The sequence below is a fragment of the Myodes glareolus genome, chromosome 7, assembly GCF_982192425.1.
Source record: "Myodes glareolus chromosome 7, mMyoGla1.1, whole genome shotgun sequence".
NCBI lineage: Eukaryota > Metazoa > Chordata > Mammalia > Rodentia > Cricetidae > Myodes > Myodes glareolus.
Genome location: NC_142032.1, coordinates 101635506 through 101759092, shown reverse-complemented (window position 1 = coordinate 101759092; position 123587 = coordinate 101635506). Strand labels below are relative to the sequence as shown.

General features: G+C 39.8%; 6 protein-coding genes and 2 pseudogenes across 6 annotated transcripts; 4 read left to right on the top strand and 4 right to left on the bottom strand.

The window, feature by feature from the left end:
• Positions 1-9074: 9074 nt before the first annotated feature.
• On the bottom strand, positions 9075-10040 carry LOC125397270 (olfactory receptor 51I2-like). Its single transcript, XM_048429548.3, has one exon. The coding sequence runs from the start codon at positions 10038-10040 to the stop codon at positions 9075-9077; it is 966 nt and encodes a 321-aa protein (XP_048285505.3).
• Positions 10041-15428: 5388 nt separating this feature from the next.
• LOC125397269 (lipase maturation factor 2 pseudogene) lies at positions 15429-22910 on the bottom strand (annotated as a pseudogene).
• Positions 22911-24043: 1133 nt separating this feature from the next.
• Positions 24044-45990, bottom strand: Or51e2 (olfactory receptor family 51 subfamily E member 2). Its single transcript, XM_085692829.2, has 2 exons — positions 45817-45990; positions 24044-27208 (listed from the first exon to the last, which is right to left on the bottom strand). Exon 2 carries the CDS (start codon positions 27156-27158, stop codon positions 26196-26198), a length of 963 nt encoding a protein of 320 aa, XP_085548955.1. The 5' UTR covers positions 27159-27208; positions 45817-45990; the 3' UTR covers positions 24044-26195.
• On the bottom strand, positions 39810-40796 carry LOC125397306 (olfactory receptor OR51C1-like). The gene has a single exon (XM_048429613.2). It carries the CDS (start codon positions 40794-40796, stop codon positions 39852-39854), a length of 945 nt encoding a protein of 314 aa, XP_048285570.1. The 3' UTR covers positions 39810-39851.
• Positions 45991-58758: 12768 nt separating the features above from the next.
• Positions 58759-59703, top strand: LOC125397268 (olfactory receptor OR51C1-like). Its single transcript, XM_048429547.3, has one exon. The coding sequence runs from the start codon at positions 58759-58761 to the stop codon at positions 59701-59703; it is 945 nt and encodes a 314-aa protein (XP_048285504.3).
• Positions 59704-66236: 6533 nt separating this feature from the next.
• On the top strand, positions 66237-67179 carry LOC125397333 (olfactory receptor OR51C1-like; annotated as a pseudogene).
• Positions 67180-105912: 38733 nt separating this feature from the next.
• LOC125397279 (olfactory receptor OR51C1-like) lies at positions 105913-106857 on the top strand. The gene has a single exon (XM_085692644.2). It carries the CDS (start codon positions 105913-105915, stop codon positions 106855-106857), a length of 945 nt encoding a protein of 314 aa, XP_085548770.2.
• Positions 106858-115523: 8666 nt separating this feature from the next.
• Positions 115524-116474, top strand: LOC125397302 (olfactory receptor OR51C1-like). The gene has a single exon (XM_048429609.3). It carries the CDS (start codon positions 115524-115526, stop codon positions 116472-116474), a length of 951 nt encoding a protein of 316 aa, XP_048285566.1.
• Positions 116475-123587: the final 7113 nt, after the last annotated feature.

The following is a 123587-nucleotide window of genomic DNA, read 5'->3' as shown; positions in this document are numbered from 1 at the left end:
TGAATTTTTAGACTTTGAAGAAAGACCACTACTCTCTATTCTTTATATGGTTTCATTTAATCAGAAGAAAGGGTAAACTGAGGTCTTCCTAAGAAATGGATTCTGTTCCAAAAGGCATCGAGATTCAGAGTGTATATTAACTCTTCTTTGGGTTTCCAGCCTGCCCTGAATAAGTCATATGTACTCACAACTGCAAAAGCCAATTTCTTATTCCTGCTCCAGTTTTGTTTATCTTCAGAACTTTGACCAATACACACACACACACACACACACACACACACACACACACACACACACATACGAAATTTAGTCACTTTGATGAATGAATGAAAAATTCACTGGAGGAGTCTGGAGACCATGTTTGTATGCTCCCAAGCACAAATATTTACATTTTTAAAAATATTTCATTATAGACAGGACTTCATGGTTCCTTTAAGCATCACTGTTGTTTTAGAGCTCAGATAGAATTTCTGGGCTCTTCTTAAACCCAATAACCAGGTCTCTTTCCGACCTCTACCTTTTGGTATTGGGGAAGAGAGGGAAGCCCAATTGTGAGCCTTGATTACTCACCTTGGCTGTGGTGCTGGTCAAATCTGCTCTACCACATCCCACAGAACACAGAAGCTTCTTCAGCTAAGATAGTCAGGAAAATGCAGCCAGACTCAGGAGAAAATGGGATTTGAGTCACAGAGAACCTTCTCTGTGTTCAGTTCCACCTCTGGGAGAGGAATATTTGTTGAGGGATTCAGTGGGTTGGTTGAGGGAATCTCAGAGAGATTAGAGACGTGACCAATCAGATCATACCTCTTTTCCGACTGTCTCGAACTCCTGCTTATGTCAAGTTCTAGTGCAGCCGTGGCCCAATACCTCTGATCCCCAAAGAAAAGACTCAGCTGACACTGAGGTCAGAGGATTACATTTTTTTAATTGTTGTCGTACAATTCATCCAGACCACAGTTCCTCTCCCCAACTCCTCCAGTTCCCCCATAATCTCCCCTCTCCCTCAGATCTACTCCTCCTCTGAGTCCTTTCAGAAAAGAGGAGGCCTCTAGGGAGTAACAACTGAACACGGGATAAGAAAGGCAATAAAACTAGGCATAAACCCTTATGTCAAGGTTGGGCAAGGCAACCCAGTAGGAGGACAAGTGTCCCGAGATCAACTGAAAGAATCAGAGACACCCTCCAACACTCCCACTATTAGGAGTCCCACAAAACACCAAGCTAATAAACATAACATATTTGCAGAGGACCTAGCTCTGACCCACTCAGACTCTGTGACGCTGCTTCAGTCTCTGTGAACCCTTATGAGCCCCACTTAGTTGATTCTGTGGACTCTGTTCTTCTAGTGTCCTCAACACCCCTGAATTCTTCCTTCACCTCTTCTGTGGGGTTCCTCAAGTGCCAAGAGGACTTGAAACTAACATGCCAATAAATCGGTAGTGACTGAGTAAAGGAGAGTAGATATGTTTTAGAAAGAAAACCTGGATCAAGATAGGTCCAAGAACTGAAGAAACATGAAACTTAAAGATGAACATTGTGACTGCTCACCAACGTGTTGGAAATAAGAAAAACGCCATGTTCTGAATTGTACTGAGAGCTATGGTGGTTGAACGCTTAAAAGAAATCCCACACTTCCTACAGCAATGAATTCCCCAATATAACACATTTTGATGAACTCACAAATTCAGCAACCTGCCTCCTAAGTGATGTTCTCACCCGTTCAACACTTTTTGTTCTGTCTCCACTTTCTAAAAAGTAAAGACAGTGTGTTGGATCCTGCACCCGTGCCATCACGAAATTGCTACAGCACTTGTCAGCCTTCCTTGGACTTCAGATGTAGCATATAATACCTGTAAGGAAAATTACTTAAACCGTTCACCATGTAATGTGGTGGAGTACCAGCTAGGAGAGTACACCAGATCAGGAGAAAGACTTGCCTCTGAGTCAGTGTGCTCTATAGCACTTTTGTATGTGTGTTATATAACATGCAAAACTTTTGATGCCAATTGTAACAGGAATGTGTGGAGTCTCTATCGAGCTCTAACATAATACCTGCTGGGTACATAGACACAAATCAGGAAAATCAATATCACTGACTTGGAATTGGTTAAAGAGTGATCACCAGCAGAATATATAATACAAAATTCTGCATCAACGGGCCAAGATACTTTTAGAATCCTGTTTTATTTCAGAAAAGAGCTTGACCTGGGGGCAGGCCACAGTTCATGCTTAAAAACTGGTAGACACTCTTGAGACAGACTGAAAAGTTCTACTTGTATGAGTCCTGCCTTCCTGCTCTTCCTTCTGTCACTTGACTCTTCTCGAGTCCTGTTTAACCCCTTGTTCTACTCTGTAGGCAGAGGACTTTCCCCTTAAGTCTTCTCCCACTTCTAGTTCTGTATTTATCCACGTCAATTCAAATTCCATCATCTACCAAACATACCCTTATTTTTTTTCAGGAGTCCAGTAAGAACTCAGAAAATTCTGAAAGTTCAAAGATGTATTTCCTTCCTTCCCAACCTTAGTGTCAGGAGCCTTTGCTCACCACTACATTTCTTTGCTCATTCTCCACTCTACTCCAAAGGACTATCAGAGTCTCAAAGGCAAAATTGAGCTTTTTTCCCCCATGAGAACTTAAGAACTTAAAAATATGCATAAATAAAACATTTGCTTTAAGTCTAACTTTTTAGTATGAGGGTCAGGACCATATTTGAGTTGACATAACCAAGAGTTGGGGATGTGTTAAATTTAGTGACAGTAGTTACATTTCTGAATTATCAGTGAACAAAAATTTCAAAATGAAACAAAAAACAAATTTGAGGAGTTTCTAAAGGCAACAGCCCGTGCTGTACCACATGACTTCAGAGTTGGCGTGGCTGTGAACGCACTGTGTGAGTACTTTCCATTCCCTTACACACAACACATCCTAATCAACACAGGCTGAAACAATTCAGCTCAGTTTTGAGTCTACTGTGTTTTTTTTTCTGTATACACAAAATTTTCCTCTCTCTCTCTCTCTCTCTCTCTCTTTCTCTCTCTCTCTTTTGGTTTTTTGAGATAGGGTTTTGTTGTAGCTATCAAGCCTGTCCTGGAACTAGCTCTGTAGACCAGGTTGGCCTCAAACTCACAGAGACCCACCTGCCTCTGCCTCCTGAGTACTGGGATTAAAGGTGCGTGCCACCACTGCCCAGCAATTTTCTTCTCTTTTAAAAACATAATGCTTCTATTACAGAAATCTTTTAATTGTTTTTCTACCATAATTATTCTTCATGAAAATTAACACATCGTTGGATTATATAATTATATTATATATAATATAATACATATTATATCTATACTATTAATGCTAGCATTATTTAAAATACTTCTGTGTTACTTACTTCAGTTCAGTGAAAAGTATAGAATGATGTCTTGGAGTGAGGCCCAAATTTCAACAGTTTGTGAGATGAACCTAAGTTTACTTGCTGCCATTTTATTATATGTATTTATAAAGCAATTTTCTCAGCAGTGGTAATTAGAAAATAGAGAAGTCATCAATTCTGAAAATTTTTAAAGATACTTTATAGCTTGCAGTATGAAATACTCTGATGACAGAAGTTACAAAATAATTCCACACTAGTTCAGAATTGTGTATAATAAAGGGTCATTTATTTAAGGGTAGACTCACAGATCACAGTCCTAGATCACAGTCCTCTACACAAACGGGAAACAGAAACGGAATCTAGCAGCCAGAAGTGAGAGAATGAGCGTGTTCGTTACAGCTGCATTTATAGTATAAGAGACCATGCCCAAGTAGGCTGATATCTTAAAGACTATTGGTTAAGGCACTCCCACAGTGCCTCTCCCTTTTGTTTAAAAAAGAGAGTTCCAAACACAATACAAAACTATGTACATTAAGAACAGATATCAAGCATAAAGTTAGAATTACAATCACCATAAACAATATTAAGCAAGAAGCATATCCTAATGTTTTAATAAACTTCTATCCCAAGGAGTCTAAGTCTTGTATTGGAAATGGCTTGGGTAGATCATAAGAGAATGGTGACTATGAATATCTAATCTTCAACTCCATTGAAGGCCTAAGAAGGGAGATAATATTACTCGAGTAGGCAGGAAGTGCCATCAAGCAGTTTCCAAAATGTGCAATAAATGATAGAAAGAACTGGCTGCCTGAGAAATCACCCAAAGTCTCATTTGCAATGTTGAAGTAACCAACTTTGGCTAAGGCCTAGAGAAACTGACAGACCATTTTCAGAGGCAGGAAAATTTTCAGAACTGTCTTGCCCTGTCTTGGCAAGGTTTGGCTGTCTTTTTTCTTGTATCCTACTTGTCCAGTCCAGACATTGTGCACTTTGTCAGTGGTCAAGGCATGGGCAGTTCCTTTCCCAAAGACAGTTGTACCAAGAAGAAGACAAACTCCAAATGGTGTCTTTGGTGCGCAACAGTCTCTCGGAAGTAGATTGGTGCTGCCAGGAGCAATTGTGTCTCATGTCAACAGAATCTTAAGTATTTAAATGCCATGTTCTACAGATCTTTGAAGTGGTCAGAGATTACTTATCTATGTTGAATACAATCTCTATGTATCTAAAGAACCTAATTAGTCTGACTAAAAGTATGACAAATATAAATGACTATTGATCTATAATACTTAATACCTTTATAACTTAATGATTAAGACTTTATATCAGAATATTAAATAACCTTTAAACTACTGTGCAGTAAAGGAGGACAATAACCTCAAAATGTAAACAATGTATAAATATCTTTTTTGATTTTTTGACTTTGCTTTTTTAATTGATTTTTATTGAGCTCTACATTTTTTCTCTGCTCCCCTCCCTGCCTCTCCCCTCCCCCTTCAACACTCCCCCAAGGTCCTTATGTTCCCATTTTACTCAGGATTTCTATCTTGTCTTTCCATGTAGATTATATCTATGTAAGTCTCTCTTAGTGTCTTCATTGTTGTCTAAATTCTCTGGGATTGTGGTTTGTAGGCTGGCTTTCTATGCTTTACGTTTAAAAGTCACCTATGAGTGAGTACATGTGATAATTGCCTTTCTGTGTCTGAGTTACCTCCCATAAAATAATGCTTTCTAGCTCCATCCATTTTCCTGCAAAATTCAAGATGTTAGTTTTTTTTTTCTTTTTTTGCTATGTAGTACTCCATTGTATAAATATACCACATTTTCCTTATCCATTCTTTGATCGAGGGGCATTTAGGTTGTTTCCAGGTTCTGGCTATGACAAACAATGCTGCTGCTATGAACATAGTTGAGCACATGTCTTTGTGGCACGATTGAGCATCCTTTGGATATATACCCAAAAGTGGTATTACTGGGTCTTGAGGAAGATTGTTTCCTAATTTTCTTACAAATTGCCACACTGTAGTATGAGGGGCTGGCTTGTTGGGGTATCTGTCCTGCCCAGTACTCCACAGCAGGCAGGCCCCAAAGAAAATCACACACAGGACTCCATAAGGTTATAAACTGATTGGCCCATTAGGTCAGGCTCCTTATTAGTCCTTGTAACTTATGTTACCCCATTATCCTTATCTATTTTAGCCACATGGGCTCAGTACCTTTCTCAGTGTGACAGCTTACATGTTGCCTCTTCGGCGGTCTGCACAGGAGTGGCTGAGAGAGAGCTTTTGCTTCCAGAATACTCCCAGTCTCTTTGCTCCACCCCTACTTCCTGTCTGACTTTCCCGCCTATACTGCCTGCCTGGCCAATCAGCGTTTTATTAAAATATGATTGACAGAATACAGATAATTCTCCCGCACCACCACACTGATATCCAAAGGGGTTATACCAGCTTGCAGTCCCACCAGAAATGCAGAAGTGTTCCCCTTTCCCCACAACCTCTCCAGCATAAGTTGTCATCAGTGTTTTTGATCTTGCCCATTCTTACAGGTGTAAGATGGAATCTCAGAGTTGTTTTGATTTGCACTTCTCTGATGACTAAGGATGTTGAACATTTCCTTAAGTGTCTTTCAGCCGTTTTAGATTCCTCTGTTAAGAGTTCTCTGTTTAGGTCTGTACTCCATTTTCTTTATTGGATTATGTGATCTTTCGGTGACCAATTTCTTGAGTTCTTTGTATATTTTGGAGATCAGACCTCTCTCTGATGTGGGGCTAGTGAAAATTTTTTCCCATTCTGTAGGCTGTCATTTTGTCTTGTTGACTGCATTATTTGCTTTTCAGAAGCTTGCAGATGATAAAAGGGCTAGGAAAGAAATCAGAGAAACAACACCCTTCACAATAGCCACAAATAGCATAAAATATCTTGGAGTAACTCTAACCAAACAAGTAGAAGACTTGTATGACAAGAACTTTAAATCTTTAAAGAAAGAAATTGAAGAAGACACAAGAAAGTGAAAAGACCTTCCATGTTCTTGGGTAGGCAGAATTAACATAGGAAAAATGACAATCTTACTAAAAGCATTCTACATATTCAATGCAATGCCCATCAGAATCCCAACAAAATTCTTCACAGACCTCGAAAGAACAGTACTCAACTTCATCAGCCAATAGCATGTGTTGCTTACCTGGGTACTGAAAAATATGCTTTGTTTAACAAATTAAGAGCAGTTATTAAGGCGATTAAATGATGAAGAGAATTGTGGCCCAGCATAAAAGAGAAAACCCAAAGTTTTCTGTTAGTTCGAGTTGTGAATCGCAGGCAGCAGTGTGTGGGCTGGCATGTGTCTCGCCAAGTGGCGGCCTATGGGTCGCGAGCTTGGGAGTGCTGAGCAGCAATGTGCTGCATCTGAGTGTTAAATACAGCCGTGGGTGGGAGATTCTGCGCCCAATGTGCCATGCGGCTGGCAAACCAATCTACACATTTGGGCACCAGATGATGATGGACGTTACAAAATAATCCCACACTAGTTCAGAATTACATATAATTATTTATTATTTATTTATTTAAAGGTAGGCTAACAGATCACTGTCCTAGATCACAGTCTTCTGCACAAATGGGGTAACAGGAACAGAATCTAGCAGCTAGAAATGAGAGAGAGCGAGTGTACACTTTACAGCTTCATTTATAGTATAAGAGACCACTCCCACATAGGTTGGTATCTTAAAGGCTATTGGCAGAAGGAGCTCCCACAGTGATACTCAGTTGAGACTTACTTAAGTGAAAAATATTATTAATATGCAAATTTGCTGTAATGTTTAATAATTGATAAAATTTTATGCCCAACAGAGAATGTTTTAAAACAAAATTTTCATGATTTATTACCAATAAATATTTAGTTTCAATATTTTTTTTGTATACATGCATGCCCAGGATTGTGTACCTATCTCTCAGGTGAGAAAGAGTCAGATTAGAATAAATTTAGGAAAGCTTGTTGGGATAAATAAATCAATAGTTATTTCAGCTATTAAAATGGACAATCTTTATTGACATTTACAACATATTGTGACATATATTATTTAGTGTATAATGATCCTAGCAATATTGTATAACAGAAATATTCACATTTAATTATAGAAAGGACACAATAATAAACAGATAAAATACTTGTTTGTCTGCTTCCCCAGAACTTTGTACCTACTTTAAACAATGTACCTATTACATCACATTTAATAAACTGTTTTTCTGTGTAGACATTTTGGATAAGCACTGAAGTTTAAGGCCTACAAAGCAAGGCAACATGTGAGCTATTTTCCTGTTGCTGGAATCTAATGTAGTGCTAGAAAACCTTGGCAATGGAGCATTACTTAGCTGTAAAAAACAATGACATCATGAACTTTGTAGGCAAATAGATGGAACTAGAAAACATCATCCTGAGTGAAGCAATCCAAGGTCAGAATGACAAGCACAGTATGTACTCACTCATGAGTGGACACTAGGTGTAAAACAGAGGATAACCAGACTACAGTCCACAGCACTAGAGGAACTAGGCAACAAGGAGGACCCCATGAGGAATGTATGGGCCACACTGGGAAGGGGAAATAGATGAGATCTCCTGGGTACATTGAAGGCATGGGGGGGCAGTATAGGAGAGGATATGGGGGGCAGTATAGGGGAGGATACGGGGTGGGGATAAGATCATGAGGGAATGGGATGGTCAAGCTTAGGGAAAGATGGAGGGGAAAGCAATGAAAGAGATACCTTGATCAAGGGAACCATTATGAGATTAGGAAGAAACCTGGTACTAGGAAAACTCCAAGGAACCCACAAAGGTGACCCCAGCTAAGACTTCTAGCAATAGTGGAAAGGGTGCCTGAACTGTCCTTCCCCTGTAATTGGAGTGGTGAATACCCTAACCGTTATCATAGAACCTTTATCCTGATGAAGATAGAGCTGTTGGGAGCAGATGTTGTGGTCCACAGCCAAGCACTAGGCTGAGTTCTGGGAGTGCAGTTGAAGAGAGGAAGGAGGGATGATATGAGCAAAGGGAATCAAGATCAATAAGAAGAAATCTACAAAGAACTGAACCAAGCTCATGAACCCTAGAGGGACAGCTGTGCAGCCTGCATGGGACCAAACTGGGCCATCTGCATTTGGGAGAGACTTGGTATAGCTTGGTCTGTTTGAGGCGCCCTTGGCAGTGAGATTGAGATCTGTCGCTGGTGCATGAACTGGCTTTTGGGAGCACATTCCCTATGGTAGGATACCTTTCTCAGCCTTGATGCAAGGGGGAGTGACCTGGTCCTGCCTTAACTGACTGTACCAGGCTTTGTAGACTCCCCATGGAAGGAGTGGATGGGAGTTGGTTGGTGGGAAGCACAGGGGGAAGCAGGAGGAGGGATGTTAGGGAGAATTGTGGCTGGTACGTAAAATGAATTAAAAAATTAAAAAAAATGTGTGACATAAATGAGGTGAAAAATGAACAAAACACATTAGGAGAATGTAGCTCAGTGGTAGAGGGATTGGATAGCATGGCTTTAGTTACAGGCTTTAGAAATGATCCCGAGCACCATAGATACAATTATAGAAATTTTACCACGTTCTTACACTTCTTATTGTTGGTGTCCATGAGAAAGCCATTTGTATGACTTGACCCACCATGTTGTCTCTGTTTCCCAACCACTTCACAGACTCCAAGTCCCATAAACATCCAGTGTCATCAGCTCTGATCTTTTCCTCTTAGCACCCTGAACATGGCCCCTCTGATGGGCTTGGACTTGACACTGTAGATGATGGGGTTGAGCACAGGAGGCACCACAAGGTACACATAGGCAACAAGGGCATGAACAATGTGGGGCAGGTGCCTCCCAAATCGATGAATCATGGACACACCTATTACTGGAATGTAAAAGACCAGGACAGCCAAGATATGCGAAACACAAGTGTTGAGGGCACGGACACGCTCCCTGGGAGAAGCTAGACCCATCACTGTGTGAAGAATCAAGGAATAGGACATAACAATAAGCAAGGAATCTATACCCACTGTGGACAGAACCACATAGAGTCCATATAGGATGTTGACAGTAATGTCAGCACAGGCCAGCTTCATGACATCAGCATGGAAACAGAAAGAGTGAGACAAGAGGATCTTGCCAGGGCAATAGTTCAGTCGCTTCAGCAAGAAGGGCACTGGGAATAGTGACAGAGTTGCTCGAGCAACAATGACAGCCCCAATCCTGATGATGACATTGTTAGTGAGGACAGATGCATAGCGCAGGGGGTTGGAGATAGCCACAAAGCGGTCAAATGACATGGCCAAGAGTACTGAAGACTCTACCACAGAGAAGGAGTGTAGGAAGAACATTTGTATTAGGCAGGCGTGGAAACGGATCAAACGGTAGTTAAACCAGAGCACAGCCAGGGTGGAAGGCAGTGTGGACAAACTGAGGCCCACATCACTTAGGGCCAGCATGGACAGGAAGTAGTACATGGGTTGGTGTAGGCTGTGGGTCCTCTTCACAGCCAGGAGGATGAGGCAGTTTCCAGTGAGTGCCACAGCGTACATGGAGGAGAAGGGGATGGAGATCCAGCCATGGGCAGCCTCTAGTCCTGGGATGCCAGTCATGAGGAAAAACTGTGGCTGGAAGAAGGAGATGTTGATGAAGGGCTGGGAAGGGAGCACCATTGGAGACAGTCAAGGGATCTAGGAAGACGTGATCTGTTCAATCTCTGAAGAAACCTAAGTAAAATGATGAAGTTAGTGCAAAAGTGTTGGTGTAAAATATACTGACATGGTTCCAAGCACGGACACAACAGATGCGAAGCACATTTAGAAATGCAGTGTATCTAAAAGAAATAAAAACTCTAGAGGAGGAAATAAGGCTGGTCAGCAGGCTCAGTGAGTAGAGGTGCGTGCTGCCACACCTGTGCACCTTGTCCCCAGATGCCATTTGGTGAAAGTAGAGACCAAAACCGTCAATCTGACCTCTGATCTCACATCTACTTTATGGTATACCTGCCTTACATTGAGTAAATAATAAATATCAAATAAAAGAAAACTCTAAATTCAACCCAGTGAGTATCAAAGTAATAGTTAAATGTGAGAAACAGCATTCTCTTCACAACTGAACCCAGCAATGAAGATTTTAAGAGCTAGAAATCCAGGAAGTCTGCTGTTAAATCTCTCTTAGAAATCGTTGCATAAATAGGACTGAAATTATGGCAATGCCAATGAACATGTTTATGTGGAAGGGGAAATTGCATGGGTGTCCCACTTCCAGGCCAAGAACTCCAGGCAACTGGTGACTGCTGGGAGAGGAAGAATTATCACCTCTTCCTCTGCTGAGCCCCTCACTGCTTGTTCGCTATGAAGTGGACAACCTTGAAACAGCATGCTTACAAATAACCAAACGGACTCAGTCTGTTGTTTTTATATATTTTTGCAAACTTATACACACATATATATAAAAGGAATGATCAAAGAAAAGGCTACCAGAGCATTGTGGAGCACAGGTGGAATTCAATAGGGATGGAGGGAAGAAAGTGAAGGACTGAAGAGGTGCAAAATATTGTCATTAAAAATCTATAAAAATTAAAAAGAAAAAGTCATTACTCATAGGAAGTGCATAATGAAAAAAGAAATGAAAAAGAATTCTGTACCAAAGTTTTCTAAATAGTTTGAAAATGAAAGAATGGATTGGTTTGTGCTGGGACTGAGTGAGAATAATTTGATGATAAAGAAATTTAAAATCAAAATGGCAGATGAAAGAAAAGAATGATAAATAGCAAAGTAGTATGAGGCAAAAAATACTTTCTTTTCTCAAAGGCATACAGTTAGAAGAATTAATTAAAAAGAATAATCAAAACTAAATAGAAATATGAACCTGAAGAACATATGATGCTTTTAACAGTGGAATTGTAAACACAATCTTTGAACAGAAGTAAGTAAACATGGAAAATAGACATATATTTCAATGCATGATAAAATATTTTATGAAAAGTTTTAAAAGACTGTGTGAAAGTATTTATGTTGCAGAAATAAATACCATTAGAAAGGCAGATGTCAATTATATTAGGTGTTATAGTTTATATTGCAAGAATGAAAGAAAACCTAGAGATACCTTCTTTGTAGCAGTAATTCTCCAAATAGGAAAATGTGTGATTTAATTAGAGCCTCTCAGGGCTACGAGACCACATGTGCCAAGAGCGCCACACAGAGAGCTGTGGAAATAAAAGCCCACCTGTCAGTGCATGCACAGTGTTGTTCAGGAAGGAGAGGGAGGCATGTTGGAATGAAGACAGTTTTTGTTGTTCCTAATATGAACTAAAATTATAGGATACATGTTTTTAATTTTGTCCAGGCCTTTGGGAGTCAAGATTTTAGAAGTAAGAAAAAAAATGATATCTAAAATAAAACAACTCATTCCAAGTAGTGCCTTTGGGAAGCTGAAGCAGGGATGACAGAATTCATTTCTGAACAGAAAGCAAAGGCAATCAAGACTGACCCAATAGTGAGGAGCATCCTGATGGCTGGATGTGGTCTCCAGATGCCATGGACACCTGGAAGGAGTCACATATGCTTTGAACAGTGGTTGGTTGTGGAACTTACAATGAAAGTATAACAAATGAATCTGGACATTGTTCGGTACTAGACAACATGGAACCAGTAAAAGTACAGCTGGGCCATTTAATAAGGACAAAAGCAAATCAGTCATTTGCCACATAGGGTGACCTGGGCTTCAGTGAGACTGAGAACTCTAATGTATTGATCACGTTGTGTGTGTTTCCTAGGCCCCTCATTAATGCTGCTGCTGTTTTTTCTGTACCTTGTGACCTAAAACAAAACGATGATTCCTTTTTTATAGAAGCTTCACAACTATGTTCATAGCAACATTGTTTGTCATAGCCAGAACCTGGAAACAACCTAAATGCCTCTCGACCGAGGAATGGATACGGAAAATGTGGTACATTTACACAACGGAGTATTATACAGCAGAGAAAATAATGACATCTTGAAACTTGCAGGCAAATGGATGGATCTAGAAAACATCATATTAGGTGGGGTAACCCAGACCCAGAAAGACAATTATCATATATACTCACTCATAAGTGATTTTTAAACATAAAGGAAAGAAAACCAGCCTACAAATCATAATACTATAGAACCTAGAAACAATGAGGACCCTAAGAGAGACATACATGGATCTAATCTACATGGGACATAGAAAAAGACAAGATCTCCTGAGTAAATTGTAAGCATGGGGACCATGAGAGGGGGTTGAATGGAAGGGGAGAGAAAGTGAGGGGATCAGAGAAAAATGTATAGCTCAATAAAATCAATAAAAATAGAAGGTTCAGAAGACCTATCGGGGACAGAGAAACAAGAGGACAGCACTGAAAACCAGCAAACCTGAGAAGAGCTGAGCCTGCCTAGCTCTCTTCCCCAACTCGGACCAGAAAGACCCTACAGTTAGTTTGATTCTGTACCAATAGCTAGGCATGCTGGGGCCTTCCCTGCTGGAAGAGCAGAAGCAGGAATGAATGTCTATGGAAAAATCCAAAGTTGGCAAGGACAGTGGGGAGGATGGACAAGTGCTCAGATGGGAGAGAACCAGACACACTTCTCATCTACCTCCTCTCTTCAGATAATACTGGAAATACAGTGTGCGTTTCCAATTCATAGCTGAGCTATAAACTCCAGGACTTTGGCTAGTCAGTCTGCCAGTGTCTACTGTTTCTAGTTCCAGAAGGTTTCTCTTTCCTTGGCACCTGCCCCACTCCCACTCATACCACCATCCGAGGTTGAGATACAGCAGCCATCAATGTGGGAAGTGAAGAAAACACCATTCTGGGGCATAGGTACTCACCCTGGCTGTTGTTCCAGGCTCTTCCTTCTGCATTGGAGGGACTGAGATTTATCTCCCTACACAGGGAGTTGTGGCAGCAGCATCTGTCTCCAGGGAACATGTGGTCACAGAGGAATCATTCCACTCAGCTCCTTGGAGCTTGTTCTGACATCCAGAGAAAGGCAGCTCAGGATCATAGACTTCAGAGCAACCCATTAAGTTTGAGTTGTGGTCAGAGACTGGTAGCATCCATGGCTCATTTGAATTTGAAACCCTTCCAGGATAAAATTCCTGAAGTACCCTTTGGGCCAGCGGACAGCATGAGTCCTGTAGAATTTCCCTGACTTCGCATAGCGTAGGGATAAGGAACAATGCGGTGGTGCCCCGTGGTATCCAAACTAGTGTAGGGGAGTCTGGGAAGGCTTTAGAGGAAGTGAGCATGGACAGACTTCTAAAGACTGTGCAGAGCTCTCAGCTCTCATTCTAAAAAGACCAGGAGTAAGATTTTGAATCTCCTCAGTGATTCTGCTGACACTCCTGTTTTAGGACTAACCTAATCAATAAGAAAGTGCAATAACGACAAAAGTTGGGCATGGCAAAATCATGACTCACAAGCCAGTCATATTTGGATTTAAATTCTATCTCTCACCATGTATTGCCTCTCCCCCATGTCTATCTCAGCTGTTAGAGAACTCCATGTACGTCAGCATTATCCTAAGGCCTTCTGTAAATCATATGGGGCTATGAACTACTTCATGTAGGAATATTAGAGTTGTTCAGTCCTTACAAAAATCCTCACAAACCATAACTAAACAAGTTTTAAAATAACGGATAAGAGTCTTGAGCAGACATTTCCCAGGATACCTGCAAATGGGCCATGAGAACATGAGAAGATGCTCAGTGTTGTTGACCATAGGGGGAATTTAAACCACAGTGAGATGATACCTCCTACCTGTTAGTTATTATAAAACAATAAAAAGATAAAGAGATGACAAGTGTCATCATAGATTCATAAAGAAAGGGATTGCTGTATATATGGGTGCGGATTTAAAACGATGCAATGAAGTTTTCTCCAAAAATTAAAAAAAAAGCACAACTATTGTATGATCCATCAGTCCCACTATTGGGCACCCAGCCAAAGGGAATGAGGTCAGATCCTGAAGAGTCATCAGCACGGCCATGTTCTCCACAGGGTTCCTCATAACAGCCATGACACTGTGTGTGTCTACCAACAGAGGAGTGGATTACGAATGTATCATTCTCTCTCTGGAATATTATTCAGCCTTATAGGGATACAATGTAGCCAATGGCAACAGATGGGTGATCATAGAATCTGACGCTAAGAAAAATAAACAGTACACAGAAAAAACAGATACTAAGAGATCTCATTTATTTGTGCACTATAAAGTTGTTAAATTAGTAAAATGGATGAAACCGGCAACAAAAGAGCAAGTTCTCCCCTCCCAGACAGGGGAGGATACTAGGGTTAGGCTATGTGTTTTTCTGTAAATGTCAAGGACTATCATAGTTAATTGTTATGTATTGTACACTTGAAATTGCTGTAGAGGATACCTTAAATGTCCTTATTTGAAAAATGGCAGCTATGTGAGATGATGTATGTGTGGATTGACTTCTGCCAACGGTTTCATAACAGATTCACAGATCAGAACATGAAATTCTCTCTCTCTCTCTCTCTCACGTACGCACGCACGCAGGCATGCACACGCGCGCATGCACACACACACGTTTTTGTTCACTATTCTCACTAAATCTGAAAAATATTGTTTTGTCAGCCTTATTACCTGATTTTTTTATTTTTTATGTACAAATGGTACCTTTACTGGTACAGTCCAAGTGGCAGGTAGACACCATCACATGGGCCCACTTCCGTTGGCTCCTAGCCTCCGCAAATCCAGCTCATCCCCTCCACAGCGGGGTTGGATAGGGGCTCCAGACTCAGGCCTCTATATCCACCGTGCACTGATTAAAGCGTTTCAGGAATATCCTGGGCGAGGCCACCTACCCGTTTCCGGGCTGGCTGCCAACACATTGGAAGGTGACTAGAGGAAGACAGGAAGACACGGTTGGTGCAGAGGGATGATAGGACTTAAGGTAACCCCAGCGGTCCTCAGGCGTGGCACTTCAAGCTGCGTCTGCCCTGGCAGGCCTGCCTAAGGCACAGTGGCTGCGCCGTGACATGAGATGAGCTGGGATTCTGAGGATCTACTCTATCGGACAAGTGGCTGGATGACGGCACATCTAGCTCTTTTCCTTTAGGAGGCCCCAGAGTCACTGCTGTTGCTGTTGGGGCTACAGCCGCCTGTTCAGAGGCAGCTCTGGAATCCTTTTTGGAAATCTGCTTACGTTTCTCCTCTCTGGACAGTTATGAGGACTGGAGTGAGCAGGAGGCAAGCAGCCTCTGGACAGTTCTGACAGTCACCACAGCCCCCAGAAGTCCCCATAGCAGGATGGGGACTGCAGAGAAGACAGCAGTGTGCGCACCCAGTTCAGTGTCTGAGCTAGAGCATCGCCTGCACGTTGGGCCCGGAATGGACTCTTATCCTTAAGTCCAAACTGTTGGAGCAGCATTTCCAGCGTTGGGTGCCCCAGGGATGCAGGTGGGAAGAATTCTTCTACCCACTGGCCGTGCCACCATTGGCTCTGCCCCCCAGCCTTTGAGAACCAGTACTTACAGCGCTGGGCCCGCAGGTAGGTGGGTGGTTGCTCATGAAAGGGGTACTTGGCAACATGGTTCCGCACCAAGCAGATTACTGGCTCTTTGCCCTGCAGGAGACTTAGCACCAAGCTGGTCAACCAGGGGCTGTGTGTTTGTGGGCCAAGGGCGGCTAACTACATCTGCCAATTAAGGTGTGGCTGGTGGGGTATCACGATAGGGGTGGACGGCTCACATTTCTGGGTTTGTACATGAATTCTATTTCTGTCCAGTGCTGTCCATCATCGCTGCCCTCCAGCACCACTTCAGGCCGCCCACCCAGACCAGTCACCCGACGGAAGAGGCCATATGAGCTGACCAGCTGTAGATGCTCCACAGACTGAACAGGCGACGAGCCCCAGTCCAGAGCCGCCCGTGGATCCCAGGCTCCATATAGGAGTAAGGTACTAGGCTTATCAAGAACAAGGCCACTGTGGCAGTGCCCAGGATGGAGAGCTGGATACTGGCAAAGAACTTCCGTAGCCATCTTTGCACTTGGATCCACATCCAGAGGACAATAAACAATTCCCAGGCCACGGAGGCTGCCCCCAGCCACACAGTAGGAAGAGTTACCATCTTCAGCCACTGGGAAAACTGGTGGAAGGTGAAGGTTGTTTCAGAGAGGATGCTATATGCTGCTGCCAGTCAACCTCCAGGCCAAAGTAGTACACGGTGCCATAGGCCAGCAGCCCATAGTCACTTCCAGTAGTATGGATAGCATGGTCAGCAGGACCTTAGGCCAGGAGGTGGGCATCTTCTTGTGGCATCTGAGGCCAGGCAGGTGACAGTCATCCAGGAAGGAAGTGGTAAACACCAAGGTTAGCAGGTTGAAGAAATTGTAGTTACCAGTAATGATAATCAGGACTTGTAATAATACCTGAGTACATAAGGTGGTCAACCATAGGTGGCAAATAGGAGGAAAAACAGATGAGGTTCTGGGATCTCACTGAGGAAGGTGGCCAACGCACTGAGCTTGTACAGCCAGAATGGCAGGTGGTGCGCAAACCAGGCAGCTGGTGTGGGCAGGCCCAGTAAGTCCCCACCATGCTGGGGAGCGGCTGGTCAGCTTGACCACACCAGAGGCAAACATGAGTTGAAACAGCAGCCAGAACACAAGCCAGAATGGGAGGTTTTCATGGGGTAAGGCCCCTGCTAGTCCACCCTGGTGGGCCTTGTGGTTGGAAGGCTTCTTCGGTGGAGCTACTAGTATAGCCAAGAAGTCTGTCTCCAGCAGCAGGGAATCGCACTGGAAATAAAGGAATACTTGGCCCACCTGACAGGTTGAGAAGTAGGCAACCCACAGCAGCAGGTAGGTGAAGGGTGTCACAGAGAATTCAGGAGTAGGGCACCTGGTGCTACCACGCTGCTCAATAGGGTCAGTAGATGCAGACCCTGGGCAGTATCCAGCCCTGGTCTTAATGCCTCCCAGAGCAGTGTTGGAGTTTTCCTACAGCTGCTGCCACTGACTGACTCTTGCCTTGGGGCCATAGTGTTTTTTTGAGCAGGAAGGAGGCCCTCTGGGCCATAGAGGCCTGGGATCTGGGTATAGAGGGACACAAAGGCAAACAGACAGCGGCCACATCCACTCTGGTCCAAAACTGGGTTAAGCGCCCAAGACGCTTAACCATGCCCTTCAGCATAGGCCCCGCCCCTTTAGGTCCCCCTCTTTCCCCCAGGCGTCTTCCACTTTTTCATCACCTGATTTATTTTTAAACCACTTAAAATCTTGGCGATTTTCTTTCTTATTCCAGCCATTGCGGTGGGTACCTTTTCTGAGCCAGGTTCTGGTCACCTTAATTCGCTCTCACTAAGGCCCTGTTTCCTGTGTCCCATGCTTCCTGCTGTCTTCTCCTTTGATGATACAGGGTGAGCGGTCCATGGTCTGTGGAGATGCGCTGGATACTCAGGCATAGACTACTTTCCGGTGCTTGGAGCTAATGTTTAGTAGGATCCGAAAGGGAAAAGTATCCTCTTCCATTTGAATCACATTTTAGGGAGTCCTGCTAGACCTAGCAATTCTTATCTATGGAGTGACAACTCCACACTGCATTGTCTTTAGTTTTTTCTTCCCTCTGTTTCAGTCTCACTGTAGTTCAGCCTTGGCCACTAGGATAGACTGATGTCTGACTTTGGGGAAACAGCCTGTGCTCTGGCAATGAGGCCTCTGTCAGTGTCAGTTATGTTAATGTTTTGTGGATCTCTGGTCTCCCTCTGGTTTTCTCTATTTGCTTCCCCTTACTTTAATCTGATTCCAGTATAGCTATCACTTGGTCACGGGTGTCTCTCCACCCTCCAAACTGCTTTCTCTTTCCTTGGTGTGGCTTAAAGCTCATTTAGACTATTATATTATGGTGTAGGAGTTCCTTCTGTTTGTGTGTTGCTTTCATTGGTTAATGACTAAAGAAACTGCCTTGGCTTAGTTGATAGGGCAGAACTTAGGTAGGTGGAGAAGACAGAACTGAATGCTGAAGACAGAACTGAATGCTGGGAGGAAGAAAGCAGAGTCAGAGAGCCAGAGTCAGACATGCTGAATCTTTCCCTGTAAGCCACTGTCATGTGGCGATACACAGATTAATAGAAATGGATTATATCAAGATGTGAGAGTTAGCTAATAAGGGGCTAGAGCTAATAGACCAAGCAGTAATTTAATTAACACAGTTTCTGTGTGGTTATTTTGGGGCTAAGCTAGCCGGGCAGCTGGGACAAACAAGCAAACCTCCATGCAATAATATTATGGGCTCAGTGTTCATAACTTTCATTTTATACCTGAAATTTACATGGTTCATTTTCATATTTTATCCTGCAGGCCATGTATAAACGATTTCTGAATATTTATCTTTGGATGATCTTCAAGATGTATACAAAATGTATTATATATGCTTTAAAATGTTTAAGTGAGATGTATGTATTATGTATACAGAGTATACACAGTTTTCAAAAAGGAAAAAAGAGAAGCAAGTACTGGGTATAATAGACATTAGCTGCAAAAACGGGTGATATTGTCAGAAAGAATTCTAGCGTGATAGGAGGCTGGTAAAATCTGGCTGTATGTGCATGTCAAGTGTGAATCTTCTCCTCCAGCAGTAACAAAAATATTCCAGGAAAGACTCTATTCCCAATAAGAAACACATTATTTTTTCTCATTTCTAACCAAGCCTATCTGGGATAAATGATACAGCTCAGAAATGGCGATTACTTAAAATCATGGAGGAATGTGAGCTTTTCTGTTCTAAGGCAGCCTTGTGTTATGGCTCTCAAGGGGGCCTGACTACCTAAATGAGTGCCCTCACTATCAGGCCAACATAAACATGTCTGGGAATAGGGCAGCGTTTTTATGGTTATCTGTCCCGGGAGACCTTGTTTTCTGGGAAAGACACTTTGACTACAGTGACTGCTTGCTTGAGAGTCCCAGTTTCAGTGGCCTCTCACAGAAGGAACAGCATGGGGTCACATGCCAGCAGACTAGCCTCCCCAGATGCAGAAGCCTTTCCAGGTAATGGGAACAGAATGACAAACACTCTCCCAAGATCCTGATGTGTAGCTAAGCTGTAGCCATGGTCATTGCCCCTCCCTTTAATTTACCATATTTGAAAAGTAACCACATTTCCTGGGGCAGCTTTGGAAGTTGGCCTGCTATCCCATCTCCAGGAAACATGTCAATCACTTCAAAACCTTCTCTATCTCATTGAAATCCCATCTCTCCCAGCCTCCACCTAGTGTTTGTGTGGTAGGGAATGGAACTGGCAAAAGAACGGGGAGTCAAGAGAGGAGTGAGAACCAGAAGAGAGATGGAGAACTTGCAAGTCTGATTTTTTAAATTGTTGTGTAATTTGTGTGTATGAGTGTTTTGCCTATGTACTGAGGAGGGCACAAAAGAACATTAGCTCCCTTGGTACTGAGATAAAGGACAGGTCTGAGCTGCTGTGGAGGTGCCAGGATTGAATCTGGGTCCTCTGGAAGAGCAGCCAGTGCTCTTAACTGCTCGGGCATCCCACAGCCAGTACTCAACAACTCCTGTTTTTAAATTTCAAGCTTTCGAGACAATATCGGCAAGTGAGTAGCACTCTTGGCTGAGACAAGAGGTTGGTTACACACCTTGAACTTTGCTTGCTGTGGCTCCAATGTGCATTCTTATTCCTTTACCTCATTGCTATGCAACAGAATTTTTACCTGTCCCTCTCCGATTATAATATGACAAGTATTTGTTGAGAGCGCACTAAGTACTGCACTCTGTGTTAGGTGTTGACCAAGGGTTACTGCATTGAATTCTCACAAAAGCACTGCAAGGTGAGTGTGAGCATCCACTCTGGGAAGATGCCAGGAGCCAGCTCAGAGATTGACTTGACCTGCGAGTGCACAGCAGCTGCCCTCCTCCTGCGCTCACCTTCCATTTAGAGAGCCTGTGAATGTTTCCTGTGGGGGAAAATTTCTGTCTCTGAGGGCAGTTTTGATTTTCTAGAAAGAGCCATAATTGGCAGGAACAGAGTGTAGGAGATTAAGTTAAGAAGTACCATGTTTGGGCAAAGAACAGGTGCAGACGTAGGGAAGGGGCCAGAGTGCAGCTTCCATGGAGTATCCTGCGTTGGTATTGTGGGCCCTCAGGAATTCTCGAAGGCTTGTTAATGATATTTATAGAATAGCATGTTTGAAATGTGGCAGGAATTTGGAGATTATCCTATTCACTGGAGAGAGTGCATGAATTAGGGAAGATCACCCATCTGGTATCAGAATGGAAAACAAAGCTCAAAGCCTCCATTCCAACCCATGGCTCCACAGTGCCTTTGGGTTAGTATGGGCCATGCTTGTGCCTTTTGGCACATCCTTCTTGGTCATCCCCTGAGGGAACACAGCATGGGGCAGATGAGTATGAAGTTCCTTTTCTCTGCTCTCTGTCTTATCTCTCTCTGTCATACAGTGTACCATATAACCTGTGCATTCACACTCACTGAGGAATTGAGGGTGACACTGGCCTCTGGGTGCTTCTTCCTCCACCTCTAAAGCACTGGGATTACAGGGTGCACCACCGTGCCCACCGGAGCACAGCTCTTCAAAATTCCCAAAGCCTATGATTGACAGCACGGCAGTGCACGTTTTCAAGAGTTGCAGTGTTAGATCTTATGTTCAAGGCTCCCCCCACAGTAGGAAATAACAAGACGGGGAGCAGTGTAGTGAGGAGTTGCAGGCGAGGAGTTGCGGGCAGGCCTGCTTTTCGCCTCACCCGGCTCCCGCACGGCTAGCTTGGTCCCAGAAATAACAACACACAAATTGTATTCATTTAAGCACTGCCTGGCCCATTATCTCTAGAGAGTTAGTTACTGGCTAACTCTCATATCTTGATTAACCCATTTCTAATAATCTGTATAGCACCACGAGGTGGTGGCTTACCGGAAAAGATTCAGCATGTCTGACCTGGTGGTTGGCTCCATGGCGTCTGCCTCATAGCCCTCTTCCCAGCATTCTGTTCTGTTTACTTCGCCTACCTAATTTTCTGTCCTATCAAGGGGCCAAGGCAGTCTCTTTATTGACCAATGAAAATAACACAATAGACAGATAACCCTCCTCCAACATTTCCCCTTTTTCTGTTTAAACAAAAAAGAAAGGCTTTCATTTTAACATAGTAAAATTACATATAACAAAACAGTTATCAAGCAAGAATTACAGTCACAATATTTATAACTATATCTTTATCATAATAATGGAAAACTATAACTATGACTATCCATTCTTCAACTCCATCAAAGACTCCAGAAGGATATAATATTACCTAAGTAAACAAGAAGTAAGCAACTTCCAAAACTCTAGAAATGACAGAGACATCTTGCTGCCTGGACAGTCACCCAAAGTTCCTCTGTATCGTTGGGGCACCCATCTTCGGCCTTCAGGCCCATAATATCCAGAGACATTTCCATGAAGCAGGAAATTTCAAAGGCAGTTCAGTCACTATCTGCTGTGTCCTGCAGAATGTCTCGCAGACTCTTTCATGAACCAGGAACCCGGAAAGATCATCTCACCTTTAGGCAAGTTCAGCAGAGCAGGGAGAAAACTCTCGGAGATGATGGATACATTTGTTGTACTGATTGTGATAACAATGTCTAGAGTGTGGGCTGACAACAAATTGTGTGCAGCACTGTAGCTCTCTGTGTTTTAACCTACAAAAATGAGTTGGGTTATCTCACCGAGAGGTATGCTCAACACTCCTGGAAAACAGATGAGGGAAAGGAACCTCCCAGAGAGGGAGCTGGCCCAGTAATCCCAGGCTGGCATCACCTCTGCTCTCCCCTTCCCTTCCAGAAGAGACAGAATCTTTGAGAAGCAGCGAACCTGCCCTTGTGTCTGAATCCTCACTGCTTACAGGTTTCAGATGGAAAAGCAGGGGTCTGAAGGGGAAATGGTTCAGCTAAAACATTCTGGAGGAAGTCGTCTCTCAGGACCTTATCACACACACAAGTCAGTTTATGCCTGCCTGGTTGAGCTGCAGATCTCGAGTGCAGTGCAGTCAGGTGTAGCAGGGGAGACAGGGACCTCAGAGCGATCTTACTTCAAGTCTGAAATCCACATTTTATTACTATGTGACTTGAAGAAGTTTAATTAACTAATTCCTTATTTTCTATTTGGAATTTTTTTTTTTTGATTCAGAGTTTCTCTGTGTAGCTTTGGAGCTTGTCCTGGAACTAGTTCTTGTAGATCAGGCTGGCCTCAAACTCACAGAGATATGCCTGCCTCTGCCTCCCAAGTGCTGGGATTAAAGGCATGCGTCACCATCACCTGGCCTTAAATGGTCCTTTTAATTGCTCATGGATTATATAAATAAGGTGTAATTAATATAATTATATATATTATACATATTGTAGTAGAGGATTATAGTAAGTCCCCAGTAAGTGCTACTTCTGAATATAGTGTAGAAATCCCAACTCATAGACTTCTCAAACCTTCACTTTCTTTCCATGACTCAGTCCTATGTATCCTGCATCATACCTTGGTCCACCTCTTGCTTCATCTTAGGTATGACAGATACTTTCATTCATTCGTTCAATTTCTATCTCAACTAGGCATTTTTGGTGCTTTTCTACTTTAGAGATTCCCTCAAAGCACACAGTGAAAATACCAGGGTCAGCCTTCAATAAAATAGGAGTTCTTGGCAAGGCAATTCCATAAGGCTATTTTAAAAGAGAGCCAAATACCCCTTATCCATAGTGGTGACCTCAGTAATAGCTAGATGGAACATTCTCCCTCCAGGATTACTCTGTTTGTTCTCTCTTCTTGTTTTCTAGAACGGTATCTGATTCTACTTTGCTGGAGTCTGTGTTTCAAATTGTTCTTTGCATACCCAGCTCAATATATCAAATATTTCTTCTGTAAGACACTGTTTATGTGATTTTCATAGACTTGTAGATTTTGCTGAAGACAATCAGCTAAAGATGACCAGAGCATGCCTGCAGTCATACAAAGCCAGCTTTATTAGCTTGTGGTAGCTAAGGGGAGCATATCAGTGTTCCAAAAGGAGAGACGTGATTGTATTTACAATGTGTGGGTTCTTATGTGTTATTCATATGGAGCTTTTAAAGCCAGAGATTGTTTGGTGGTCGCATTCTTAGACTATGCTAGTCCATGCACTTAGAGCCTGGTAACACATGAATGGAAGGAACTGGCTTTACAAAATTTTGAGCTTAGATTGAGATGCCTATTAAAAATTAGGCAGAGACAGCTAATTTCCTTTATATTATTATAAAAATAATTTATATTTCACATGCTAACATTTTTCATGGTTTTGTTTTCAATTTTTGGCTTTCCCTTCACAATTTAACTGCCAACAGGAACAATTTCTCTCTGTATCAGATTTTCAAGTCTCTGTCAGGTAAGATTCTCTAGATGGGGCTGGAGAGAGGGTTCAGCAGTCAAGCACACTGGCTCCTTTTCCAGAGGTCTGAGATTCAATAATTCATATCCACATGTGTCGTATCTGTAACTCCTGTCGAGGGGGATCAGACTTCTGGTCTCCAAGGACATTGAATATATGTGATACATAGATATATATGAAGGCAAAATACCTACACACACATAAAATAAATAAAAAATCGTCTTTAATAAATAAGGAGAGACTCACAGACATAGACATAATGAAAAGACAGAATGGGATTTATATTAGGGAACTGACTTGCATGATTATGGGGGCTTGTTAATCCAAAATCTGCAGGGTTGGCTTCTAGATTGGAAGTCCAAGGAGGAGACAACATCACAGTTCAGGCCCTAAGCTATATATGCTGCAGAGTTCTTTCTCGCCCAGGGGAGATCAGACTTTGCTCTATTCAGCCCTCATCTAATTGAGTAAGGCTTCTCTACATTACAGAGGGCAGCCTTTTTCTTTTTACAGAGTCCACTGATTTGAATGTTAATATCACTCAAACACACACCATCGTGAAGATACAGAGAAAAATGTATGTCCAAATATCTGGAGGTCATATCCCAGTCAAGTGGGAAAATGTTCGTCCCCACAGCGTCAAATGACTTCCCCTCCTCCACGAATCACCATTTTATTATTCTAATCAAGAAGATTTTGTTAAACTAACACATGATATTCACAGAAAGAACAACAAAGTTCTCTTGGAAGTTTTTGTTTCTGCCTTTTGGCCTTAGAAATGAAACCTATTACAAAGTTATAGGCAGGAAAAATTGTAAAGACAGTACCTAACTTACCCGAGTGTGTGCAATGACAGAAAGTCTTGCTGCCCTGCAGTTGGCTCCTCCTCAGGTTATCTGACAGCTACGCGCACAGCTATCAGCCTCTGAGAACTCTGAATGGCTGTAACACGGGCCTGCTGTAAATACAGCAGACTGTAGAGTTGCCGTCTTTTAGTCCTTCAGATTCAATAGCCTCTGTTTGCAGTTATTTTTAAAAGTCTTAATAATATATTTCCTTTAACCTAACATACCCAAACTTTTTATTTACTACATTAATGACATATAATTGACAATAAAATATTTTACAGCAATTGAAATGATTTTTTTATTGTGGCAGATGCCTATTACACAAATTTCACCATTTAAAACATTAAGTGTACACTGAATATATTAATATTATTCTGTAGGTATCATTACTATTTATAGAACCTTTTCATCATTCCATTCTCTATGAAGGGAATATTGTACATGAAATAAGTTCATTCAACATCTTTACAGTTGTCCAAGCCATACCTGGCAGGCCCTTTCCACTGATGACAAAGAAGACTAGGGGATCTCTCATATCTCCCAACATTACTTTATAGGATTATATGAACATAAAAAAGTAGAAATAACACTGAACATTTTAAGATAAATTATCATGTCATTTGACACCTAAGTCAAGACTCAGACACTAGCACGAATTACCCATTTGAAAGATCTGACAGATACAGAACATAATACAAAGAAGACAAAAATCAATCAAAGGTATATAAGAGATGAAAAGATTGAAAGTTCCTTTCATCTGAGAAGAAGCAGGCTACTCTGCCACAAAGAGCAGTTTTTTTGCTCTCAAATAGGACAGGGCTAATGACTTAGCTCAAACACAAGAACATCCATGTTAGCACACAGCAGAGAGAAAACAGGATTTGTAACAGACAGAGGAAATAGATGGCAGATGTTAAACAGGAAGCAATATAACATGGTAGTAAAACAAATGTACTCAATTATCAAATTTAATTTAAAATCTTGGCACAGCACATACAAGAAAGTTTTTTGCTCATTAAAACCTCTATCATATGTTGTGATGGGCAAAAATGGTACCTGCTCTGGGAAAAGGATGAGATTATCATGGGGCCTGGGACATGTTAAGCATTCATGATCCAGTCATAAGCCTTGCTCTTTAGGACTTGGCTATGTTCCTGGGTAGTGAATAACAAGCTTGAAGTGAATGAGGCAAGCCTTGCTTACCATACTGTTGGCTTCATGGTCTACATTCTAGTAATTACACATAACACCTGAGCAACAGCTTCATGACAAAGAGAGGAGGAATAAAACAAATTTCATTCACGTCACAAGCCTGATCAGTTAGTTTAAACACAAATCCTAGTTGCCTTATCTAATATTACCTACATTTCTCATTTTAGAGCAGAGTCATTAAACCACATAATGTTCATTGATAGAGATTATTTCATGTTATATCCATGATGAAGATAAACCATACTCAGTTCACTATCCCATCCAGGGAAAAGCACGAATGTGCTTATGGGTGACTGGAATTAAGCAGGTATGATGAAATTACTATATTAAGCTATCAAGGACAAGGGTGATAAAATGGTAAGGGTCACGTGTTTCCTCCAGCTTCAATGTCCTTGTCACAGCTGATCTTAAACATAGCCAGCACTCGAGTTCTGATCTGCTTGGTCTTAGCACCGTAGATGATGGGATTAATCACAGGAGGCAGCAGCAGGTAGACATCCCCCATGAGAACATGCACAATGGGATCTAGGCTGTTTCCAAAACGGTGTACCACTGATAGGCCAATGAGTGGCACATAGAAAGCCAGAACCACACCAATGTGTGATACACAGGTCCCAAATGCCTTAGCTCGCTCCGACTTGGAAGGCAGTTGCAGAACTGTTCGTATAATCAGAAAGTAAGATAAGGAGATGAACATGACATCTACACCCATGACGAGCAGAATGGCAGTTAGACCATAGACTACATTGGGCAATGTGTCTGTGTAGGCCAGCTTCATCACATCCTGATGGACACAATAGGAATGGGAGAGCACATTGGAGTGACAGAAGGCCAGCCGCTTGATCAACAGTGGGAGCGGGAAAAAGAATAGGGATCCCCGGACCAGTGCCACCATGCCGATTTGAACTGTCACTGTATTGTTGAGCACAGCAGCATGACGCAGTGGGTGGCAGATGGCCACATAACGGTCAAAGGCCATGGCCAGCAGAATGGTAGATTCAACTGCTGAGAGAGCATGAATGAAGAACATCTGGGCCAGACAGGCATCAAAAGTAATCTCCCGGGAATCAAACCAAAAGAGGGCGAGGATCTTGGGCATGGTGGATGTGGACAAAGCCAGGTCAATAGCGGCCAGCATGCAGAGAAAAAGGTACATGGGGGCATGCAGACTCCGCTCCGTCCTCACGATGAACACCACGATACAGTTTCCAAACAGTGCCACGGCATACATGGAAAGCAGGGGGAAGCCAAACCAAAAGTGAGCTCCCTCCAGCCCTGGGATTCCGATGAGCACGAAGGTGGCATGAGTGAAGTTGCAGGAGCTCATCGCTGACACCAAGTGGGGAGGTCTGGAGAGGGCGAGGTCGCAGTGACAGCCTGCAAGGGCAGGAAGCGGGATCAGAGAGTCGCTGGGAACTTAGTGCATACTAGCACTCTCTCCCTTCCCCTCTCCCTCCAACCACACCCCAGCTCTTTCATATGCTACACGGCTCTCTTTTCCAAAGAAGGAAATGTGAACTCTCAGAATTCACTTGTTTCTCACTATTCCTAAGGCACACTTAAAATTTCCAAATAAAGCTTTGGTAGAAATTTTTTTTCCCCATAATGTGACTTCCTCAGACCTCCTTTTTACCTCTACCTTCACTGTCTGGATACTAGGCATTCCCATTTCATAAGGTTACCGTAGTAACTCTCTTTTCAGATAGAGCTGTCACCCTCAGCTCTCTCTTCCTGTCTCTTCCCTGCAGCCCACCCTCCTTTGCCTTACTCCATCTTTATTTCTACTTTCTTCCTTTACCATTTTCCTTCTCTCTCCCCTTCTCTCTTTACATTTATTGATTCAGATTTCAGAAATATTTTCTTGAATGACATGTTTAGTACAATGCTATTAGTGAGACACATATCTGAGAGCCATCCCTTTTGACCTCCACAAGGCTTGCTTAGGGTAGGAAATGGATAAGTAATAAATCCATTAGAGCATTGTGATAAAGCTAGTGTAAGAGATTCATTGACTGCAGGGATGGCAAAGACAGAGCAACCTTCCTAGAAATGATGCTCTTTAAATTTCAGCCTTAAAGCGTGAGCAGAATTAAGTAGTCAGAAGAGACAATAAAGGCTCTTCTAAGGTAGGGGAAATCGAAAGTATTTTTCAAGTAAAAAGGAAAAAGAAAAGAAAAGAGAAAGGAAACTTATCTGGATTTATAAAACAAAGATACTACCTCCTGTAACCAGCTCTGTGCAGATGGAGGTGCTGGCAAGATCCATCACCTCCAGCGGATCCTAGCGACTAGGCATGTTCCCTCTGATAGCTTCTTCCATTGTTCCTGGCCCGCAGCCAGGGTCTGTATACCTGGAAGTCACTACCAAGGGTATTTTCTCTTGTCCCAAAGAGAACTTGGGGGATAAGCCCTGATTTGAGGAGCAGTATTACTGATTTTTTTAATGATATTCTGAGGAATTTTCTTGGGATCTGTGCCAATAAGTCATTCATGGCAAGGGAGGACTTTCTTTTCTTTTCTTTTTTTTTTCCCCCTAGAGTTCAGTGTTGTTTTGTTTCAACTCCATACCCCACCCAATCAGCTAGGCACCCACATCAATCTCTTTCTCTGTCAAGCTCCCTAATGTTCTGTTTTTGGAACCGGTTAACTTCAGCAGTTGTGGGCTTGGCTGTGAGAGCCGGGGCCTTTGATGCTTAAGTAAACGATGCAGGTGTCTTTGTTGACAGTGTCCAGGGTATCCTGATTAATTTGTTTATCTCTCCCAGGATTCTTTCTCCTTTCTAACTAAGGTCTTTAATACAGCTTGGCTTCTCTTCCTTCAACTTCTCCTTAATGGAGAGAGCTTAGAGAACTGATGCTTTAATCACAATTAAACAGGAACTAAGACATTTTAAGCTGCAATCTCCCTGTCTTGATTCAAAGGTTATAAAACCCATATCATTGATTGTGATTTTCTCCATTCCTAGGGTTTGTGCAGGCAAAGGAACAGCTTCCCCTCACTGACAAATATCGAATTCTAAACCCTGCTACCTGATACTGTCAGAGATAATTTCACTTTTCAGTGAGATGCAAAATAGTCTCAAAAGAGTGAGACAATGACCTAACAAGAGCTGTGAGCCCAGCCTAGCTCAACACACACCACTAATCCTTCACAGGGCCCCAAAGAAGTACATATGCCACTCTGCCTGGGGAGTTGCACCCCAAGTGGCCTCTCTGGCTTATCAAAGACTCAGACTGTGACCTCTGACAGTTTCTCTGTCAAAACACCCACTCCCCATTGCCACCCCCCCTCCTGATGTGGAACAGTCCTGTGTGTTTTTATTTCTATCTTGAATCCAACCATCTGTTTTTTGTATCTATCGTAAACAGCTCATGGGAGAGAACGCAAATGTCCCAACAAATGACTCTGTGTGGTAGAGGACAAAGCAAAACAACCTTCCCTGGAGGGAGACCATTTTACTTGACCATTGTACCCAAGAGAAATGGGGACAAACGAGAAAAGAAGGTAGGTGGGAGGTGTACCAAGAAGCAAAAAGTCACGTTTCACATTCTCAATAGCTTCTGCTTATTTAAAGATCTCTCTCATCCAGAGTCGCCTGTTTTCCTAATCCACCCCACTGTATAGCATCTGTCCAGCCGTGGCGGGTGCTTAAAACACAGTAGTGTCTGTTCCATTTTGTGTCATTTTAAAGGAAGTAACACTATTTTTCTAGGCTACATAACCTTAAAATGTCTACAAAGCACTAATATAAACAGTAAAATAGCAAGGTTATAGCATTGATAGCAGTCTACAAAGCTCAACATTTCCATACAATACACTGAAGTATCAGAAATTGATCTTCCAAAAACCTTTTACTCACAACAGCATCAACAATAATGAATTTAACCAAAACTAGTAGAAAATTTAAATATTGTGATTTGCAAACTATTCCTGAGATAAATTAAACATAGTATCTAACAAATGGGATGATGCACTGTTCATGGATTAGAACACAAAACTGTATTGAGTAAAGCTTTTCTCTAGGATGATATGCAGATTTATTCTAATCGCATTGGGGTCTCTCTAGGCAGTTTGAACATCAGTTTTTAAAGTTAGTATGCAAAGTAAAAGATTTACCATGACATTTTCATGGAAATGTGTGATTATATGTTGTTCTTATTCAGTTCCTCACCATCCTCTTCCTGGTCCCCTTTACACCCTCAGATATTTCCCCCTTGTGCTTCTTGCTACATGAACTGCATAACCCTCTTCCCTTCTTCTTATCCCTCCTTCTTATTTTAAATCTCCTTCATCTCCTTTGACAGTTCCTTTCTATTCTCTACACACACACACACACACACACACACACACACACACACACACACACTCAGAGAGAGAGGGAGAGGAGAGAGAGAGATTCTGCATATGACAGCACAAGTAATATTTGTCATTCTGAGTCTAGTTTAATTTGCTTGACAGAATGATCTCCAGTTCTATCCATTTTTCTATAAATGGCATTACTTCATTCCTTATAGTTGAGCATAATTCTGTTATATGTCACCTGCTTTCCTGGAGAACATCAGCTAAGGCACTGGGCTTGTCTTGTGATGAAGTCCGTGGGGTCTTCAAGGTGTCTCAATGCGGCAGGATCCTCGGGCTGCCACTCCCCACAAGCCAGCACTCACCTGAGAACGGGACAGTTCTACTCAAGGAGACAGCTTGATCTGGCTCTCGCTCTCAGGAGCAGGTCTCTTTATAGTGCTCCTCAGTAGTCAGGGAGCAGGCTGTGGGAATACCAGCGGGTGCTCTAGGGGTCTGGCAGACAGTGGAGTACAAGGCTCAAGTCCACTCATCTCGTGTGCTGCTCTCATAGGCTTTCCACTTGTCCTGTCTTGGGAAACAATCTCAAAGGGCCAAGGTCTCCGTCACCATTCCTGCAATGACATATGTGAGTCTCTTGACAACAAACACGTGTTCCCACTCCTCCGAGCTGATCCAATTTCCACAGTCAGTCACAAGGTTAGAGTTTCCTCATTATCTGATTTGCTAGACACAGCAGGCAAAGTGTAGGAATAGTCACGATCGATCCTTAACTGTTGGAGTTCACGTTGGCCTTAAATCCCAAGCAGGGACACTAAAATGTAGTTCTATAACTAAGCAGCAGTAGGAAAACTCTCTGCTGCTTCTCTTGCAGTTTAATCATAGCCCCTGATATAAAGAAGTCACTTCTTTTTATACCTATGCTGTGGGCAAAGATGGCTCTTTGGTCTATATCTTATACTGATAACGTTAGACGGAGAATCTCATGTATTATTTATTTATTCACATTAAACCAGTGTTTGCCAAGAGCCTGTAATTTCATAAGCAAAATTGAGAAAATTTCCAGGGTTATGAAGTACATTTTTTGATTAGATTGGCTGAAATCAAATTAAATTAACATATAAACTAAATAGAATGCTAGACGATCATAAGGAGAAAAAAATGAAGAGGATAAAGAACATGTTAATATCAGGAGGAAGGCTTGAAGCCTCAGGTGAAGAAGATAAAGAACATGTTAATATCAGGAGGAGGGCTTGAAGCCTCAGGTGAAGCTGCTGGATGGAGGAGATACTTAGATAAGTGAGGGATACACGCATAAAAATATCTGGGGAAGATTGCTTCAGACAAAGGATCAGAGATGGTAAAAAGTTTCCCAAGGAATAAGTATGTCCAGCACGTAAGAACAGACAGGCAGTGTACTCCAGTGGAGAGAAGGGGGAGAGGGCAGTGCGAAAGGAGAGTCAGAGAACTGCCCATAGAGGGACTTGTAGCACTGAACAGTCAATTTATGTTCTTCCCTCAGATCTCAGTGAGCTGAGGATCCTTACACAAAGTCAGACATAATCCTACAAACTAGTCTTCTCTACTTGTCTCCTCCACATGAATTTGTTTTTATTGATCCATTAGTGTTCATTCTGGCCTTTCTTTCACTGTTTCTTTTGAATGACTTCAAGTCTTTTAAATTTAGCTAAAGCACCACATTCATCAAGAAGCGGCATCTCTAAGCCCTCTGGTATTTCTTCCCTAGCGCCATGTGCCCTCCTTCATATCCATACGGGTATGTCTTTGATTGATGTTTATCTTGCCTTGTCTCCTATTCCTTCTTGGTTTGCCTTAGATCCATCTTACCTTGTCATTGTCACTCTAAAAACAAAAATATAATTATTGTTTTTAAGTATCAAGATTTATTATACACCTATGTTCAGGAGTGTGTTCTTTCACTTATTGTGTAAAAGCATGTTCTCTCAATACTGGTTTTATGTAGACTCCATATTGAACTTTAAGGAAAAGAGATAACTAGGATCAAGCCACTACCTTAAGATGCTAAAATAACATCTACACATTCTTGACGTAATATAGAATAATAGCAAATATCAGTGATTTTTTAATGAGGACTTGAATTGGGACATTCATTAATCAAGGGTGTGTCCAAGAAAGAGCTTTTTTAAAAATTAAATTTAATGTGTATGAGTATTTGTCTGCATATATGTCTTTGTACCTTGTGTCTGCAGACCCCAGAAGAGAATATCAGGCCTCTCTGGAACTAGAGTTACAGATGGTTGTAAGTTGCCATGTGGGTGCTAGGAGTTACACCCTAGTCCTTTGGAAGACATCCAGCGCTCTTACCTGCTGAGCCATCTCTCCATCCCCCAGTAAAAGGTGGTTTTTTGTTTGTTTTTTTGTTATTTTTGGTATTTTTATTATTATTATTATTATTATTTTTGCAGAGCTAAAGCACAGAAGACACAGAATTCTCTAAGTAGAGCGGTGTTTCTGGAGCAATATAAAAAGAAAAGAAATTAAGAGGGCAAATAGATGTGAGTTAAAGTAAGCTGTGAACTCAAGGCTTCATTCTCTTGGTTCATATCAAGGACATCCTAATTACATATGTGTATTAAATTGCACTTCTAGAAGTTGTTTGAAGTATGCATTTCAGGAAGATAAGATTAGATGTGTGTATGAACTTAAACTTAAGATGTACACTTTTTCCTCATTGCCCATAGTTAATTCCTCAACCCATCTTGTCCAATTTTTCTTCTCAATATAATACCCATATCACTGTTTTAGGAAAAGTCTCTGACTCACAGTGGAGAACCAACTTGGCCAGAGCACAACATTTGCTATGTGGATTTCCCATGCTCAGTGTCAGGTTGTCCATTTATAACTACAGACACTTACAGTTTCGAGGGTTGTCTACAGGTTAGTGTGTAGATGTAAGCTGAGAGGCGTATCTTCCGAAGTGTCATAAAAATCTGAGCATCTGACTCTTAAAATTGAGATTTCTTCTTATTTATCCCTATTAAAAAGTTAGTTAAATAGAACAAACAGACTTGGATGGAGTTGGGAGAAGGGTTGGAATAGAGGCTCAAACAGGGAGTGGAAGAGTTGGTCACGGGAGGGAATACAGGGAGAGATAGCTAGAATTATGGAGTATTTGTGGAAACCTAACATGGCAGAAACTTCCTAAAATATATACATATACGAAGGTGATCTAAATGAAATTGCCAAATAATCAGGGAGACAAAGTCCCATCTGGCCACAATTAAAATAATAAAGAAAAAATATTTAATTTTTTGAGATTAAAATATAATTACATAATTTCTCTCTTATTTCTCTTTCCAAACTATCTCATGTATCCCTTCTTGCTCTCTTTCAAATGTATAGCCCCCTTTTTATTATTTGTTTAAATTTATATGTATATTATATATATTATATTCCTAAATGCATAAATCAAAACAGTTCAGTCTCTACTCTGTTACTTGTTAATATATTTTCAGCCCTGATTGTTTGACATTGACTAACTAATTGATGTGTTCCTCTCCAATTCTATTTTTTTTTTTGAGATGGGGTTTCTCTGTGTAGCCCTGGCTGTCCTAGGACTCGCTCTGTAGACCAGGTTGATCTTGAACTGAGAGATCCACCTGTCTCTGCCTCCTGAGTGCTTAAAAGCAGGATTAAAAGCCTGCACCATCACTGTTTCTTTCTCAATTTTAAGACTGAATATTGCCATCTTTCACTCCCAGCTCAAGTCATTCCTACCCTGTCTGTCATTGCTCTCCAGGTATCACACCTTATGCAGTGAAGTAAGCAAAATCTAACATTTAAACACGCATTTTTTTTTATCTCCCCATCTTTCCTTTCTGGATTTTTCTGCAGTTATTTTTATCTTTTATCTTTGCTTCATTATAGGTTAGGACCATATGAGGAGCATAATCCATGAGGTTCAGAGAACAGACTAGAATGGGAGCAAACAGAAATTGGTTGTTTATTCAAAATATTAATTATCCATGTAAATGTCTCCTTAACTTTTTTGCTTTTAACTCATGTTTATTAAGGAATATACAAAGGAAGTTTTATGTTGGAGAGAGAGAGAGAAATAAGACTGATGGAAATTAGGGCAAGGTGTTGCTAAGCCAAGAGGACTCCTTGCATGGCATCCTTCAAGATGAAAAGTTTCATGAATAAATATGTTGGGAACTATGAGAAGACTGTTATGGTCTTGTACGCTACCCAAATTCTTATACCTCTTTTAAGATCTTATGTATTTGTTCATCAGTTCAACTGAGGCTAAAAGGCAGTATGGAACTAGGCGTGGTGGCATACACCTATAATTACAGTTGCTTAGGAGTTTAGGGTAGTGTAGTGTCACCATGGGAATTTTGTGAAACTATTTTAAAACCAAACCAAAACAAAACAACCAACAAGAAAGAAAACCTAAAGATACAAGGAGCCAGACACTATGAATAGAAGTGCAAAAACAGAGCAGCAGTGGATAAGATGCGGTTCCTGGTCTTGAGAAGGGTTCCTGATGTAGCAATAGAATCTAAAGAGGCTCACCACGAGAAATAAGCAGAAGGTGGTGATGGTGCATCTGGGTGGAATGCAAGGGGTCTGGGAGCCTCCAAATAAGTGACCTCTCTTCTAAGAGGGAGGGTGACGGTAGTGAATACTACTGTAGGTGGAGATAGCAGCTTGTGCAAAGGCTTGAAGTGACAGAGGAAAATGAGAATAGAGGAAACGTAACTTTCTTATGGGCTTGGATTACTGTACAGAAGATAAAGGGTTCTTAAGAGGTAAAGGGAGACAGGACGCTCAGAGGGAAACAAATTTCTTATCCTCAAAATCCTTATCTTGTGATGGGAAACAAGCAAAACAAAACAAAGCAAAACACCTCTACTCCCTAGTATATAATAGGTTGGGTGTTGAAAGAGCCAGGAATTAAAAAAAAAAACCAAACAGGTACTAGAGGTGGTGGTGCCTGTCTTTAATCCTAGCACTTAGGAGGCACAGGCAGAGACAGGTAGATCTCCATGGGTTTGAGGTCAGCTTGGTCTACAAGTGATGTGGAATTCCCCTCTGTATGCTGTGAATGCCATTGGTTAATAAGGAAACTGGCTTGACCTGATAGGGTAGAGCAGAGCTAAGCAGGGAAAACTAAACTGAATGCTAGGAGAAAGAAAGACAAAGTCAGAAAGAAGCCATGTAGCCCCACCAGAGACAGATGCCGGATCTTTACCCGGTAAGCCACAACCTTGTGGCAATACACAGATTAATGGAAATGTGTTAATTTAAGATATGAGTTAGCCAGGAATACACCTAAGCTATTGGTCAAACAGTATTGCAAATAATCTGGTTTCCTGTGTGATTATTTCAGGGCTGAGCAGCTGGAAACAAAAAAGTGGCCTCTAACAACAAATTGGTGCACCAACGTGGCCAACTAAAATTCACTTAAAACCTGAGAGGGCTCGAAAAGGAATTCCAGACACAAAAGATCAGAGTTTAGTGCAGTTTCTTGGTAGCCACAATTTTTTTTTCTAGATAGGCTTGCTGTGAGCAAGGGCTCCATGGCTACTTTAGGAGAGGTGCACTAAAGCTGCATGGCTTCTTTAAAGAACAAAAGCTGTGGCTTCCTGGTTCGCCAGCACGGATGGCTCTGACTCTTTCTCAGGACGTCCGGCTACGGAGCGTTTCAATAGGCTTTGCACGCAACGACTCAACATAGAGCTGCTGCGTATTTGAAACTGGGGCAATGTGCGTGGCTTGCAGAGTCAGTGAACGGACTTCCACCATGTTGGACTGTCCGGAGCAAGCAGGGAGGGCTGTACGTACCCTAGCAGCATCGCAGCTTAGATTCTTAAGAAGCACTTAGCATTTCAAGAAGTGCTTCTGGTCAGAAAATAATTGCAGATATGCAATAAAGACAAATCCAGATGGAAAAGACCTCTAAACGAGTCACAGTGTTGAATAAATGTACATAGGCTTGGGAGAGAAAAGAAAAAAAAGTTTAGACAGTTATAAAAGAAAGTAAATGTTTTATTTAAAAAGTCTTTAAAGAGATAGAGTACAGACAATCATAGATTAAAGGAGTGAAGATAATCAAATAAATATTAAGAAGTAATAGAGTAAAAAAAGCCATATAAAGATGAAATATACACAGAGAGTTTGGTTTATGTATACTATTGTGTTTTCTTTGAATTTTTTGACTGTAAATGAGCTAAATAACCAACATATATACTTTAAAGGTATCTTGACTTCAGAATTTGAGTCTAAGGATAAGTTGCTTTGAAAAAGAGGTTCTTCTTTTGTTTCCACAGGGGATGAGAACTTGTGGAGTTCTTCCAGACTAATGTGGTTTGATAGTCCAAGATCCCCTGAGAGGTTACCTTGACACCCCCACCCTCCCAAAAAAAGAAAATAATTTGCCTAACAAAAAGCAGGAAGCAGTTTGGTGAGAACTATGCCCATATTCCCAAATATTGTTTATAAATGTTTGTTTACATTTAAAGGGGGATATGATATAGAGATTTGCATTGGTATGAATCTTGGCTTATTGATACAAATTTAAGGTCAATTTTTTATATTATGTATATGTGTTTCTGATCTTGATTAAGGCATTGTGTTTGTCTAGCTCATTTAATAATGTAATGTATATTTAAGAAGTATAGGTTAATAGATAATCATTTATAATAGTCAAGTTTGTAGTCATGTTAGTTAGGTTTTCTAGATATATATTTCAGTTAGATAGATATTCTTCAAATCGTTTAGAGACCTTCAGAATATGAAACTTTAAATGTTTTAATAACTTAGGACTTTTCATGACAATGAGACACATTAGCTCCTGGCATCACCAGGAGCTTCAAGAGGAAGATGGGCATCGAAGAGGCTCCTCATGGAGTTTGTTAGTCATTTGGGCAAGAAACTGCTCTTGCCTGGACTGCTTGACGGTATGCTGTATGAACTGAACAAGTAGGACCCACAGAGAAATGGCTGATGATCTTGCCTAAAGGTGAGGCCATCCTTCAGGGTTCCTGCTTCATGAAGGAGTCTGTCAGACATTCTGCAGGATACAAAAGAAAGTGACTGACAAATTGCCAATATAGGTGGAACTGTCTTTGAAATTTCCTGCTTCATGGAAAAGTCTGCCGGACACTATGGGCCTGTAGGCTGAAGATGGATGCCCCAATGTCACAGAAGAACTTTGGGTGACTGTCCAAACAGCAAGATATCTCTATCAATCCTACAGTTTTGGAAGCTGCTTACAATGTACTTCAGGTTTACTTTGGTAATATTATATCCTTCTAGAGTCTTTGATAGAATTGAAGAATTTATAGTTGTAGTTATAGCTTTCCTTAGTTATAATAAAAGATAAAGTAGATATAAATGTTGCAACTGTAATTCTAGCTTGATACCTGTTTTGTTATATGTAATTTTACTATGTTAAAGATAAAGTCTTTCTTTTTATTTAAACAGAAAAGGGGAGGTGATGTGTGATTCTCCTCTATATGCTGTGAATGCCATTAGTTAATAAAAAAGCTGGCTTGGCCTGATAGGGTAGAACAGAACTAGGCAGGGAAAACTAAACTGAATGATGGGAGAAAGAAAAGCAAAGTCAGAAAAAAGCCATGTAGTCCCGCTGGTGACAAATGCCAGAACTTTACCCAGTAAGCCACAGCCTCGTAGAGATACACAGATTAATGGAAATGTGTTAATTTAAGATTTAAGTTAGCCAGGAATTTGCTTAAGCTATTGGCCAAACAGTATTGCAAATAATATGGTTTCCTGTGTGATTTATTTCAGGACTGAGCAGCCAGAAACAAACAAGCAGCCGCTGACAACATACAAGAGCTAGTTTCGGGACAGGCTCCAAAGCTACACAGAGAAACCCTGTCTCGAAAATAAAAACCCAAAACCAAACCAAACCAAACCAAACCAAAATCAAAAACAAAAACAAAAAAAAAAAGAAAGAAAAGAAAAAGAAAAACAAGGCAGGTAAGGATGGAGGTAAATACTGTCGGGAACTGAGGGAAAGAAATATTACTGTTATGATTATTATCCTTATAGTGTTTGGAGTTCTGCACTAAGGCACACTGGGTAGGGTCCTGCATGAAGAGAGGATGTAAGTCAGCAATTGATCTCTGAAAGAAGAACATCACAGGCAGAAGATGGTGAGTATGAATTATAATGCTGGAGTGTGCCTGATGATATAAGAAACTACCTGGAGGCTAATGCAGATTTACTAGGTTGGGGATGGAGCTGGAATAGTGGTGGAGACTCAGCACAAGTAGAGGCCCCTCCACACCACTACAATCACTGATCCCCCATTGGTCAGACAAGAGCTCATGAGAGTGTGCTAAACAGGGAGTGATAAGATCTTCCATGAATACTAGAATAAGTACTCTTAACTGTAAAGTGCATGAAGGAAGATTCTCCAGAAAGCCTTTCATAGACGACTTCAGGTTCAAGGTGATAGCTGGCATCCTCATGATAGCTGTGGAAGCAAAGTTAAGTGGTTGGATTCTGGATTTGTTGATAAACAGTTAAGTGTGGAACAGGAGCAACAGCAAGGCAGGAGAGTTCATGGAAAGGGTTTCGTCTTAGAGATTTGGAAAACAGAGTTTCTGGTTATGGAAGCCAGTAGCCAGGCCTGCATTTTTATTGATGGGACTATTAGGACTACTTAAGATGATTGTGAGACAAATTAAATGATTATGCTGCAAACATTGATACAGTTAATGTCATAAGAGGATATGAATTGACGAGAAAAAGAAGCACGATAGGAAGAAGACGCCTGAGAACAAAGTTCTGGGATATCTCAACACATTTAAATCAAGACTAAATTAAGAGAAAGGAAGTCATAGGCTGTGAAGTCCCAGTGCTAGGTGTAGTATATCTTCTCTAGTTGTCGGCATGGGGCCTCCCAGAAAACTAAGACAGTACAGACTGCTTTCATTGCTCCTAGTTGCCCACCAGAACAGTGATGGGACACTATTTCCGAAGACACCACATGCTTTAGTGGCAGGACATGGAGAAATAAATCTGGTGTTGACCTGGAAGCTCCCCCTGCTGTCTGGACAAAAGGTACTATCCAGGATACTGGAAAGCTAAAGTCATTGATAATCTTATCCAGCTACGAAAACCACAAGTTCCAATTATGACAGAATTGGCAAGGTATATTCATGGGTGAAAGTGTGGTAAAATATTTTGGGGGTAACTAACTGCTTTATGATCTGGTTTAAAGTTGGATTCACAGGATTTATTTATGTCTGATGTAAATCTGGCCAAGAACTCATAGTTGGAGAGATCATAGGCCGTAGGATCAATTTACTACTATTAGCTTGCTAAGTGGACATGGCCTCAAACTACCTTCTAGATACACATCCCTATACACATAGGCAGTCTCAGTCTTCACCAGAGAAGTTTCTTTGAGCAGTGGACAGCAGAGAGCTAGAAAATACTACCCACTTTTCTACAAAGGGATGATTTAATATGAAATTAATATGTAATTTTAACTGCTACAATGAGGTAAGAATAAAAGTGCTGTTGATAAAGGGGCAAGTAAAAGCTTAAGATAGAGGCTATCTATTGTTCTTTATTCCTATTTATAAATCAGTATCTCCTCATCTGTGAATAAGGGTCAAAGTAGCTGACATGCTAGACGTATTCCAGCATTGACTGACAATGTGGCCTGAAACAAGCCATCTAGCTCTAGACTTTTGTGATTCTATATTCCTTTAGAATGGAGAACTTTTATCAAAGCTTTACGTATCTGCTTGGTCCTCACACTGTAGATGATGGGGTTCATGACAGGAGGGGTGAGCAGGTAGGTGTTAGCAATCATGGTATGAACATAGGGTGGGGCTCGTTTTGCAAATCTGTGGACAAAGGACAAACTGATCAATGGAATATAGAATAGAGCTACGGCCCCAATATGAGAGATGCACGTGCTGAAGGCTTTCTTCCTCTCTTCTGGGGAAGCAATGCTGAGGACAGTTCTAACGATCAGGACATAGGAAAGGAGGATGAAGACAGAGTCCACACCAACAGTAGAGATCATGGCCGTCAGTCCTACTACACTGTTGATCCTGGTGTCTGTGCATGAGAGCTTCATGACATCGGGGTGGAAGCAGTAGGAGTGGCGGAGCACAAGGCTGCTGCAGAAGGTTAGTCTCTTAAGAAGTGCAACCATTGGTGTCAGCATTACGGTTCCTCTGATGACAATTGACACCCCAATTTGAGCTATTCTGATATCAGTTAAAATAGTGGCATACCTAAGGGGGTTGGAGATGGCCACATAGCGATCAAAAGCCATGGCCAACAGCACTGAGGACTCCATGACAGTGAAGAATTTAATGAAGAACATCTGTGACAAGCAGGCATTGAAGCTGATCTCCCTGGCATTGAACCAGAATATCCCCAGCATGGTGGCCAGAGTGGATATGGACAGTCCGAGGTCAGCGGTGGACAGCATGGAGAGGAAATAATACATGGGCTCGTGGAGGCTGGGCTGAGTGATAATGGCGAAGAGAATCAGGCTGTTCCCTGAGAGGGCAGTTGCATAGAGAAAGCAGAAGGGGATGGAGATCCAGGTGTGGTAGGCTTCCAACTCGGGCACACCAGTGAGCAGGAAAATGATGGAAGAAGATGAGGTGTTCTGGAGAGTTGACATGCTAGGTTAAAAGTACAGACAGGTCTGAAGCAGGTCGTTGTGTGTTCTATTCATAAATAATTTTTTCCAACATTTATTTGACCAAGCGTGAGCATCTATACAATATATGAAAATGGGGATGACACCTTTAAATTGATAAAAATTTGTATGATTTCAACTATTACAGAGATATTTTTCTATTTTTAGAAAATTTGTCTCAGTCCACAAGGTCATTTGCTGCTAGCTGCATTTGGACTGTGTGGTCTATCTTTCAGCTGGAGACAACACAGGCCACTAGTACCCACTTAGTATAACATCTACCCATATTCAACTACTTCTGACCTAAATTTTTTGAATGACTGCTTCTCCGCAATAGATTCTCTGCATTTGTGGAAACATACTGCCTGGGAGATATAATGAAATGTTTCTGTCTTGTTTTGCAGAGGAAGATGAATCTTTATTGAAAATATCACATTTTCTTATGCCTCTGAGTAGAAAAATTAGACAGGAAGATGGGCATGCATGAATTGAAAATGGGGTTTGGGGAAAAACATTAAGGCTATGGTTGGGTATGGCTCAAGGGAAGTAGTCAGTTTGGGCAGAGTCCTTGGTGGGAAAGAAAGACACTAGGTGACAGACAGCAAGCATAGGACATGAAAAGGCACAGAAGGATGACTAAAGGTGTCCAGAACACACACACACACACACACACACACACACACACACACACACACACACACTCAAATAAGTTCTAGTTTTAGGGTCATCCTAGGGAACCTTACTAAAATAAATTGCAAAAATAATTGAAATTACTGGAATATTAGGGAGAAAAGGAAAAAAAGTTAATTGAATTAGTATATATTGAGACTCTAACATTTTTAGTCATGAGTGCCCTTATGATGAAATTATTGTCAGAAATGAAAAGACTTAAGTGTTGACGCCGATGTACTATATACTTCTAAACAGCTTCAAGAAAATATTTTAATGATTATAACCACCCCTAAATGATAGCAAATTGAGGTGGTGGATATACTAATTGATTTGATTTGATTAGTCTTGAATGTATACACTTAGGAAAATACCACATTGTATTTTATAAATATCTGCAACCATAGTTTGTCTTTTTAAAAGAGAATCATTCAAAAATCCAAACAAGAATTTTAAACATCAAAGAGAGCTAAGAAAGGCAGAAGAGGATTATTAGAATGTGATAATGCAGTTGGTTTGTAGAACAGAAGAAAGGCTAATGAAAAAGTAGTGAATTTCCTGTGTATTGTCTACATTTAGACAAAGAGTGCTAAGATTTTTAGAATGCATAAGGATATATTTTCAAGTGAGACCTTTTCCCAGAGTACTTTGTTAAAAGCTGAAGAATAACACAGCATCTTCCCTTTAATAGTTTGCAGCAAGTGAGGGAGAAATATCCTTGAGGTTTACAGTAACTCCAATATCTAGCTGTTCAACACTGAACAACAGGAATGGCTTTGGAAGGCTGAGGGTCGCCATGCATACCTGGGAAATCTGGCAACCATGCCTTAGGCAATGACTGATTTGTTGTTGTCATCACTGAGTTCCAGAAAGTTTTACAAATGATGACTTAATAATAATTTCCTGAATTCTTAACTTGTTCATTAATAATTAACTTATTCATGGTGAATTTTCACACTTCATGATAATTTCTTCCTTCTATTTGTAGATGAAAGATGATAACACAAAACACATTCTACAGTACAGTTTGGCTTTAGGCACATGTTCTCTGCAGCAGAAGACTCAAATTCCCTGCTTTTCAACTGGGCTTTTTGAGGCTCTCAAACCAGAATTTCTTATAATTTCTCTTCATCCAAGCTAGACCCAGAGAGGACCTCACATTCCTTTTTAGAGCCACGAATTCTTTATAAGCAGTTGACCATCTATCATAAATCTTTAGGTCAGCTCAACAGTAGACAGATACAGGGTACTCACAGAGTCTTGTTAGTCACTAAGACGTTAAGTGAGTCTGAGATGATTTTATGTCTGAAAAAATCAAAAGAAGTTGTCATGGACTTTAGACTCCACTCTTAAAGTTTCAAAACATCCTCTTTAATAAGAGTCCAGTGACTCTCACCAACAACAAAAATGCAATAATTTTGAGTATGAATGGTATATCAGATTCTGTATAGGCCTATAGGTATGGTGAGAACCACAGAGCCATAGACAAAGAAATGGGCCACTAACTGCAGAGTGCCCTAAGGTAGGGGAGTCCTAAGAGATAAAACTGAGAAAGCTCATGGCAGCAGACCCCCGTGTCTGTGTTGTGAATGTGCAAATGCACCTGTGTTAAGTGTTGAGGAATTAATTCTAGGGAATATCAACAAAATAGATGAATTGCACCTAAACTTTTCGTGAGTAGATGTGAGCTTACAAGAGTGAAAAAAGGGTAAGTGTGCTCTTGCCAGAGGGAACATGAGAAGTGATAAAAGTCATAGACAATTATAAGAAAAATCACACAAAAGCGTTCTTAGCGTGAGTCTGGGCACAGAGGGGGAAAGAGTGGATGAGAGCAGAAGAATCCGAGTTTCTTGGAAAGGATAAAGTCTTAGATTTTGTATTGCAGAGCGTCAAGGGCCAGGCATTTCCAAATATTTTATGAATAAGCAAACAGGCTGCTCTCCATCCCTTCTAATTCAACTCCAGCAGGATTCCTTTCCTTCTTTAGCATTTTGTTGGACATCATTGATTCCTTTCCACAAGTTCCACCCGACTCAATACCGAAAGCTTTGCACGCTTTCGTGCAGGTGTTTGAGGAGTATGCGTCTGCACCAGCACCCATTCCCATCTGCCATTATAGCCCACAGTGCTTAGATGGGAGAGGGATAAGTCATAAACCCTGATCTCTGTCAGTCTCCTGTTGTACAGTTTATAACGAGCAAAGAAAAAGAGTCTGAAGAACAATCTGCTTTTGTTTATTTTTCCTTCACCCTTGGTAACAAGGAGGATATTCACCCACTAAGAACTCCCAGAAAAGCCTTCCTCTCTAACTGGTGACTTTCTAAATATTCTGTATAAATTCCAGATAAGCTTTTTCCCTTAACTCAAAATTTGATTATCTTTTCCTTTATACTTTCTCTTTCAATTGTTTCAATGATGGTTCTCAAAATAATTTCCCTCTCTACCATTCATCAGATAATACTGTCCTCTGCCTTGTAAGTTGTGGTGTTATAGAAAGCTTGACTTTCCCTATCCCCTCGTGCAGTCCATATTGTCCTCTTGAGATGATCTAGTTACGACCATGGCTTTGAATAACACACATCGATCTGACTCATAAATCTGCTCTCTAATGATAGCATCTCCTAACTATGTATTTCAAAACTTAGCAGAATCAAGGAAGGGTTAATCATGAAGGCAACAGTGAAATGTGAAACAGGGTAGGAGGTACAATCTGTGTTTTAGAGAAACCCAAGCCACAGTTGGAGAACAAATAAAAGCTCATTCCTCAGACACTACAACAGAACTCAATTCCTTCCCCACCCCAGACCTGGCTCTTCCCAGTTTCTTTCACTTATCTGCAAGTGGTATTAGGGTATATTAATCCTCTTATTAAATTTATCACCCATCACCTTATCTCATATCTCTGTCTCATTCTATTAAAATATTCATTTATCGTGTTTTCATTATTAACTCTAGTTCTCCAATGTCTGGGATGATAGACAAAAGTACTTGAGGTTATATTTTAACACATATTTTTGTTACATTAAAAATCCACCAGCTCACATTAGAGATTAACAGGCCACTAAATGTTCCTGACATTATTCTCGAGCTTTATTTTTTCTCTCACCGAGAGAAGATTTTACCATGTAACCCATAGCTAGCCTCTAATTCAAGATGCTATTGCCTTGGCCTCCTAAGCGATGAGATTACACATATTCCTCCTCATTTCAGAGCCCCATCCTGCTCAGATCTGTCAGACTCACCTCTCCAATCACACAGCTTCATTCATAAGTTCATTCCTGTGTGAACTTCCTATTTAGACAAAGTTCTTTTTCTCTTCATTATTGAGAGCTGTAGCCTGTCTGCCTATAGCTGCTGATTTAGACCGTGTGGCACCATCAGTATTCTCCAGGCTGTTGCTGATGGTTTATAGCGTGTGGTGGGCCAGGGCTGCATCTGTGCTCAGAAACACTAGTTTGGAAACCTTGTACAGCAATGCAAATTATTCATGCTGATATGTCATATGTTAGATCAGCAAGTATTATTGTGCTCTAGCCAGCAGTTCTTATTGTATCAACAGGTAACAGGTATGAATGGATTCACTTTAAAGATACTTTTTATATAATAATAACAAAAACAATAATGAGAGAGGTTATGAAACATTTTCAGGGTCACATACACTTGGTGAGTTGCATAGGCAGTATTCTGAACCCAGTTATATTTAATTTCAATATTCATCCTCTCAAAAAAAGCTTATTTCACTGAAACCTAAAAGCTGTGTAAACTTCCCTTAATACAATTCTCTCACCTATAGGACTGGTTAAGTAAACTATCCAATGGAGCTCTGGCGTGTAAAAACTGTTCACGACAGGTATTTCACTTTTATTTTAAACTACATTTGATTTATTCATTTACATTTTTTGAGACAGGCTTTCATATAGCACAGGCTGACTTTGAGATCAGTATGCAGGTCACCTTGAGCCTCCAATCCTCTTCCCTCCACCTCCCAAGTGCTGGTATTGCAGACATGTATCACTATGATCAGCTACACACTTTGACTTTTTGCATGAGTCATTGGACTTAGAAATGAGTTTAACTGATCATGACAAATGCCTCAGAACACTAATTAAGGCTTTTGACTAAAGCCAGGTTCTCCCAGCCCCCAGAAGGCAGAACAAAGCGCTCACTCTCTGCAGGTTTCCTGGGAGCCCATAATTCAAAAATGATTCTGTCCTCTGCAGTCCTCTATCCCATGATCTTATCTTCTGAACACCACAATGCAGCTGTTCCCTGCTGCTAAGACAGCACAGCTCACCCAGAGGCAGGAGCGTCCACTGAACAAAGTTTTACTTACAGAGCCCATCCAGCAGCAAGGATTCCCTCTCAGGGTAACTCAGAAGGTGGAGGGAGCTGCAGATTCCAGGGCAGGGCTGAGCTTCTGCTGAGTGTCACCCAGCTTCTGTGAAGATGAGCACAGAGTGCAGGAACCAGTTCCCTGTGGCAGAGCTAATTTACTGGGCTCCAGGGTGTGGACGCTCCCAGAGGACTTCACTAGCCTGACACAAGCTTTTTATATCTCTCCCAGAATGTGATTATGGCTACATGCTTTACTGGCTGATGTGAAGTTTTGTACTTGTGATATTTCATTGAGATTTTTTTAAAAGTAGCTTTATCAAGATATAGTACATATACTATAAAACTGACCCTTTTTTAATGTATTATTCAATAGTTCTTAGAACAATCACAGAATTATGCAGTAAACAGCATCACCATCCTATTTAGGAAAATTTCAGCACCTCAAAAATGCTATAACCATTAGCAAGCCAGTTGACCTTGATTAAAAAAAATTAAATATATTCTTAAAAACATCTCCTGTTATGAGTATAAGTTATAGTTCCCTCTATAATTTCTTAGCCCCTTAGGATCTGACCTATTCACAGCAGCACTGGATTATTAGCTTCCTGGGAATGTATTGGTGAAGTAGCAACCTCTTAAATCAAGAGGTCACTTGTACATCCATACATATATGTGGTAACTATTTCCTAATGATATCCTATATTCTCACTATTCTGTAAGTGTTAGAGTTTAATAAAAAGAATACAACATAGGCCTCACTTCCTGGAATTTAATTTAGAAGAGAGACAGGCCAACTGACATTCATATGTTAGTCAGTGACAATGTTATATTAGAAGCATAATACAGGTGCTTGGGAAACACAGTGGTAGAATGTTTCAGCCCAGAATTTAGATATACAGGAAACAAATACTATATTGTTTATTTTCCCTTAATTTTATCTTCTTCATTTTTTGATATCTAAACTGACAAGGTAGGGGCCAACTAGAATAATTTTGATGTATCCATACTGTCTTCAAGTTATGAGACTATTATGTTGAGGAATATGGGCATGTGATGCATTCGGCCAGTGATGTTATCTAAGGTGGTGCCTTCCTCAGACTTTGTAAGCATTACCCACAAATTGGTTATATACATGCCTTTTTCAATTGCTCCTGCAGTTAAAATATCGCAGGACCACTTTTGGGTGTATAGATCTTTGAGTTAGCCTTGATTTCTGTCTCTTATATCTGATATCCATTACATTTACAGATCCTATCTATATTTGAAAACATCTGTAGACTTTGTTTTTTACCATTTTCCTGGTCTTATATGTCAAACACACTGCGACACTTTTTTTTTAAATTGAGTATATCTAGACATTTCTTAATGTCTAGAATCTGAATGTGGTAATTTGCATTTCAAAGAGATTTTGAACTTTCTGATGTGATGAAAGTTAAAGGTTTGTGATGAGGTTGTTTAGGTTGACCCACTCTTCACACAACCCTTTAAAATGGATAACTAAAGAGATGACTGTGTGCCAAAGGCTCATCACCCTCTTCAGTGCTTTTGGAGATCACAAAAGGAGCCATTAAGCCAAGATCCATGGACAAACTTGAGGAGTACACAAAGTGATTTTGAAATTTCCTTATCCAAGTCCCCCCTTCCCCCTCCCATCTCTGATACAGGGCCTTACCGCATAGCTCTGACTAGATTAGAACTTTCTATGTTGACCATACTAACTTTAAACTCATAGAGACTCACCCTTCTTTGCCTCCTGAGTGCTGAGATTAAAGGTGTGTTCCAGTATGCTTGGCTAAGTAGTAGGTTTCTTTATGATATTTTCACACACACTTAGTCTTTGCTTATTGCAATCCCCCTCCCCTCTCCTGTTCTCTGTCTCTCAGCTCCCATACCTCGTTAGATGCTTTCAATTTAGTCCTTCCTGCTTTTTCTTTTTGTCGCTTGTGTTTTATTGCCTTTGCCACCACTTTCCCTTAAAGACACCCCCCGCCGCCTGTTTTCATGGGTTTCCTTTGCAGTTTCCCAAGTTTTATACACACTTGCGGCCACTTTCATAAAAAATGTGTAAAATTAGAAGCTATCATCCACAAGTGAAATAGTGCAGTTTTTTATTTGTCTTTCTGAGCCAAGGTACTCTCACTTAAATTTCTTAATTTAATTTTTTGAATAAAATCACTGTTATTCTATCACTATATCTATCACTATCTATCTCTCTATGTATCATCTATCTATCTATCTATCATCTATCTATCTATCTATCTATCTATCTATCTATCTATCTATCTATCATCTATCTATCTATCTATCTATCTATCTATCTATCTATTATCTATCATCTATCTATTATCTATCTATCTTTCTTTCTTTCTATCATTTATCTATTTATTTATCTGTCATGAATCACATATTATTTATCCATCAATTTCATTTCCTTGCTATCATGAATGAAGCAGCAATAAGCATGGGTGTGAAACATTTGTAATAGGATATAAAGTTCTTTGGGAATATGCTTAGGAGTGATACAGTTGAGTCACATGGTAATTACAGTTTTAGTCTTTTGAGAATCCTCCATGCTTAATTCTGTAGTCTTTCATCCTATACCTTTTGTGAAAAAATGATTCTTTCTGAATCCTTGACTTTAGTTCAGTGAGACCCACCCGTATTAACCTATGCCCTACACACCAATGATAGTAAATTTGGTGGAAAAATCTAATATCAGTTTGAATTATGCAGTTTCTAATAATTAAACCATTTGAGGAACCTATTAAGTTTTCTCATGTAGATATCGTATTCTCTCTCTCTCTCTCTCTCTCTCTCTCTCTCTCTCTCTGTGTGTGTGTGTGCTCATGTGCATCCTTACAGAGAGCTTCTTGGGATCTTTGAAGGTGTTTTTCACATCAGATTGGACAGATTCTAGAGCACAGACTGTCTTCCCAAGAGTTTCAGAAAGTAATTGGAAAAAAAAATCACGCTTGTGTTTTCTATGACTGAAATTGCTTTCCCAGAATAGCAGACTTACAACAATGGTAGCATGTGATATACGCATGTTACAACAGTGTGCATATTGGCAAAGGATATGTACATATCTTGTATATAAATTTTAACTAGGGCTCCTCTCTTTGCCTTATTTTCATACCAGTTTAACAGAACTGTTAATGGTGATATTATTAAGATTTCTGAAAAGTGGATCACAAGGTTCATCAATAACATGACCAGAAAATAATTTATCAGTATACCAGCATCAGTGCTGTTGATTTCAGGAAGCATGCCAGTCTGTATCATCTTTGAACTACATTTTGTATTTCTTAAGTTTTGTAACTCAAACTGGAAAGTCAGAATTCAACATGAGTAAAGTGTTCTGTCTGGACCTGAGATAAATCCTATTTAGTTAATGTCAACATTTTACTGCAGCAAATAGTAAAATATTCTTTCCTATGAAATCAGAGAATTGTTTTGAACTTACAATGCACGATATTTTGTTGCTGTGCTACAGTGTGCTAACCATTGTTTTACAGCTGTTTGCATAAACTTTAAGAGAGTGGGTTTTCCAGCTTTTATTACGGTTTTAAATTTCCTATATATTCCATTTCTAAAAATTTATTGAAAGGAAAACACCAAAAAATGCAGGCTGAATTTTATGCACAGGAGCGCTGAATATAGTATTGTCTACAGTAGTCAGAATATAAGGAAAGTTTTCAGTGTAGGGAATATATGAACTATTTATAGTCAGGCCTCCTCCGCCTCTGTGCTTCATGCACAGATGATCATATGGACGGCTGTGCCAGAACAGGAAGTAAGGGTCATATTCCAAAGCTCCCAAGGCAAATTGTGCAATATAGATTTAGTGTATCTAAATTGTAGAAATAAAATGACAGTAGCAATGAAAACTGGTTACTGCAGCAAAAGTGTCTCCATTTAGTCCACCATTTATAAAGACAGAAGGTCTGTGTCGTTCCTGGCTCCACTGTCTGAGAACAGCACAGTCCGTCTCTTTTCCTGGATCTGGCCATGTTGGATGAGAAGAGGATTTCCTATGCTATTGTTCTAGACAGCAGTGACTATGGAATGCTAGTGTGTATAGAGACATAGCTCACACTTCCCTCCTCTTATCAGCCTCTGGTGGCTGTTACAAATATTTCCATCTATCTCCTCTCTTTTGTGTTCAAGGAGGAAAGTTTATTTCTTGTTACAGAATTGGCTTAGCCTCTGGTAGGCCCTCAGTTCCATCCTTACCGATGTACAATATAGTCTGGTTCCACCTCATATTCTATACTGAAAAGATGTTGAGGGTGTAAGAGTGAACAGAGCAGATCCCACTCCAGTGTTTCTGAGGAGATATTGAGAGTTCCCAGGACAGAGTTATGAGGACTGTAGGATGACAAAGAATTGAAAACATCATGTACAGATCAGATTTGCCTTTTATATGATGGTGGTTTTATCTCTTCTTCAGAGTACAACTATGTACTTCAAATGTCAGGAACACAGTAACTGTCACATAATAGGCAATGAATAATAGCTCGCTAAATTGGTGTATTGAGGGCTTTACGCACAAAATGATAGCAACCAGTAAGAGCCATTAGTAGCATGTTTTGAGTCTATTGTGTAGGCTATGTGTCATGGATGCATATTAGAATATACTTATTTTACAGATATAATTATTTCCCTATATCAAGATATAAAAATAGTGGTGCAGATCGCCTGTCAGCTCACAGTAACATGGTAGGTGACAGAGCTAAGTGTTAGGTAAAGACTGTCTGGTCCCAAACAATTTTATTAACCTAATAAACAAAATACTTAATAACTTAAAGTGGTATTGTTAACTTAATACAGTGTTCATAACTTGAAAATTTTAACATGTTTGTTCCTTGGCATTTTTTTTGGTTCAAGAGTATTAATACCTTGACCATATTAACTTATTTTCCTCTTCTGCTGTCTTTCTTCTACTGGTCTCCCCTTCACTTCTTAGTTTCCCCTTTACCTTTATATTTTAATGTTCCATCTATTTATCTGTCTGTCTGTTTGTATATCTATCTACTTATCACCTATCTGTATAATTTGCATGCATGTCACTCTTGCCTGGATTACTTTAGTTAGCAATATAAACATAATTTTCATAATTTTTCAGCAAATGAAATTATTTAATTTTTCTTTAGGGCAGAGATAAGCTTCATAGTACATATATATATGCCACATTTGCATATATATGCCACATTTTGTGTTCCATTTTTCTATTAATGGACACCCGAGTCAAATTCTTAACTTGGATTTTGTGCTTAGGTAATCATGAATGAAGTTTTCTCTGTAGCATGCGTACTTAGATTCCTTTGAGTGTGCCCAGAAATGCTGTAGCTAGCTGGACTATGTGTTAACTGTAATTTTAGCTTTTTTTTTATATACTTCCATACTGATTTCCATAGTTGATTATACCTTACATCACCACAGCCAGTGTATAAAATTTTATTTTCTTCTGCATCCTTGCCACACTTAATGTTGTTTGATTTCAAGTGACAGTTATTCTGACAGTGAGGTGGAATCTCTGTGTAGTTCTGATTTACTCTTTTCCGTGGTTAAAGGTGCTGGGAAATTTGCTATGTACTGGCCATATTCAAAATACTCAAGTTTGGGACAGGCTGTTTAGACAGAGGCTTATCTTGTGAAAATGTGTCCTTTGGGTATCTACTTGCTATTTCTTCAGCTACTGAAATCTTTCAATCTTTGTGGTTTGCTCTGAAATAGATCTTGACATTGTGATAACTGTGTCCCAGATCTTACAACTGTGCATATAGGATTAGTGTGTTCAGCAGGGCAGTAAGATTTTTCACATTTATGTCCTGTAACTACTAGGCATCTTTTTCGGCTTCAGTATCTTGGAAGTGACTATTTGAACTGTGCATTTTTCCCATGGAGTGTCATGCATTTCTTGGCAAATTTAAAAAAAATCTGGGAAAATGCCTTACCATCTGTTGAAGCGCTGTCTAGGCAAGAACTGTTTCTGTTAGTCAGGATGATGCTCAAAAGGAAATCATATTTTCTTAGGTTCATGATGAACTAGATAAATAAAAAAAACATGTTTTCCCAGTCTTTCCCAGAGATCTAGACAAAAAGGGGACTTTAAGCAGGACATTTATGAATCTGTTTTTCAGCTGCTTTACTAGATAGTCTTTTTGAATAGTAGGCATATTTGCAAAGTAATATTCTTTGTTTATGAAGCTACTAGATTCCCAAGCTGACATTAAGTATCAAAACTTTATTATTAACACAGAAAATTCAAAAGCCACTTTTAAAGAAAAGATATCTGTTTTCATATAGGGCATTCTCCATTAGCATATGTGGTAAATATGCTAATATACCATTTAGGGAAAGTTATCAGATCATCTTTTATACCCTGGCAAGGACTGCACAGGGACTGACAGAATCTGTTGTCTTTGTTTAGTTATTTCCGTTTCGGTTTCTAGTTTCTGTGGCTCTGTGCACATTGTTTGTAATTCCCAAGAATTATAGAGTAAGCAGGGAAAGACTTGATTTCCAAATTACATATGTGTACTTGGCTTCAGTGACCACAGTTATTCAACACATCCTCTACCATATGAGTTCTGTGTCTTGTGATGGCGGTGAAACAGGCTCATGGTCACTGTAGGTGGAGGCTGCTTGTTAGTTCCCAGCTGCTCAGACCCAAAATAATCACACAGAAACTGTATTAACTAAAACACTGCTTGACCAGTCACTCGGGAGTATTGCTAGCTAACTCTTCTATCTTAAATTAATCTATCTCTATTAATCTGTGTATCACCATGAGGCCATGGCCTACCGGCCAGGTCTTGGCACATTCCTACAGGTATTTTTCTCCTTTGGTGGCTACATGGTATCCCTCTTTGACTCTGTCTGCTCTCTCTATCTTTTCCAGCCTGGCTACATTATGTTAAGCCATTGGCTAAAAGCAGTTTATTTATTAACTAATTGAAATAAAACATATTCATAGCATACAGAGGGGAATCCCACATCACCTCCCCTTTTCGGTTTAAATAAAAAGGAAGTTTTAAAACATAGTAATATTACATATAACAAAACAATTATCAATCAAGAATCACAGTTAAAATATTGATATCTACTTTATCTTTTATCATAACTAAGAAAAACTATAATTATAACTATCTATTCTTCAACTCCATCAAAGACCCCAGAAGGATATAATATCACCTAAGTTGCATTGTAAGCAACTTACAAAACTCTAGAATTGACAGAGATATCTCACTGCCTGGACAGTCACCCAAAGGTCCTCTGATACATAGGGGCATCCATCTGTAGCCTACATACAGGTCTATAGTATCTGGCAGACTTTTTCATGAAGCAGGAAATTTCAAAGACAGTTCCACCTCTACTGGCAGTTTGTCAGTCACTTTCTTTTGTATCCTGCAGAATGTCTCACAGACTCTTTCATGAGGCAGGAACCCCAAAGGACTGTCTCACCTTCTTTTGGCAAGTTCAGCAGTCATTTTCCTGTGGGTCCCACATGTCCAGTTCATACAGCATACCACCAAGTAGTTCAGGGAGGAGCAGTTTCTTGCCCAAATGGCTAGCAGACTCCATGAGAAACCTCTTCAATGTCCATCATCCTCTTGAAGCAGTTTAGTGTTGCCAGGAGCAGATGTGTCTATTTGTCATGAAAAGTTCTAAGTTCTTAAACATTTTAAATGCTGTGTTTTATTAGTCTTTGAAAGGTTTGAAAAACAACTACCCATCTGAAATATATCTCTGTACATCTAGAAAGCCTAACTGATATGAGTACAAGCTTGACTATTATAGATGACTATTTAATAACCTATAATATACATATAACAAAATTGACCTTAAATTTGTAGGGCAAGAACAATACCAATAGAACAAGATTCATACCAATGCAAAGTATCAATCTCTATAGCATATCCCCTTTAAATATAAAGAAATATTTATAAACAATATGTGGGATTTTTGTCCATTGAACCCTCTCCCCTAGGTTTTGGCCCTAAGCAGAGCTCTGTCTACAGCTCCTTGGGGCTGACTCTGCTCCTGAATGAGCTCAGAAATTGAAACTCATCTACATGGTATCTGAAGGAGTAAGAGTAAAGTTAGACTAAAGGCAAATATAATCATGAGTATGTCACCTGGAGCACAAAGGGTTAGCAGGACATAGCTCTGCAGAGTTTTCTCCTAGGAATTCATGTTTTCTTTTTTTTTTTTTTCTGTTGGGCAAAAGGTTCTCATCAGACAGCTTCTGGAGTCCTTATAAAACCTCCCCTTCTCAAGTCTTAGAGGGCTCCCATTACAAGATTTTTCTCTTTTGGGTTCTTCAAGAAAAACAGAACCATTTTGGAGCCTGTGTTTGGAAGGCAGGACTGGGATTGTTGACCCTCTACCCTTAGTGTAGAAGAACATCTTGGCCTGTAAGTTTTGAGGGTTACTCTCCTCTCCTCTCCTCACCTTTTTTCTCCTCTCCTCTCCTCTCCTATCTTTTTCTCTCCTCTGCCTTTAAAAATCTGTCAGCATGATTAATGCTTCCCTTCTAGACCCATTCTGAAATTCTGTATATGATGTCACAGTTTGAGGGCAATGAAGACTTTAGAAGTCCAACAGGCAGTGTATATTCTTCAGATTTATTACAACAGTATGTAGTTAAAAGGAATTGGTTAATATAAACCCAGCTGTAATTAACTGGATATAACATATAATAACTTTGTAGGTTATATCTACTTAAAATGTAACCTTCAAAATAGTTACTATAAATATAGATCACAATTATAAATATATAATTCATTCTATAATTAGAACCTTAAAGAAAAAACAAAATTGTGAATTTTCAGGAAAATGTTCTACCAAGCTAAGTAAGCACAACTCAGAAAGACAAGCACCATATGTTCTCCCTCAGGCGTGTGTCTAGCTGTTAACATTTAAATATGTGATCCATGTGGAAATAAATATGGGTAACGGAGAGGAAACTTGAAGGATCCCGTGTGACTGGACCAATAGGAGACTTTAAGGGGCGGAGTGGAGAAGAAAATTGAACAAAGCAGAAAGGGGCACACTCTGGACAAAAGGGTCCAGCGAGGAAGGGGATGGGACAGTGAGGGGAGAGGGTATTAACTGAATGAAAACCTTATACAGAGTCTACTAAATCATAAAGTTTAAAGAGTACAGTTAAAAATAAAATAACTAAAGTTAAAGAAATCACTTTTAAACAGATAGTTGCAAGACCAAAGAGTTGGAGTCATGCAGGGCAGAGTTCGTTTCTTGGGTCTCTACCATCAAGTTGCTGGGTGAATGTGGCCTGGCTCCTCTCAGCCTTGATTTCCTTGTCTTTAGTCTTCCCCCTCTGTAAGGTGGAGTGGTGGCACTCACTGGTGCTGTTGTGACTGTGATGTGTGTAAGACTTCCTGGTGAGAATGGCCTGTCCACTTGATGCTCTTGGTGGTCTGGCTATAGGGATGTTTGCCTCATAGTCCTTGTGATGGGGGATTCTCAGCATAGGGGACACACTTTATAACGTACAAAGATAACTATTTCAGGCATTAAGAGCGGACACAATGGTTAAAATCACTTACTGAACTTGTGGAGTACCAGCTCACAACCACCTGAACCTCCAGGTCCAGGGAATTCTATGGGCTGTGTGCTCCTTGGGCATCTGTAGATATAGGGTGCCCAGAAATTCACAAGGTACATAAATAAAAATGCATAAAATTTAAAAAGAATAGCTATTTGATGTTTGTTTATCTGTTCCAGAAGTGAATTAGGAATCATGTTTTTCCTAAGTTATTTATTCTTCCTTCCAAGTTTGCTAATACATTTCTTTGTGCCTATCCTTGATTATAGCACTCCAGGGAGTTCATACCAGAAAAAAAACTTCAGATTAAGTGAAGTAAAATGCTTGAAATTTATGAATTATTTATAATATTATCCTAGCTGGGCATATAAGCTCATGCCTGTGAACTTGGCACTTGGAAGGCAGTGGTAGAGGATCTTGAGATGACACTCAATGGTGCGTGATTTTCACATTTCCTCAATTATATACAAAGATTATCATTTCTTCCCCTTCTTGACACTTTTGTTTCATAAAGGAGTCTCTAGCCCATGCTGGACAGTTGAGGATAACCCCTTGAACTTGGACCCTACTGCCCCCCTCCTAAATTCTGGGAGCACAGGTAGGTGCTCCTGTGCTTTTGATAAATGGCCATCTACATGGTGTGCTGTCTTAGGAATACCTGTTTTACGCGAGGTCTTAGACATTCACTGTAAGGAAAGAAGGCTGTGAAATGGGGGAACATGTAAGAGTAGAAGGGTGAGACTTAGGTGGGAATGATGTAAACACAATACTCATGTATGAAGCTCCCAAATACACTAAAAATAAATGCCAAAATAAGTGATAAAAGCACAGAATTAGCATAAAGAAAACCAAGAACTGATATTTTTAATTCTTTATCTTTCAAACAAAGTAGACATGATTTTAAGGTCCCCCCCCCTTTTTTTTTCTAAGAAAATAATGGTTCTTATCCCACGGTCTGTGTTAAAGTGAAGCCTTAGTCTTAATTTCAAAAAAGTAAGAAAATGAATTTTTCTTTCACCTTTAAATACTCCAATAAGTCTACATAAATATCTCCAGATGAAGGTCTTTTTCTCTCTCTCTTTCACATAGACACACAGACACAGACACGGACACACACAGACACACACACGCACAGAGGAGAGAGAGAGAGAGAGAGAGAGAGAGAGAGAGAGAGAGAGAGAGAGAGAGAGAGAACTGAGTTTACACTAATGCCAATCAAAACAAGCCCTGTGGGTTTCAGGGTCTTGGATCCAGCTGAAAGATGAGACTGACATTTTTACTTGCAAGTTTTCTGGAAGAATCGAGACAAGAGCCTATCTCTGAATCTCAAGGGAAGTGACTTCTGCCCCGCTGTCAGTGTTTGACATTCGCCAACGTGATTGATGTGGCTGCAGTCACAGGACTGGTGTGGGAAAATGTCTAAAATAAATCTAAAAGAAGTTGTCTGAGAGCAGAGCACCAGGGAGATTTAGAGTTAAAGAAAAAGCAAAGCAAACACTTTCTAATGTGAAAATGCAGAGTCATGACTACAAGGTGCAAATAACTCAGGGACACACAGATAGTACCCTTTTCCTCAGGCCTGAATTTAGAAGTCATAGAAGATGCTTGACAAGATATCTAATATAAACACATGAATGGTTTTCTGAAAAATAGGAGTAGAGACCAAATACTCACTACTCACCCAATGCTGTGATTCCTCAGAGCGGCAGAGAGAGACAGAGAGATTTGTATTTTGACCTGAATTATTCTGTAGGGTCTCAGCTTGAGGATCATGAGGTGGTGGGTACTTTAAGGGGTGGGCTGTGGCAGGAGGGGTTTGTTTCTTAGTGGCATGCCCTTAAGACTGAACTGGGGGTCCCCCCTTCATTTTCTTTTGATTCTCGGTTATTTTTCATGAAATGCTCCTACCATGTTGAGCTGCCATGGGACTAAAATAACACAGGTGCTTAGTCATGAACTGAAACCTCTAAAACAATCTAGAGAAACTTTGCTTCTCCATAAGCCTCATTGGAAGGCAATATCACAATACTCAAACGTTTTCAGTTTTGATCAACCCTATTTTCTTCCATTCCAAAACCACAGAACTGTCACACCTTTAGCTGACTCTTCTGCTTGTGTCCAGAGTCACAACTTTTCAATGTTGACTTCCTCAGGGTCATTTGCAGGCTTTATTGTTGAGACACATCTAATTTTAGCTCATATCCATCACACAAGGGGACACTGTAACACACGCATCCATGAATAGAAGGGACAGACATTTACATTATAGTCAAACATGCTGAAGAGGAAAATGTAGGTTAGGAAGCTTCAGACACAATATAAAGTAGCTCCCTCAGTTCTTCTGATTGACACATTTACAGAGAAAGGAGACTCCATTTCATTCTGACATTAATATTCCTTTGAACAGTAGAAAACCACGGCCTCTGCTAGGCAATTTCTGCTCCAGGGACTTTCCACAAGCTTCCAGTGAGTTGTTAGCTCCTAGTGAGGTCATCCTCACATCTTCGTTCTGCAGGCAGAATTTTCCTTAAACATAATTAGGTTTCCAATTACTACCTGTGTAAGCAGAGCTTCTCCTTCTGTCATCGAGGGTGGGTTATTTGTGCAGAGTTATTGGTTCTTTTCTAATATTTAGATGTCTTTACACTGAGAGTTGTTATATATTTATTCAGTCATGATTAGAAAAACTCTAATACTGTTTTATTCTTCTCTTTTCACTGGGCAAGAATGGACTGCAGAAATTGAGAAGTTATGAATAGTAGGGCCGATTAACATTTATTGCTCAGAGATACCTGTCAGCCATGTCCAACGCCATAGAACTGGAAGACAATTTTATTACCTATTAACACTTTATTATATGTTTGTCCTTTGTGTGTATGCATGTGTTTGTATGTATGTGTGTACATGCGTGTGTGTGTGTGTGTGCATACTTGAACATGTATCATAGATGTGGAAGGAGGTCAAATGACAACTTGCTGAAGTAGGTTATTTCCTTCTACCCTGTGGGTTCTTGGGATTGAACATAGGTCATCAGGCTTGACTTCATTGTCCTTTACCTATTGAGTCATCTTGCCAATCCTCACTACCTAATTTATTCTCCTTTCCAATGTGAGTATACAGAGACCCAAACATACCTGGGTCTCCTCACAGATGTTAGTGCTGTTTCCTCCCCCAGTAGACCTGTGTTCAGTTTGACATCTAATATAATAGCAAATAGTTTGGCCTTTCTACTAAAGATGAAGACCAGGAACTTGTTCTCTAGTGTTCCTAAATGCACGGTATGTAGTAGAGACTGGAAGCATTTCTGTTCTTGTCATTACAGGATGTGCACCTGTCCCCCTAGAGCATCTGCTTCCTCAAGTCACTATGCTGTACTTCAACCAGAGCACTGCCTACCCAACAGTCTTCTTCCTCACTGGCATTCCTGGTCTTGAGACCTCTCAAGCCTGGCTCTCCATCCCTTTCTGCTGCCTGTATGCCATCGCCATCTCTGGGAACGGCATGATCCTCTTTGTCATCATCACCGAGTCAAGCCTCCACGAACCCATGTACTATTTCCTGTCCATGCTGTCCTTCACAGACCTGGGTCTGTGCTTTTCCACGTTGGTAACTGTGTTGGGCATCTTCTGGTTCAATGTTCGAGAAATTAGCTTTGATGCCTGCATTGGCCAAATGTTCTTTATCCATGGCTTTTCATTCATGGAGTCTTCAGTCCTCCTGGTGATGGCCTTTGACCGTTTTATTGCCATCTGTAACCCACTGAGATATGCTATGATCTTAACCACCTCACGGATCATTGCGGTAGGGTTTGTAATTGTAATTAGGGGGACCACGGCTCTTGTTCCTTTACTCCTGCTCCTCAAGCGTCTGTCTTTTTGTCGTAGTCACGTGCTCCATCATTCCTACTGCTTCTATACTGATGTGATGAAGCTTTCTTGTTCAGACACCAAAGTCAACAGTGCCTTTGGCCTGACCCTTGTCATCTCTTATGCAGGCTTGGACTCTGTCTTGATCCTTCTCTCTTATGTTCTGATCATCCACTCTGTGCTCTCCATTGCATCCAAGGAGGAGCGAAAAAAGGCGTTTGGCACCTGTGTCTCCCATCTCAGTGCTGTTGCCATCTTCTACATCCCTATGATCAGTGTGTCCTTGGTGCACAGGTTCGCGAGGCATGCTCCTCCATTTGTGCATGCTCTAATTGCCAATGTTTATCTCCTCATCCCTCCTGTGATGAATCCCATAATCTATAGTGTGAAGACCAAACAAATTCGCAAGGCCATGATTAAAGTATTCTTCACTAAACCACCTTAGGGTTCTCTTTTTAAAGATTATATTCACTGAATTTCTGTGTTTGATTATTCATTTTTGTGATTTAAGACTGTAGTTTGAAAGAGTTTGTTAATAAATAATATTTTTTTTATTTTGATAATCTTGCAATTTCATTCATACAAAGTTTTACACTATGGATTCCCAAATGACAGAATACAATGTGTAGTTATTATTCTATTATTATTGCTTTACCTGGCACAATATTGTTCAAGTGTGTTTATGTCCACTGACAAATTGAATTCAATTCTCTAGATTATGTAGCTATTAATGGTTCATATAATACAGATCCTAATAGATATATGCTTGAATAATTTAATAATGTACACAATACTTTTAAAATGATATTATTGCTAATTAAACATTCATAGTTGAAGACAATGAAATAGTAGAATCACTAAAGAAGCCATCATAAATAAAAACTGCTCGAAATAAATACTTTTCTAGTTCTTTAAAGAGGTTTTGAGATCTCTCTGTTGAATGAATTATTATTGAAATAATAATATAGGCCATGGTGATGTCTTGCCTAAAATGTATAAGGATATTCCATTGATTTTATCATCACACTATGCAGTCATACATTGAAACTGAAGTTGTATCACAGAATTATACAACTAATTTAGCTCAATATGATATTTAAATAATATACAGGGGATGAAAACACTTAGTTTTATCAATACGCACTGAGTACATATAGTGAATTATCATCCCGTATGCCATAATAACCAAATTAAAATGATTAATGAAAACTAAGTATTGTGATTGAGTATTAATTTTTAACATCTATTTCGTCACTGGGTTTAAGTTTCTGAGGGACAAAGAGTGTTCTTTTCTCTGTATTTCTCTAGGGAAACTTTGGAACATGTTAAATCCTTACAGTGCTTTTTGAAAGAATTAGTAAAGATATTTGGTGGTCTATGGGCTGGTAATGACAGCATCTTTCTGAAGTTTGCAGAGTCATGAAATCACAGCAACTATGTTTCCCTGCCCAAGACCTACACAGGATCAGGACACTCAACATTCCAACATGGGTGGGGGCTTTTACAAATGTGATTTTGTAGGAGATTCTCAGACTTGGGAAGAGAGATTCATAGCACCCATTTCTTCACAGACACTAACGAGCATGCAGAGATTTCAGAAAGTCTGAGACAGGTCTCTCCATGCATTCTCTGTATCCTTGAGCAGAAGACCTCAGCTCCTCAGCCCTCTTCTCTAGAAAGGCTCAAAAGAACAACCTGTGTACTTGTAAGTAAAGCTGTTGCATTCAGGAATACAATATACTTTACCTCTGCTGTTTCTTGTAAGAATAAAAAGATTCCATTAACTTCAGGGAGGTCCTCTTGATTCCCAAGGAAACCCAGGAAAATCAGAAACTTGTAGATTCGGCCATACATTCTGAGAGAGTTTAGTTGTGGTACATTAAGGTTGTCTTGCTGTGTAGAGGTGAGAGCATTTATACAGTTCTGAGTTTTTTGGAGCATGCAGAACTGCCGTCCAGCGTCAGCTGCTGCTCCTGCCCTGTGTGCCCCGCTCCCTCCATTGTCATCTTCCTTGTCACCGTCACACACCTCCTGTATTCTGTTCGCTTGCTATCACACTAATTCTTTACAAGTGCTGCCATTTTTGACCCCCACATACCATCACTGACCAGCCAAACTTCATAAATGTTGACTGGTATGTACTCACTGGAAAAATTGGTTTAGTTGATGAAAGGAATTTCATGGAACCTAGAGTTGCCCAGAATTCCAACAATTTTGGTGAATCATTAGCCAGAAAGGAGACAACTGAAGGTAGCTCAGCATAGAACCTTAAATACTGTGTCATAGTTTACGTGAGATATCATCATCTTAATGTAAATAAACCAGTGTCAACAAGTGGTTGAGCAGAGAAGTGATTCTTATGCAGTACTAAACCAGGGTCATCTGTGAACAATCCCAAATGTCACACACACACAGATACCCCCCCCGACACACACATAGACAAACACACACACACACACACACACACACACACACACACACATACACACACACGCCTGGAGTGGGCAAATGGTGTTGCAAACTAAAAATGAGGTTCACGAATCATATTTAACATTTCTGGTACAGGACATGGGGATATATGTCAGTTGGTAGCATGCACAAAGCCCTGGTTTTGCATAAATGAGATGTGGTGGAAAACCAGGATAAAATGGTTGTATTGTTGTAATTCCAATACTCTAGAATTGGCAGAAAAATCAGAAATTCAAGGTAATTCTTGGTCACACAGAGAGTTTGAGGCCTGGCTAAACATGTGAGACTTCGTCCCATTTTGTGGGAGTGACTTGGGGAGACAGCTCAGTGTGTCAGAGCTGGTGCTATGTAAGAATGGTAAGTGAAGTCTGTACCTCTGGTGCCCGTGTAAAAACCCAACACCTGGAGGATGAACGGTGGGTATGTTGAGGCTTCCTAACTGCCAGCCTTGCCCCAGGCTCAGTGAGAGACCTTGTTTGAAGAGAATAAGATGAAAGGTGATAGAGAACACAGCTGAAGTCCTGCTCTGTCACATGTATGTGCATGCACAGGCAACCTCCACAAGCATGTGAGTATATTAACACAGACACCAACCCATACACACACACACACACACACACACACACACACACACACACAACTTTCAAACTTTACTTTCTAAGCTGTGTAACCTGAATAAGAGATTTTGAAGGACTGGAGAGGGGGAGTCTGAAGGCCATACAGTGAGGTCCTTAGGTAGGTTCATAATAATTTATCAGTTATTTTCATTTCCTATGATATATCGAAAGTTTTAATGAGTAATGATGAGAGCCTGGCGAGAGGACTCAGTGGTCCAGAGGACATAAAATTGTTACTGAGTTTCCAAGTTTAGTTACAGCACCCATGGTGAGGGGACCACAATAGGCTGCACATAACTCCAAATCCAGGGGACCCAATGACTGTGGCCTCTGTGGTCACCTGCACTTGTAAGCACAGCCCCACCCACTACACACTCTCACATGCCAAGTAATCAAAAATAAGATGCTACCTTTGAAAAGCACATAATGACAATAAGCACGTGTCCTCCTATCACCAGCTTATTTGATTTGCAGAGGTATGTTTTCAGAAGACACGATTAAGCAATAGAATAACCATTAGTCTGTGTGGATGACTCTGAAAAACACGTAACTCCAGAGCAAGAAGTGTTTCCTTATGGTTTGTCCTAGTGAAGGTGATATCATTGAGTGTTTCCATAACCAGAAAATTATGTTGGATTTATTATAACTCTGGATCATATAGAAAGTCTAAAGGGCTTAGTCTCTTTCAGAAAAGATAGAACTATATCATTTAAGTCAGTCACATCATGTGTGGCTGGTCAAGTAAGGAAAACTTCAGGTAGAGTTTGTCAGAGTTTTCTGTTTGCCAGTTTGTGAAAACAGCTTGTCTACAGTGCAGAGATACTGAGTTTGACTTCGTGATGGAGCCAGAGAAGAGTGCTGCAGGGGCAGGAGTCGGCAGGTGTGGTTTGCAGAGCCCTGACTGGTGTCAGTGGAAAAACGTCTGGGAACCGGGAACACAGGCAAAGAAACTACTTACAGCCATATATCTACACTTCTTGCAGAACTGCTTCAAGTGTTATATAAAGTGGTGATCTTGAAACTAGAGAAAAAAGGATGCTCACTAAGTGAATATACATACACATATATCCACATTAAAACAATTAATGAGAGGTCCTGAATTTGAAAGCGAGCTTGGAGGAGTATGTGGGAGCTTATAGGGAGGAAAGGAAAAGATGGAATTATGTAATTATGTTATAATCTCAAACATAAAAGAAATAATAAAAAAAGGTTTGGAGAGTTGGTGGCTCAGTTAATTGTAGTATGTAGATTTTCTAGAGGGCAGTAAAGTTTGCTATTCACCCCGGATTATTTGTTCTGTATGAGAACAACCTCTTGGTTTCCTTGGCGTGAGCAAGGCACGCTAATGTAGTGAGTAACCACCGCAGTGAACATGTATATTAAACTAAGTTGAGTTTCACCCATGCAGAAAGGGTCTTTGGTAGCTTTACATCAAGTCAGCCTAAACACAGATAGTCCTGAGTTCTGTGTCCTAATCACAGGAGCTTCTGCTGGCAACGTGAAGCTGCGGGAGGGGGGAGGGGGGTGCTTGTTTTGGATTTGAAGAGGCACAGCATCATGCTGTGAGAGGACCACGTGCATGGGACTGAGGTGGGGCTAGGATGCAGGAGTCTCCTCCTCCAGTCGCTAGGCAGCAGGAAACTGGAGACCTCAAATTTGTACCACAAAGATTTAATTTCTGCCCATATTCTGAATAATCTCCGGAGAGGACTCCAGTTCCTGGTGAAGATTGTCTGTGATGAGAAGTCAGGCTCTGCCCTGTTAGATCCTGAGTTGAGAAGCTTATTTTGCCTCATTGTTCTTATTTTGAATTACAGATTACATTCCTTCACACTTGCTGTTAAGCTGCACCCTCATTAGAAGCTCACTGGGGAGACTGACCTCTGTGTGCTCTGCAAAGTAGCAACAGAGCTTTGATTAATTTGAAGACCTGCTTACAGAATAGTGGGTTTCATTGTGCTGTTTTCATATGTGGTTATCACATTCACTGGTTCCCTTTTTATATCTGTGATAGCCTCTTTCTAATATTTTGCTGTATATATATTCCCAGTGGTTAGCATAATCTCAGCCTCAGAGGCAGAAGCAGGTGAATCTCTGAGTTGAGGCCAGCCTGGTCTTCATTTTGAGTTTCAGTATAGGTTACACTGAGAAACACTGTTTGAAAAACTAAAAATATTTTGTTCTAAAACAAAAACAAAAAACAAAAAACACATTGTGTATATTCTAATAGAAAGCATGATATTTATTTTTCTTAACATGTCTTATTTTTTTATCATGATGATTTAAATTACAATAATTTCCTAGAAAATTATGTAATTGTGTTCTTTGTGGCTGAAGAAAGCTCCTATGTGAGGTTACAGAGATGGCACAGCAGCTGTAGGCATACACTATTTTGTAGAGTATTCGGGTTTAGTTCTCCGCACTGATGTGTGGCTCACTGACCTGTTGTTTCCGCTTCTGGGGAATCTGTCACCACAAGCTTCAGGCTTCAGTGACCACCTGTACTCATGTACTCAAATCCATCCTCTGACACACACACACACACACACACACGGACACATGTAGGCACAGATGTGCACATGTAAGCATGTGTGCACACCTTCACTAAAAACTCACTAGTTATAAAAAAACCTCATGTATATATGCTGTAGTAGCAGTGGCTTGTTCTATGTGTGTGGAAACTTGCAGAAAGAATCAGAAAAGTAGGTTAAAAAGAACTTAAAGGGGGAAGAGATTAATGGGTAAACGTTGTCTAGTCATACTTAGATTAGTATTCCTGTCCTTTTCTCAGTTTTCTGACAGAAAGGAAAGTAGGTAAGAAGAGACACATAGGGAATGATGTAGGAAAAAAATTATATAATCTTAAACTTTAATTTGTTAACCTAGCTGCAAACGACTCCTATCAACAGAACTCTGCTGAGATCTCCACAGATGTTAGCAGCCTAATTGTCACAGAATCCCACGGATCAGGGGTAACACTGTCCTGTTAGAGATGAGGAAACTGAGGCACTGTGCAGTTCAGCCATTTGTCACACTGCAAATGTCAGAGCAGTTGAACCCACTCAAAGTTTACAGCATTCCATCGGAAGACCTTGGCTTCCAAGGCAGCATAAAAGTTCAAAATGCAAATTTTAATAATATTTATACTGAGCATTCCCCATACTCCATTCTGGTTGTGTGTCCTAATTCCATACATACACTATGTTTGAAACTGCTCAGGTACAAATGTAACATTGTAAATGAACCAAAAGAATCATTGCATTTGCTGCTTGCTATCCATATAATTTTAAATATCTTTTAATTGATTTTTATTTTTAAGAAGAAATAAGCAAACATATTATTCATTATTTATTAAATTTATGGATATAAATAACATTGAATGCCCTTGTCTTCTTATATTATTATTTGCACTGTTTGTATAACCAGAGGGTTTCAGCATGGCACAGCCATGCAGGCACACAGTGTATTTTAATCAGATTCTCTCTGTAACTGCCTTCTCCCTTTGCTGCTACTCTAGTCACAGCCTCTAAGATACACATCTTATGCTCTGTCTTATGCGTTCATATGTTTCTAGAGACGCATACAAGGGAGAGAACACATGTGGTTCTCTCCTTTCCTAGTCTGGCTTAATTCACTTAATATATTATTTTTGTATAAAGTGTCATCCTTATGTAATTCTTCATTTCTTGACTTTGGCCCCTTAAAGGAGTATTCTCAGTTGACCTCTCAGTTTTCTTCCTCCATTTTGATAAGCTATTTCAATGGCTATTGTCTTTCAGAAATGTTTACAATGTTTACTAGTGAAGTGATCCACTTTGGACTGAGTGCATCATAAATCAATCTATATTATCATTGCAGGATACTTAACTGAAAATACTGATTTGAATTGAATATGTCAACTCTCCAGAACACCTCATCTTCTTCCATCATTTTCCTGCTCACAGGTGTGCCTGGATTGGAAGCCTACCACACCTGGATCTCCATCCTCTTCTGCTTTCTCTACGCAGCTGCCCTCTCAGGGAACAGCCTGATTCTCTTCGCCATTATCACTCAGCCCAGCCTCCATGAGCCCATGTATTATTTCCTCTCCATGCTGTCCACCGCTGACCTCGGACTGTCCATATCTACTCTGGCCACCATGCTGGGGATATTCTGGTTCAATGCCAGGGAGATCAGCTTCAATGCCTGCTTGTCACAGATGTTCTTCATCCAACTCTTCACTGTCATGGAGTCCTCAGTGCTATTGGCCATGGCTTTTGATTGCCATGTGGCCATCTCCAGTCCTCTTAGATACATGCTTCTGTCTTAACTGATCTTAAACTAGTAGCAATTGGAGCAGCAATTGTGTGCAGAACATTGATTCAGATGCCCCTGGCAGTGCTCCTGAAGAGACTGTCCTACTGCAGCAGCCATGTGCTCCGCCACTCCTACTGCTTCCACCCTGACGTCATGAAGCTCTCATGCACAGACACCAGGGTCAACAGTGCAGTTGGGCTCACCGCCCTGATCTCCACTGCTGGAGTGGACTCTGTCTTCATCATTCTTTCCTATGTCCTGATCGTTAGAACTGTCCTCAGCATTGCTTCCCCAGAAGAGAGGAAGAAAGCCTTCAGCACATGCATCTCCCATATTGGAGCTGTGGCTGTGTTCTATATTCCACTGCTCAGTCTGTCCTTTGTCCACAGATTTGGAAAACGAGCTCCACCCTATGTCCATACTCTGGTTGCCAACGCCTGTTTGCTGACCCCTCCTGTTCTGAACCCCATCATCTACAGACCAAGCAGATACGTAAGACTGTGCTGAAAGTTCTTCTTTCCAGCATGGCAAAGAGTTAGACGGTCACTTCATATGTTTTCTGCTCTTTGTCACTCTGTGGGCGAGGAAGGTGACTTATAAGGAGGTTACAATGTTGAAAACCATGCTTGTTTTGAGAATACCAAAGTGACAGATTTAGTTTCAATAAAGAATGTATGAGCCAGGAGAGAATAATGTAAACTGTAGATTTCGAAATATGTCAGTGTTTTCTAAAATGTCCTGGTACTTGTAGCATTTATAATGAAAGACTTGAAAACACTGATAACTATTTCTCACTAAATAGTTCCAATGTGGATTTTTTTCACATCTTTTTCTTATTGAAAAAGGAATGGTGAACTTACCCTTTCTTTTTTATTTGAAATTTTGGTACATGGAAGTTATTTTGCTAGGTGTTGCAGATATTTTACAAACCAAGGCATTTTTTATCTATATAATTTATACCTTCATGAGAACTTGAGTGTTTAGGATACATACACACTGATGCTCATTTTCATATAAAGGTGAACAGGTAAAAGTGAAACACTAGGAAGGCGGATGATGTGAAGACTGTGTTGAGTGTCACTGGAGAGAGTATGGGAAACTTAATGGAGATAGTTAAAGATGAGTCATAGAACTGTAAATCTTCAGTTGGAATGTGGGTGAAAGGTCAAAGTGGAGTGGATGGTGAAGTTCCCCCCCCCCCCCAGGAAAGGTACAAAGATCTAATGGACTAGTTAGACTAATTTTCTCATGCTCTTGAGACTATGTTGAATGCTATAAAATTAAGAGAAAGTTTAAGTAGATTATAGGAGTTACTAACTTATCCAGTTTTTATATAGGAAATAAATCCACCATAAATGTTTACTTTTTAAAAATTTCTTTACAGTTGGGTACTTGGAAAATTAATTAAAGATGTCTGCAATTGAGACTTAGTGGGAAAGAGAAAGGTAGTTTTCATTAATGAAGTGCCAGTGTATATCATGTACACTCCGTTCCTGCATAGCTCCCTGAACCCCGATGGGAGGGTTTTGATGAAAACATCCATCTGGACCAGACTGACTGTTCCAAAGTCTCCTACTCTGCTCCTGGCTAGCTGTGGCTCTCTGTGTTATTCCCATTTTCTCCATTAGGAATTTTTCCTGACATTGGCTGAGTGAGACACTGATCTATGAGTGTAGCAGAATGTCATTGAGCTGTCTTATTGCTATGTTTCTTTAGCACAATGGTTCTCAACCATCCTGCTGTTGTGACCCTTTGATACAGTGTCCCACGCTATGGTGACCCCCAACCAACCATAAAATTGTTTTATTGCTGCTTCTAAACTGTAATTTTGCTACTATTATGAATCATAATGTGAATGTATGTTATGCTGGATATTGCATATACAACCCCTGAGAAAGGGTCGTTCTACCCCAAAGGAGTCGACACCCACATGCTGAGAACCACTGTTTTAGTAGAACAATAGTATTTGATTCTCCCCCAGGTCCACGGCCTATTTAGTCTCAGGTTCCTGGGCATTCCTGTATTTTGAAAAATAGATTTAGTTTAAAAAAAAGTTTAGATTCATAAAAGATGTTTAGAGACAATGAAAGTTCCTGCTAACAACCCATTTCCATGACCAGTAGTGTCTTTGTATCAGTGAAGGACACTTTCCACATCAAGATGCCAAGGTGAACTCATTAGTGCTTATCACTCAGAATTCTCTTTGTGTGTGTATATGTGTTTAACCTAATGCCCCTTTTTATATCAGAATTATATCCAAGCATTGGCAGTACATTTAATTGCTACATTGTGTTTAGATTCTCCTGGATAAGGCTTTCCCATGCTCTCATGTTTTGTTACTGAATGTACAGTTTTTTGGTGTTTATTTTTGTTTTTAAAATTATTTCTTTTTTTATTGTTATCATAAAATAATTACACAGTCCACCCTTCTCTTACCTCCCTCCAAACCCTTTGATATACCCACCCTTGTTTTCTTTCAAATTCATGCCACCATTTTTCATTAATTTCTGTTATATACATTTATATTCATAAATACACAAATGTAACCTCAGTCTGTGTAGTGCTATTCCTATGTATGTTTTTTAGGTCTGACCATTAATATTGGTTTTTAAAACAGGGTCTTATATAGTTTAGCCCAGCCTCAGGTTTTCTATTACCTAAAGATGGCCTTGAACGCTAATCCTTTTGCTTCTACCTCCCAAGTACTGGGACCCCAGGAATATATCATATTTTCTTTTACTTTTTTTTCTCTTTTTTAATTGATTTTTATTGAGCTCTACATTTTTCTCTGCTTCCCTCCTTGCCTCTCCTCTCCCCTCCCCATCAACCCTCTCCCAAGGTCCCCATGCTCCCAATTTACTCAGGAGATCTTGTCTTTTTATACTTCCGCTGTAGATTAGATTTATGTAAGTCTCTCTTAGTGTCTGCATTGTTGTCTAAATTCTCTGGGATTGTGATTTGTAAGCTGTTTTTTTTTGGTTTATGTTTAAAAATCACCTATGAGTGAGTACATGTGATAATTGTCTTTCTGGGTCTGGGTTACCTCACTCAAAATAATGTTTTCTAGCTCTATCCATTTTCCTGAAAAATTCAAGATGTCATTATTTTTTTTCTGCTCTGTAGTTCTCTATTGTGTAAATGTACCACATTTTTCTTATCCGTTCTTCCGTTGAAGGGCATTTAGGTTATTTCCAGGTTCTGGTTATGGCAAACAATGTTGCTATGAACATAGTTGAGCACATGTCCTTGTGGCACGATTGAGCATCCTTTGGATATATACTCCAAAGTGGTATTACTGGGTCTTGAAGGCTGTTTCCTAATTTTCTGAGAAATTGTCACACTGACATCCATAGGAACTGGACCAGCTTGCAGAAATGTTCCCTTTTCCCCACATTCTCTCGAGCATAAGTTGTCATCAGTGTTTTTGATCTTCATTCTTACAGGTGTAAGATGGACTCTTAGAGTTGTTTTGATTTGCATTTCTCTGATGACTAAGGATGTTGAATGTTTTCTTAAGTGTCTTTCAGCCATTTTAGATTTTTGAGAATTCTCTGTTTAGGTCTGTACTCCATTTTTTTTTATTGGATTATGTGTTCTTTATTTTTAATGTAAAAACACTTATGAAAACACATGTGACCATTTACGAATGATAAACTATAAGCATTAAGAAGTGTTTTGTTCTCTCTCTTTTTATTTATTTATTTTTCCATTAAAAAATTTACACTTCTTCCCCTCCTCCCCATTTTCTTGAGTTCTTTGTATATTTTGGAGATCAGACCTCTGTCTGATGTGGGGTTAGTGAAGATCTTTTCCCATTTTGTAGGCTGTTGTTTTGTCTTGTTGACTGTGTCCTTTGCTTTACAGAAGCTTTTCAGTTTCAAGAGGTCCCATTTATTAATTGTTTCTCTCAGCGTCTGTGCTGCTGGGGTTATATTTAGGAAGTGGTCTCTTGTGATAATGCATTTAAGTGTACTTCCCACTTTCTCTTCTATAAAGTTCAGTATGGCTGGCTTTATGTTGAGGTCTTTGATCCATTTGGACATGAGTTTTGTGCATGGTGATAGATATGGATCTATTTTTATTCTTCAACATGTTGATATCAAGTTATGCCAGCACCATTTGTAAAATATGCTTTCTTTTTTCTATTTCATATTTTTTCCTTCTTTGTCAAAAATCAGGTGTTCGAAGGTGTGTGGATTAATATCTGGGTCTTCTATTTGGTTTCTTTGGTCCTCCTGTCTGTTCTTATGCCAATACCAGGCTATTTTAAGTACTGTACCTCTGTAGCAGAGTTTGAAGTCAGGGATTATGATGCCTCCAGAAGTTCTTTTATTGTACAGGATTGTTTTGGCTATCCTGGGCTTTTTGTTTTTCCTTATGAAGTTGCGTAATGTTCTTTCGAAATCTGTGAAGAATTTTGCTGAGATTTTGATGGGTATTGCATTGAATATGTAGATTGCTTTCGGTAAGATTGCCATTTTTACTATGTTAATTCTGCCTACCAAGAGCATGGGAGATCTTTCCACTTTCTGGTGTCTTCTTCAATTTCTTTCTTCAAAGATTTAAAGTTTTTGTCATACAAGTCTTCCATTTGTTTGGTTAGAGTTACTCTGAGATATTTTATGCTATTTGTGGCTATTGTGAAGAATGTTGTTTCTCTGATTTCTTTCCCAGCCCTTTTTATCATCTGTGTACAGGAGGGTTACTGATTTTTTTTTGAGTTGTCTTTGTATGATAACTTATGAGTTGTAGAAGTTCCTTGGTGGAACTTTTGGGGTCGCTTATGTAAACCATCTTATCATCAGCAAACAGTGAGAGTTTGACTTCTTTTTTTCTGATTTGTATCTCCTTTTGGTGTCCTTTTGCTCTGGCTAGGACCTCAAGAACTATATTGAATAGATATGGAGAGAGTGGACAACCTTGTCTTGTTCCTGATTTTAATGGAATCACTGGGAGTTTCTCTCTATCTAGTTTGATGTTGGTTGTTGGCTTGCTGTATATTCCTTTATTATGCTTAGGGATGTTCCTTGTATCCCTGCTCTCTCCAAGACCTTTATCATGAAGGGTTGTTGTATTTTGTCAAAAGCTTTTTCGGCATCTAATGAGATGATCATGTGGTTTTTATTTCTCAGTTTGTTTATATGCTGGGTTTCTTTGACAGATTTTTGTATGTTGAACTATCTCTGCCTCCAAGGGAGTAGGCAGGAACCAGAGATCTCTGCAGGACCAGGTATGAGTCTGGGACCTCACAGGGAGTAGGCCTGAGCAAGGACCTTGTGGGTTTGGGTGTTAGTCTGGGATATCAAAGGGAATAGGCTGAACCTGAAACCTCTCCACGTCTGAGCGTGAGTCTGGGACCTCTGAGGGAGTAAGCCTGGGCCAGATCCTCTGCAGTTCTGGGCGCATCATTTTATTTTGTACAATATCTCTCTTTGGAATTTGAAAATGTTTTCCTGTTTGACCATTTATCATACTGAAATCTAATCTACTGCTGTTTCATTCTCAGATTGCAATGAGGATTACCAAATGAACTTTCACTCACGTGACCCTTTCTTGTTATACATAAACCATCCTGTCTATTACCTCTTGTCTGTCATAAGCACAGACAATGCTCATATTTTTGAATAAATGGAAATATCAATGATTTCACTGAAATGTACATATATTAAAAGCAAGCATTGTTTTTGTAGATAAAATTAAGTCAATAAACTTAAGACAAGAACTGACATCAAGAAATTTCTTCTATGCTGAGTTTTTTTTTTTTTTAAATTTGGGTGTGTGCATCTATAAAAACAAGAGGAAGATTCATTTGTTAGTCAATTATGTAACAACAAACCTCTGAGATGGAAAATCAAGAGAACTGTGTAGATAATTCTGCCCCAGAGGTTGTTTTTCCCCCCACCAACTTCAATGAGGTGCTTTCTTCTTTCTGAGGTCATTTTTCAAGTCATCTTTCTACAGACAGAATTTCCCTTAAACAGAATCATGTTCTCAACCAGAACCTGTTATAAACAAAACTTTTCCTTTCATCACTTGGTCTATTTGTAGAGACTTAGTTTCTTTTCACTGTTTAGATTTTTTTCTATTCAACTATTCCCATGCATTTGTTCAACCACAAACACTTACTTTATATTTTCTTATTCTTCTATTTTTATTTGCACAATAACTTATAAGTCATAACTACATTAAGGATCTTTGTTCTCAGAAATTGAGAAGTGGTGAAAAGCAAGGCAAATTACCTGCATGCTGGCTTATTGCTGCCCAGAAATATTCTATCTGTTGTGCCAATTGCCACAGAACTGGATGATATTCGCCATTGCCTATTTAATCTCTTCTTTTAAATGTATGCGTACACAGAGGGCTAGATATAGTACACTGTGAATCTTTTGAAAAAGCACATGTCTTTTCACAGAGATTACTTTTGCTTCCTTCCCTAGTTTATCTGCCATCACACATCAGAAAAATTATGAGAAGGCCATGCATTTCTGTTGAAGAACAGGGCAACATCTAGTTCATTACTGATCCTAAATTGTGAGCTATGTAACAAAGACTGGAAGCATTTCTGTTCTCTCTTGTTATAGGATGTGCACCTTTCCCCTGTAGGCATCTGCTTTCTTCTATCACTAAAGCCATCCTTCAGCCAGAGCACTGTCTGCCCACCCTGCATTCTTCTACCTCACGGGCATCCTGATCTCTAGATTCATTCCTTTTTGCTGTCTATATACCATCACCATCTCTAGGGATGGCATGATCCTCTTTGTCATCATCACCAAATCAAGCCCCCATAAATCCATTATTTCCTGCCCATGATGTCCTTCACAAACTTGGGTCTGTGTCATGTTAGCCATTATGCCCACTGTCATCTAGTTTGAGGTTTGGGAAATTATCTTTTGGTAACAATATTTAATTTTTTGAAAATTTATATATTATACAGTGTCTTTTGATCATAACCATCTAGTACCGCCGCCTTCCAATACTCCTTAGTGTCCCACTTCCTCCTGGCTTTGAGAGAGTGTGAGAGCTGGCTGAAGAGGAGGAATGCACATGGCTTGCATAATATTAAACAAGTCAAACTTACATTATGAATGGGATAAGAGCCCCCAAGGAAGAGAAGTCAGCTTTGACGCCTGCATTGTCCAAATGCTCTTATTAATATCTTCATATTCATGTGATCTTCAGTTCTCTTAGTGATAGTCTTTGACCACTTCATGGTCATCTGCAACTCATTGTGGGATGCCATAATTTTTTCCTTTTTTATTGTTTTTATTGAGCTATATATTTTTCTCTACTCCCCTCCCTTCCTCTCCCCTTCACTTCTACCCTCTCTTATGGTTCCATGGTCCCAATTTACTCAGGAGATCTTGTCTATTTCTGCTTCCTACATAGATTAGATCCATGTATGTCTCTCTTAGGGTCCTCTTTATTGTCTAGGTTCTCTGGGATTGTGAATTGTAGGCTGGTTTTTCTTTGCTTTATGTCTAAAAGCCACTTATGAGTGAGCACATGTGATATTTCTCTTTCTGGGTCTGGGTTTCCTCACTCAATATCATGTTTTATAGATCTAACCATTTGCCTGCAAATTTCAAGATACCATTTTTCCCCACTGTGTAGTACTCCATTGTGTAAATGTACCATATTTTTGTATCCATTCTTTGGTTGAGGGTATGCCATCATCTTAACCAGTTCATGAGTTGCCACGGTGAGCTTTACACATGTCATCATGAGGACCCAGGCTCTTGTTTCTTTATTCCTGCCCTTCATGCGTCCATCTTCTTGATGGAGTCACATGCATCATCGTTCTTATGTTCTGATCATCCACTCTGTGCTCTGCACTGCTTTCAGGGGAAGATGGGAGAAGGTACTTGTTGCTTTCATCTCCCATCTCAGGGCTACTGCCATCCTCCACACTTGCATCATCTCTTTGTCTTTGGTGCAGAGATTTGGGAGGCACGATGCTCCCATTTTGTACATTTTCATTGTTGGTGTTTGTGTCTTCTTCATCCTTTATACAATGAAATTTATCATTTACACCACATCAGACATGAAAAAAATCAAAGGCTGTGTCAAATTTCCCTTCACAAGCTATTTTAGGAAAGCTTTAGAATCATCCATCTTTAGATGCTCCCTGGTTCAAATTATTCACTAGTGTAAGTAGTATATTATAGATTTTTACACTTTGCTGATGTGTGTTTTTCTCTCTTCTTATATTTAGTAATTTATGTCTTTATATTCTTAGATTAATTCATTTTCTAAATTATTTAAATTTTTATAGTTCTTTGAGATCTTATGTAATGAGTTTTGCTCGCATTCATATCCCTACACTAACTCCTTCCAGGAAAAATAAAGCCCTTGGTACAATGATGAGATTAAGAATAAATGGATAGACAGGTCATAGGTCCTCAGGGAGGACCCAGTACTATTATTCTGCTAAAGGGACACAGTAATAAATTAACTCCTAATGACTCATTGTTACGCTCAAGATTAGTGATGCATTTCCCAAGCTTCATCAGAGACTCTTCTGTTTGCAGTAGTTGATGATTATCTCAGAGACCCCAAGTGGGCTAGGTGCAGAGAATGAAAGACTGTAGAATCAGCCCTAGACAGAAACATCTTGTTCAGTATTTCCTTCTGATAGATCTGTGCCTGGTATAATATAGACCTTTGACCTTCCAGCACAGAAAACTTAAATCACTCTTTGCAGTCATGGGAATCTTACTGACTCTAGGATATAATGTAATAACCCTCTGATGTTTAATGCAGTTACATCCATGGGTAAAGCTAAAGTTCCATCAATTCTTTTTCTGATGGAATTGTATACTATTACAAACATAAATTTTCATAGTTGAATAAATCAATGATCTGGTGAGCAAAAGAATACAATTCTAATAGTTAAAGGTCATTGAGGTCAGTATTTGTATAAATATGTGTCTATAGGGGAAATCTATCCAGATAGAGCTAAACATAACAGGCTTAGATTGTTGAAATTGATCCCATAACACATGATATGTACAATTATTATAAGACGCTATAATAAAATACACTATATAAATATACTGAATTATGGCATTGAATCCTACAGGAACATGCATGGATAATAAATAGTAAAAGTACATCTGTCTGTTGTCATACCTGCATTTGATAACCTTCTTGCCCTCTGGGTTTTTAACTTTATGGGCAGAAAATGTTTTGTTCTCTGCATTAGCAAACCTGTTTTGTTTGTGTATGATCACTGCTCTGTGTTACCAGGACTCTTACCAACAATGAAAATTGACCAATTTTGAATACAAATGGCATATCAGACAGTGTATAGGTATGGTGAGAATCACAGAGCCATAGACAAAGAAATGGGCCACTTACTGCAGAGTGCCCTAAGGTAGGCGAGTCCTAAGAGATAAAACTGAGAAAGCTCAGGGCGGCAGCCCCCCCGTGTCTGTGTTGTGAATGTGCAAATGCACCTGTGTTAAGTGTTGAGGAATTAATTCTAGAGAATATCAACAAAGTAGATGAATTGCACCCAAACTTTTCATGAGTAGATGTGAGCTTACAAGAGTGAAAAAAGGGTAAGTGTGCTCTTGCCAGAGGGAACATGAGAAGTGATAAAAGTCATAGACAATTATAAGAAAAATCACACAAAAGCGTTCTTAGCGTGAGTCTGGGCACAGAGGGGGAAAGAGTGGATGAGAGCAGAAAAATCTGAGTTTCTTGGAAAGGATAAAGTGTTAGATTTTGTATTGCAGAGCGTCAAGAGCCAGGCATTTCCAAATATTTTATGAATAAGCAAACAGGCTGCTCTCCATCCCTTCTAATTCAACTCCAGCAGGATTCCTTTCCTTCTTTAGCATTTTGTTGGACATCATTGATTCCTTTCCACAAGTTCCACCCGACTCAATACCGAAAACTTTGCACGTTTTCATGCAGGTGTTTCCGGAGTATGCGTCTCCACCAGCACCCATTCCCATCTGCCATTATAGCCCACAGTGCTTAGATGGGAGAGGGATCAGTCATAAACCCTGATCTCTGTCAGTCTCCTGTTGTACAGTTTATAACGAGCAAAGAAAAAGAGTCTGAAGAACAATCTGCTTTTGTTTATTTTTCCTTCACCCTTGGTAACAAGGAGGATATTCACCCACTGAGAACTCCCAGAAAAGCCTTCAACTCCATGACTAGTGAATTTCTGAATTTTGGCAGCCTGAAAGTTCAGCTCCCAAGCCACTACCCAGGGTAACTCAGAGAATGCTTCTCCAGAGTGAGGACTGAAAGATTTCTTTAATAACTCCACACACAAGCTGAAGGCCATTTTTTTTTATCCTGCAGCTCTATTTCCCTTGGGCTAATTGTCTCTAATTCTTTTTAGTTCTGATTCTTTAATTTTCTCATGTGTCCTTTAAATACACATTTTGCAGAACCTCCCTTAAATGCACATTTTACAGGACCTCCCTTAAATACACATTTTACAGGAGATTTGAGGCGATAAGAAAAATGTTACAAAGCTACCTCTAAAGGTCATAGCACATTATTTGAATAAACAACAAGGGGCAGAGCCATTTATCATGGCAACACAAGGTTTAAAGGTTCCTGGTGGAAGACTGACCAGAGGCCAGTGGCCCAGTGCCCAGTAAGAGAAGCTGCAGAGCAATCTGTCCAGAGAGTCCGGTCTTTATCATCCAAACTTTAGCCAGTGGAGAATTGCCATAGTCTCTGAGGTTGCTTTGTATTAAGAACCTTGGCAGACATCCGTGACTTTTCCTTTTGCCTTGCTCTAAGGTAAAAATGAGCCAATTGCATGTAGTTTGTCTTAGACAGGGGAGAGATTGTTGTTTTTGAATTAGTTTGAGTATAAAGAACAAAGGAGGATTTTACGTGCCTTATAGTCCTCGTGGGACAATAGATCTAGTTATGAAGCATATCATAGGATATGTATTTTAATACATTTCTTATTTAAATGGCATTTTTCATTTATTTCTCAAACTTACCAGTTTCCCCTCCCTCTTCTCCTCAGGTCCCCTCCCCTTTTCCATCTACTCCCTCCCCATCTATTCCTCCTCCATCTCCATTCAGAAAGGGACAGGCCTCCCACGGCCTTGCACAAAGCATGCTACATCGGGTTAAGTCAGGGCAGAGCTTCTTTCCCTACATTGAGGTGGGGGTCAGGAAATCCGGCATGGGGAAGAGGTCACCAAAAGTCAGCTAAGTGCCAGGGAGGGTGCTACTCTCACTTTAGAAGCCTTACTAAGAGACCAAGTACCATGATTGTCACACACATGCAGAGGACCTAGGTCAGTGCCATTCAGGATCCCTAACTGTTGGTTCAGCATCCATGAGCTCCTGTGTCCTTAAGTCAGCTGTCTCTGTGTGTTCCCCCATCCTGACACCCTCATTCCTTTCTTCTGCAAGATTCTTGGAGCTCAGTGCAATGCTTGTCTATGGATCTCTGCCCCTGCTTCCAAAAGTTACTGGATAAAATATCTCTGATAACAATTAGGGAAATCACCAATCTGCTAATAATAGATGGTCAGTTGAGGCACCCTCTCCACCTCTGCTAGGATTCTTAGTTGGGGTCATCCTTGTGGATTCCTAGTATATTCTCTATATGCCAAAATTATAGAGCTTAATGAGAAATCATCTCCCTGATAAATGCAACCACAAGATTGCGTTATGATCATGAGATTACATATACACATCACATGAGATTATATACTACAGTGCTGGAATTGGGAGACACCAAGCTGCTTTTGTACAAGTGCTTTTTGTACAAATACAGACAGAGCAATGGTTTCAGGAGTCAGTGGTCCTAAAGGCCTGGCCTGGAGGGGATTCCTCTCCATCAGAGAATCATTTCTCTGGTGGGTTGACATCCAAATGCTTTTGTTATCTACTGCGTACTCTGACACTAAATATTTGTATAAATTCCAGATTTTTTTTCTCTCCTGTACTTCAAAGTTTGACAATATATTCTATGATACTTCCTCTTTCAATTGCGTCAATGATAGATAATCCCTTTCCACCACCCATCAGAAAATGCTGTCCTCTGCCGTGTAAATTGTGGTGTTATAGAAAGCTTGACTTTCCCTATCCCCTCGTGCAGTCCATATTGTCCTCTTGAGATGATCTAGTTACGACCATGGCTTTGAATAACACACATCGATCTGACTCATAAATCTGCTCTCTAATGATAGCATCTCCTAACTATGTATTTCAAAACTTAGCAGAATCAAGGAAGGGTTAATCATGAAGGCAACAGTGAAATGTGAAACAGGGTAGGAGGTACAATCTGTGTTTTAGAGAAACCCAAGCCACAGTTGGAGAACAAATAAAAGCTCATTCCTCAGATACTACAACAGAACTCAATTCCTTCCCCACCCCAGATCTGGCTCTTCCCAGTTTCTTTCACTTATCTGCAAGTGGTATTAGGGTATATTAATCCTCTTATTAAATTTATCACCCATCACCTTGTCTCATATCTCTGTCTCATTCTATTAAAATATTCATTTATCGTGTTTTCATTATTAACTCTAGTTCTCCAATGTCTGGGATGATAGACAAAAGTATTTGAGGTTATATTTTAACACATATTTCTGTTACGTTAAAAATCCACCAGCTCACATTAGAGATTAACAGGCCACTAAATGTTCCTGACATTATTCTGTAACTTTATTTTTTTTCTCACTGAGAGAAGATTTTACCATGTAACCCATAGCTAGCCTCTAATTCAAGATGCTATTGCCTTGGCCTCCTAAACTATGAGATTACACATATTCCTCCTCATTTCAGAGCCCCATCCTGTTCAGATCTGTCAGACTCACCTCTCCAATCACACAGCTTCATTCATTCCTGTGTGAACTTCCTATTAGACAAAGTTCTTTTTCGCTTCGTTATTGAGAGCTGTAGCCTGTCTGCCTCTAGCTGCTGATTTAGACCATGTGGCACCATCAGTATTCTCCAGGCTGTTGCTGATGGTTTATAGCGTGTGGTGGGCCAGGGCTGCATCTGTGCTCAGAAACACTAGTTTGGAAACCTTGTACAGCAATGCAAATTATTCATGCTGATATGTCATATGTTAGATCAGCAAGTATTATTGTGCTCTAGCCAGCAGTTCTTATTGTATCAACAGGTAACAGGCATAAATGGATTCACTTTAAAGATCTTTTTATATCATCATAATAAAAACAATTATGATAGAGGTTATGAAACATTTTCAGGGTCATATACACTTGGTGAGTTGCATAGGCAGTATTCTGAACCCAGTTATCTTTAATTCCAATATTCATACTCTCAAAAAAAAAGCTTATTTCACTGAAACCTAAAAGCTGTGTAAACTTCCTTTAATACAGTTCTCTCACCTATAGGGCTGGTTAAGTAAACTACCCAATGGAGCTCTGGCGTGTAAAAACTGTTCACGACACGTATTTCACTTTTATTTTAAATTACATTTGATTTATTCATTTACATTTTTTGAGACAGGCTTTCATATAGCACAGGCTGACTTTGAGATCAGTATGCAGGTCACCTTCAGGCTCCAATCCTCTTCCCTCCACCTCCCAAGTGCTGGTATTGCAGACATGTATCACTATGATCAGCTACACATTTTGACTTTTTGCATGAGTCATTGGACTTAGAAATGAGTTTAACTGATCATGACAAATGCCTCAGAACACTAATTAAGGCTTTTGACTAAAGCCAGGTTCTCCAGGCCCCTAGAAGGCAGAACAAACTGCTCTCTCTCTGCAGGTTTCCTGGGAGCCCATAATTCAAAAATGATTCTGTCCTCTGCAGTCCTCTATCCCATGATCTTATCTTCTGAACACCACAATGCAACTGTTTCCTGCTGCTAAGACAGCACAGCTCACCCAGAGGCGGGAGTGTCCACTGAACAAAGTTTTACTTACAGAGCCCATCCAACGGTGAGGATTCTCTCTCAGGGTAACTCAGAAGGTGGAGGGAGCTGCAGATTCCAGGGCAGGGCTGAGCTTCTGTTGAGTGTCACCCAGCTCCTGTGAAGATGAGCACAGAGTGCAGGAACCAGTTCCCTGTGGCAGAGCTAATTTACTGGGCTCCAGGGTGTGGACGCTCCCAGAGGACCTCACTAGCCTGACACAAGCTTTTTATATCTCTCCCAGAATGTGATTATGGCTGCATGTTTTACGGGCTGATGCGAAGTTTTGTACTTGTGATATTTCATTGGAGTTGTTTTTTAAACAGTTTTATTGAGTTACAGTACACATACTATAAAATTGACCCATTTATAGTGTATTATTCAATTGTTCTTAGAACAATTACAGAATTATGCAGTAAACAGCATCACAATCCAATATAGGAAAATTTCAGCACCTCAAAAATGCTATAGCCATTAGCAAGCCAGTTGACCTTGATTAAAAAATGAAGTATGATATGCTTAAAAACATCTTCTGTTATGAGTATAAGTTATAGTTCCCTCTATAATGTCTTAAGCCCTTAGGATATGACCTTATTCACAGCAGCACTGGATTATAGCTTCCTGGTAATGTATTGGTGTAGTAGCAACCTCTTAAGTCAAGAGGTCACTTATACATTCATACATATATGTGGTAACTATTTCCTAATGATACCCTATATTTTCACTATCCTGTAAGTGTTAGAAGTTAATAAAAAGAATACGACATAGGCCCCACTGCCTGGACTTTTAGTTTAGAAGAGAGACAGGCCAACTGACATTCATATATTAGTGAAAGACAAAATTATCATAGATGCATAAGACAGGTGCTTGGGAAACACAGTGGTAGAATGTTTCAGCCCATTATTTAGCTATACATGAAATAAATACTGTTTTATTTACTTTTCTATATTTTATCTGCTTCTTAGTTTGATATGCAAACTTACAAGGTGTGGAATAGCTAGTATAATTTTGATATATCCATCCTGTGTTCAAGTTATGAGACTATTATGTCAAGGAATCAGGGCAGGAAATGTCTTTTCCAGTGACATCATTTAAGATGGACTGACCACTGCCTTCCTCACTCTTTGTAAGCATTACCCACAGACTGTTCATATGTTACGTTTAAAGTCTCTTTCTTCTACGTCTTCTGAATTAGGGTGTTCAAGTCTTCCTGTTGCATGTTCTCTGGATTCTGGTGTTATCATGTTGCTTTTCAGATTGTTGGAGGAATTCTTGTATTGGCATCTGTCCATCTCTTCCTTCAAATGCCCTCCGGAAAGACGGATCTTCTGGTACAGGATCTAGGCCACTTGCTGGCCAGAGACCTCGCAGACTAGAGGGTGCCCTTGCTGGTTGCAAGCTCAGTGGGACAAAAAAACTCCTGCAGCAATTGCCCTCACCACTTTGACCCCAGACCCCAGTCCGGAAGCAAGCTGAGTAGGGGAATCCTATGACCCCGCAGATGGAGAAGGGTGCTTGGGAGGGGAAGCTGGGATGGGATGAGAAGAAAGTTTAAGGGGATGGGGGGGGGTGCCTGAGCTCCCCTTTTCAGGGCATCAGGTGGGCCACTGATCGAGCACTCACTCACCCCTCTGATTCCTTTCTGAACTGTTTTATCACGATTTTTGTTTGTTTGTTTGTATTTTGGGCAAGAACTCCAGGTTGAACTGAAGGAAAGGCCATGGAGGAACAGGGCTCATTGGCTCAATCCCCACAGCTTGCTCAGCATAGTTTCTTTGCTATTTATTTATTTTAAAACAGTCTTCTTTTTATTTTACATAGCAATCCCAGTTCCCTTTCCCTCCCCTCCTCCTGCTCCCTCTACTATCCCCCACCCCATCCCCCATCCACTCCTCAGAGAGGTGAGCCCTCCTGTGGGGAGTCAACAAATTCTGTCATATCATTTTAAGACAGGACAAAGGCCCTGCCCCCTGTATCTAGTCTGAGGAAGGTATCCCTCCATAGAGAATGGGCTCCAAAAAGCCAGTTTATGCACTAGGGATAAATATTGATTCCACTTTCAGTAGCCCTACAAACTGCCCAAGCTACACAACTGCCACCCACATACAGAGGGCCTAGTTTGGTTCTAAGCACGTTCCCTAACTGTCAGTCCTGGCCCAGTGCCTTCCTACTAGCTCAGTCATCTGTTTCTGTGGGTTTCTCTATCATTTCCTTTACTCCTTTGCTCATATTATTGCTCCTTCCTCTACATGACTAGACTCCAGGCACTTGGTCCAGTGCTTTGCTGTGGATCTCTGCATTTGCTTCCATCAGTTACTGGAAGATGGTTCTATAATGACAATTAAGGTAGTCATCAATCTGATTACAGTGGAAGGGCAGCTAAGGCACCGTCTCCAATGTTGCTTAGATTCTGAGCTGGGGTCATCCTCGTGAATTCCTGGGAATATCCCTAGTACCAGGTTTTTTGCCAATCACACAATGGCTCCCTCTATCAAGACATCCCTTTCCTTGTTCTCCCTCTCTGACTTTCCCCAACTTGACCTTCCCTCTCCCTAAAGATGTCCCCCCACTTCCCTTCCATCTTCCTTCATGATCTCAATTTACTCAGGAGATCTTGTCTATCTCCCCTTCCCAGGGGCATCTATGAATGGCTCTCTTAGGGTCCTCCTTGTTTCCTGACTTCTCTGGGGTTGTAGACTATAGGCTGATTATTTTTTGCCTTATGTCTAATATCCACTTATAAGTGAGTACATACTGTGTTTTTCTTTCTGGGTCTGGGTTACCTCACTCAGGATGGTTATTTCTAGTTAAATCTATTTGTCTGCAAATTTCAAGATGTCATTGTATTTTACCACTGAGTAGTACTCTAATGTGTAAATATCTCACACTTTTTTATCCATTCTTCAGTTGAGAGGCATCTAGGTTGTTTCCTAGTTCTGGCTATTACAAATAATGCTGCTATGAATATAGTTGAACAAATGTTTTTGTAGTATGATTGAGCATATTTTGGGTATATTCCCAAGAGTGGTATTGCTGGATCCTGAGGTTGGTTGATTCCCAATTTTCTGAGAAACCACCATATTGATTTCCAAAGTGGTTATACAAGTTTGCATTCCCACCAGCAATAGATGAGTGTTCTCCTTACTCCACATCCTCTTCAGCACAAGGTATCATTAGTGTTTTTGATCTTAGCCAATCTGACAGGTGTAAGATGGTATCTCAGAGTTGTTTTAATTTGCATTTCCCTGATAGCCAAGGAAGTTAAACATGACCTTAGGTATCTTTTGGCCATTTGAAATTCTTCTGTTGAGAATTCTCTGTTTAGTTCAGTACACTATTTTTAAATAGGTTATTTAGAATTTTAATGTCTGATTTCTTGAGTTCTTTATATATTTTGGAGATCAGTTCTTTGACTGATGTGGGATTGGTGAAGATCTTTTCCCATTCTGTAGGCTGCCTTTTTGTCTTATTGACTGTGTCCTTTGTTTTACAGAAACTTCTCAGTTTCAGGAGGTCCCATTTATTTATTGTTGCTCTCAGTGTCTGTGCTACTGGTGTTATATTTAGAAAGTGGTTTCTTGTGCCAATACATTCATGGCTGCTCCCACACTCTCTTATATGAGGTTCAATGTAGCTGGATTTGTGTTGAGGTCTTTGATCCATTTGAACTTGAGTTTTGTGCATTGAAATAGATATGGATCTCATTTGATTCTTCTACATGTCGACATCCAGTTATGCCAGCACCATTTGTTGAAGATACTTTTCTTTCCATCATGTAATTTTAGCTTCTTTGTAAAAAATCATGTATTCACAAGTGTGTGGATTAATATCAGAGTCTTCAATTCAATTCCATTGGTACACCTGTCTGTTTCTGTGTTAATATCAAGCTGTTTTCATTACTACATCTCTAGAGTAGTTCTTGAAGTCAAGGAGAGTGATGCCTCCAGAAGTTTTGTACTTGTGCAGGATTGTTTGGCTATTTTTTTCCAATATGAAGTTGAATATTTTTCTTTCAAGGTCTGTAAAAAATGTGCTGGGATTTAGATAAGGATTTCATCGAATCTATAGATTGCTTTGGGTAAGATTGCCATTTTTACTATGTTGATTCTATCAATGATCATGGGAGATCTTTCCATTTTCTGATATATTCTTTAATTTATTTCTTCAAAGACTTAAAGTTTTTGTCATACAGGTTTTTCACTTTTTTGGTTAGTGTTCTCCCAATATATTTTATACTGCTTGTGGTTATTGTGATGGGTGGTGTTTCTCTGATTTCTTTCTCAGCCCATTTTTCATCTGTATATAGGAGGCCTACTGATTATTTTTTAGTTAATCTTTTATCCTGACACATTACTGAATGTGTTTATCAGGTTTAAGAGTTCCCTTGTAGAATTTTTCAGGAAATTTATTGTAGTAGGATGGGCGGGCTGTGTCCCACCTCCTGGCTAGCTTAACCCCTGAAATAACCACACAGAAATTGTATTAATTAAATTACTGCCTGGCCCATTGTATCAAGCCTCTTCTTGACCAACTCTCACATCTTGATTTAACCCATTTCTATTAATTTGTATGTCACCATGCGGTCGTGGCTTAATGGGAAAGATTCAGCAGTTGAGCAAAGTAATTTTCTGAGGTTATTTATGGCAACCTTTCAGGAGGGCATGGTCTATCATACCATATTGGTCTAGAAGCAATCCATAGGATCTCATCCTCTGTGTAAACAAAAGAAGAACCTCTTTTCCAAAGCCAAATTATAAAATCCTTCGATCCAAATTCTGAAGTCAAAATACCTTTATAATAACTTGTGAATACCATCATGTCATTTGTAAAAAGTGAAAGTTTGAATTCTTCCTTTTCAATTCATGTTCCCTTGATCTCCTTTTATTGTTTTATTTCACTAGCTAGAACTTCGAGTACTATACTGAATAGACATGCAAAGAATGAACAGCCTTGTCTAGTTCTTCATTTTAGTGGAATCATTTTGAGTTTCTCTTCATTTACTTTGATGTTGGCTGTTGACTTGCTATATATTGCCTTTATTATATTTAGGCTTGTTCCTTGTATCCCTGATCTCTCTAAGACTTTTATCATGAAGGGATGTTGAATTGTGTGGAAGGCTTTTTCAGCATCCAATGAGATGATCATTTGGTTTTTTTCTTCCAATTTGTTTATATGGTAGATTACATTGACAGATTTTCATATGTTGAACCATCCCTGCATCTCTGGGATGAAACTGATTTGATCATGAAGGATGATTTTTCTGATGTGTTCCTGTATTTAGTTTGCCAGTATTTTATTGAGTATTTTTTTACATCAATGTTCAAGAGAGAGACTGATCTGTAATTCTCTTTCTCAGTGGTGTCTTTGTGTGGTTTTGGTATCAAAGTAACTGTAACCTTATAAGAAGATTTGGCAATGTTCCTTCTGTTTCTATTGCATGGAACAATTTGAGGAGTATTTATATTAGCTCTCGTTTGAAATACTGGTAGAAATCTGCACTCAAACCATCTGGTTCTGATTTTTTTTTTTGGGGGGGAGACTTTTAATGATTTTCTCTTTTTCCTTAGGGGTTATAAATGAAGTGAAATGAAATTTATGCCCTGACAATGCTGAAGCATGCATGAGCAGCCCATATATGGTGGTTCTGTTGAACTTGTTCATATTGGGTTTCATAGTCTAAGTTGGTAAGGATGTCTGACCAGGTCTCTTCTTCAAGAGGGCAACAGATCTCATTACAGATGGTTATGAGACACCATGTAATTGCTGGAAATTGAACTCAAGACCTTTGGAAGAACAGACAGTGTTCTTAACCACTGAGCCATCTCTACAGCCCTTAAGTTGTTTTTCTGGTTTTGATTTAATTTTGCTATGTGGTACCTATCCAGAAAATTGTGCATTTCTTTTTGATTTTCCAATTTTGTTGAGTACAGGTTTTTGAAGTATGACCTGAAGATTCTCTGGATTTTCATAGTGTCTCTTGTTATATCCCCCTTTTTGTTTCTAATCTTGTTAATTTGAATATTCTCCCTTTGATTTTTGGTCTTTTGATAAAGACTTGTCTATCTTGTTGATTTTCTCTAAGAACCAACTCTCTGTCTCTTGACTCTTTGTATTGTTTCCTTTGTTTCTATTTTATTGATTTCAGCCCTCAATTTGATTATTTCCTGGCATCTTCTCCTCCTGTGTGCATTTGCTTCTTTTTGTTCTAGAGCTTCTTTTTGTTCTAGGTGTGCTATTAAGTCATTTATGTGAGATTTCTCCAGGTTCTTTATGTAGGCACTTAGTACTATGAGCTTTCCTTTTAGAACTGCTTTCAAAGTGCCCCATAAGTTTGGGTATGTCGGCACTAAGTTTCATCAAATTTTAGGAAGACTTTTATTTCTTTATTTATTCTTTGACCCAGAAGTGATTCAGTTGAACACTGCTCAATTTCCATGAGTTTGTGGGTTTTCTGCAATTAGTGTTGTTGGATTCTAACTTCAAACCATGGTGATCCAATAAGATACAGGGAGTTATTCCAATTTTTGTTTGTATCTTGTTGAGATTTGCTCTGTTACTGAGGACTTGTTTGATTTTGAAGATGGTTCCATGAGATGTAGAGAAGAAGGTATTCTTTTGTGTTTGGGTAAAATGTTCTATAGATGTCTGTTAAACCCATTTGAGTCATAACATCTGTTAGTTCCTGTATTTTTCTGTTATGTTTCTGACTGGTAGTCCTGTCTAGTGATGAGAGTGGGGTATTGAAGTCTCCTTTTATTAGTGAGTGTGGTTAAATGTGTGATTTAAGCTTTAGTAGTGTTTCTTTTACAAATGTGGGTGCCCTTGTATTGGGGGCATAGATATTCAGGATTGAGATTTCATCTTTATGTGTTTTTCCTGTGACAAATATAAAATATCCTTCTTCATCTCTTTTGACTAATTTTAATTTGAAGTCTATTTTGTTAGACATTAAGATAACTACACCACCATGTTTCTTATGTCCATTTGACTGAGAAATCTTTTCCCATCCCTTTACTCTGAGGTAATGTTATCTTTGAACTTGAGGTGCTTTTCTTGTATACAATGTAAGGATGGACCTGCTTTTGTATCCATTCTGTTAGTATGTGTCTTTGTATAGGTGTATTGATTTAAGCAATATTAATGACAAGTGATTTTTAGATCCTGCTATTTTTGGTTTTGTTATTGATGGTGGTATTGTATGTGTGTTTCCCTTCTTTGGTTTCTACTGGTGTGGGATTATCTATTGTCTGTGTTTTTGTGGGTGTATCTAACTTACTTCAGTTGAAGTTTTCCTTCTAGTACTCTCCCTGATCAACTTCTGCATTGCTTTGTTCTAGAGTGGCAGACCCATATGGGGTTGGATGTGTATTATATATAAAAGACAAAGCCTATTCCTGATTATGTCTTGAACCTGAATGAATAATGAAGTCAATTCTGTATCATCTTGTAATTTAGCAGTTTTAATATGCAAGACAACTTTCTGCATATTATGAAACAGTAACTATATTGAGAGGTTCTTTAAAATCCCTTAGTACCATGAGAATAGCATATAACTCTGTCTTTTGAACAGAGCTTTAGGGACTTTGTTTCACCTTACTTAATTCTTCTGATTTGTAACCTGCCTTTTCTGATTTTACTTGCATCAGTATAAAATGGATGGGCTCCAATTATTGGTATGTTGCATTCAATTCAGGGAAGAATTCAAGTAGTTCTCTTTATAAGGTTAATTCTATTGCTTTGGGAATAATTTCTATTAATTTTTCTCAAAAAATTAGCAAAGCTCTTTGCCAAGGTTCATTGTCTTCCTATAATTTTTTAAAATGTCATCAGTAGTAAAATACACTATAATCTCTGCTTGCTCTATACCTACTAGTTTATGAAGTCTTGATTTTCCTTTTATAATTAATTCAGAGACTTTTCCACATAAGTTCTTAATTTTTTACTTGATTTATGTGGTAAAAAGATACATTCTAGGATAATATCTTCCCTCTGCATTAAATTTCCTGTAGGGAAAATTCTGGAAGGCAATATGACTAGAATATAATTAAGATTTGGATTCATCATATCCACATGTGCCTCCTGTAATTTCTCTTCAATGACAGTCAATTCTTTTTCTGCTTCAGTTGTTAATTCTCTGGGACTATTTAAGTCTTTGTCACTTTCTAAGGTTTTGTTTAAATGAATTATTACATCAGGTGTTATCCCAACACCTGGTTATAAACTGGAAATGTCTCCTAACAATCTTTGAAAGTCATTTAGCATCTGCAACCGGTCTCTCCTAATTTGTGCCTTTTGTGTTCTAATTTTCTATAAACCTATTTTATAACCTAGGTAATCGACAGAACTTCCTCTTTGTATTTTTCAGAAGCAATTTGTAATTCCCATTTAGACAAAACTTTCTTTACTTCTTCAAACATTCTTTCTAAAGTATATGCATTTGGATCAGAGAGCAAAATGTCATCCATGTAATGGTAATTATAGACTTAGCAAACTGCTTTCATATTATTTACAATGGCTGACTTACAATGTATTGGCACAGTGTAGGGTTCAATACTGAGCATTTACTGTGGGAGGATGGCTCACTGGTATCTCCTAGTGGGTTGAGAATTATAAGTAGGCATTACAAAGGCAAAATTTTCTCTATCCTTTTCTTTTAAAGCTATAGTGAAGAATATACATTTCCTATTTCCTCCTGGAGTTCTTGATTCATCCTCCATGTCTATTCCATCATCCAGAACAGTATGTTTTTTTTTTAAAGTAGTCACTGGATTGTTTAATTTTCCTGGTGAGACATATTCTCCACAGTGACTGAGAATGATTGGGCCATGTTTGACCATGGGGACTGTGAGAGAACCCCCAAGGAGTTTCCTGATGGTGTTGAGTTGCCTTGCCTGTCTTTTGTGGGTCTACATTCATTGGTCCAATGTTGGTCTTTGTCTCACCTCCTATATATTCCAGGAGGCTAAGTCATCCTTTTCTTGCCATTCCTAAAGGAGACATTATTCCTTGGAATTCCTTGTCTACAGTCCCTTCTCAGATAACCTATTCTACCATAGTTAAAACATTTGGCATTTTGGTGTCTCTTCATACTACTGGAAATTGCTTCTCCTATCCAAGTCAAATATCTCAGCATTCGTTGTATGCAAGATCCATTCATTTATTGGTGCTGATTTGAGCTTTAAATGCCTAAGAATCTTTTTTGCATTCTAAGTTGGCATTTTCAAAAGCCAAAAGTTCAATAAGTACACATCTAGTTTCTGGGTCTGTTACTCCTACTTTACAGCTTTAGCTAATCTTTGTGAAAAGTCACTAAAGAGTTCTCTCTGACCCTGTTTAACCCTAATATATGATTCAATTTTCTTTCCTGGTTTCTGAATCCTATCTCAAGTATTTAAATTTGCCTACATACGGACAAGGTGTGTTTGTTGTAGAGAGCCTGGTCCTGAGGATCAGGGTAATGGCCCTCTCCAAGAATTTTATCTTGGGAAGTCTCAAATCCTTTTGCTTTCCCCTGCTGTTCTAAAATTTTTTGCCTCTTCTTTCCTATAACACTTACAACACAGTTGGGGTTCATTTTTTAGGACCACTGAGATTAATTGAATCCAAATGTATGGTGTAGTCTTATTTATTGAAGCCCACATTTTCACCATTCCCTAACAAAATGTGAATGTAGTCCAAAAGAAACTATTGCTCGTTTAATTTCTTTTAGATTGCTCATAGCTATAGGTTGCCGTGTGTATTCTTTGACTACCTTAGCATACTTTGTGTCAGATGGCCTTTTGGAGTAAATTACCAGATAGGCAGTTAAAACTCTGGGTAATTCATCCCAGAGTCTGGCACATATTGATGAGGCTAAATCCTATTTTTGTATCTTCTGTTCCTGCTCATCAGTTTCAATAAATTCATCAATCTTTTCAAATCGTTTCACAACTGCCTTTTGTAAAGTCTGAATCTCCTGTTCAGTATTCTGTTCTAATACCCTCATTGACAATTCCAAGGTATGAAACTTGTCCAGTAAAGATAACGACTCATCCTTGGATATAACTTTGATGGCATCCTTATTACCTTCCTGGAGAGATAACTTATCTGTCAACTTATCATAACTTTTCAAGAGATTCTGATTATTAAAATCAGCAGCATGAATTCTCTCAGATAATGTCTCAGCACCCTTCAACATTGATGATTTTTCTGTCAAACTGATGCTATGCCTCTCCATAGTATTGATCTTCACAACTAGCTGTTCATTATTAGTCTGTAAAGACTGTATCATTTCTAAAAGTGCCTCGTTCTTGGTTCTGTTATCAATCTATTTTCCTTTGCGTTCTCTCTCTCTCTCTCTCTCTCTCTCTCTCTCTCTCTCTCTCTCTCTTATGGTGTTTCAAGTCAGGGTTTCTCTGTAGCTTTGGAGCCTGTCCTGAAACTAGCTCTTGTAGATCAGGCTGGCCTTGAACTCACAGAGGTCTATCTGCCTCTGCCTCCTGAGTGCTGGGATTAAAGGATGTGTGCCTCCAAGCCTGGCCCCAAACCATTTTCTTAAAATAATATGGAAAACAAAACTAATCTCTAGAATCAAATAAATGGATGTATAAGGAAAATCACATGAGCCTTGTCCTTGCAGAGTACCTACCATTCATAGCAGAAGCAAAAATAATTATTAAATTCCAAAATGGTTATATTAACAGTAATTTTATAATTTTCAGATCTTACCTTTAATAAGGCAATTATAATGAATTGGAGTAGATGTCATAATTTTTATTTGCCAGCAGATGTTGTAGTTGCAACTGTGTGGCCAAGAGATGCAAGTAGGGGCAAACATTGTGTGTTGCTTACTTAGGTACTAAAAATATGCTTTGTTTAACAAATTAAGAGCAGTTATTAAGGACAATCAAAGTGATTTCAAGAATTGGTGACCAGAATAAGGAGAAAGCCCAAAGCTTTCCATCAGTCACAAGTTGCAGACTGTGTGCACCTTGCAGACATCACTGGCTGGAGAGGCATCAGTGTGTTCAAGATGGGACCAATTAAAGGGGACAAATGAGAGGACTGGCAGGTGGGGAACATGGTGCCTGGGCATCCTGAAGAACAAGCATGAAGTCAGCCATATGTTGGGTTGGGTGCCAGATGAAGCTGAAACGTAAAAGGTGGTGGTGGGGGACAAGTCAAATAATCCCAAACTGACTCTGAAATGGTGTATTCCAAAGCCTTTCTTTATTAAAGTGGAAAACTCGTGGATGAGGAGTGGGGTTCAATTTCCGTGTGTGAAGCATAGGAAGAAGAGACAGGGAAGATAGGTGGGATGGCAGCTTTCTGGGAACCCAAAAGTCATGGCCCCACCTGGTCTAGCCTCTTAAAGCCATTGGCTGAAGGAGGTTCCCCATCATTGTGTGACTATTAAGTCATCTGTAAATAGCGATGCTTTTTCCTTCTTCCTTTCCAATTTGTATTCCCTTGATTTCCTTTTGCTGTATTATTGCTCTAGTTAGAATTTTAATTACCATATTAAATAGACTTAGAGAGAATGGACAGCCTTGTTTTGTTCCTGATTCTAGTGGAGTTGCTTTGAGTTTCTCTACATTTAATTTGATGTTGGTGGTATTGTATGTAAAGCAATATCCAGGCTTCCTTTATATTGCTTTTATTATATTTAGGTATGTTCCTTGTATCCCTGGCTTTTTATCATGAAAGAATGTTAAATTTTGTCAAAGGTTTTTTTTTCCAGTATCTGATCATGTATTTTTTTTAAATTTCAGTTTGTTTATATGGTGGATTACAATGACAGATTTTCATATGTTGATACATCTCTGTATCTCTCTGGGAATAAGCCTGCTTGGTCATGGTTGATAATCTTTTTGATGTATTCTTGGACTTGGGTTGCCAGTATTTTATTGAGTATTTTTGTGTCAATGTTCATGAGGGATATTGATCTATAATTCTCTTTTTTTGCTGAGTCTTTGTGTGTTTTAGATATTAAGTTAACTATGGCCTCATAAAAAGAATTTGGCAATATTTCTTCTGTTTCTATTTTGTGTACCAATATGAGAAGTACTGGTATTAGCTCCTCTTGAAAATCTGGTAAAAGTGTACATTGAAACCATCTGGCCCTGGAATTTCTTGGTTGGAAGACTTTTTATGACTACTTCTATTTCCTTAGGGATTATATGTCTTTTTAAATTGTTTATCTGATCTTGGTATAACTTTGGTATGTGGTATCAACCAAGAAATTTGTCCATTTTTTTAGATTTTCCCATTGTGTGGAGTACACATTTTTGAAGTATCAACTAATAATTGGATATCCTCAGTGTCTGTTGTTATGTCCCCATTTTTTTGTTTCTGATTTTATTAATTCGAACATTTTCTCTCTGCCTTTTAGTTAATTTGGATAAGGGTTTGTCTATCTTGCTTATTGCCTATCTCAAGGTACTACCTCTTTGTTTCTTTGATTCTTTGTATTCTTTGTTTCTAGTTTATTGATTTCAGGTCTCAATTTGATTATTTCTTGGAAACTATTTCACCTATGTGAGTTTGCTTTTTTTATCCTGTAGCTTTAATATATTCTGTTAAGTTGCTACAGTGAGATTTCTCTAAATTCTTTATGTGGGTACTCAGTGCTACGGACTTCCCTTTTAGCACTGCTTTCTTAGTGTCCCATAAGCTTAGGTAAGTTATGCATTCATTTTCATTTAATTCTTGGAAGTCTTTATTTTTTTTCTTTATCTCTTTCTTGACCCAGTGGTGATTCAGATGAGCATTATTCAGTTTTCATGAATTTATAGGCTTATTGTAATTTGCATTGTTGTTGAATTATAACTTTTTAAACCATGGTAATCTGATAAGATACAGAAGATTATTTCAATTTTCTATATCCGTTGAGATTTGCTTTGTGACAGAGTATGAGGTCAGTTTTAGAGAGAGTTCCATGAGGTACTGAGAAGAAGATATATTTTTTGTGTTTGCCTAGAATATTCTTCAGATGTCCTCTAAGACTGTTTGGGAGTCATAACATCTGCTAGTTCCCTTATTTTTCTATTAATTTTTGGTCTGGCAGACCTGTCCTTTGGTGAAAGTGGGGTGTTGAAGATTTTTATTATTAGTGTGTGTGGTTTGATGTGCAATTTAAGCTTTAGTAATGTTTCTTTTACAAATGTGAGTAACCTTGTATTTGAACACAGATTTTCAGAATTAAGACTTTATCTTACTGGATTTTTTCTGTGATGAAATATGAAATATACTTCTTCATCTCTTTTGATTGCCTTCAGGTTGAATTCTATTTTTTTAGATATTAGAATAGTTACACCAGTTTTCTTCTTAGTTCTGATTGGTTGGCAAGTCTTTATCAACCCTTAACTCCGAGGTAATTTTTGTCTTTGATGTTGAGTTGTGTTTCTTGCATACAGCAGAAGGATGGGCCCTGTTTTCATATCCATTAAGTTAACCTGTGTCTTTTTATTAGTGAATTGATATTGCTAGACATTAATGACTAATGATTATTAATTATTATTATTTGCTGTTGTTGTAGTGTGTGTGTGTGTGTGTGTGTGTGTGTGTGTGTGTGTGTGTGAATGTGTGTGTGTATTTCCCTTCTTTGGGTTTTGCTAGTGTGGGGTTATTTATTGCTGTGTTTTCATGGGTAGAGTTTCAATGTTCTTGGATCAGAATTCTTCTAGTACTTTCTGCAGAGCTGGATTTGTGGGTAGATATTGATTAAATTTGACTTTATCATGAAATATATTGTTTCCTCCACCTATGATAATTGAAAGTTTTGCTGGTATAGTAGTCTGGGCTGGCATCCAGGGTCTCTTAGAGTCTACAAGAGGACTGTCCACACTTTTCTGGCTTTTAGAGTCTACATGGACAAGTCTGGTGTAATTCTGATACATCTGCCTTTATTTGTTATTTGGCCTTTATCCTTTGCAACTTTTAACATTCTTTATTTATTCTGCTGTTTTTGGTTATTATGTGGTGAGTGAACTCTTTTTTTTTCTGGGCCAATCTACTTGGTGTTCTTATATTTTTATAGACATGTCCTTCTTTAGGTTGGGAAAATTTTCTTCTATTATTTTGTTGAATATATTTTCTAAGCATTTGAGCAGGGATTCTTATCCTTCTTCTATTCCTATTATTCTTAGCATTGGTCTTGTCATAGTATCCCTGATTCCTGGATGCTTTGTGCTAGGAATTGTCAGACTTAACATTTTTTGACTGATGAATCTATTTCCTCTATTGGATCTTCAGCTCTTGAGATTTTCTTTTCCACCACTTGTCCTCTCTTGGTGATTCTTCCATCTGTAGCTCCTGTTCTTCTACTCAGGTTTTCTATTTTCAAAATTACCCCAGTTTGTGTTTTCTTTATTGCTTCTATTTCTATTTTCAGGTTTTTTTCTTGGTTTTCTTGACATTCTTTAAGAGATTTATTGATTTCCTCCAAATTTTTGTTTGTTTTTCCCTCCCCTCTAAGGGACCTTTTATTTCCTCTTTAAGAACCTCTATTACCTTTGTAAGTTATTTTTAAGGTCATTTTAGTGAATCTCAATTGCTTTGGTATGTTCAGGTCTTGCTGTTGTACTATAGCTGGGCTCTGGTGGTGACATATTGCCATTTCTGTTATTGAGTGTGTTCTTACACTGGCATTAACACATCTGTATTTGGAATGATTATAGGTCTAGGTGTTGATTTCTGTGTTTGTTCTTTTTGATTGGTGCTTTGTTCTTTGATTTCTACCCACCACCATCTTCTGGCCCAAGTGGCCAAGGGTTCTAGTGACCAGTGAATCTTCAGGTGTAGAAGGCTGTCTCTGCTGGGGTTTTTGGTGTCTTAGGTCCATTGATCTGGTCTGGCCTCTGGTAAAGCTGAAGTCTTCTTGGATCTCTAGGTTTGGCTTGACCTCCAGGAAAGCCTGAGTCATCTTCTGTGGTGGTACCCAGGATGAGCCTGGCCTTCCATCGAGGTGCTGGGGCTATTCTTATGACTGGTGTGAACTTGATATGGGTCTATGGTGTCTGTTCTTCCAACTGGTGTGTACTATATCTGGTCTATGGACTCTTCTGGAGTTCTGTGGAAGGGCTGCTTGTTAGCTGGTGAGGGCAGTTGTGGCTATTATGGTCAGCACCTCAGGTAGGGTCCAATAGCTGTAGCATTAGTAGTGAGCTTGGATGGCCTGGGTCTTGGGAGACAGAATCCAGGGAGGAGTACAATTCCATTGCCAGGCAGGTCACTTACCCTTTCTTGCTGATGTGACATGGGCCTGCAGGGTGGAAGCCTTCTGAGGTTTGGGGGAAGACACAGCAATGGGACAGGGACTCGCTAGGAAGACATGGACTTAGGCTAGGAGTCGCTTTTAAACAAGAGATATCTGTCTTCACATATGGGTATTCTTACAAGGATCAATATGTTAAAAGACAGTTTAGGGCAAGTTATCAGATCATTTTCATAAACTGGTAGGTGATACACAAGGGGCTCAATAATTTTGTTGTCTTCCTTTAGTTATTACCATTTAAATTATTAGTTTCCGTGGTACCGGGTACATGGTCCATAATTTCCAAGGGATACGGAATAAACAGGGAAAGACATGAATGCCTTCAGTGCGTATAGTTATTCCTCAGCTCCTCTTCCATATGGGCTCGGTGTCTCTTGATGGCTGTGAAAGAGATGAGCTGAACAGGCTCATGGTCAGTTCATTGAACCCTCTCTCCTAGGCCTTGGTCCTGAGTAGAGCTCTGTCTACAGGTCCTTGGGGCTGACTCTGCTCCTGAACGAGCTTGGAAATTGAAACTCATCTACATGGTATCTGAAGGAGAAGAGTCAAGTTAAACTAAAGGCAAATAGAGTTATAAATCTGTCACCTGGAGCACAAAGGGTTAGCAGACACAACTCTGCAGAGTTTTCTCCTAGGAATTCATGTTTTTATTTGCAGCGCAAAAAGCTCTCATCAGACAGCTTCTGGAATCCTCATAAAACAACTGCTTCTCGAATCTTAGAGGGCTCCCATTGCAAGATTTTTCTCTTTTGGGTTCTTTAAGAAAAACAGAACCATTTTGGAGCCTGTGTCAGAAAGGAGGACTGGGATTGTTGATCTTCTACCTTAGTATAGAAGAACATCTTGGCCTGTAAGTTTTGAGGGTTAATCTCTTCTCCTCTATTTTCTTATCCTCTCTTCTTTTCTCCTCTCTTGTCCTCTGCTCTCCTTTTTTCTCCACTCTGATGAGCCTTTAAAGACCAGGCAGCATGATCAATGTTTCCCTTCTAGACTCAATCTGAAATTCTGTACATATGTCACAGCTTGAGAACAATGAAGACTTTAGGAATCCAACAGGCAATGCATATTCTTCAGATTATTTATAAAAACTTATGCAGTTTAGAGAAACTCATTAATTAAAACCCAGAAGCACTCAGTAACTTAGAATGTATAACAACTTAATATATTATGTCAACTTAAAATGCAGCAATCAAAATAGTTGCTACAAACATAGGCAATAATTGTAAACATGTAGTTCATTCCACAATTATAATCTTAAAGAAAAATGAAATTTGCAGGAAATTGAAGTAACCTCAACTCAGAAAAACAAGCACCTTTTGTTCTTCCTCAAGCATGTGTCTAGCTGTTAACATTCAAACATGCAATCCAGGTGGAAGTAAATATGGGTAAAGGGGAGGAAACTTGTGACTGGACCAATAGGAGACTTTAAGGGATGAAGTGGAGAAGACAATAGAACAAAGCAGAAAGGGGCACACTCTGGACAAAAGGGTCCAGCGAGGAAGGGGATGGGACAGTGAGGGGAGAGGGTATTAACTGAATGAAAACCCTATAAAGAAGCCTATTAATTTGTAAAGTTTAAAGAGTACAATTAAATGTAAAATAATTAAAATTAAAGAAATCACTTTTAAACAGATAGTTGCAAGACCAAAGAGTTGGAGTCATGCAGGGCAGAGTTCGTTTCTTGGGTCTCTACCATCAAGTTGCTGGGTGAATGTGGCCTGGCTCCTCTCAGCCTTGATTTCCTTGTCTTTAGTCTTCCCCCTCTGTAAGGTGGAGTGGTGGCACTCACTGGTGCTGTTGTGACTGTGATGTGTGTAAGACTTCCTGGTGAGAATGGCCTGTCCACTTGATGCTCTTGGTGGTCTGGCTATAGGGATGTTTGCTTCATAGTCCTTGTGTTGGGGGATTTTCGGCATAGGGGAGACACTTTATAACGTACAAAGATAACTATTTCAGGGATTAAGAGAGGGCACAGTGGTTAAAAGTACTTACTGAACTTGTGGAGTACCAGCTCACAACCACCTGCACCTCCAGGTCCAGGGAATTCTATGGGCTGTGTGCTCCTTGGGCATCTGTAGATATAGGGTGCCCAGAAATTCACAAGGTACATAAATAAAAATGCATAAAATTTATAAAGAATAGCTATTTGATGTTTGCTTATCTGTTCCAGAAGTGAATTAGTAATCATATATTTTTCTAAAAGTTATTTATTCTTTCTTCCATGTTTGCCAATAGATTTGTGTTTGTCACTGATTACAACACTCCAAGAAGTTCACACTAGAATAAAAAGACTTCAGATTAAGCGAAGTAAATTGCATGGAAATTAGGAATTATTTATGCTATCACCCAAGAGAGGCATGGTGACTTATGCCTGTAAACTTGGCACTTGGAAGGCAGCGGTAGAGGATCTTGAGATGACATTGTCCAGGCCCACTTAATAAGATCTTGCCATAAGCAAGCACCAAGAGCATGCCCTTCAGACATGTCATCACCTTTGCTACTAGGGAGAAATAGATCTTGAGTGCTTATACTACCCATTGGAGTCTTTAACTCTTTAACTTTATTTGTGTGTTTTTAGCCTCTACAGCATAATCATCCCGTTTATTTTTATTGTTGCTGTGGCACTACCTGGAAAATCTACACATGCAGAATATTTTGGGTGCTATTGATCGTAGGTAGAATCTTTTAAATCAACTGCTATCTAAAAAGTATTCAACTTGAGTAACTTATACCCTCTGAGCAAAATCTTCTCATTTTTCTTGTCCCTAGCCCCTGGAAGCCAGCACTCTACACTTTATTTCTATGAATCTACCTAAAATGCCTCACTTCTAATAGACTCATGCAGTACTTATCGATCTGTGGCAGACTCATTGTACCAAGACTAATGTTCTCCAGATCTCTTCTATATTGCAGCTTGTTTCAGAGATCATTACCCTTTAAAGCCCATGGTGTTTGCGGTATTTTTCTCTATTCTTTTATCTGTCCATGTTTGGGATTTCCAGATTTTGCTGCTCATGACTAATGTTGATGTTACCCAGGAGTGCAGATGCCTCTTCAGTATCCAGTGTCTTTAACTGATCACTGAGAAGTGGGATTACTCAATCTCAAGAAGTTATATTTTTAGTTTTAAAACCAATTTCTATGATATTTCTCTTAAGAATGAACAATTTTCAGTTTTTCAATTATGTACAAAAGTTAACATCCCTTCCCCTTCTTGACACTTTTGTTTCATAAAGGAGTCTCTGGCCCATTCTGGACAGTTGAGGATAACCCCTTGAACTTGGATCCTACTGCCCCCCTCCTAAATTCTGGGAGCACAGGTAGGTGCTCCTGTGCTTTTGAAAGTGGCCATCTACATGGTGTGCTGTCTTAGGAATACCTGTTTTACACGAGGTCTCAGACATTCACTGTAAGGAAAGGAGGCTGTGAAATGGGGGAACATGTAGGAGTAGAAGGGTGAGACTGAGGTGGGAATGATGTAAACACAATACTCATGTATGAAGTTCTCAAATACACTAAAAATAAATGCCAAAATAAGTGATAAACCACAGAATTAGCCAAAAGAAAAAGTTCTGAGGCTTAAATTTTTATCTTTAAAACAAAGTGAACATGATTTTAAGATCGTTATAATCGTTCTACTTTTTCTAAGAAAGTAATAGTTTTTATCACCAAGTTTGAGTTCAAGTGAAGTCTTTGTCTTAATTAGTCAGAAAACTGACTTTTCTCCCACTTACAGATACTCCAATAACTTTACATGAATATTTCTAAATGAGTGTCTCTCCCCCCTCACTCACACACGCACACACACAAATGAACACATGCACATATACACATGCACACATGCACTTACACATGCACGCACACACACATGCATACACACAGAGAGAGGAAATGCTGAATTGAAAAGTAATGTCAATCAAAATAAAAATCTGTGAATTTCAGTGTCTTAGACCTCAGCTGAAAGATAAGATTGACTTTTTTATTATTATTTCTTTTTCCAACGTAATATTTTTATTGGTTATTTGGGCCTTTCACATCAGGCACACCCATCATAATCATTTCCCCACCCTCCCAGGTCTGCTCCCACCCTTGTGACCACAAGAATAAGAATAAAAATAAGTATAATAAGTTGAAGAAAGAGGAGAAGAAGTACAATTTCCTCAGAGGTTGGTCCCTTAAAAAAAACAAAGTCCTTCCTTCCCCAACTTCACTCTGCAAAAGCTGTCAGTTGTCAGGGGCTACGCTTCCGTATCCTTCTTACAATTTTTAAGAGTTCTCTTTGATGAATGTTTCTTTTTTTGGTGTGTGTGTGTGTGTGTGTGTGTGTGTGTGTGTGTGTGTGTGTGTGTTTGTGTGTGTGGTGTGTGTGTGTGTGTGTCTTTCTCTCTCTGTGTGTGGCATATTTACTTGAAACTTTTCATTGATTGAGAGAAGAGCCTACCTCTGCATCTAAGGGGAAGTAACTTCTGCCCCCCTGTCAGTGTTTGATATTTGCCAAAGCGACTGATGTGGCTGGAATCACAGGACTGATGGGGGAACAAGTGATTTAATTCTTCTGAAAGGAGTGAGTCTGAGAGCAGGGCATCACGAGGATTAGGGTTTAAGGGAACAGCAAAAAAACCACTTTCTTTTTTGTTTTATTTTATTACTTAAAAAAATACCAATCCAAGCTGGGTGGTGGTGGCGCAAGCCTTTAATTTCAGCACTCAGGAGACAGAGGCAGGTGGATCTTTGTGAGTTCAAGGTCAGCCTGGTCTACAAGAGCTAGTTCCAAGACAGGCCCCAAAGCTACAGAAAAACCCTGATTCAAAAAAAAAAAAAACCAATCTAAATTCCCACTCCCTTTCCACAGCCTCCTACCCCATCCCCCTCCAATCATAAGAGAGGACAAGGCACCCTGACCTGTGGCAAGTCCAAGGCCCAACATCTAGGTTGAGCAAGGTATACATCCAAAGAGAATAAGGTCCCCAAAAGCCAGTACATGTAGTAGAGACAAATCCCAGTGCCACTGTCAGTGTCCCTTCAGTCTTCCCCAACTGTCAACCACATTTAGAGGGACTAGTTTGATCACATGCTTGTTCATCCCCAGTCCAGTTGGAATTGGTGAGCTCCAATTAGCTCAGGCAAACTGTCTTAAGTAGGTGAACCCCTCATGGGCTTGACTTCTTTGCTCATATTCTCACTTCTTCCACTCTTCAACTGGACCTTGGGAGCTCAGTCCAATGCTTTGATGTGGTTTTCTGCCCCTGTTTCATCTGTTGCTGGACGAAGGTTCTATGGTGATATTTAAGATAATCATCAGTCTGACTACAGGACAAAGCCAGTTCAGGCACCCTCTCCTCTATTGCTTAGGGTCTTATCTTGGGTCATCATTGTGGATTCCTGGGAACTTTTCTAGGGGCAGGTTTCTTGCTAACCCCATAATGGCTCCCGCAATCAAGATCTCTTTCCTTGCTCTCATCTCTGTTCTTCCTCCATCTCGACTGTCTCATTCCCTCAAGTTCTCCTCAACCTCTTCTCCCCTTCCATCTACCCCTTGCCCCCATGCATTGAAGACTACTTCCCACTTTCTCTTCTATCAGGTTCAGTGTGGTCAGATTTATATTGAGGTCTTTAATCCATTTGGACTTGAGTTTTATGCATGGCAATAGATATGGATCTATTTTCATTCTTCTACAGGTTGACATCCAGTTTTGCCAGCACCATTTGTTGAAAATGCTTTCTTTTTTCCGTTGTATAATTTTAGCTTCTTTGTCAAAAATCAGGTGTTCATAGGTGTGTGGATTAATACCTGGGTCTTCAATTCGATTTCATTGGTCAACGTCTCTGTTTTTATGCCAATACCACGTTGTTTTCATTACTATATCTCTGTAATAGAGCTTAATGTCAGGAATGGTAATGTCTCTGGAAGTTTTTTTTATTGTATAGGATTGTTTTGGCTATCCTGGGTTTTTTGTTTTTCCATATGAAGTTGATTATTGTTCTTTCAAGGTCTGTGAAGAATTGTGTTGGGATTTTTATGGGGATTGCATTGAATCTATAGATTGCTTTTCTTAGGATTGCCATTTTTAACTATGTTGATCCTTTCTATCCAAGAGCATGGGAGATCGTTCCATTTTCTGGTGTCTTCTTTCTTCAAAGACTTAAAGTTCTTGTCAAATAGGTCTTTCACTTCCTTGGTTAGTTTTACCCCAAGATATTTTATGTTATTTGTGGCTATTGTGAAAGGTGATGTTTCTTTGATTTCCCTCTCAGCTTCTTTATCATTTGTGTTTAGGATGGCTACTGATTTTTTTGGAGTTGATCTTGTGTCCTGCCACATCACTGAAGGTGCTCATCAGCTGTGGGAGCTCACTGATAGAGTTTCTGGTGTCACTTATGTACTCTATCATGTCATCTGCAAATAACAGAAGTTTAACTTCTTCCTTTCCAATTTGAATTCCCTTGAAGTCCTTATGTTGTCTTATTGCTATTGCTAAAACTTCAAGAACTATGTTGAAGAGAAATGGAGAGAGTGGACAGCCTTATATTGTTCCTGATTTTAGTGGAATCACTTTGAGTTTCTCTCCATTTAATTTGATGATGGCTGTAGGCTTGCTGTATATTGCTTTCATTGTATTTATATATGATCCTTGTATCCCTAATCTCTCCAAGTCCTTTATTATTAAGGGGTGTTGGATTTTGTCAAATGCTTTATCAGCATATAATGAAATGATTATATGTTTTTTCTTTCAGTTTATTTATATAATAGATTACATTGATAGATTTTTATATGTTGAAAAAGTCCTGCATTCTGGTATGAAGCCTATTGGATAATTTTTTTGATGATTTTTTTATGTATTCTTGGATTTGGTTTGCGATTATTTTTTGAGAATTTTTGCATCCATGTTCATGAGTGAGATTGGTTTGTAATTCTTTCTTGGTTGAGTCTTTGTGCAGTTTTGGTATCAGCGTAACTGTAGCCTCATAAAAAGTTTGGCAGTGACCCTTCTGTTTCTATTATGTGGAGCACTTTGAGGTGTATAGGTATTAGCTCTTTTTGAAAGTTCTGGTAGAATTCTGCACTAAAACCATCTGGCCCTGGGAGTTTTCAGGTTGGGAGGTTTTTGATGACAGCTTCTATTTCCTTTCAGCTTATAGGTCTATTTAAATTGCTTACCTGATCTTGATTTAATTTTGGTATATTGTCCACTTTTTTTTTTTTACATTTTCCAATTTTGTGGATTACAGGTTTTTGCATTAAGGCCTAATGATTCTCTGAATTTCCTCAGTGTCTGTTTTAATGTCCCCTTTACATTTCTGATCTTGTTAATTTGGATGTTCTCTCTCTGCCTTTTGGTTAATTTGGATAAGAGTTTGTTTATTTTCTTGTTTATTTTCTCAAAGAAACTGCTCTTTGTCTCATTGATTCTTTGTATTGTTTTCTGTGTTTCTATTTTGTTGATTTTAGTCCTCAATTTGATTATTTCTTGTCTTTCACTCTTCCTGGGTGAGTCTTCTTTTTTTTCTAGAGCTTTCAGGTGTGCTGTTAAGTCATGAGTGTGAGCTTTCTTTGTTTTCTTTATGTGGTCACTTAGTGCTATGAATTTTCCTCTTAGCACTGCTTTCATAGTGTCTCATAGGTTTGGATATATTATTGCTTGCTTCATTTTCATTGAATTCAAGGAAGATTTTAATTTCTTTCTTTATTTCTTCCTTGTTCCAGGGGTGGTTCAGTAGTTGACTGTTCAGCTTCCCTGAGTTTGAGGGTTTTCTGGGAGTAGTATTGTTGTTAAATTCTTACTTTACTCCATGAACTGATAAGACACAGGGGATTACTCCAATTTTTTGTATCTATGGAGGTTTGCTTTGTTACCAACTATGTGATCAATTTTAGAGAAGGTACCATGAGGTGCTGAGAAGAAGGAATATTCTTTTTTGATTGGGTAGAATGCTCTATAGATGACTGTTAAGTCCGTTTGATTCATTATATCTGTTAGTTCTCTTATTTCTCTGTTAAGTTTCTGCCTGGTTGACCTGTCCATTGGCGAGAGAGGAGTATTGACATCTATTATTAGTGTGTGGGGTTTGATGTGTGATTCAAGTTTCAGTAATGTTTCTTTTACATATGTGGGTGCTCTTGCATAGGTATTCAGGATTGAGACTTTATTGTTTCTCTTATGAGTATAAAGTGCTCTTTTCCATCTCTTCTGATTAATTTAAGTTTGAAATCAATGTTGTTAGATATTAGGATAGCCAAACCTGCTTGTTTAAAGACACAGTTTCTAATGCAAGTGCAGAATCATGACCACGAAGATGAAAATGACTCAGGGGCACACAGTTAAGCATTTCCTCAGACCTAAGCTGAAAGCCACTGCAGATGCCTGACAAAATAGCTAATAGAATATATAAAATACATGAATAGGTTATTTCTGAAAACTAACAGTAGAGCCCAAATATTCAACTTACCTATATGTTATGATTTCTCAGAGAGAGATGGAGAGATTTGTGTTGAACCCAAATTATCCCATAGGGTCTTAATGCTCATGGGAGTGGTGGAATGTTAAGGGGTGAGCTGTGCAGGACAGATTTGTTTCTAAGTGACATACCCTTAAGACTGATCATGGAATAATTCCTCCCATATTTTTTTCTTTTCAATTCTTGATTACTTTCTATAAAATGCTCCTATCATGTTGAGCTGCCGTGGAACTGAAGCAACAAAGGTGCTTAGCCGTGAACTGAAACCTTGTAAACAGCCTAGAGAAACTTTGCTTCTCCATAAGCCTCATTGGAAGGCAATATCACAATACTCAAACGTTTTCAGTTTTGATCACTACCTATTTTCTTCTACTCCAAAACCACAGAACTGTCACACCTTTAGCTGACTCTTCTGCTTATGTCCAGAGTCACAACTTTTCATTGTTGACTTCCTCAGGGTCATTTGCAGGCTTTATTGTTGAGACATATCTAATTTTAGCTCATATCCATCACACAAGGGGACACTGTAACACACACATCAATGAATAGAAGGGGCAGACATTTACATTATAGTCAAACATGCTGAAGAGGAAAATGTGGCTTAGGAAGCTTCAGACACAATATAAAGTAGCTCCCTCAGTCCTTCTGATTGACACATTTACAGAGAAAGGAGACTCCATTTCACTCTGACATTAATATTCCTTTGAACAGTAGAAAACCACGGCTTCCGCTAAGGCGATTTCTGCTCCAGGGACTTTCCACAAGCTTCCAGTGAGTTGTTAGCTCCTAGTGAGGTCATCCTCACATCTTCGTTCTGCAGGCAGAATTTTCCTTAAACATAATTAGGTTTCCAATTACTACCTGTGTAGGCAGAGCTTCTCCTTCTGTCATCGATGGTGGGTTATTTATGCAGAGTTATTGGTTCTTTTCTAATATTTAGATGTCTTTACACTGAGAGTTGTTATATATTTATTCAGTCATGATTAGAAAACCCTAATACTGTCTGTTTTATTCTTCTCTTTTCACTGGGCATGAATGGACTGCAGAAATTGAGAAGTTATGAATAGTAGGGCCAATTAACGTTTATTGCTCAGAGATACCTGTCAGCCATGTCCAACACCATAGAACTGGAAGACACTTTTATTACCTATTAACACTTTATTATATGTTTGTACTTTATGTGTACGTGTGCTTGTGTTTGTAAGCATGTGTGTACATACATGTGAATACTTGAACATGTATCATAGATGTGGAAGGAAGTCAAATGATGACTTGCCGAACTAGGTTATCTCCTTCTACCCTGTGGGTTCTTGGGATTGAACACAGGTCACCAGGCTTGACTTCATTGTCCTTTACCTAATGAGCCATCTTGCCAGTTCTCGCTACCTAATTTATTCTCCTTTCCAATGTGTGTACACAGACACCCATACATAATACCGCACGGATCTTCTGAATACCTGGGTCTCCTCACAGATGTTAGTGCTGCTTCCTCCCCCAGTAGACCTGTGTTCAGTTTGACATCAAATATAATAGCAAATGGTTTGGCCTTTCTACTAAAGATGAAGGACAGGAACTTGTTCTCCAGTGTTCCTAAATGCATGGTGTGTAGTAGAGACTGGAAGCATTTCTGTTCTTGTCATTACAGGATGTGCACCTGTCCCCCTAGAGCATCTGCTTCCTCAAGTCACTATGCTGTACTTCAACCAGAGCACTGCCTACCCAACAGTCTTCTTCCTCACTGGCATTCCTGGTCTTGAGACCTCTCAAGCCTGGCTCTCCATCCCTTTCTGCTGCCTGTATGCCATCGCCATCTCTGGGAACGGCATGATCCTCTTTGTCATCATCACCGAGTCAAGCCTCCACGAACCCATGTACTATTTCCTGTCCATGCTGTCCTTCACAGACCTGGGTCTGTGCTTTTCTACGTTGGTAACTGTGTTGGGCATCTTCTGGTTCAATGTTCGAGAAATTAGCTTTGATGCCTGCATTGGCCAAATGTTCTTTATCCATGGCTTTACATTCATGGAGTCTTCAGTCCTCCTAGTGATGGCTTTTGACCGTTTTATTGCCATCTGTAACCCACTGAGATATGCTATGATCTTAACCACCTCACGGATCATTGCGGCAGGGTTTGTAATTGTAATTAGGGGGACCACGGCTCTTGTTCCTTTACTCCTGCTCCTCAAGCGTCTGTCTTTTTGTCGAAGTCATGTTCTCCATCATTCCTACTGCTTCCATCCTGACGTGATGAAGCTTTCTTGTTCAGACACTAAGGTCAACAGTGCCTTTGGCTTAGTCACTGTCATCTCTACTGCAGGCTTGGACTCTGTCTTGATCCTTCTCTCTTATGTTCTGATCATCCGCTCTGTGCTCTCCATTGCATCCAAGGAGGAGCGGAAAAAGGCGTTTGGCACCTGTGTCTCACATCTCAGTGCTGTTGCCATCTTCTACATCCCTATGATCAGCCTTTCATTGGTGCACAGATTTGCAAAACATGCGCCTCCATTTGTTCACACTTTAATTGCCAATGTTTATCTCCTCATCCCTCCTGTAATGAATCCCATAATCTATAGTGTGAAGACCAAACAAATTCGCAAGGCTGTGATTAAAGTGTTCTTCATTAAGCCATCTTAGAAAAGTTTTAGTTTATTAGCTCTTAAGACACCTTGATATACCATGTTTTGCAGATGACCATGGAGGCTCGCCCTTTCTGATGGAGTATGGATGCGGGGTGGATAAAGGGGGGAAGAGGGAAAGTGCGGGTTTGTGTGGGAGGAGAGGATGAAGAGGAGGCCATGGTCGGTCATAAAATAAAGTAATAAAGTAAAAAAGAGTCTTCCCTAAGTTTCTGTGTTTGATTATTCACTTGTGTGATTTATCCTGTAACTTGAAAGAGTCTGTTAATTGTTTTCTTTGTTTGTTTTTAGAGTCAGCTCTTCATGGCACACACCTGTTATCCCAAGCACTCAGAAGGCAAACACAGGCAGATCTCTTTTTATTTGAGGCCAGCGTGTTCTACTCAGAGAGTTCCATGACAGTTTTTTTGACACACAAACCCTGTCTCAAAAAACAAAAACAAGGTCCCCATGGTCCCAATTTACTCAGGAGATCTTGTCTTTTCCTACTCACATTGTAGATTACATCTATGTATGTCTCTCTTAGGCTCCAAAAGGAGGGGAAAGGCAGGGAGGGGAACAGAGAAAAATGTAGAGCTCAATAAAAATCAATAAATAAACAAAAATAAAAACAAGAGGGAAAAATTAATACTTTTTTATTCTGACAATTATGTAATTTTCTGCCTATAAATTTTAGATCATGGTTTCCCTAATGACAGAGATAATATGTTTCATAGTTATTGTCCTATTATTACTTCTGTACATGATACAACATGGTTAAATCAAGTTTATGGTTACTTATAAATTGATTTTAGTCTTCTAGATTATGTACCTATTAATGGCTCATATAATATAGATACCAATAAACATGTATTTCAATATTTGTATACGTTACATAGTATTGAAAATAATGATTATTATTGCCAATCAAATATTCATGGTTGACTATGATGAAATAGTAGAATTAAGCAGTGAGAACAAAGTGTTAGAAATTAGTACTTTTCTAGTTCTTTAAAGAGGACTTGCGATCTCTTTGTTAAATGAATTAATATTTCAATTTTACAAGATACGGTGACTTTTTGTGTAAAATGAATCCACAGGAACACTCCTACTGAGTGACATTGTTGCACAACTGAATCATAAAGAAACTAAAGTTTTATCTCATAATTATACAATTATTTCAGCTTGAAATAATTTAACTTGAAGTTTAAAAATATTATATAGAAGATGAAACTGCTTACCTAGTTTTATCAATATTCACTAAATACATATACTGAATTATCATCTTGTATGCCATAATATCCTAATTAAAATGATTAATAAAAACTAAATATTATGATTGATCTCTAATTTTGGGCTGTAGATTCTGAGGGAAAAAGAGTGTTCTTTTTTCTGTATTTCTCTAGTGAAAATTTTGGAACATGTTATCTATGGGCTGGTAATGACGGCATCTTTCTGAAGTTTGCAGAGTCATGAAATCACAGCAACTATGTTTCCCTGCCCAAGACCTACACAGGATCAGGATACTCAACATTCCAACATGGGTAGGGGCTTTTACAAATGTGATTTTGTAGGAGATTCTCAGACCTGGGAAGAGAGACTCAAAGCATCTGTTTCCTCACAGATACTAACGAGTGTGCAGTGATGTCGATGGGAAGAACACCATTAAGTAGAATAAGCCCATGGGAGCCTCATCTTCTGAGGTCCACATCATCTCCCTCTGGGGTTTTCTATTGAAGAGATTTCAGAAAGTCTGAGACAGGTCTCCCCATGCATTCTCTGTATCCTTGAGCAGAATACCTCAGCTCCTCAGCCCTCTTCTCCAGAAAGGATTGAAAGAACAACCTGTGTACTTGTAAGTAAAGCTGTTGCATTCAGGAAAACAATATATTTTACCTCTGCTGTTTCTTGTAAGAATAAAAAGATTCCATTAACTTCAGGGAGGTCCTCTTGATTCCCAAGGAAACCCAGGAAAATCAGAAACTTGCAGATTTGGCCATACATTCTGAGAGAGTTTAGTTGTGGTACATTAAGGTTGTCTTGCTGTGTAGAGGTGAGAGCATTTATACAGTTCTGAGTTTTTTGGAGCATGCAGAACTGCCGTCCAGCGTCAGCTGCTGCTCCTGCCCTGTGTGCCCCGCTCCCTCCATTGTCATCTTCCTTGTCACCGTCACACACCTCCTGTATTCCATTTGCTTGCTATCACTGATTCTTTACAAGTGCTGCCATTTTTGACCCCCACATACCATCGCTGACCAACCAAACTTCATAAATGTGAACTCGTATGTACTCACTGGAAAAACTGATTTAGTTGATGGAAGAAATTTCAAGGAACCTAGGGTTGCCCAGAATTCCAACAATTTTGGTGAATCATTAGCCAGAAAGGAGACAACTGAAGGTAGCTCAGCATAGAACCTTTAATACTGTGTCATAGTTTACATGAGATACGATCATCTTAATGTAAGTAGACCACTGTCAACAAGTGGTTGAGCAGAGAAGAGATACTTATGCAGTACTAAACCAGGATCATCTGTGAACAATTCCAAATTTCACACACACAGACACACAAACACACACACACACACACACAGTCACCTGGAGTTGACAGATGGTGTTGGAAATTATGAATAAGGTCCATGTGTCAAATTAGACATTTCTGGTACAGGACATGGGGATATATGTCAGTTGGTAGCATGCACAAAGCCCTGGTTTTGCATAAATGAGATGTGGTGGCAAACCAGGATGAAGTGGTTGTATTGTTGTAATTCCAGTACTCTAGAACTGGAGGCAGAAGGATCAGAAATTCAAGGTAATTTTTGGTCACACAGAGAGTTTGAGGCCTGGTAAATATATGAGACTCAGTCCCATTTTGTGCGAGGGACTTGGGAAGACAGCTCAGTGTGTCGGAGCTGGTGCTATGTAAGAATGGTAAGTGAAGTCTGTACCTCTGGTACCGTGTAAAAACCCAACACCTGGAGGATGAACGGTGGGTGTGTTGAGGCTTCCTAACTGCCAGCCTTGCCCCAGGCTCAGTGAGAGACCTTGTTTGAAGAGAATAAGATGAAGGGTGATAGAGAACACAGCTGAAGTCCTGCTCTGTCACATGTATGTGCATGCACAGGCAACCTCCACAAGCATGTGAATACATTAACACAGACACACAGACACACACAGACACAGACACACACACACACACACACACACACACACACAAAACCTTCAGACTTTACTTTTCTTAGCTGTGTAATTTGAATAAGAGATTTTGAAGGACTGGAGAGGGGGAGTCTGAAGGCCATACAGTGAGGTCCGTAGGTAGGTTCATAATAATTTATCAGTTATTTTCATTTCCTATGATATAACTGAAAGTTTTAATGAGTAATGATGAGAGCCTGGAGAGAGGACTCAGTGGTCCAGAGGACATAAAATTGTTACTGAGTTCCCAAGTTTAGTTTACAGCACCCATGGTGAGGGGACCACAACAGGCTGTACATAACTCCAAATCCAGGGGGACCCAATGGCTGTGGCCTCTGTGGTCACCTGCACTTGCAAGCACAGCCCCACCCACTACACACTCTCACATGCCACGTAATCAAAAATAAGATGCAACCTTTGAAAAGGACGTAATGACAATAAGCACGTGTCCTCCTATCACCAGCTTATTTGATTTGCAGAGGTATGTTTTCAGAAGACACGATCAAGCAATAGAATAACCATTAGTCTGTGTGGATGACTCTGAAAAACACGTAACTCCAGAGCAAGAAGTGTTTCCTTATGGTTTGTCCTAGTGAAGGTAATATCATTGAGTGTTTCCATAACCAGAAAATTATGTTGGATTTATAATAACTCTGGATCATATAGAAAGTCTAAAGGGCTTAGTCTCTTTCAGAAAAGATAGAACTATATCATTTAAGTCAGTCACATCATGTGTGGCTGGTCAAGTAAGGGAAACTTCAGGTAGAGTTTGTCAGAGTTTTCTGTTTGCCAGTTTGTGAAAACAGCTCGTCTACAGTGCAGAGATACTGAGTTTGACTTCGTGATGGAGCCAGAGAAGAGTGCTGCAGGGACAGGAGTCGGGAGATGTGGTTTACAGAGCCCCGACCCGTGTCAGTGAAAAATGTCTGGGAACCGGGAACACAGGCAAAAAAACAATTTACAGCAATATTTCTACACTTCTTGCAGAACTGCTTCAAGTGTTATATAAAGTAGTGATCTTGAAACTAGAGAAAAAGGATGTTCACTAAGTGAATATACATACACATATATCCACATTAAAACAATTAAGGAGAGGTCCTGAATTTGAAAGCGAGCTTGGAGGTGTATGTGGGAGTTTGGAGGGAGGAAAGGAAAAGATGGAATGTTATAATTATGTTATAATCTCAAACATAAAAGAAATAATAAAAAAAGGTTTGGAGAATTGATGGCTCAGTTAATTGTGGTATGTAGATTTCCTTCAGGTCAGTAAAGTTTACTATTCACCCCGGATTATTTGTTCTGTATGAGAACAACCTCTTGGTTCCCTTGGCGTGAGCAAGGCACGCTAATGTAGTGAGTAACCACCGCAGTGAACATGTATATTAGACTAAGTTGAGTTTCACTCATGCAGAAAGGGTCTTTGGTAGCTTTACATCAAGTCAGCCTAAACACAGATAGTCCTGAGTTCTGTGTCCTAATCACAGGAGCTTCTGGTGGCAAGGTGAAGCTGCGGGGGTGGGGGTGGGGTGGGGGGGGGTGGGGGTGGGGGTAGGGGAGTGGGTGGATTTGAAGAGGTACAGCATCATGCTGTGAGAGGACCAAGTGCATGAGACTGAAGGTGGGACTAGGACGCAGGAGTCTCCTCCTCCAGTCGCTAGTCAGCAGGAAACTGGAGACCTCAAATTTGTACCACAAAGATTTAATTTCTGTTCATATCCTGGAGAGGACTGCAGCTCCTGGTGAAGTTTGTCTGTGATGAGAAGTGAGGCTCTGCTCTGTCAGATTCTGAGTTGAGAGGCTTGTTTTGTACTGGTATAGCACGGAATTGTAAGGAATGTTCCTTGTTTCAAACCACTGAAGTCTCCATACATTCAGATGTAGCCACAGGCCTCATGCAGGAGAATTTGCATGTCAGTCAATGCCAGAGGCCAGATTTTTGCTGCATGTGTGAACCATTGTAGAAAATGAAGACAGGCAGCCTACTGTGAGTGGTATAAGAGCAGGAGAACAAAGAGAAGGACAAGTACTTTAATATTGAATTTAGGTTGCCAAGGGAGTCGATATTATTGTGTAGATATTTGCTATGACATGTTTTCATTTCCTTTCTGTCTCTCTCCTCCCCTCTCCCTCCCTTCCTCCCTTCCTTCCTCCATCCCTCTCTCTCTCCCTCTCTTCCTTCTTTCCTTCCTATCTTCTTCCCTCCTTCCTCCTTTCCTACCTCTTTTTCTCTTTTTATTTTCTGATATTTGGACAGAACCCAGAGCTTCACACATACCAGGTAAGTGCTCTACAGCGGAGTCACTCTCAGACCCTCCTTAACCTTGGACATTGTCTCTCATATACTGCCATTCAGACATATTGTGTCTTTTACACCCTAAGGGTATTTAAATCCATCTAGAAGGCCACAGTTTCTGAATTTTAATCTATCACCTTCTGCGTCCCGCTCAAATCTGTGAAATCCCACTCTCTGATACGAGTGCACGCTTCCTGTACCGAACTGCGAGTCTGGATCAACATCCTAGGAGTTAAACAGACACACACACAGAGACCAGGATCATTTGCCCAAAGGGTAAATGTCAACTTTATTCAGCACATGTTGGGTTTATATACTTGGGGGTAAAAGGACGAGAGCCCCCTCCCACCTGGGAATGAGATCATATTGTTGGCCGCCTGGCGCCAATGGCTGGAGCTTCCATATAAGGGGTATCGAGTTGGGAACCCTGACAGACAGATGGGAGGAGATTTAGGGTGCCTATGAGGACCCTCCATAGCAGGTGAAATTATCATAGCAATGTCGGAAGCAAGGCTCTAAACTAATTCCCTCCGGCTGGCAAAATCGAGCAGGGGAAGCTAAACTGGTTAGCATAAACATTTCTTGCATCCTATGTTTTGGCCTCGAGGAACAGGAAAGACAGGGCCCTACACTTCTGTACAAATATTTTTCATATACTCAGAGAAATGTTTTGAAGCTTTTTCAGAAACTCTCTCACAACTACTGAATTCATAGTGCATTCTCACCGCCATGCATCCTTGCATTCTCACAACTACTGAATTCATAACGCATTCCCACCCCCATGCATCCTTGCATTCTCACAACTACTAAGTTCATAATGCAGTCCTACTCCATGCATCCTTGCATTCTCACAACTACTGAATTCATAGTGCAGTCCTACCCCATGCATCCTTGCATTCTCACAACTAATGAATTCATAAAGCATTCCCACTGCCGTGCATCCTTGCATTTTGTTTGTTTACATATTCATTTGTTTATGACAAAACCCATTTTCCCTGTCTTTAAGGGCAGGTTCAGCATGTGATTTGCTTCTTTTTATTATTTTGAATACAGATCACATCATTTATATTTGCTGTTAAACTAAACCCACATCCAAAGCTGACTGGCGAGGCAGACAGCAGTGTGCTCTGCAAAGTAGCAACAGAACATTGATTAACTTATAGACATGCATACAGGACAGTGGATTTCATTGTGATGTTTTGTGTCATTATCACTGTGGTTTGCTCACATTCACTTGTTTGCTTTTTGTATCTCAGACAGTCTCTTTCTAATATGTATACACATACACACACATATATGTATATTACATGCTCATATATAGCTATATGCCAGGTAATGGTGGTGTTCACTTTTAATCCTGGCAGTTGTGTGTGTCTGAGTCCAAGGTCAGCCTGGTTTACAGAGTGAGTTCCAGGACACTCAGGGCTACACAGAGAAACACTTTGTGTAGCACATAAACAAACAAACAAAAAACCATCAAAACAAAACAAGAAACAAAATGTCTTGCATGTATGTATTCTGCATAAATTCCAAGTGTAAGAGAAAATGTGTCATTCTGAATGTCTTATTTTTTTAACATGATGATTTCCAATTATAGTCATTTCAGTGAAAATAGCTTAATCATGTTCTTTGTGGCTGAATAAAGCTCCTTTGTGATGCTGGAGATGGCACAGCAGTTACAGGCACACACTGCTTTGCAGAGACTCTGGGTTCAGTTCTCAGCACTGATGTGTAGTTCACCAGCCTGTTGCTCCAGCTCCTGGGGAACCTTTCAGTGGTCATCTGTACCCATGTACTCAAACCCACCCTCTCATTCTCTCTCTCTCTCTCTCTCTCTCTCTCTCTCTCTCTCTCTCTCTCACACACACACACACACACACAAACACACTCCAAAATAATTGAAATAATAAATAATCAAAAAACTCAGTTACACATGTATGCTGTAGGAGCAGGGCTTGTTCTATGTGTCTGGAAACTGGAAGAATGAATTAGAAGAAAATATGATTACAGATTAAAAAGAGCTTAAATGAGGAAGAAACTCATGGGGAAACATTGCCTAGTCATCCTTAGATAATATTTCTGTTGCTCATTTGTCTGACAGAAAGGGAAGTAGGTATGTAGAGACATATAGGAAACGACATAGGGAAAGAGATTACATAACCTTAAACTTTAATTTACTACCTAGCAGCAAACAACTCCTATCAACAGAGCTCTGCTGAGATTTCCACAGATGTTGGCAGGCTAATCATTACAGAATCCAACGGATCAGGGGTAACACTGTCCTGTTAGAGATGAGGAAACTGAGGCACAGTGCAGTGCAGCCATTTGTCACACGGCAAATGTCAGAGCAGTTGAACCCACTCAAAGTTTACAGCATTCCATCAAAAGAACTTGGCTTCCAAAGCAGCATAAAAGTTCAAAATGCAAATTTTAATAATATTTATACTGAGAATTCCCCATACTCCATTCTGGTTGTGTGTCCTAATTCCTCATACATACACTATGTTTGAAACTGCTCAGGTACAAATGTAACATTGTAAATGAACCATAAGAATCATTGCATTTGCTGCTTGCTATTCATATGAAATTCCATATAATTTTAAATGTCTTTTAATTGATTTATATTTTTATTTAAGAAGAAATAAGCAAACATATTATTCATTATTTATTAAATTTATGGATATAAATAACATTGAATGCCCTTGTCTTCTTATATTATTATTTGCACTGTTTGTATAACTAGAGGGTTTCAGCATGGCACAGCCATGCAGGCACACAGTGTATTTTAATCAGATTCTCTCTGTAACTGCCTTCTCCCTTTGCTGCTACTCTAGTCACAGCCTCTAAGATACACATCTTATGCTCTGTCTTATGCGTTCATATGTTTCTAGAGACGCATACAAGGGAGAGAACACATGTGGTTCTCTCCTTTCCTAGTCTGGCTTAATTCACTTAATATATTATTTTTGTATAAAGTGTCATCCTTATGTAATTCTTCATTTCTTGACTTTGGCCCCTTAAAGGAGTATTCTCAGTTGACCCCTCAGTTTTCTTCCTCTGTTTTGATAAGCTATTTCAATGGCTATTGTCTTTCAGAAATGTTTACTAGTGAAGTGATCCACTTTGGACTGAGTGCATCATAAATCAATCTATATTATCATTGCAGGATACTTAACTGAAAATACTGATTTGAATTGAATATGTCAACTCTCCAGAACACCTCATCTTCTTCCATCATTTTCCTGCTCACTGGTGTGCCTGGACTGGAAGCCTACCACACCTGGATCTCCATCCCCTTCTGCTTTCTCTACGCAACTGCCCTCTCAGGGAACAGCCTGATTCTCTTCGTCATTATCAATCAGCCCAGCCTCCACGAGCCCATGTATTATTTCCTCTCCATGCTGTCCACCGCTGACCTCGGACTGTCCATATCCACTCTGGCCACCATGCTGGGGATATTCTGGTTCAATGCCAGGGAGATCAGCTTCAATGCCTGCTTGTCACAGATGTTCTTCATCCAACTCTTCACTGTCATGGAGTCCTCAGTGCTATTGGCCATGGCTTTTGATCGCTATGTGGCCATCTCCAATCCTCTTAGATATGCCTCTGTCTTAACTGATCTTAAAGTGGTAGCGATCGGAGCAGCAGTTGTTGTGCGCGGAACACTGATTCAGATGCCCCTGGCAGTGCTCCTGAAGAGACTGTCCTACTGCCGCAGCCATGTGCTCCGCCACTCCTACTGCTTCCACCCTGACGTCATGAAGCTCTCATGCACAGACACCAGGGTCAACAGTGCAGTTGGGCTCACTGCCCTGATCTCCACTGCTGGAGTGGATTCTGTCTTCATCCTCCTTTCCTATGTCTTGATTATTAGAACTGTCCTTAGCATTGCTTCCCCAGAAGAGAGGAAGAAAGCCTTCAGCACGTGCATCTCCCATATTGGAGCTGTGGCTGTGTTCTATATTCCACTGCTCAGTCTGTCCTTTGTCCATAGATTTGCGAAACGAGCCCCACCCTATGTCCATACTCTGGTTGCCAATGCTTACTTACTGACCCCTCCTGTCCTGAACCCCATCATCTATAGTGTGAAGACCAAGCAGATACGCAAGGCTGTGCTGAAAGTTCTTCGTTCCAGCATGGCAAAAAGTTAGACGGTCACTTCATATGTTTTCTGCTCGTTGTCACTCTGTGGACGAGGAACCTTTTAGGAGGTTACAATGATGAAAACCATGCTTGTTTAGAGAGTTACCTAAGTGATAGATGATCTAAGAGAGAATAAACTGCAGATTTTCAAACATATCAGTGTTCCCTAAAATGTCATAATATTATTGATGTCTTGTATTCAGGATTAAAGATTTCAATAATGTTGATAACAATGTTTCAATAACGGTTTTATCACTTATTTAATTGGAAAAGGCTATGTGTTTGCTCATTGATTTAAATTTCTTCCTATTGAGAGAAATGGCATCACTTCTCTTCATAATTTGGATTAATATGTATTATTAATCCAAATTACCAGATGTTATCACCTTGATGGCTGTCCTTGTCCATTATTACTTAATTGTATAAATATCCTCACTTTTTCTTTATTTCTGAGTCTAAAACCTTCTATTTACAAGGTAATTTTGCCATCAGGAGTCTAACAATACGGTCAATCCTATAAAAAATAACTTTTAAATTCATTCAGGGTATGGTGAGTGGGAGGTTGGGGGAGGATACCTCTCTTCCACTTATGCTGCCACATGCCACATGGGTAATGGGGTCAGCTGTCTCTTGCTCATAACATTAGGGTTGCATCACCCTCAGCTCTGACTATGGAACACCTGTGCTGTGATGTCTAGGTGAGGTGCATTTCTCATTTCCCAAACGGTGCACCTGGTCAAAGGGCAAGAGGTAAGGAGCGGGGACATCCCCCCCACACCTCCATATGACACACAAATAGCGGGAACACCCCCCCCACACACACACACCTCCATATGACACACAAGTAGCGGGGACAGCTCTCCTATGCTCACAGTCTCAGGGCTGGCTCACCCTTATCACTGTCAACAAGGTTGGCTCTATAGTGTTACCCAGGTGAGGGTCAGGGCCTGCTCTCCCAAGTATTGCAGTTGCTGGGGAGCAGGGACAACTCTTCAGCTCTTTTGACGTCAGGGCCAGTTCTCCCACCTGGCTCTGGCATTGATGAATTCGAGGGGGCCACTCTCCCTCTCTTATGCCACCACAGGACAGATGAGTAATAGTGTCAGTCTCCAGGGCTCACTCTCCTGGATTGACTCACCCACACCTCTGCCAACAGGGTTGGCTCCATAGTGTTGCTCAGGCATGGTACAGGCTGCTCTCCTGAGTGTTGCAACAGTGGGGGTCTCATCCTTATGACTACAGGGCCAACTCTTCCGTCTGCTTCAGGCATTAATGGGCAGGGGAAAATATTTTACTATACATTTTTGTACTTGTTTTGGATCTTCAGGTAAAGTTTTAGTTTGTGAGTATATCTCTGAGAGTTTGGATTGGAAGATAGAAATCATGTCCTCGATGAACACAGGGATTATTTAATTCAAAACCTTGCACACATTAGATGGCAAAAATGCAAAGGAAATGGAAACCATAAAACAATAACAATGATGTTTCCTGTATATGGAAACAAAGTGAGGAATTCAGCATCATTAAGATCTTTTAATAGCAATTCACTCTAGAGCTAAGGTTATATCCTATAATTGTATGTTACTATGAGGTACTTAGGGACTTAGATAATGGTTCATCTTGAGTCAAGAACTCGCATCAGAAGAAACATTTCTTTGTTACAGTTTTTTTGTCGAGAGAATTTCCTATGGATGTGGACTTGAGTTGTTAAAAAGGAAATAGGAGTGCCACTTCTTCTTCCCTATACTTACATACTCTTTATAAATATAAAAATATAGATATTTATATAAATATATATTTAATAAGTATAAATATATGAAATAAATAACTGAAAGAAGTATATAATTAAAATCTTTAGTATTTGAGTACACATCACAGTATAGTTTAGAAAGCACTTTCACATGTATTATATAATTTTATATTCATAACAACTATGAAGGACAGAGAATCAAGAAAGATTATTTTTGTATTTTTCTTTTGTTTTTATTGAAAATATTTTTCATATAATGCATTCTAATAATGGTTTTCTCTCTGTCAACTCCTTCCAGATCCTCTTTCCTTTCACCCACCCACCTCCATAACTTCTTTCCCTATCTTTTTAGAAAATAAACAAACAGACAAACAAAAATCCTAAACAAACCAGAATAAAGCAAAACAAAAGAGAAAGCACACACACACACACACACATATACATATATACACACATGTGTACAAAAACAAAATCCCTAAAACTTATAAAAATACAAAGTCTGAAACCTTAATATATAAGTAGATACCAGTAAAAGGAAAAAAATACCCAAACAAAACAATATGAGACAAAAAATGTCTACAAAAATAACATTGAGGTTTTTGTCTTGTTGATGCATACTCTTGTGTGTGACTTATATACCCAATGAGACTCCATTTCAGAAAACTAACTTTTCCTATTCAAGTAGACGCCATTTAAAGACAGTTGCTGAGGGATTCCCCTCAGTATGCTGTGAATATGTTTTATTATCATTGGTTAATAAAGAAGCCACTTTGGGCCTATGACAGGGTAGAATAAAGTAAGGTGGGAATTCTAAGCAGAAATGGAGGAGAAAAGAAGGTGGATTCAGAGAGATACCATTTAACTGCCAAAGGAGAGAGATTCCCCAGAACCTTATCAGTAAACTACAAGTCCCATGATAAAATATAAAATAATAGGAATGGGTTAATTTAAGATGCAAGATTTAGTTAATAAGAAGCCTAAGCTATTGGCCAAGCAGTTTTGTAACTAATATTGTTTCTGTGTTATTATTAGGTCTGGGCAGCTGGGAAACCATCAAACAGTCTCCATTTTAAAAATGGCACCAACGTAGGCAACTATAATCACATAAAATCTGAGAGAGCTTGGGAAGGAATTATAGACACAGAAGAACAGCATTAAGCATGACTTCTTGGTAGCAGCATTTTCTCAAGTGGGCTTTGTTTGCTAGAGACAAATGCAACTCATTAAGAGAGGCTTCCTAACTAACCCAGTTTTAGTTCCAAAAACCTTGCAGTTCTTTTAGGAGGCCCTGCCACCAAACACTTAAATGGTGTTTATGAACAGCTGACAGCATGCTTCTTGGTGGTGGCAGGGACCTTGAAACACCACAGAGTTGTGGCAATAAACAAGGACATGTGCTCAACTATGTTCATAGCAGCATTGTTTGTCATAACCAGAACCTGGAAACAACCTAAATGCCTCTCAACCAGAGAATGGATAAGAAAAATGTGGTACATTTACACAATGAAGTACTACACAGCAGGAAAAAAATAATGACATCTTGAATTTTGCAGGAAAATGGATGGAGCTAGAAAACATGATTTTGAGTGAGGTAACCCAGACCCAGAAAGACAATTATCATATGTACTCATTCATAAGTGGTTTTTAAACATATAGCAAAGAAAACCAGCCTACAAATCACAACCCCAGAGAACCTAGACAACAATGAGGACCCTAAGAGAGACATACAGGGATTTAATCTACATGGGAAGTAGAAAAAGACAAGATTTCCTGAGTAAATTTGGAGCATGGGGACCATGGGAGAGGGTTGGAGGAAAAGGAAAAAAAAAAAAAGGAGGGGAGCAGAGAAAAATGTATAGCTCAATAAAATCAATAAAGCTTCCTCAGGGCCATAAAATCCCCCAGCTCAGCCTGTTTGGGCACTGGGACGGGGTGGTGAGTGCAACCGGGCAGGAGGGAGTTCCTTAGTTTCAATAGCCTGCCTACAGAAAGGTAGGCCTTTTGTCAGCGAGATTCCTGGCCAGCAAGGGACACTGATCCTGTAGCAGAAGATCCATCAGAGGGGTGAGTGTGCTCCTGACCCACGGCAGAAGCCCGGCAATGGAGCACAGACATTCCCCAACTCCCTTCACTCTGTGGTCATTCTGCAGGGGCTGCTCCACCCTGCTACACCCTCTCTCCTCCTATTCCATCACAGCTTTCACCCAGGAACCGCTTCGCTTCTTCCTCTCTTCCTTGGGGCCATAAAATCCCCCAGCTCAGCCTGTTTGGATGCTGGGACAGGGTGGTGCGTGTTACCAGTCTGGAGGGAGTTCTTTTGTTTCAATAGCCTGACTGCAGCAAGGTAGGCATTTTGTCAGCGAGGTCTTCGGCCAACAAGGGAACCTGACCCTGTATCAGAAGATCCATTGGAGAGCATTTGAAGGAAGAGATGGGCAGGCACCAAGGCAAGAATTCCTCCAACAATCTGAAAAACATCATGAAAACACCAGATCCCAGTGATATTACAACAGAAGGACTTGAACACGCTAATCCAGAAGAAGTGGGAAAAAAGTGTCATTATGAAAGCAATAGAGTCCCTTAAACAGTATATGAATAACTCCCTTAAAGAAATGGATGAGAAGTATAACAAAAAGTTTGAAGAAATGAGTAAATGCGTAAATGATACCCTGGGAAATCAAGAAAAAACAATCAAACAGGTAATGGAGACAGTTCAAGAATTGAAAACTGAAATGGAAGCAATGAAGAAAACACAAACCAAGGGCCGGCTGACTATGGAAAATCTAGGTAAATGAACAGAGACTACAGAAACAAGCATAACCAATAGAATACAAGAGATATATGAATGAATCTCAGATTCTGAAGACACCATAGAGAAAATGAATGCTCTGATCAAAGTAAACAGCAAATCCAACAAATTCTCAACACAAAACATTCAAGAAATCTGGGACACAATGAAAAGACCAAACCTAAAAATAATAGGCTTAGAAGAAAGAGAAGAATCGCGGATCAAAGACCCAGAAAATATATTCAACAAAATTATAGAAGAAAACTTTCCCAACCTAAAAAATGATATTCCTATGAAGGTTTAAGAAGCATACACCGAATAAACAGGATCAAAAAAAAAACCATCCCCTTGCCACATAATATTCAAAACACAAAACATACAGATTAAAGAAAGAATATTAAGAGCTGCAAAGGAAAAAGGTCAAGTAACTTATAAAGGTAAACCTATTAGACTTACACCGGACTTCTCTATGGAAACCATGAAAACCAGAAGGTTCTGGATAGAAGTACTGCAGAAACTAAGAGACCATGGATGCAAGCCCAGACTACTATACCCAGCCAACCTATCGTTCACTATCAATGGAGAAAAGAAAATCTTCTAGGATAAAAACAAATTTAAACAATACGTAGCCACAAATCCAACCTTACAGAAAATGATAGAAGGAAAATCACAACTCAAGGAATCCAACAATGCCCACAATAACTTCAGAAATATAACAACCCTTCACCAGTACAACTCAAAGAAGGGAAACGCACAAACTCTACTACACCCCTCCCAAAAAAAATAAATATAAAAAATAACCAGAGTCAACAATCATTGGTCATTAATATCACTTAATATCAATGGACTCAGTTCACCTATAAAAAGGCACAGACTAAGAGACTGGATACGAAAACAGGATCCAACATTCTGCTGTTTACAAGAAACATACCTCAACCACAAAGACAGACATCTACTCAGAGTAAAGTGTTGGGAAAAGTTTTTTCAATCAAATGGACCTGAAAAACAAGCAGGTGTGGCTATAGTAATTTCTAACAAAATTGACTTTAAACTAAAATCACTCACAAGAGATGGAGATGGACACTTTATTCTCATAACAGAAACAATTCATCAGGTAAAGTCTCAATTCTGAATATCTATACCCCTAATATAAAAGCATCCACATATGTAAAAGAAACATTACTAAAACTCAAGGCATACATCAAACCCCATACACTAATAGTAGGAGACTTCAACACTCCTCTCTCACCAATGGACAGGTCAGTCAGACAGAAACCTAACAGAGAAATGAGAGAATTAATGGAGGTAATGAATCAAATGGACTTAACAGACATCTATAGAACATTCCACCCAAATAGGAAAGAATATACTTTCTTTTCAGCAGCTCATGGAACCTTCTCAAAAATGGATCACATAGTGCTGGCATAACTGGATGTCAACCTGTAAAAAAATGAAAGTAGATCCATATCTATCACCATGCACAAAAATCAAGTCCAAATGGATTAAAGACATCAACATTAATCCGTCCACTTTGAACCTGATAGAAGAGAAAGTCGGAAGTAGTCTACAAGATATAGGCACAGGAGGCCTCTTCCTAAGTAGGACCCCAGTAGCACAGACAATAAGAGAAACAATGAAAAAATGGGATCTACTGAAACTGAGAAGCTTCTGTAAAGCAAAGGACACTATCAGTAGGACAAAAAGGCTGCCTTCTGACTGGGAGAAGATCTTCACCAACCCCTCATCAGACAAAGGTCTGATCTCCAAAATATACAAAGAACTCAAGAAACTAGACACTAAAACTCTAATTAACCCAATTAAAAAATGGGGTACTGAACTTAACAGAGAATTCACAACAGATGAACTTCGAATGGCCAGAAGACACTTAGGTCATGCTCAACCTCCTTAGCGATCAGGGAAATGCAAATCAAAACCACTTTGAGATACCATCTTACACCTGTCAGAATAGCTAAAGTCAAAAACACCAACGATAGCCTATGCTGGAGAGGATGTGGGGTGAGGGGAACACTCATCCATTGTTGGTGGGAATGCAAACTCGTGCAGCCACTGTGGAAATCAGTGTGGCGGTTTCTCAGGAAAATGGGAGTCAACCTCCCTCAGGACCCAGCAATTCCACTCTTGGGAATATACCCTAGAGATTCCCTAACATACTACAAAAGCATTTGTTCTACTATGTTCATAGCAGGACTATTTGTAATAGCCAGAACCTGGAAACAGCCTAGGTGCCCCTCAATAGAAGAATGGTTAAAAAAGGTGTGGAACATATACACATTAGAGTTTTACTCAGCGGTAAAAAACAATGACATCTTGAATTTTGCATGCAAATGGATGGAAATAGAAAACGCTTTACTGAGTGAGGTAAGCCAGACCCAAAAAGAGGAACACGGTATGTATTCACTCATAAGTGGATTCTAACCATAATTAAAGGTCTTTGAGCCTATTATTCGTGATCCTAGAGAAGCTAAATAAGAAGATGAACCTGATGAAGATTATTTAGCTATCCGCCAGGAGGTAGGAAATAGACAAGAGTCCCAGGTAACCTCGGGTGCATGGGGGGGGGGT

Excerpts from the sequence above, each read along its gene's own strand:
- LOC125397270 (XM_048429548.3), bottom strand. The coding sequence starts at position 10,040 with ATGGTGCTCCCTTCCCAGCCCTTCATCAACATCTCCTTCTTCCAGCCA.
- Or51e2 (XM_085692829.2), bottom strand. The coding sequence starts at position 27,158 with ATGAGCTCCTGCAACTTCACTCATGCCACCTTCGTGCTCATCGGAATC.
- LOC125397306 (XM_048429613.2), bottom strand. The coding sequence starts at position 40,796 with ATGTCAACTCTCCAGAACACCTCATCTTCTTCCATCATTTTCCTGCTC.
- LOC125397268 (XM_048429547.3), top strand. The coding sequence starts at position 58,759 with ATGCTGTACTTCAACCAGAGCACTGCCTACCCAACAGTCTTCTTCCTC.
- LOC125397279 (XM_085692644.2), top strand. The coding sequence starts at position 105,913 with ATGCTGTACTTCAACCAGAGCACTGCCTACCCAACAGTCTTCTTCCTC.
- LOC125397302 (XM_048429609.3), top strand. The coding sequence starts at position 115,524 with ATGTCAACTCTCCAGAACACCTCATCTTCTTCCATCATTTTCCTGCTC.